The sequence below is a fragment of the Eptesicus fuscus genome, chromosome 6, assembly GCF_027574615.1.
Source record: "Eptesicus fuscus isolate TK198812 chromosome 6, DD_ASM_mEF_20220401, whole genome shotgun sequence".
Taxonomy (NCBI): Eukaryota; Metazoa; Chordata; class Mammalia; order Chiroptera; family Vespertilionidae; genus Eptesicus; species Eptesicus fuscus.
This window is the reverse complement of record NC_072478.1, coordinates 78,112,678-78,256,856: the sequence shown is the minus strand read 5'-3', so window position 1 is coordinate 78,256,856 and position 144,179 is coordinate 78,112,678. Positions and strand designations below refer to the sequence as shown.

The 144,179-nt window shown below is 44.0% G+C and overlaps 2 protein-coding genes, 1 long non-coding RNA gene, 2 other non-coding genes and 1 pseudogene across 6 annotated transcripts; 5 read left to right on the top strand and 1 right to left on the bottom strand.

Annotated features, from left to right (window-relative positions):
- The first annotated feature begins 31,000 nt into the window (after nt 1-31,000).
- Nucleotides 31,001-31,516, top strand: LOC129149250 (40S ribosomal protein S29-like; annotated as a pseudogene).
- A 21,745-nt stretch (nt 31,517-53,261) lies between these two features.
- Nucleotides 53,262-58,145, bottom strand: LOC114232007 (uncharacterized). Its single transcript, XR_003618058.2, has 2 exons — nt 58,035-58,145; nt 53,262-53,629 (listed from the first exon to the last, which is right to left on the bottom strand). It is a non-coding gene; the product is annotated as an uncharacterized LOC114232007 (long non-coding RNA).
- Nucleotides 58,146-62,422: 4,277 nt separating this feature from the next.
- On the top strand, nt 62,423-77,949 carry HSPA9 (heat shock protein family A (Hsp70) member 9). Its single transcript, XM_008141750.3, has 17 exons — nt 62,423-62,603; nt 63,641-63,699; nt 63,930-64,017; nt 64,670-64,851; nt 65,710-65,834; nt 66,383-66,456; nt 66,536-66,642; nt 67,346-67,508; nt 67,902-67,994; nt 71,585-71,794; nt 73,236-73,463; nt 74,203-74,307; nt 75,519-75,636; nt 76,061-76,155; nt 76,490-76,582; nt 76,775-76,915; nt 77,224-77,949. The coding sequence occupies exons 1-17, from the start codon at nt 62,523-62,525 to the stop codon at nt 77,299-77,301; spliced, it is 2,040 nt and encodes a 679-aa protein (XP_008139972.1). The 5' UTR covers nt 62,423-62,522; the 3' UTR covers nt 77,302-77,949.
- LOC114233526 (small nucleolar RNA SNORD63) lies at nt 72,360-72,434 on the top strand. The gene has a single exon (XR_003619674.1). It is a non-coding gene; the product is annotated as a small nucleolar RNA SNORD63 (small nucleolar RNA).
- LOC114233528 (small nucleolar RNA SNORD63) lies at nt 73,808-73,876 on the top strand. Its single transcript, XR_003619676.1, has one exon. It is a non-coding gene; the product is annotated as a small nucleolar RNA SNORD63 (small nucleolar RNA).
- A 14,751-nt stretch (nt 77,950-92,700) lies between the features above and the next one.
- ETF1 (eukaryotic translation termination factor 1) lies at nt 92,701-123,521 on the top strand. Of its 2 annotated transcripts, XM_054717897.1 has the most exons (11): nt 92,701-92,827; nt 92,990-93,093; nt 111,005-111,180; nt 112,360-112,499; nt 115,727-115,865; nt 116,548-116,738; nt 117,493-117,622; nt 119,257-119,412; nt 119,833-119,897; nt 120,830-120,977; nt 121,236-123,521. In XM_054717897.1, exons 2-11 carry the CDS (start codon nt 93,008-93,010, stop codon nt 121,316-121,318), a joined length of 1,314 nt encoding a protein of 437 aa, XP_054573872.1. In that variant the 5' UTR covers nt 92,701-92,827; nt 92,990-93,007; the 3' UTR covers nt 121,319-123,521. The 2 variants fall into 2 exon arrangements, with proteins under 2 accessions (XP_054573872.1, XP_054573873.1); XM_054717898.1 differs by lacking the exons at nt 92,701-92,827; nt 92,990-93,093 and adding an exon at nt 93,160-93,219.
- Nucleotides 123,522-144,179: the final 20,658 nt, after the last annotated feature.

Sequence of the window (144,179 nt, the reverse complement as noted above, 5' to 3'; positions counted from 1 at the left end):
TGGTATCTCCATTTTACAGACGAGTAAACTGAAGGCTAGACAATTTGTCTTAAGTCACACCATTAGGAGTGAGGAATGGAAGCAGTTTCAGGTCAGTCTGACTCCAGAGTTTTTCAATAACTACATATTTGACTGCTGAGCATGCTCTATACAATCTTCAGTCCACCTGTCTTTCTCTTCTACCTGATAACAGAAACTAGATTTGGTTTACTTTTGTAAGTCCCAGACCCCAGCACAGATCCTGGCACAACTACCACCACCCCACCTCCAATGTTTCTTGGATAAGTAATTGAGAAAAGGAGAGGGAGAAAGGAGAAAGTCAAGGGCAGATGGTAGGGATGGGTGGGGAAAGACATATTTTGTTTTGAAGAACAACAGGGGGTGGGGGTGGGTAGCTGTGTCCTGGCCCTCAGGTTCACACTTATTTTCAGGGCACCCTGCCATTCCCACCACCTCAACTGTGCCTAAAAGGGTGTTCCCTGTGAACAGATTGGAAAGATGTGAGCTGAGGGCTCAGGCAGCTCCTCCCCATCCCCAGGACCCCTACCATAAGTTGTAGGGGACAGAGAGATGTTTGTGGTACATGAGTGAGCCAGTATTTGAGAGGAGACAAAAGTAGGCCACAGCATCTCTGTGCCTCAGAAAATTAGAATGCAGGGGACCAAGGACTCACCCCCAACTTCTCTGAACTCAACATTCAGGGCCAGACCTCACTTAGCAGGGTCATGGCCTGAGAAAAGACGACCTTGCTGGAGGTAAATCTCTCCTGTGAGTGGGTAGAAGGTCTCTGTTCCTTGTCATCCTGTCAGCACCCTGAGGTGGGGACAGGACCCATCTGACCTCAGGGCCAGGGTTGTGGGGACTTTGACCAGCTGTGTCCTAACTCGCCCTACTTCTTCAAGTCCAGTTGGAGCTAGGGAGGGAGAAGGAAATTTAATTTACATTTCTCCCCTCAATTCAGAGTCTGGGCAGCTATTCTGACTGCTTCACTGAAATATTCTTTAATTTTGAGTTTCTTTTCTCATTATGACTCGAAAATTAAAATGTCTCTGCCTTGGGCAAGTTAAAACTGAGTGAGGGACGGCTGCTGTGAAACATTTCTTACTTAAGTCAATTTGGAAACACCAACACCAACTGCTTTCTCTCAGGGCAGGTGACCCATAGAAGGGGATAGAGCAGACTTTAGCCTCCCTCCTCCCCAGAGCACCGGCATTAATCCTCCCATTATTCCTGCAGCCCTCACTGACCTGTTCTAATCACAAACTTAATAACACTCTGTGCTTGTAAAGCTCTTCCTTGTGTATTATTTCCAGCTTATCCTCACAATAACAGCGCTGCTAGGAAGAAAAGCAGATATTCTTGTCCTTGTTTTTATTAATGAGGGAACTGAGAGTCCACAGCATTTTACAGATGAGAGACAAAGCCCCTGATGTCCATTCGGGGGAGGGAAGGGAGTGTGTGGAACTTGTGAGCTCTCCCCTTCAGATCTCCCTGCTGTTGAGAAGACAGCTGGAAAAGGGCTGCCTCTTTTCATTGCCCCCAGAACACTGACTGGAAGACCCACTCAGGAGTGGTGTGAACTAGGGCAGCTTCTGTCCCCCTCTGAGCTTCAACGTCCTTATATTGAAAAGAGGGGCACCTGGCCAGGTGGCTCAGCTGGCTGGTGCGTCGTCCCATACACCAAAAGGTTGTGGGTTCGATTCCCAGTCAGGGCACATACCTAGGTTGTAGGTTCAATCCCCGGTCGGGGCATGTATAGGAAGCAACCAATAGATATTTCTCTCTCAAAAAAAAAAAAAAAAGGAAAAGAAAAGTGGGTTCCTCTGTAGGTGGGGGAGATCATTTTGTAAAGTGATTGTCTAACTACTAGGCTGTACACCTGAAACTAAAAATAACATTGAATGTAAATTCTAATTGAAAATGAAAAATTCTTTTAAAAGGAGGGTTGCCCTAAGTTTTGCTTAGAACCACCTTGCAGCACATGTGCCCTGACCCCAGCGGAAAGGAGGACCATGTTCTCTGTTGCTCTGCTCCATCTCCATGATTATGGCTCTCTCCTCAGGTGGCATAGGATGGTGCCTTCCTGCATGAGAATACCCAGTTGTCTTTGCCCTGCTCTTTTTTTCACTCTGCATATCTCTCCCTGATTTGCTCACAATTCTGAAAGGAATATCTGGTCCACAGGGGTTCTCCCAGTAGAGCTCCAGAACATCCCCTCTGAGAGAAAATAGTCTGGTGGGGCTATTAGTCTGGTGGAAGGTGGTCCCAAGATTGCCTCAAACCTTAGTAACACATTGTTTTCTTTTGTTGTTGTTGTTGTTGTTTTGTTATTGTTATTGTTAATCCTCACCTGAGGATATTTTTCCATTGATTTTTAGAGAGAGTAGAAGGGAGGGGGAGAGACAGAGAGAAAGAGAAATATTGTTGTGAGAGTGACACATCCATTGGTTGCCCCCTGCATGTGCCCCAACGAGGGCCAGGGATCGAGCCTGCAACTGAGTTATGTGCCCTTGACCAGAATCGACCCTGGGATGCTTCAGTCTGTGGGTTGATGCTCTACTAGTATCTACTGAGCCAAACCGGCTAGGCAACACATTGTTTTCTCTGACCATATCAGGAGGTACCTGGGGCCTTCCAAGGTCTGAAACAGGTTCATTCCACTGGGGAACAGAGTCTAGTAATGCAGGCTGAGCTGTGTCTCAAGCAGCATTAAAAGTTGTGACTGCCCTGTCCCAAACAGCAGCAGCAGCCTGCCAGGGGCACAGGGTCCAATGGAAAAGGTATTTTCCTGTTCCACCTTTGCCCCTATCCCCAGCTCCCTTGAGGATCTGGTAGTTTTCCATGTTCTTCTATTCCCTTTTGTGGGACTCCACAGAACCAGGAGCCCAAGGCACCATGTGACCCAAAAACCTCTCCAATAACCTCATGTTTTTTGTTTGTGGTGTGAAATGACAGCCACTCCCCCACCCACCCCACCCCCACCCTCTCTGGGAGTGGGAGTGCAGGGCCAGACTGCTTCAACCCCAAGAGCTACAAAGGGAACTCCAAACCTAGTAAGAGCCTGCAGGAGGGACAGTCTGGGCAACCAGGGGCTTGCTGAGGCTGGTGCAGGAGGGAGAGCTAAGGGAGGGAGCAAGGAATGAGAACTTCCTGGAAATAAAGGCTGGATTGCAACTCAAACTGAAAAGGAGGCTGCAATGCTGAAGCAGGGAATATCAGACAGATCTGGGATCAAATTTCAGCTCCACCTCAAACTATGACATCTTAAGCAACCTCTGGAAACCTGTTTATTCCTTCACTTTCCACAGTGATGATTATCCCGTGATGTTGTTACAGGATTGAATGAAATAATGTACATAAGACATTTACCAAAGTCTCTGGCATATATTAGGTGCTCAGTACATGGTAGCTATTATTATTATACTAGAGTCCCAGTGCACCAATTCATGCACAGGTGGGGTCCCTCGGCCTGGCCTGCGCACTCTTGCAATCCGGGACCCCTCGAGGGATGTCAGACTGCCAGTTTCAGTCCAATCCCCTCAGGCCAGGCCGAGCGACCCCACCAGTGCACAAATCCATGCACCAGGCCTCTAGTATGCATATAAGATCTTTGGTTAATCTCCTCCTGCCCTCTCCCCTCCCCCTTTCCCTCTGAGATTCATCAGTCTGTTCCATGTTTCCATGCCTGTGCATTGAGCATCTGCCCCCTGGTGGTCAGTGTGCATCATAGCTACTGGTTGAACAGTTGGACGGTCGCTTAGGCTTTTATATATATATAGATTATTATTGGTATCAGTATTGTTTTCGAGAAATAGAAATTGGAGATTGACCTTCCTGTTTGTAGAGACACTCAGCCACAAAATATGGGGAGAAGAAATCCTAACACAGGGGTCTTCTCCACCCGACATTCTGTGGTCTGGTGAAACCCCAACCTTACTTCTCTGATTGAGTCAGACATAAACCCAAAGGCTGTTTCCTGTGGCAGCTCAATTTACACCAGGAACAAACAGCATCTTGGGAAATTAGAGTCACAGACTAACCAGTCAAGTTTCTTTCACTTCAGATAAAGGGGCCCCTGTTCTGATTCCCGTCAGTGACAAGGGATGATGCTCAGGCTGCCACTGAGCACGAGGGTCAGGCCAGAGGGAACAATGGTTGGGCAGGTGCCAAGGGCTTGGAAAAAAACTAAAGTCCCAAGACAGAAACCAGAGCTGCCCCAGTGGATGCTGCCTTCCCTTTCTGTGCCTCTCACTCTTTGCTCCTCCCCTCTGTCCAGTTTCTAACTCCCTTACCCCCATCTCTAATGAGGGTGGGACTATGGTGAGACCTCAAAGGGTAGACATTGGGGCTCCTCTGGCAGGGAGGTAATTTAGAGTGTTGGGTATCCTCCTATATCACCAAGTCTTAGAATCCAAATATAATTAGAGAACTGTATTGCTACTTAGGTAGCAATCCTAAAATCCTGAGAAATGAGAATCCACAGATGTCAGTTTCACCTCCTCCCATCTCCCTTCCCCAATCCCAGTTCCCTCTTTCTTCTTTCTTTCTGGCTCTCCTTTCAGTTTTCTTTCTTTCTTTTTAAACTTCTTTTTCTTTTCTTTTTTTAAAATATTTTTATTGAATTCAGAGAGGTAGGGAGAGGGAGAGAGAGATAGAAACATCAATGATGAGAGAGAATCATTGATCGGCTGCCTCCTGCACACCCTGTCCTAGAGATTGAGCGGCAACCCGGGCATGTGCCCTTGACCAAAATCAAACCTGGGACCCTTCAGACCACAGGCCAACGCACTATCCATTGAGCCAAACCGGCTAGGGCTCGGTTTTCTTTCTTTTCCGTTTTCTTTCCTCTGCTTCTTCCACTTCCTCCTCTCCTTATTCACAGGCTGGCTCTCCAAGTTTTCAACTTTTGTTCCAAGACACCCCCCCACCACCACCACTTACATACAAGAATGTCTCTCTTTTTATTTCTCTTGTTCCCTCTCTTCTCTCTGATTGTCTCACCCAGAGGCAGGGATTCCTGCCTTATCTGATAGAGGCTTAAAAAAGAGCTAAGTCCCAGGGTGTAGGCTCAGGCTCCTCAGGGGTACAGAGGAGGCAGGGGCTGGGATACATGGAAGAGAAAAGCATGAATTGGCTCATGAAAGCATAAAGATGGCATAGACAAATGTAATGCAGTATTGATTGAGCTCCAGGTGACTCACCACCTCAGAGGAGCAATCTGGAAGAGTGATGTCATTGCTGGAACTGTGGTGACACTGGCAGCTACACCCCATCCCTGCCCTGAGAGCTTTTCTTGAATTATTAGCTTCTTTTTGCCTCTCCATTACAGAGCTGGTCTGTGGAAGCAGATTTCACCTTTTATGTCATTTAGAACCACAATGTGGTTTTCTTAGACTGAGACCTTCCTTCCCACATCCTCACCTCCACTTCCTCTGCCTGTGTTAGTAGATGTACTAATGTGCACGTGGTCATTCAATGTCTCACAAATGTGTGCACACTTTTTATATGTATGTACAGTTTATGTGCATATGCTTGCATACACACACACACACACACACACACTCCCTCACTCGTACACACTCCCACCCATCATCTGTTTCTGTCAGTGAGGGGGGAAATCTGGGCTTCCAAACAATGTTAAAGGACTCCGGGGGACTGATTTTCCTGGGAGTGATTTGAGGAAGAACGCCATGTGTTCTTGTCTGCTGGCATCTTGATGCCATGTGCCTCTTAATTTCAGGGATCAAACACTTGAGCCACAGGAAGCCCAGCATTTGGATAGGCATGTGTGTCCTTGAATACTGTATGTGCATTCCCAACTTCATAACCATGAGGAAACTGAGAAGGGATGAGGTTGGCAGGGGACAGGGATAAGTGGAGGAGAATTTGAGTAGGGCTAGAGACTTTAGAAACTGACTCCAAGACAAATATCATCATCATACCCCTCTCCCACCCACCCCCAGGTTGACTGTATTTTACCCTCTACATCCTGGGAAGAGAGTTCAATCTCATGTGCTAATTAAGTACGAAGAATCGAGCTTACACTGGGACTAAGGAAGGTTTCTAAATATGAGTGTGAATATTAATGTTATGTAAATCACATGCAAATGAATTGAAAAAGAAAAGTTAGTCTGAAATGAAGGCAGTGCCACAGTCCTCATAATGGGATGCTTCTGGAATCTGGGTGGAGGAAGTGCCCACTCTAGAGCTCTGGAGGCCCTGGTCTATAACACAGTAAAAGTGGTTTGTTTTGGCCATAAAAACCAACTGACAGGTATTTCTCAAATGCCCACCTGAAGTGGTGGCGGTGGCAGAGGTGGATTTTCCATGAAGCTAATGAAGCTTAAGCTTCAGGGCTCCTCATTTGCACAAGCCCTTTTCAAAGCCTGCTCTTAATTTCATGTTTATAATTTTATACTATTGTTCTTAACGAGAGCTTCCCCAAATTGTAATAAACCTGGGTTAACCTCTGCAATGAAGAGAATAAACTCTCTGGTCTTAACGAAATTAGCAGCCTCATTTGAAACCATCTCTCTCTGTCAAAGATGCCCATCTGCCAGAATGGCCTAGTATGCCCCCTTCCTTTGGGCAGAAGAGGATCCTATGGCCTCCAAGCCTGCTCTTAGCTCCAGAATGCCACCATTTTCTTCCGTGAGGCTGGTGAAGGAGGAAGATGAAGGTAATGCTTTGTTGTTAAAGGCAAGGTGAACCTCTTGCCCAAACCTTGAAAACTTCAAGAAGCAAGTACCTGATAAATAATAATACCTTACATTTGTAGAGCCTTTGAGAGTCATTTGATCTTCACAACAACCTTGAGGTAGGGAAGAGATATATTACGGAGATTTGCTATAAACAAGGAAACTGAGACTCTGAGAGGTGAAATTATAATAATAAATAGCTCACAACCCAGGGAAGATTACAAAAATTTTTACATATTATACTTCTTTAATCTGCACAACAACCCTACAAGGTAGGTACTATTATTATCCTTATTTTAGAAATGGGGAAACTACACAGAGAGGTTATAACTTGCCCTAGGCAGACTAAAGAGTACGAGACTAAGATTCAAACTCAGGCAGAGTTCTTGTTCTTTTCGTTTTTTTATTTTTATTGATTTCAGAGAGGAAGGGAGAGAAAGAGATAGAAACAACAATGACGTGAGAGAATCATTGATCAACTGCCTCCTGCATGCCCCACACCGGGGATTAAGCTAACAACCCGGTCATGTGCCCTAACCAGGAATCGAACCATGACCTTCTGGGTCATTGACTGACACTCAACCACTGAGCCACACTGGCCGGGCACATAGTTCTTGTTCTTAATCAGATAACTGGTGCATGGTCCTGGCCAGAATTCAAACCCAGATCTGTTTGATCCCAGAGAGCCCTTTCTCATCACCATTAAGTACAACCACCTCCCTAATGAACCAGAAAGTTGTGGCTGGGGCCCTGGATAAAAGAACAGAGCATTTGTGGGAAGTCCAAGTGATTGGTCTAAGGACCAAGGTCTAGCCAGGGAAGGAAGGATGAGGAGTACCGGTGTTCCTGCTGGGCTCAGGGCGGGCAGAGAGCCAGCAATCACCAACCTGTGAAGAGCCTGGGGAGAATTCTTCCCTCCTGAGCCCTCAAGAACCCAAAGTCTTTGACCATTTCTGCCCACACCTACAATTCCCTGACCAAAGAGATCAAGATTATGGTCAGAGATGTGTTTGGGGAGGTCATCATGGCAACAAAGGGTGTTGGATTAGGGGTAAGGGTGAGTTAGGAGACATTATGAAAATTCAAGGATAAAATAATGAGATCCCAAACAAACCAAGGTAGTGACTATGGTGTGAAAAGAGATGCTACAGGAGCAAACGAATGAAGGGTGGACAGGGAGGTCTTCTTCAAATGACAGAGCCCATATTCAAGCCCCAGTGGAAGAAGGGGGATAGAGAATGTGGGAGGTGAGGGGGAAATAAACAATGAGGCTTTTAGGATGAGCAGCTCCTGGAAGCTGACAGAAATGTTACTATCCCATCTTCCTGCTCTGTGGGTCCCCAGTCAGGCTGGTCCCCCTGCCCCACCCTCAGGTGTGTGTGTGTGTGTGTGTGTGTGTGTGTGTGTGTGTGTGTGTGTGTGTATAAGAGTCAGTCCTGGGCTCTGGGGCCACATCACAGGTTGGTGAGCTATGGGGAGCATCAGGGAAGTGTGATTTAGAGTCTCAGTCCCACTGCCCTTCACTGTGCTACAAGGACAGTTCAATGTAATATATAATTACCACCGCCCAACAAGGCTGAACTGTACACAGAGCAGAGCTCCCCACCTTCCTTCTGCTCCCTCCTGCCTGCCGGCAAACTATAAATCAGTTTTCAATCCTGAGTGCTACCTGTAAATGTTCAAGCTCAGGATCCTTGCCTCATATTCCTGCATCCCTGGGGGGTGATTCAGGCTCTGAGCGGGCACCTCATTCCCCTAGTCCCGATTCTGATATCCTTCTTATTCCCTGATTGATGGTGGAAGGGGCAGCTGGGAACTGCAATGACTCTAAGGTCTCTTGAGCTCTGTCTTAGGGATTGGAGGTGGGTGGCTCTGTGCCTTCCTGACTCAGCCAGGTCTGAGCTGGACACTACCCAGTGTGTAGCACTATGGACATGCTCCGCATCAGCTGGGCAAGAAGACATTGAAACTTGCCCCTTCTCCCCAGAATGGCAACCTCCTCCCAGTCCTGCAGGATGTGCCAGAAGGAGGCAGGAGGGCACCTTCCCTGGAGAATCTCCAAAAGATAGCACCCTCCGCATGGGCTGATGTGGGGATGAGAAGGCAGCAGCCATGGCTTTGCCCTGAGCTGGGATGGCAAATCCCATGATGTACCTTGGTGATAAAAGAACATACCAAGAGAGGAATTCTTCATTTGTCCCTAGCAGGTACCTTGAGGACTTTGATTCTCCCTAAAAAAAAAAAAGGTGCCTGCTTTCCTTCCCTCTTTCCTGCCCCCCTTTGCTAGGATGACTGCAATAGCCTCCTTATTGACCTACCTTCCAACATATCCTCCTGCTGAATGAAGGTCAGTTCATGGCTCTGCTTCCCTGATTAAATCTCTCTGTGAACTTCTCTCAACCCTTAGGATAACATCAAATTCCTTGCCATGGCTCACAAGACCTGACCCTGCCCATCTTAACCAGGTCAGCCTCATCAAGTACCACTCCTCCTCTCATTACCTCACTCCAGCCACTCCCACCATAGGGCCTTTGCACTGGCAGTTCCTGCAACCTAAAATGCTCTTCCCCTGGCTCCTATTTTTCCTGGTCTGTTGCTATATTACTATCCTTCTCTGATTACTCTATCTGATGTAGGTTCCCCTTTCTATCTCAGTACCTGTTTGTTCACTTTATAGTACTCATTATATAATTAGTAATCCTGTCTTCATTTCCTCATTTTTTGTGGTTTTCCCAATTAGACTAGGATCTGTGTGTGTGTGTGTGTGTGTGTGTGTGTGTGTATTATTGGTTTTTTACAGAGAGGAAGGGAGAGGGATAGAGAGTTAGAAACATCGATGAGAGAGAAACATCGATCAGCTGCCTCCTGCACACCCCCTACTAGGGATGTGCCCACAACCAAGGTACATGCCCTTGACCGGAATCGAACCTGGGACCTTTCAGTCCGCAGGCTGATGCTCTATCCACTGAGCCAAACCGGTTAGGGCTAGGATCTGTCTTATTCACCACTGTATTCCAAGTACTTAGCATAAAACCTAGCACATAGTAGTTATTAATTATTATTTGAAATAACTGAATGCATGGGAGTGGTTGCCAGAGGAAGTCTTAGAAGTTGAAACTGACTCTACCTACCCCTCCATCGTACCCCCACTTGTAAGTGGCAAATAGATTCATCCTTCCCTAGGTCAGGCTTGCAGTCGCCCTGGGTAAACTTGGAGCATTCCCTGGGTCCTTGGTCCTCTGTCCTCTCCTTTGGGAAAACTCTGGCTGTCCCTGGAGCTGCCCGTCATGGATCATGAGCCAATGGCCAGTGCTGACCACCTCCACTCCCCATCAAGGTCCCTGGGTTGCTGAAAAGCATGGCTCAACCAGACTCATACCCGTGCCCACTGGTGGGGGCAGAGAGGAGAGGAGTCTGGAAGGAAGGAATGGGAGTTTCAGGGACTTAAAAGGGGGACAGTGAAAGGAGTCTGAGGAGGCTGCTCTTCTGCACATTATAATGTCCATGAAGTAAATGCAAATTAACAGAAAGCACCTTTTGAACAAGCAGCTTTTATTGAGGGAGCTGCTCTAATCCCTAAATGTCTTTATGACTGTGAGGCACTTCCTGCTGGAGGAGGGGGTGGGAAACGTGAACTCGCTGTCAGGAACTGCTCCGCAGTGCCCTTGTCCCTGTGCTTTTAGATTCCAGACATGCTCCTTTTGGCTAATGGAACTCACGGATCTCTAACCTCTGCTTCCACATTCCACTCCCCTCCCCCGAGTCTGGGGAGCTGGCCTCTGTGTTTGCAGGAGGCTGAGGCTGCTGGATGCTGCACTGCAGGTCTAGATGTTGAGTGAATCTCAGGGACTGTAAGCAACTGAGTGTGGCTATAGTGAACCAGCTCTGTGGGCTCTCTAGTATAACTATACCTGGGCATGTAAAAAATCCCCATGTCCGTGTGCAAAAGTATGTGTGCTGTATGCACCAGTGGGTTTGTGTCTATTAACACACCCCTGGAATCAAGTATCACTGTGTGTCTGTGCACCTATGTGTGTGTCTGCCCCCCGCCCCCATGTCTCCATCCATTTGTACTCCTCCTCAGGTTGTGGGGGGCTGCCTCAACTGGGGAGTCATGCTTTTTCAAGAACTAGTGACTTTTATCAGAATGGAAATGAACTGATGATATATGGAGGCCCTTGGGCTCTGGAGAGAAACCAGAGAACAACTGGGGACAGAGTGGAGGCTGGCGCTGCTTGGGGCTAAAGGACCTTGTCTCTCAGAAAACCCATTCCAGCTCTGTTCAAATTTTAGAGGGTAAGGGATGGGGACAAAGGAGGCCCAGGTGATGTTTGAAACACATTATCAATATTCCCAACCTGGCCTGCCTGCCTCTTCCGGAACCCTCCATTGCCTGCTTTGCTGATTGTCTTGCCCTCTCGAAGCACTCACCTTGATTATGGAGCTATGAGGAATAAGCCTGGCTATTCCACTCTCCCAGCCTCTGCCACTCTGACCCTCTCCCAAAACCAAGTCCAGCCCAGAGATGGATAGAGGGGACTGCTCCTCTGTATTGGATAACATAGAAGTCTGACAGGCAGGCCTTGGAGTACAAACACTGGAAAGTTGCCCCTTGGGCATGGAGCCTGTCAAGGATTTAGGGCCAGATTAGTTGTCACTGGGGAAAGAAGGGGACAGTCCAGAAGCTTACCGAACATCACAGTAGAGGGACCTGGATCGCAAACAGAAATTCCTCTCATGGGTCAGAGTAGAGTAAGTGCTACCCAGCTCCTAGAGGTTTTAGAGAGACTTCCTGCAGACCCGGCTTACTGCTCACAGGGCTCACCCACTGGAAAGCTCCTCCACTCACTGCCACGGAGAAGCAGCCATTTCTCCCCAAGCTGGAAAGCTCCCCTCCCCCTCATACAGTCTGGCACATAGTAAGTGTTCAGTAAATATTAGTTCTTGTGAATATTAGCATAATCTCCTGTTGGAAAGTCTCTGAGGGTGGTCTCTGCAGAGAGGGCTGAGCCTCTAGGATCCTAGCAGTTAGGAGGGACATGAACAGTGCAAAGCAGGCATGGTGCCAAGATGCTCAGCTGAAACACCAAGGAGACAGGACCCTGGCCTCCACTGTGACCTCTCCTTGACCTGCCCCAGCTTCTGAGGGACCTCCCCTCTCTGGGCCCTACAGGGAAGGGAGTCCTCCTTCTTTCCCAGGTAGGCCCAGTGACCTTAAGCTAAAGTCTGCAAATATATTCTTGGTGAGACTTAGAAATGAAATTGTGCTCAACATTTGTATAGGGCTTTCCTGCCACCTAGCCCTTTACAGACATTAGCTAATTAAATGGAGGAGGAGGAGGAGGATAAAGAGGGCCTGATCTTTGAAGCCAAGGACTCCAGCCCTCCTGACCTGGGCAGTTCCAGTCTCATTCCTCTTTTCTTTCCTTGCAAGGTTGGACTTACTCTAAAGATGAAGCAATTCCTGGGGAGTTGGTCACTGAGTCAGAAAACAAAGGGAAGAGGGAGGGTGACAATATGTTGAAAAGGTAAGTGTTTTCCTGAGTTCATTCTGTCCCACTGCCAGCCGTATCCAGCAACTGGCTCTGTCTGAAAATGCAATTATGTGTCTGCCATGAATGGGTCAGCCACCTTCTCCCCCTGGGAAGAGGACATGAGATCAGACAGACTGTAACTAGAAGCAGAGCAGGTTGTCAAAGATCCTTCCCAGAGGGAGCAAGGCACACAGCTGTTCAGCCTGGTCTAGAGACAGGGCCAATCTCTCAGCCCAGCTGGAAGCCACAAACCTGGACGGCAGCTTCTAGCCTAGAGAGACTGAGTAAACCTCTGGCCCCCATGCTCTCCCTGACCACGAGGGTTAGTGGGAAGCCATTCCAGCATTGGTAGAATTTCTCCCACTGTCCATCCCCCACCGTCAGCAGACCCTGTCTGTGCCAGCAGTCAGTCAGTGAGTGGAGCTGCCCCTATAATGGGCAGCAAGTCAATTCCCACCTGGGGAGGAGTGAAGGAGCAGGAGGGAGGGAGAGAGGTGGAAGGGAGATAGATAGATAGATAGATAGATAGATAGATAGAGATAGATAGATAGATAGATAGATAGATAGATTGATTGATTCAGGACTAGGACTGAGGGGAAAGACCAAGAGAGAAACAGAGACTAGTCATAAAGACTGACCTAAGGAAGAAATAAGCCATATTGAGACTGAGACTGTGGGAGAACAAAAAGGATGAAGACTAGGAAAGAAGGAAGAAGAAACAGTTCCACTGCTAACAATGGTGTCAAGATTGAGGATTTCTTGGAATTAGAAACACCAATCAGAAAGGATATATGCACCCTATGTTCATAGCAGCACAATTTACAATAGCTAATATTTGGAAACAGCCTAAGTGCCCATCAGCAGATGGGTGGATTAAAAAAACTGTGGTACATCTATACAATGGAATACTATGGTACTGTAAAAAAAAAAAAAAGGAAAGGAGAAAAAAAAAAAAAGAAGAAACTCTTACCATTTGCAACAGCATGGATGGACCTGGAGAGCATTATGCTAAGCAAAATAAGCCAGTTGGAGAAAGATAAATATCACATGATCTCACTCATTTGTGGAATATAATGAACAACATAAACTGGTGAACAAAAATAGAGCCAGAAAAAAAACATATTTTAGAATATAATAGAAGCAATCCTGTTATTTGCAGATTTTTAATATTTCCTACAACTTTTGTGATATTATACTATGTTAGTATAGTTTTGGTAATATTATTATATTTAAGATCTTTTTCTTGAAATATTAATGTTTATTGCATGTATTATATTTAAAATCATTTTTCTTGAAATATTAATGTTTATTGCAAAAAAAAAAAAAAAGATTGAGGATTTCTTGGCACAGCCAGAGACAACCCCATGTAGGAATCTCCCTAGAAGCCTGAGAGAGTTGCCATAGGCCCCCCCTGGAAGGAGAGCCACACCTATCACCCTTTCCTGAGGACAGCATTTGCAGGGGCCCACCTCAGATGTGTGGGCTTCTTCAAGGGTCAGGCAGTGCTCCATCTTAATCCCATCACAGAGACTTGGCTCCTCCTCCCACCTGGAGTTTATCTCTCCCTCCCCCACTAACCTGCCCCAGCCCTCGGGGATCTCATCAGTCTGCCTGGTGCTGATTGGGGAGTCAGCAATCTGGAGGCCCCACCAAGCTCCCCTCATTGAAATTAGCTGTCTCATAAGAAATAGGCATTGAACTTCATAAAACCAATTAAGATTTCAGAGTCAGGGCACAGGAGCAAGCAGGAGTCCTGGGAGCTCTGGCAACAATGAGCCAACTCCAAGGGCACAGCAGTACCTAATAGCTTCCTCCTCCCAGGCCCAGCCCCCAAAGCTGCAAAGCTCTTACAGATGCAACAGAGAGGATGAGGCCAGACCCAAGGAAGGACTGGCTGGCAGGCTGGCTGGCTGGCTGGCTGGCTGGCGGGGGCAGTGAATACTGGAATGGTTTCTTCTCTTTTGTGACTGGCTGCCTAACAGAACATGGTTCCTCCCTCTCTGGTTCTAGGAAGCCTCAAAAGTTCCCCATCAAGTTACCAAGGCAACCATAGCCCAGTAAGATTCACAGTGAGGTTGAAAAGAGAGCAGAGACTGACAGCAGGCTGCCAGGGTGGGGGTACACTTCTCAGAATGAGCAAGAAGGCAGAAGCTTCAAGCCAACGCTAACATCCCCTGCCTCCCTGTCTAGCCTATTCCAGGGTCTGTTTTCCTGCAGTTTGTGGGTTTGCACGACCAGGTGGGTGAGAAGATAGCATCAAAGCTTCTCTCACTGTCAGGGAGAAATAGGGGGGTGCTTTTCCACAGCTTCCCTGCATGGCAGATGTTTCAGCTCCTGGCTGAGTCCATGGGCCCCCTGCTTTTAAAGGCCAATAGAATTTTTAAATAAATAAATAAATAAATGCCAGTAGAACTCTCTCCCATAACCACCTGCTCCCTCCATGATGGCCCCTTGGGAGGCAGTGTTGCTAAGGAATTATGAGGAGCACAGGCTGTTTGGGAATCAGACAGAAGTGGGTTTGGCCCTTGCTTTGTCACTTTCTAAGACTGTGTGACCTTGGGCAAGTCACTTCTCTCTCAGTCTGTTTTCTTAGTTGAAAATGGGGATAATATGATAAATTCCCAGGACTTAATAATATCATACATATAATGTGCTTGTGCAGGACCTGCCACTGGATCAGCTTTAAAAAATTAGGCTTGGCCAGTGTGGTTCCACGATTAGAGCATCAGCCCAGACATCAATTGCCACGTGCAGGAGGCAACCAATCCCAGTGTCTCTCTCGTTCCTCTCTCTCTCTCTCTCTTTCTCTCTCTCTCTCTCCCGCCCACCCCCATCCGTCCCTCCTTCCCTTGCACCCTCTCTAAAAAAAAAAAAAAATCAATGGAAAAAATATCTTCAGGTGAAGATTAACAAACAATAAAAATGAACAAAAATAAATAAAAATTAAAGCTGTTAAAATTTTTTCATTATTACTATTTTAATTGTTATTGTCATTAAATCCTCAGTTTACTCATTTGAAAAATAGGAATCATTATTTAATGGGTTGTTTAAAGATTATAAAAGATAAAGCATGTGAAATGCTTAGACCAATACCTTAAGCATAGAAAGTGTTCAATGAATAGGAGCTGCTTTTATTATGATTTCTACATCCCCCTTTTCACCTCAAGGCCTTCAGATTATATACCAGGGAGCCATCACTGAGCTGGACCAAACTCCTAATTCCCTAAGCAGTAGGGGCTGTGAAAATGAGGCTTCTGGAATTGTAGTGGGTGAGTGGGTGGGGATTGGTCATTCCTAAGAGCCATGCCGGTGAACTTCCAACTCATGACTCTAGACCAAAAATAAGCCTTTGACATTTGCACTCCCTCATTTCCATCTCAGGATCCTGAGGTTTCCTGAGCAGGCCGATGTCCTCCTAATGTCCAGCACACTGGGGAGAGGAGTAAATGGTCATTTAGAATGGAAAAAAAAGTTTTGCCCCTACATAGAGGGTCAGATGCCAGGCTGTGATAGGAGACACAAGAGAATGGATGACAGAACCATGCAGATGGGGCTACAATGCTTCTTAAAGTTTCCTGTCTTTTATTGGTCCAGTTGAGGCCTCATTTCCATCAGGAGACCTCAGATATGACTAAGCAATTGCAGACTGCTCCCAAACCCTCACCATCTTCCTCCTTGAAAACACCAACACTCCTCCACCGCAGTAACACTTTGACCTTCCAGACCCACGAATAGGCTGATTTGGGATGCAGTCTTCTTCATCCTCAGCCCTTTCCACACATCTGTGCCTCACTTATCCAGTGGCACATGAATTGCATAGGTGGGTGTCCCAGGGGTCTCCAGAGTGTGCCACAAGCTAAAGGGTGGGCTAAAACTATAGTTGGAAGAACTTAGATGAAACCTCAGGGAAAATGTTCTGGTTGAAAGAGGTAGGAGACACGTGGAAAAGGCTACAGGCAAGCTACAGAATCTGTTTCTCTGCAGATTTTTAATCAGAAAAGGCCCAATCCCTAACCTCTATCTACTGCCCTAGAGAGCTTGGAAGGTAATGCCTGGGGGTAGGTTAGCGTGGGAGTGGGCTAGGGCGGTCAGGACCCGTAAGACATTGAGGAAAGTGAGGCAGTTCTCATGCTAAACACATCTAGGGCCTTCAACACTGGCTTTATCCACCCCTCCTTAGCCTGGAATACCAGCTGCCTTTACGCTCCCAGCAGCCCTAAAGCCCTGTGGGTGTACTGGTGCTCAGAGCCAGACTCTAGGGAAAAACCAGTGACTTTGGGTTCTGATGCCAGAAACCAGATCTGAGGATGACTCGGATATGTCCTCCCCCAGAATAAATTCACAGACTTGGGCCTGTGCCCTCAGCTCTGCTGGCAACAAAGCCTTTGTCTCCAGCCCAGAGATCCCATCCTCCACACCAGGCACCATGCCCTGTTCTTTGAATAGAAGGACTTGGAGGTGCTAGAGCTAAAGGCCAGGTTTTTCTTTGGGAGCTGTGTAACCTGATACTGGCATCTTACCCTCCTTGTACCCATAAATCAGTGTCCAAACAGGCCCTCTTATTGGAAAGGAGAAATTCCTAAGTGTCTGTGGCTTTATGGAGACTAGAAGAATGCAGGAGTGGAGTCTTGGGAAGCAGCTGCTGCCCAGAAAGCTTTGGCTGTGTTAGCTAAGGTCAGGAATGTGCCACACTCTACTGACCTGTTCAGCACTCCCTGCCTCACCCCATTCCCATCTGAATCCCAAATGGGTCCAGGAACAGTCACAGAGCACTCTGCTAGATCTGGGAGAAAGAGAAAAAGATTTTTTTCCCTTTCCCATGATGAAGAACCTAGTGGGCAAGGTATGGGCAATAGCTACACAAGTTAATCTGAAAGTCATTCTGAAAAAAAAATTCAGTTCCCCAAAGATAGCCAAACCAGGGTCAGTTGCTGGGGACAGGCAAGGGGCCCGGAGTTACACCTGTTCAAACTGGGACCCACCTGGTGTTGGCCATGGCCCCAGGATGGAGACCTGCCCTACTAGCTGATCTCCCAGAAGCAAAAGTCAGGTTCCTTCCTGCCTGAGGAATCTCAGGGACAAGTCAGAAAAGTCCGTTTTCTCTCACATCTCTGTCTCAGCCTGCTAGAAAAATATTGTTTCCAGCTCTCAAAAGGTCTGCCCTATTCACCCTCAGACTGATAAGTGGACAGACAAAATTTCCAGTGTTCTGAGTCCAGGCTGAACAAACCCGTTGCCCAGAATTCTCTCCTGGGATGACCCAGGAGCGCCCCCTGCTGCCTTGTTTGGCTGAAGCCAGCTATAGGGTGAAGGAAGGAGGAAAGGTAAAACAGATTCTAGTTGCCCCAGCAGGAGGAACCTTACTTTATACTGCCCCCTCTATACACTGCAGAGCCTGAATCAGAGCTGGACTTCCCCTGGGGTCACTGAGGAGGGAATGTCCAGAGAGCAGTCTGGGAGGAGGACAACATACTAGGTCCCACAGCCTGGCCTCTGGGCACATGAAGGCTATCCAGCCTGCAGATGTCCCTGGCTTCATGTTCTGGGTAGCACAATCAACCCCCTTTTCTGAGCCTCAGAGGAAAGAGGCTGTTCCAGACTCAGTGAATCATCTCAGTGAGTATGTGGTGGAGGATCTGCCAGAGAGACCCCACTTCTTCCCTGGTACCAGTGGGATACATCCAAATTTACCATTGGTAATACAGATTATAACAGATAATAATAGTTGTTTATCAAAGAACCTCTGGCTACATATCTATAGTCTTTAGGTATCTGATGAATTCGCCCACACATTAGCTCCAATATTCTATGAGTCTATAGGATTCCATAGCCCACCCCAGTAGCTGCCTTTTCTCCTGACCACACATTATTCCCCACTCCTAGTTCTTTCTTTTATCTGATTTAAATCCATCTTGCTGCATCCTGAATAGTGGCAGCTAAGAGAAGGGGTCTTTGTCCAACACATCCGATTTTCATGATGATGATGATGAGAGAGAGAGAGAGAGAGAGAGAGAGAGAGAGAGAGAGAGAGAGAATATATACTGGAAAACCAGAGGAACAGGAAGAAGAAGCAGGAATAAGGAGTGGATATATGACCAAATAAGACCCAAATAAATATCAGAGAAAAACCATCTGAACAGCTGGAGAGGTAGGGAACAAGCCTCAGCATAGTTTCTAGTAATTTTCCCTCTAAACATTTCATAGCTGTATCTCTGTGATCACACTAAATATAGGAGTACACGCATGTGTACACACACACATGTGCTTAGATTGTGGGGAAGGACTAGCTGTGTGGGGGTTGGAGGGGGCAGCTGTTCCCTCTTAGCCCAGAGAGTTCTGCCCCCCACCTGCATAATTATCTTCCCTGTTCACATCCCCACCCCCCGCCCAGACTCCAAGCCTTACAGCACCAGGTCTTTGTGCTTTCAAAAAAGCTCCCTCCCTGAGTGCTACCTTCAGGAAGTGCTGAGCTGCTCCAATGAGGAATGGAAGGGAAGAGAGATAGTTGTCTTCTCTCCAGAGCACAATCTCATCAAACAGCCCCCCTTCATCTCCCTTCCCCTCCTCTCCATCTCTTTCATTACTGTCAACAACAGCTACAAAAAACAGCCTACCTCACCCTGAGCAGTGGGCTGCAGGGGATATGCCTACTTCCCAGGGCAAGAGACAACTGGCTGAGGGGGTCTGGGGCAGCAGAATTCCCAGCAATGCCAATATCCTCTAACTCCTTTCCCTCCATAATTAAAGAACAAAAGGGAAAGCCTTCCCAGTCAATCTCTACAGCCACTTTGCAGTCACCCCAGCTTCCCAAAATCCATATCCAGGCTGCCCCCAATCCTGTCCTCCCACAGTAGCCTATATTTCTCACACCTTGGGAAGTCACTGCAAGATATTTCACCCTGAAAGACAGATCTGCTCTGGGAATACAAAGAGACAGTGATGAATTCGCCCACACACTAGCAACCTACTTCCATTAACTCCTATGTCCAAATAATTTCTTTAAACCACCAAGGATGAGGTTGGGGGAGGGGAAGGTAAGTCTGTGACATCAATCTTCAGTGGGGATTCCTCCTTCAAACCGGGCACGGCTGGGCAGGAGAAAAACCCTGCACACACACACACACACTGGGGGCTTCTGGGGCAATGAGACCTCACCAACCCACCCCATTCCTCCTCCCCACCCCATCCTCACCACCCCAACCCATCCTACCACCCACAGTGCCTCCTCTGACCTAAGTTATTTCCCACTCCCCTCCCCTCCCTTGGGTCCTTGGAAAAAATAACAGGGATACGAACTCACACATCCCTTCCTGGAGGTTTCAGAGCTCTGGCTGCTCCTGGACAGAGTGGGCCTACCCACAGGCAGACAAGAGAGCATCTCCCGTGTGACCAGCATCCAGGGGCATCCAAAGGAACAGTGCAAGAGAACTAAGATCTGTACTGCAGTTCCAGATTTACTCATTCCTTCTCAAATTATGCTACTTAATGCCCTCATTTTATAGATGGGGAAAGTAGATTCTCAGAGTGTTGACTTGAACTTGCCCAAAGCTACCAGCTAGAAAAGGAACAAATCTGTGTCAAGCACAGGACTTCCACCTCTAAAGCCTGCTTCAGGGAGATCATGTCCTGGTAGGGAAAAGGACCAGGAAGCAGGTGACATTTCATTTGCTAAATGTGCCCACCTACTCTTGGCTTCAAACACAGGATCATGAGTTTAAAGCCTACAGTTCTAGACCTTGCCCAACTTACACTGCCTGCCTGCAAGCCATCCTCCCGCTGGAAGGTTTGTGCATCTTGGGAGTGGGCCAGGTGGGACCCAGAAGAACAGAGAAGGGGAATGCTGGCATTTCTCCATGGCCCAGGAGCAGGAGAGGGGATGACAATTGGGCAGATGGGTCTGAACAGGCCATGTGGGAAGGCTGGGCTGTAGGAAAAGTGTGGGCACAATGTGGCCTGGCTTTGCTCAGTTGGCGACCTAGCACTTCTCTCTTCCTCCATTCTGCCTCTCTCTCTCCAAATTGCCTGCTTCAAATGTGATTCTTTCTAAATGCCCCCCCCCCCATGCACACAATGAAGGGACTAGCATGTGGAGGGATGCTGTAGACTGATTATTGACATCATAGTCTTCTTTCAGCAGCAGGAGGCTGGGGGCTATCGGCCCAGACCACAACAGGAGCAGCTTGTGAAGTTCTGTTCCAGCAGATTGGAAAGGGCTCCCCATGGCTCAGACCTGAGGCTGAGGAGCCAGGATGGACAAAGCAGGAAAGAGGAGGCCCAAACTCTTGGCCAACCAGTGGCTTATTGGTCATCTGGAATATTGGTGTCCATATGGGCTCTCCCTGCCTAGGAGAAAAATCAACATTGTCCAGCCCCGTGATTCTGATGGATGTTGGGGCTCAATGTTGGGATTCCCCATTAGAGTTACTCAACCTGTTCCAGACCCTGGAGTTCCCAGAAATGAGGGGAGGGTGAGCAAGAACCAGTCACTGGCACTTGCTGGCTTATTAATAGCAGAAACTCACCTCCTCTCTCTAGTGTTTCTTTGAAGCAGGTGGGAGTGGGTGGGAGTCTTTGCTTCCGAGCATTTTGTGGAGCTACCAGTAGTTTGAGTTATCTAGTATAGTAGGACCAAAAGTATCATGAGATGTCAAGAGGAGCAAGAGACAAATACTTTGAGATTGGATTCAAGGCATATATAGCCTCCTCTCTGAGAATATTATCTGGTTACCTTTAAATGAGAGCACTCCCAGTATTCTGCCTGTAGATAAAAACCCTCACAGAACTCTAAGAGCAGCTGCAGAAGTAGCAGCCAACACAGAACCACAGATTCTTAGAGCTAAACAGTCCTCAGAGATCCTCAGGCCAAAGGACTTCACCATCTATCTGATGACAGAACAACATTTGGATTTTGAATTTTGCAGGGGGGAAGCAGGTGGTGTGGGAGAGAGACTTTCATGCATAGAGGTCCCCAATAAATGCTGGATGAGGGTCAGTGGTACAGGAATATGCTTCCAAAGGAACCCACTGTCCTTTAATGTGAGGAGAGAGCAGGCTAGAGTAGGAGTGGGGGCGGGGGGACAGTGGGGTCTTGCTATTTCACTCAAGGTGATCAGGGGATCTACTCTGGTATCTCTACCAAAATGTAGGTGGAAGGACAGGTTACCATTAAATGGGCCTCCTACACCGGCATGAATCATTTTCAGGACACCTTTGAACCTATCTGGACCCTGATTTCTGTCTAGATGCTTCCTCCCCAGCTGGGGCTGGGAAGCTGGTGATGGTGCTGATGCAAACACGCACAACCTCACTCTTCACAGCGCTGCCATTAAGGAATCTGATTAGCAGAGCCCCATGCCAGGCTGCTAATGGGTTGGAGACATTAAGCATAAATGGTTTCCCAGACATCAGCATTAAGCAGAGCCCAGGAACAAACAAATATTTTAATTTCAAAGTAATAGAAGTGTGGGAGGGGAGAGGGTTCCCTCTGCTTATTCTGCATCTATTGTTCTCCCATTCCCCACCTAAAACAGTTTCTACAATTCTCAGGTCAGGGATTCCCTACCTTGGAGGGGTTGTACACAGGTGTTAGGGTTGTATATAGATAACAGATCTTCACTTACCCAGACATATGGGAGTGGAATAGATTCTCAAAGTTTTACATGGAGGGAGATTCCTGGGACTGACTTGGCTAACAACTCTGATGGTCAGGAAATACTTGACATTTAATTCGAATTAATTTTGTGATAACTCAAGGCCCACTTCCCTGTGTTTGGAAAGTGGAAGATCAGGGATGGGACATTTTTAGACCCAAATTAGTTGTTCTGGGCCAAATGTTCCCCCATTAGCCTGTGTGGTTGGGACCAGCAGCAGCAGCAGCATCTGAGAATTTGCTATAAATATAAATTCTCAGGCCCCACCCCAGATATACTGAATTAGTAAACTCTAGGGATGACAACAGCAATCTTCTTCCCTCAAAGTGGTTCCACTGCATGTTTAAGTTCGAGAACCACTGCTCTTGGCATTACCTCTGACATGGAAGGGGGATGTCAAAAGAGAAAGAAGAATTAGAAGGGGTTGCAACAAGCAGCCTTTTTCAAAGAGGAAAAAAACTGGAACTTTCCCAATGTGGAAGTTCAAAGATAGGCCTCAGAGGAGGCTCTGCTCTTTTCAGGCTGTAAATGTCAAAGCAGTGTCTAAGTGGCCCTTCATGGAGGAGTCTGGGGAAAATAACCAACCCTAACCTTTTGCATTTTGCCCTGAGCAGGAAAAGATAATGGAACAATTGTTTCAGGTAATATATTTCCTACTCAGCTTTTCTGAGCTCCCTTGTCCTTCAGCTGCAAGCCCCTCCTCACTCCCATCCTCCCCTCCAGTCCCCCACCCTCTGGCCACCCCACTTTACCCTCATCCATTGAATGATAACTGGTTCAAATTGTTACTTTTTAAAATATATATATATATATGTTTGTTTTGATTTCAGAGAGGAAGGGAGAGGGAGAGATAGATAGAAACATCAATGATTAGAGAGAATCATTGATCAGCTGATTGTCCCCTACTGGGGATCGAACCTGCAACCCAGGCATGTGCCCTTGACCGGAATTGAACCCGGGACCCTTCAATCTCCAGGCTGATGCTCTAGCCACTGAGCAAAACTGGCTAGGGCCAAATTGTTTCTCAATGAGACCAGCAGTGAGAGAGGCCCTACTCCCTAGGGAGTCAGAGAAAGAAGCCCACCATAACATCGAACTATAACCTATAATGGGTCAGTTTCTCTTTATACCCTGCCATCCTCCCTCATAGTGCCACCAAAAAGAAAGGAATTGCTCTTTCCTTGACCTTTTATACTGTACCTCGGTGGTCATACTTGCAAAGAAAGTGTGGGGGGAGGAAGGGACAAAATTAAGGCTCCTAACCAATCCCTAAGTTTCCTGAGGGCCAGTACTGGCTTATAGCTTATTCTCCTTTTATATCCACCACACTAGACACCTAACACACTAGGTGGCTAATGAATATTTGATAAATTGAACAGAAGGGACCTCTCAAAAGCAAGAAATGAACGCGTCTCTGCTTCCAAACTGGAACCATGACAGAGATCAAGAAATGGGTCTTCCCTGAAATAATTAGGGAAGAAGCCCCTTCCTGCCATTTTTGAGCCCAGGCTCTGCCATCTTCATCTATCATTCATTCAACAAGCATGTGCACCACATGTTATGTTCTAGTGGGGAAAATCAAAAATAAACATATAACATTACTTCAGGTGGCATCTGAGCAGATACCTGAAGCTAGTGGAGAAGCTAAACTTGCAGCAATCTGGGGGAAGAGTGTTCCAGGCAGAGGGAACCGCAACTACAAAAGCCCTGAGATGGAAGCATTTTGAGAGTCCAGCATGGCAGGAGTAAAATGAGCAAGAGGGACAGATACAGGAGATGAATTCAGAGGGCCTTGGATTTTAGGTTTCATTTTGAGAGAGAAGTCATTAGAAGATATGCATGGAGAAATGGCATGTTCTGATTTTACAGGACTGCTCTGGCTGCTGTGTTGAGAGCATCCTAGTGAGCAGAGGGATATCTGCAACTTTCAGGTCATGTTCTTAAAGGAATGGTCCTTCCCTCTACTTCTCCTTCTCTCATTTCCACAGACTGGAATCTTATGGGCATGATACGGCAGCTGGAGCAGCTATCTTAGGCCACGAGATGAAAGTTACATGTTGAAGACGACAGAGTAGCAAGCCAGGAAAAGCTAGGATCCTAACATTGCGGAGTGACTGTATTAACCCCAGGCTACTATGCACAGGTTCATACTTGAGAAAGAAATAATCTTCTATCTTGAATAAAACACTGTATTTTGGAGACTGTGATATTGCAGCTTCATTTGAATTGTAACTCATTCAGAAGTGATTGGAATTGCCTTGGCAAGAAATGATGGTGGCTCTGATGAGGGTAGGAGTGGTATAAGTGACCAGATTTTGGAGATAATTTAAAGGGTACAACTGACAGCATTTCCTGAGGAATTGGATAAGGGGGCATGAAAGAAAGAGAAGAGCCACGAATAACTTCAAAGTGTGGAACCTGGTACAACAGAGTTTGCATTTACTGCAATAGAGGAGACTGGGGAACCAGTGTGTTTAAGTGGACAGTGAGCGACATTCACAAGGAGATGTCAAGTAGCAGCTGGATATGACTCTAAAGTTCAGGGGAGAAGTAGGGGCTGACGATATCCATTTGGGATTTATCAACATGTAGCTGAATTTAACATCCTGAGATAGATGGGATTTCTTAGGGAGTGAGAGTAGATAAAGTAGAACAGAGGTGCGATGACAGTCCAGGGACATCCCAGCGATGGGGAAGATGAAGAGGAGCCAGCACAGGTAGGAAAAGAACTGAAAAAGAGGTGTCTTGGAAGCCAAATAAAAAGCGTGTTTTAAGAAGGAATGAGTGACCATCCATGACAAATGCTGCTGCTAGGATGAGTAAGATGAGGATAGAAAGATGAATTCTGAAATTGGCAACAGGGAAGTCATTCATTGGTGACACTGACAAGGGAATTTTCAGTGGAGCGTAGAGAACAAGAGAGAATGAGAAGAAAGGAAGTACAGACAACTCTGAATTCTGGGCAGGTAGAAATCATTCCAGCAATCTAACTTCCACCCTTCCTATCATAGTTCCAAGCATTCTGAAAGACATGAGGGCACCCAGGCCCACGTGTCTGAACAACCCTGCAGTCTCTACTCTCCTGGCTTCGGAGCCCAGCCTCCCTGTAGCTCTGTCTCTGCCCTGCTGGCTCCCAAGGCCGCTGTCAAGGACTGCCTGCGCAGGCTAGCAGCCAGGCCTGACTCTCCCGGATCATAATTAGTGCTGCTGCTAACGATGTTTGGCCCCTGTGGAATAGCAACCTGGGAAATTCTGGTACTTCCAATTTTCCCCCTCAGTGCTTTCCCAGATGCAATTTCCCAGTCAGTGCCTGTGCTGCCTCCTCACCAGGGAGAATGAAGACAGTGTCTCAGATGCCATTCCAGACGGCCTAATCAGCTGGGTGAAGTCATGTCCTGGCCATTATCATGGCATTATCACATCAATACAGGTACTGGCTTTGAGGAAGGCAGGGAGGTTGCTGTGAGGAAGAGGTGGGGGCACCAGGCCAGCTCCAATAAGCACACAGTGAGCACTGCTAGTGGCGTGATCAGAAAACTGATGGCTAGAAAGGAACCCTCCCGGAAGAGCTCTGTAGTTTCCAGCAGAGATGCAGCTCAACCATTCACTCTTTCCCAACCTAAATCCTGGCCTCCTGCCCTAGAAAGTGCTCATCTCATAGCAGTCCTAATCTCCCAGGTCTGGAGAGTTCCCTTCATTGCCCCAATGGGCCTCCAGCTCTCTAGGGCAGAGGGCTACGGTGGGTCCCATGGCGCAGGGTCTTAGAAGAGAGGGTTGCCTTGGGTTAAGGGCCCTGGGATTGACTGGACCTTGGCTTCTGCTACAGGAGATGAAGATAGAAACCAACATTTATAAGGCAGCTGTTACATGGAAAACCAATGTAAAGGTTTGGGGGTTTTTTAAATGTAAAATATACATAAGATTTACCATTTTAAATGTACAGTTCTGTGACATTAGTACATTCATAATGTTGGGCAACCATCACCAATATCTCTCTCCAGAGCTTTTTCACCTTACCCAACTAAAACTCTGTACCCATTAAACATTAACTCCCCCAGTGTAGGGTCTTGCATATTTATCTCTTGTAATCCTTATTGTGAGATAGGAATCCCCATTTTACCAATGAGGACACTAAGAAACAGACTGGGAAAGTAGTGCTGCCTTTCCTGAGGACAGACAGACAAGAAGAAGACCTGAATCCCAGTCTACCCTATTCCAAAGCTGTGCTCTCTGTAGTTCCCCACCCTGAGCTACACAAGGTCTAGGGCCATGATGAGAATGGCATTGCTGAGTGATGTCACTGACAACTAGTGACTTCACACATAACGTCACACACCAAACTGTGGCTGGCAATGGGAGGGCTTCTAGTCAGCACGGTTTTTATTTCTCAGGAAGGATTCCCAAAACAAAGGCAGACATGATTAATGAGGCATTTGACCACCTCAGAGCACACAGCACATCCTTTAAATCGGTACCTCTCTCCAAAGTTAACTGTGTTCATTCCCAGGGTGTTGAGTCCTTGACTGCTCAGGGATGCGCCCTCTGCAGTGTGGAATAATAAAAGGAGCACAAGTTGTGTGGTCAGATGGGCTTAGGTTCAGGTTCTGACTCTGTAATTCTAAGACCATTTGAGTCCAACTCTTAAGGCAAAGTTAGTTCAAACATGGAAGGTTAGTGTCAGAATGCATGAGGAGCCACGTGGGGCTTCTCAGGACACTCCAGGGAGAGGTGCTCAAGTTGGAAGGAATCTATATTGAAGATTCCTCAATGGCTGAAGGTCATGGCTCTTCCTTGCCAAGTTCCAACTGCCCTTAATGTAAATCAGACACACTGGGCAAGTTTGTTTCTCTCCCAGACTCTGGTTGCTGCTGGAGAACCCTTTACTTTAGGTTGGGGTTTCTAAGAAAGGGAATCGGATTGGCCCAGTTCGTCTTTTTTCCCCTGGGCCATAAATTAGAGTGACTGGCCAGCCTATATACTGACTGACTTTGGTCAGAAACTCCCTCTGGTCTGATCACCTAGGGCAGAGGAGGTAGGTAAGTGGTGATTTAAAAAACTGGGGTTGGGGTGTCATGTGGTATAGAACATAGCCAGCAGCCAAGTTTTGGCCAGTACAGAATCTCTTAAAAAGGGCTGTGGAATGGGTAGGTAAATAGGTCTACTATACTATATTAAATATACAAGTAAGTTAATCTCTCTGGGCCTCAGTTGTTTTCTCATCTATATAAATAGGACAATAATTCCAACCTCATATGGTTGTTGTAAAGACTGAATGAGAGAACAAGTCCAAGTGGCTGGTAGGTGCTTAATAACACAGCAGATGCATAATAAATGTTGGTTTCCCTTCCTTCCTATAGGAAAGGCCCTTCCAGTGCTATATTTACCTCAGCTAAAATAAAAATAAAATAAACCAAGATGCGGGTTCTGTCTTCTACAGCAGATTAAAGTCTCCCTGCGGACAGACATCATGACTCATTCTCCTTTTGGCTCCCTTTTGGCCCCTTGATATATTTTATTCTCTCTTGCTGAAATAGGCCTCCTAGCCAAGCACCTAGTAGGAGAGATTAGGTGTCCTCCTTAATATTCCTGAAAGGCCAGTATTGCTAGCTAACCTCCAAAAGCCACTGGCAGCGTAAGTGATGGGAAGCAAAGAGGGCTCCTATGTCAAAAGGAAGATTAATGTGCCCCAGCTCTTATTCGGACACTTTGATGGAAAGCCTAGGACAAGGCAGCATTTTTCTTTGAAATGCTATGAGACAATAAAAATAAAAATAGGTCTTCCTCCAACTCAGGGGCCTAGGGCAGAAGACTTATTTTTCAATGGTTAATCTATGCTCAGAGGAGTTGTCCTAGGCCTCATTTGATCATTGACTCAGTAAATTAAATATTTATAAAATGTCTGCTATCATGGAACTTAGGAGCTCATCAGGGAGAGACAATAATCAAACAATCCCACTCATGATAGTACAAACCATGACGAGCATTATGAAGGGAAGAAATATGTTCTAGGAGAGCATATACCAAAGAACCTAACCTAGAATCGGGAGTCAGATCATGTTAAAGATTTTGACCTTCATTGTGAGAGCAGCAATGGGAGGTCACTGAAAGGTTTAAGCAGGGTTTTGGCATGATCAGATTTGTGTTTTGAAAAGATCACTCAGCTACAGTGCTGAGAATAGCTTGTAGGAGAACTGCTGTAATTCCAGCAAGAGATAATAATGTCTTTGACTTGGGTAGTGTTGGTGGTGGTAAAGATAGAGAGAAGTGATGGACTAAAAGGATATTTAGCCCTGGCCGTGTGGCTCAGTGGTTGAGTGTCAACCTATGAACCAGGAGGTCATGGTTCGATTCCCAATCAGGGCACATGCCCGGGTTGTGGGCTCGATCCCCAGTAGGGTGTGTGCAGGAGGCAGCTGGTCAACAATTCTTTCTCATCACTGATGTTTCTATCTCTCTCTCCCTCTCCCTTCCTCTTTGAAATTTAAAAAAAAAAAAATTTTTTTTTTAAATAAAAGGATATTTAGGAGGCCCTGGCCAGGTAGCTCAGTTGATTACAGAATGTCATCTCTATGTGTCAATCAAGATTGTGGGTTCAATCCACCGTCAGGGTGCATATAAGAATCAATCAATGGCCGAAACCGGTTTGGCTCAGTGGATAGAGCGTCGGCCTGCAGACTGAAGGGTCCCAGGTTCGATTCCGGTCAAGGGCATGTACCTTGGTTGCGGGCACATCCCCAGTAGGGGGTGTGCAAGAGGCAGCTGATCCATGTTTCTCTCTCATCGATGTTTCTAACTCTCTGTCCCTCTCTCTTCCTCTCTGTTAAAAAATCAATAAAATATATTTCTTTAAAAAAAAAAAAAAAAGAATCAATCAATGAATGCACAAATAAATAGACTAACAAATCTCTCTCTCTCTCTCTCTCTCTCTCTCTCTCTCTCTCTCACCAAAAAAATTAAGAAAAGATATTTAGGAGATAAAATTAACAGACTTGGTGTTTGATTGTATAAAGGGGAGCGTGAATGTGGTAAGGACAAGGATTCTGGCTTCTTAAATGTAAGTGGGTGGAAGACAATAAGGGTGAAGACAACAAGTGAAGTCTTAGACAGATTATCCTGGAGTAGTCTTTGAGTCAAGTGCCCATGTTGAATCAGCAGCCAGATATATGGTTCTGGAGCTCCAAGGAGAAGTCAGGGCTCGAGATAACAAATGTATGGGTCATTTGCTCAGGGGTAGTTCAAAGAGAGTAGAAGAGTTCACCTAAGGAGAGTACAGAGTGAAAAAGAAATGAGGACCTAGGGTCAAACCCTGAACTCAGACAAGTCATTTAGGGCAATGGCTCTTAAGGTGTGATCCATAGACCCTTAGGAGGTTTCCAAGACCCTAAGAGTCCACAAGGTAAAAACTCTTTTCCTAACACTTTCAGACATTATTTGTCTTTTTCACTGTGTTCCCTTTTATACTAATGGTACAAAAGCAATAGTGAATAAAATAGCTTGCACCTTAGCACAAATCAAAGCTGTGGCACTAAACTGTACTAGCAGTCCTTATACTCCTCTCTGCCATACATATGCAGTTAAAAAAAGAATCACAGCCGAAACCGGTTTGGCTCAGTGGATAGAGCGTCGGTCTGCGGACTGAAGGGTCCCGGGTTCGATTCCGGTCAAGGGCATGTACATTGGCTGCGGGCACATCCCCGGTAGGGGGTGTGCAGGAGGCAGCTGGTCGATGATTCTCTCTCATCGATGTTTCTAGCTCTCTATCCCTCTCCCTTCCTCTCTGTAAAAAAAAAAAATCAATAAAAATAATTTAAAAAAAAAAAAAAAAAAAAGAATCACTTTCACTTAGGAATAGCCTTGATAAAACAGTACAAATTATTAATTTTTATTAAATCTCAACCCTTGAGTAATGTTTTTAATATTCTGTCTGGTGAAATAGAAAATACACATAAAACAGGTCTTCTGTATTCCAAGTACAATGATTGCTGTTTCCAGGAAAAACACTTCTGCAATTGTTTGAGTTTCAAGCTGAACTAGCCTCTCTCTTCATGGAACATCATTCTTACTTGAAAGAACTGAAAGACAAACTAAGATTATTCAGATTTGAGTGTTTGGCAGACAGTTTCCCCAAAATGAACAAAGCGAGCCTGTCACTTCAAGGAAAACAACCAAAAGCATTTGTTGCCAATGATAAAATTCAAGCTAACAAGTGAAAAATTTAGAACACTTGTACCTACCACCATGAACATGACAGCTTTCCAATGCTTAAAGATTTCTCTAAAGAGATTGATGGTGATATAATGAATGTGATTTAGAAAATATAATGAAATGTATCAACATTTGGAAGATCTGTATAATTCAAGAGAATCTATATTTTCCAAATGACCAATGCATGATGTTACAAAATCTATTCAAAGAGTAAGATAATATCTGGGCCAGGTATTCAGTTGGTTAGAACATCATCCCAATACACCTAGGTTTCAGGTTTGATCCCTGATCAGGGCACATACAAGAATCATCCAAAGAATGCATAAGTAAGTGGAACAGCAGATCTCCCTGTCCCTGTCCCTGTCCCTGTCCCTGTCCCTCTCCCTCTCCCTCTCCCTCTCTCTCTCCCTCTCAAATCAATCAAACAATCAATAAAGCCCTGGCCAATGAGCCTCAGTTGGTTGGGTATCCTCACATGTACCAAAAGGTTGCCAGTTTGATTCCTGGTCAGGGCATATGCCCAAGTTGTGGGCTCAATCCCCAGTAGGGGGTGTGCAGGAGGCAGCAGATCAATATTTCTCTCTCACATCACTGTTTCTCCCTTCCTCTCTCTCTAAAATCAATAAAACATATTTAAAAATAAATAAATAAAAGAATTTTTAAGTGCAAAATAAACCAATAAATTTTAATGTAACAGAGTAGGAATTGATTGATATGGTTTCAGATTCCACATTGCAACTAACCCTTAAGAAGTTACTATGTGTCAAGTTTTGGTGTAGTATCGAAGAAAAATAACTACAATTATTTGAATACTAAAATACTCCTCCCTTTCCCAACTCTATAGAGGCCATATTTTCTCCATGTACTTCAACCAAAACATATGGAAACTGATTGATGCATCTGAGAGAGCAAGATGAGTCATCAGCAGCTCTACTGGAGTCATCTAAGAAAATTTGGCCAGGGATCTTATTTTTTTCATAGATGATAGAGATAGAGATAGAGACAGAGATAGAGATAGAGATAGATAGATAAATATATACATACACATATATACATATATATACTTAAATACATTTTTATTGATTTCAGAAAGGAAAGGAGGAGAAAGAGATAGAAACATCAATGGTAAGGGAGAATCACTGATCTGATGCCTCCTGCACACCCACTACTAGGGATTAAGCCCACATCCCAGGCATGTACCCTGACCGGGAATCAAACCGTGACCTCCTGCTTCGTAGGTCTACACTTAACCAATGAGCCACACCAGCTAGGCCAGGGTTCTCATTCTTGTCCCATCTACTCAAACTGGGACGGTCTCAATGTGTGTCACCAGTGATTTCGTCAGTTTGCGAAGAATGTAGGCTTCAATAAGTTGGACTTAGTGAACTTCCTTGAATGCGTCATTCAAGAAAGAAACAATGCTAGCTAGCTCTTTGTACATAAAATAAAATTTTGCCTGGCCGGCGTGGCTCAGTGGTTGAGTGTCTACCTGTGAACCAGGAGGTCATGGTGTGATGCCCTGTTGCAGGCTCCATCCCCTGTGGGAGGTGTGCAGGAGGCAGCCAATCAATGATTCTCTTTCATCATTGATGTTTCTCTCTCTCTCCCTCTCCCTTCCTCTCTGAATCAATAAAAATATATATTTTTAAAAATCAATAAAAATAAAAATTTTTAACTTAAAAAAAAGAAACTGATTGAATGCAATAGAAATGAGAATCCAGATGTCTTCTGTTAAGCCAGATATTAGATTTTCAAAAATGCCAATCTTACCACTAATTTTTTTTCATTTTAGAAAATATAGTTCTTTTTTTCACCAAAATTTGTTATTTATGTTAACATATCATGATTTATTGTTGTTATTTTTAATGAATTAATAGTCTTTTAATTTCTCAGTTTTAATTTTTAATACAGTAAATATCAATAGATATAACCCACATAAACAAAAGCTCTGGGAGGCCCTCAATAATTTTTAAGAATGTAAAGGAATCCTGAGACCAAAACACTTGAGAACTGCTTATTTATAAACTGCAATCCCCTCCATCTCCATGAACAAACAACTTGGAATAAAGTATCTCTTCTAATTTGTAAATATCTCTACAGAAGAGGAAACATTATGACTCACAATGTTTTGGAACTGCCGAGATGGACCCCCCTCAGTTCCCAAAAGGTACCAGGAAAAGTCCCCCATCCAAAAACCCCCACCCACTCTATCTTTCTCTCTTCCCCCCAAAAGTAATGGTTCACATGAGTCAGTAAAACCCAACATCTTACTCTATTGGTGCCACCACATCTTCCCATTAGTACATCCTACCCTTGATTTTTCATTCCAGGTCAAGGCACTGCTAGAGGAAGGGAACACGAAGGGGCAGATAGGGTCAGATGTGTTTCTGAAATGCCAGCACATTCAATTTGTTGGTATTTCGCATGCATTTCCTCTTGAGTTCACAGGCTCCTAACTCAGCAGAATTAAAATGGAATGAAGTAATTAGAGCAGCAGGCGGCTGGGATGTTCTGGGTCTGGCATACACAGAAAATGGAGCAGGAGAAAAAGAAGAGAAGAGAGCCTTAAAACCAAAGGCTAGGTAAGAGACCCATCCCAAGGACCAGCTCCTTGGGAAAGTCTCCCCCAACCTCCCTAATCCCTGGATCAGAAGCTCTCTCCTCAGCTTTGCTTCCTAAGAATCTACTCCTAGCCTGGCCCCTCATAATCAGGCTCCAATCTTCCTTTCTAGTCCTCTTTTCAGACACTCCCAGCATATGCACCTTACCTCTACTCATACTAATTCATCATTGCCCCCTTATAGCATGGTTCTTCGTGGCTTTGTACCTGCATTTATCACACTATACTGAAATAATTGCTTATAGGTCTGACTCTCCCATGAGACCAATGGCTCCCCAACCTCTGGATTTCAAGCATGCATTTCATCCTACTTACTAAGCAAATTGCCATCTCAGAACAAGATTTTCTCCATTTGGTACCCAGATTGACTCCTAAATTAGTTTAAACCTACAAACCCTATTATAATGATGCAGCCTGGTTGTAGTGCATTAGGTGCTGACTAAGCTATCACAGGGATGGGTAGGTGGGTTATTTGTGCTTGGGCCATGGAAACCCTGAATGCCTGGCTAATTTTGATAAAAGCTGGTGACCACATTCCATCACTCCATAAAGGACAGGGTCAGAGGCATCCCACTCATTTCACCAGCTTTTCCTGTTATACTTGCTGGATCTCTCTGTAGAATTGCTGACCTTCCTCTAACTGGATGAGTTAAACCAAGACCTCCTATGATTGTGAATTCCTGAAACATCAGCCATGCCTTCTTTTATATATATAATTTTATATATTTTTATATATATATAATTATATATATGTATAATTTTATTTATTTCAGAGAGGAAGGGAGAGGGGGAGATAGAAACATCAATGATGAGAGAGAATCTTTAATTGACTACCTCCTGCGCGCCCCGCCCCCACTAGGGATTCGAGCCACAATCTGGCCATGTGCTCTTGACCAGAATAGAACCTGGAACCCTTCAGTCCACAGGTCGACACTTTATCCACTGAGCCAAATCAGCCAGGGCGAGCCATGCCTTCTATGTTATCAGGAGGATAAGCCTCTCTCTAGAGAAGAAATTGCTGACTCTCTTGGGACCAGGGACTCTCCCTTTCATATCTGGGTCTAGGGAGAGTGGGAAGTAGCATGAGAACCTGCTTTTGTCTCAGTCGTCTCTGATAAGTCCATGTTCCCTGCCATAAGTCCACTCCTTTGGGTGAAAAGGCCTTCACTTAGTCCCACCATTGGAATGAGAAAATTAACCTTTAACTGATATGGGAGAAAAATGTGTCTCGTCCTTCCCCATTGCTAGTGGGGGTGAGGTTCTTGGGGTACTGCTGGAATAAACATTTATGGAGGTCCCCACAGGAGGACAAGATATGGTAGAAAGCTTTATTTATTTTTGTGGAATTATACCCCTGGATTTCCAAAAATCCCATTTCCCTTAGTCCAGTCATAGAAGAAGTGTAGCTGGGGTTTCAGTAGAGCTAAAATCAGAGCCAATGTCCAATTTCCCTTCCATGTTGGAACCGAGTCCAGTACAGCATCAGGCTAGTTGCAGTCCATTAGTCCATTGTGTGTGGAGTCCACATGGCCATGGGCCACATGGGAGAATGCCAGGAAGCCAAGATTGTGCCATGAGCCAAGTATGCCAACAGGAACCAAGAGCATAAGAGAGTGAACTTTTTTGTTTAGGGGACTACATATCACAAATTTCCACATTCACGCAGTGGCCATGCCCATTGTGGCCAACCATCTCTGTCCCTTGGTGCATATAGGCAAGAATCTTCCCTATGTGGTTCCCACCTCCAATGTTTTGCAGGGAATCCTATATAATAAAAGCCTAATATGTTAAGTGTCCAGTCATCCATTCAACCAATCAAAGCATAATATGCTAATGATATGCTAAGGTTGCTCAACTGCTCACTATGACATGCACTGACCATCACGGGGCAGAGAGTCGACTGGTCAACCAGTTGCTATGACGTGCACTGACCACCAGGGGCAGATGCTCTGACTGGTAGGTTAGCTTGCTGCTGGGGTCCGGCAGATCAGGACTGAGCGAGACAGGCTGGACATGCCCTGGAGCCCTCCTGTGGTCCTTCCCCGGCTGGCCAACCTCCCACATCCCTCCCTGGCCCTAATCATGCACTGGTGGGGTCCCTCGGCCTGGCTTGCACCCTCTCGCAATCCGGGATCCCTCGGGGGGATGTCGGAGAGCCAATTTTGGCCCGATTCCACAAGCCAGGCTGAGGGACCCCACAGGTGCACAAATTCGTGCACTGGGCCTCTAGTATGTCTATAATGTCTGGCCTTCCCTTTGCATCTTTGCTGTTATTAATAACTAGCTAATTACAACAGTATCATAACCAGTAAATTTCCCTCACACACACAATTTTTGAAATATGACAAAAGATTGCTAACTTTTCATTTTTCCAAGTAAGTAAATGAAAACAAAACAGGAAAAAAAAACACTACCATCTCCTATCATCTTTTCAGGAAAGTGTGAACATATGAATATAACTTCACATTGAAGAGGAGAGGTTTTATATTGAATATATTGTCCTTATTTTTTCTCATTTCATCGTGGCAGTGAAATAAATGGACCAGTGAATATTCTAGTATGGAGTTTAGGAAGAACTAAATCAGACTGTGAGCTCTTCTGAGCAGGGAATGGTTTTTATTCATTTGCATTTTCCCAAGATCTAACTCAGAACCTGGCTTATTTATGGTAAGTGCTCACCACATATTTGTGGAAGAAAAGAAGAGAGGAATAGAAAAGGAAAGAATTCCCAGTTAAGGACCAGGATAGGAGATAGATGAGAAACCCTACTGTATGTGGGACCCTGGAACAAACTATCTCCACCCCACTCTACTCTGTGACCTCTTTATAAAGCGAAGAGCTGATTATCTTTCTCCTTTGTTTAACAGCCTTCAGTACTTCCCCACTGCCTACATGATAAAGTCTGAACTTCTTAGCAGAGTATACCAGTTCATTCACAATTGGTCTCCACTTTCCCTTTGTAGTCCCCTTTTCAGACACTCTCACAGAATTCCCTAACCTCTGCTCATACTAAACTCACCATTCTCCCTGTTCATTATGCTCCTTTGTGCCTTTATAATTCCTGTTTCCTCTGCCTGGTATCTGCTTTTTCCCTCCTTCCAGACTGGCCAACTCCTAACTCAGACTTTAAGAAGATCCTGGCCAGGTAGCTCAGTTGGTTAGAGCATCATCCCAATAAGCCAAGGTTGCAGGTTCGATCCCTGGTTAGGGCACATACAAGAACCAACCAATGAGTACATAAATAAACCTTTGAGTTTTCAGTACAAGCTTCACTGGAACATTTATCTCTAGAAAAGCACTGAATACAGCAAGAGGCTAAGGGCATGCTGACATCAGCTCATCAGCAGGCCAGAAATGAAAGCTTCAATTTCCTTCCTTGTTTCATTTATTCCCACGCTGCTCCCTCCCCACCTTCATAAGGCAGATATTATTTCAAAAAGCCAACGTAATGAAGCTGTTCTCCATTCTTCATTGGGTGTATGCTTCCTCCTTATCACACATACCCCTCATGCCTTCTCACCTCTTCCCATCACCTTCCTTTTCTCCCTTTGTCTTCTCTCTCTCACCCCTTCCAGAGGGAATTCAGGGTCATTACCTTTCCTCAAAGTCCCACACTATCTAGAACATCCTGAAATTGTTCTTAGCTGGGTTGGTTATAGTGCTAAACACATAATTTATGATATACTTTGTATTTTTGTGATTTCCTTGTGTCAGTGTCCCAGGCTATATATCGATTTGCTGTTCTAGAGAGAATCGAAAAATCCCAAGGGGATTAATGGGCCATAACCTGGATGGGTTTATCCCCCCCATCTCCAAGATGGGCTTCCCCAAATACCAAAAAAAAACTGGCTCTGCAGACTGGGTCTAGATTTGGAGCCAAGAATTCTATAGTGACAACCCTTCTGTAGTCACCTGCACAGTCATTCCTCTTGCCAGCATACTTTGAAATTGTATTTGGCAGTAAATATACAGGTACACAATAGAGCATGTGGGGTAAGGCATGGGCTTTGAAGTAGAAACTTGAATTTAAGTTCTGTTCCAACATTTACTATCTTCGTGAACTTGGTTAAGCTACTTAACTTCTCTCTGCCTTAGTTGTAAAGTAACAGTACTGCCCTAGCCAGTTTGGCTCAGTGGATAGAGTGTTGGCCTGCGGACTGAAGTGTCCTGGGTTGATTCCAGTCAAGGGCACGTGCCCGAGTTGGGGGCTCAATCCCCAGTGAGGGGCATGCAGTAGGCAGCCGATCAATGAGCTCTCTCTCCCTCTCCCTTCCTCTCTGAAATCAATAAAAATATTAAAAACAACAACAATAATAAATAAATAAATAAATAAAGTAACAGTACCTCCCTCATTGGAAGGACCAAAAGAGAACATATATGTAAAGCATTTAATGCAGTGCCTGGTACATGAGAGCACCCAATACTAGTAAATGTTAGAAGGGTCCTGCGCACGAATCCATGCATGAGTAGCTCGCTGCCACTTGCCTCCACTGGCCGCCCCGCCCACGGCCGCTTGTAGCTCTCCGCTGCTCGTAGCTCTCTGCCCCACCCTCCTGCTGATTGGTCATTATGTGACGACATCCTGACCAATTTGCATATTACCCTAGTATAAGTATAGATATGAATAGATATCAATAAATCAGATAAACTGTTCAAACACATTATAGGCTTTTACATAAAGAAATACAGTGTTGCCGAAACCGGTTTGGCTCAGTGGATAGACCGTCGGCCTGCGGACTGAAAGGTCCCAGGTTCGATTCCAGTCAAGGGCATGTTCCTTGGTTGCGGGCACATACCCGGTAGGGGTTGTGCAAGAGGTAGCTGATCAATGTTTCTAACTCTCTTTCCCTCTCTCTTCCTCTCTGTAAAAAATCAATAAAATATTTTTTTTAAAAAAAGAAAAAAAAAGGAAATACAGTTACTTTTTTTTTTTTTTAAGTATTGCCTCTAGGAGTTGTTTTAATGAATTGCTAGAAAGGAGTGATTTATAAGTACCATATTGTTGGAATGCAAATTGATACTTCAAAGAGGTGAAAAGTGACTTGTTTTCTTGAGTGGAATAAACATTCCTTTTGAGATCTTATTTGTTTACAAACTAAGAGTACTAAGATGAACTCCAGTCCTTATTTAGGTGAAATGATCACAAATGAGATTCTACTCTATCAAAAAGGAGTCACTGCTCAAATGAAATGCCCTAATTTCAAAAGCACAAAAGAAAATGTCTATCTTGAGGTTTTCCTTTTATATATCTTTATTCTAATTTTGTAAAATATTGGGTAGTGGGCAACCTAATGCACAAATATAGTCAATTTTTAATTATTCATAGGTGAGCTATCCAAGACAGATATCTAACCACCCTTATGTTTGCTTCTTTCTGTTCTATCTGCCTTTTATCTTTTTAAAAAAATATTTTTAATTGATTTCAGAGAGGGAGAGATAGATAGAAACATCAATGATGAGAGAATCATTGATCAGCTGTCTCCTGCACGCCCTACACTGGGGGTCGAACCCGCAACCTGGGCATATGTCCTAACTGGGAATCAAACTGTAACAGGTCGAGGCTCAACTACTGAGCCACACCAGCCAGGCTCTGCCCTTTATCTTTAAAACCCCTGAACACACACATACACACACTCATATACTAACAACACACACTCTCAGATACACACACTCACAAACAGTAACTCTATTACACACACACACACACACACACACACACACACACACACACCCCGCTTTGCCCAAAGTAAGCATTGCCCAGAACTGTCTATTCTGGTGGTTACAGAAAATGTTGGTCCCTAGGAAAACACCTTTGTTCCTTTCCTCCCTTCACTGCGGATCTCCCTTTCCTGAATATCACGAGGGACAGGGAGGGAAAGGAAGGAAGGAAATGAAAACTGTGGGATATGTCCCCCAGCCCAGCAGTGCAGGCTGTGAGAAACAGAAGGATCCTGTTCCGTGTGCTGGCATCTCTCTTGCCATTTTACTGAAACTTTGGGGTGTTTTTCTCTCTGCAGCACCCACGCTCCCTCCCTTTCTGCCAAAGCTCCTTGTGACAGAATGAGAGGCTGGTGGGTTGGGGGGAAGTAGAATGTAGTTAGGTAGCCTGAGGGTGGAATGACAGCTCCCCCTCCAGGAACAGGGGGGATGGGGGAAATAAAGCTACACACAAATCCTAGAAGACCCCCTACTGTTGAACCTCATACAAACCCTAAGCATGTGTATACACACAGAGCTGTGTACTACTCTCCACCCCTCACCCCACCTCCACAAACCCCACAACTAAAAATTGGCAGGCACTGCCATGCATTTAGTAACATTTTGGACAGAAAATACCATGTTACATTGGCACAGATTTGTTCAAAGCAACACATGCCCCAGGTCCCCCTCCTTTGATCCCTTTCCTTTTTGATGGGTCAGAGAATGCTGCTGGGTGCTAGGTATACTGTGGTATAAGAGATGGCAAATCGAGTGCATAGGCTAGTCTGTTATCACTTGGCTCTTCAAATAGGTAATACCAGTGGCAGGGCCAGCAGACTACTCAGCCCTCTCCTCAGTAGTCTCTACGGAGAGCACCCATGGGCTCCCTCCCAGGACTCCCAGAAGCACACCCTGGAAAACACAGACCCAAGTTCTGGTTAGGGAGCAAAGAAAGTTTGAGTTCCGCACTCCCTCAGGCTTAGCTGATATCCTGGGCTTGTCTGAGGGAGAGGCCCTCTATATAAGGAAGGAAAAAGGATCCAAACAACTCTCAAAGCTCCAGAAAAAGCAGCCAATGAAAGTTGATTGATCCATCTGGATACCAGGCTAAAATGTAGAGGACCGAGCATTGCCAGGCTAGACTCTGATCAGGAAAGTCAAAAGGGGATTCTCAACTGTGTGAGATGAGGCAGCCAGTCTAAGATGGACTCAATCCTAGCCACTGCTGGGCAAATACACTGCCTTTCCACCTCTCTGAATCCTTCTCTTTATTAGGCAACTACACCATTCCTTGTATTTTAGGCACATTATTTTAATTTAAATAACTCCACAGATGTTATTGTAGAGAAAGTTGAGAAAACTTGAAGTTCAGGGATTTTATGTGAGTTTATCAAGATAACACAGCTAGTGCGCAGCCTGTGTCTCAGTGGTTGAGTAGTGACCCATGAACCGGGAGGTCACTGGTTCAATGCCTGCTCAGGGCACATGCCCAGGTTGCAGGCTTCATCCCCAGTAGGAGGGCATGCAGGAGGCAGCCGATCAATGTTTCTCTCTCAATGATGTTTCTATCTATCTATCACCCTTCCTTTATCTCTAAAAATCAATAAAAACATACTTTAAAAATAAGTAATAACCTATTTTTTTAAAGATAACATGGCTAGTAAGTGAAGAAACCAGTATTCACCCGCATGGCTGGGTGACTCCAAAACCCTTACTCTTTCCAATGTTTCTCAAGAGCACTCCATTGGGAACCCTACCATCTGCCTCTGAGAAAGTGTGAGACCATGTCTAGTTGTGAAGATAGTGTTGAAGGAGTTAGAAGTTCCTGTTGATGATGAATGTTCCTGTTGACCTTCTTCCAAGGGAGATAAAAAGTAGTGCAGCCTGAGTCTCCCAACACTCTGCTGAAACTCCATCCAAGCATTGTGAGTTGAGGGCAGCTCCCGTGGAGCAGGGTCCTGCCCTGAGTAGGCAGTGCCCAGTGGCATGGGTGATTCATCTGGAGCTGCTTCCCCTTCAGGACCCGCCCACCACCACCACTACCACCACCACCACCACTTTCTGGGCTAGTGTGCTGCATGGCTGCAAAAGCCCAGCCCTGGACACGCAGGGAATGTGTTGACTCAAAAACTTTTCAAAAATTAACCAGCACATGGTGACACAGGTTGTTTGTTCAGGCAATGTTCTGCCTAAGCTGTAATGTGCCGAACTCCCTCCTTCCCCTTCTCCCAACTGCTTCTCTTCCCCAGGTCCTGGCTGTTACCCATGTCATTCTGGCAATGAGCATTTGCTCCCTCATTCCCTCAAGGGTGACTGTTTGCAAAGCTCAACTTGCCAACTGAGCAGATTTCCCAGGTGTGTGTGTTGTTTTTTCTTCTTCCTAAACTGAAAAGTTGTGAATCCACTGGTTTCTCTGCTTTCTGGAACATTTCCTAGGAGGACAGACAGGTACTTGGTTTCAGTTTCGAATCTCCTTTCAGGAAGCAGGCATCAGCAGCTACTCCATGAGGCAAGAACTATGGGTTGGACTTTCTTGAGAATGACCAAACTGGAGATTACAGTAGTCCCCCTTATCTACTGGGGATATGTTCCAAGACCCCCAGTGAAAGCCTGAAACCCTGGATAGTACTAAAAAATATACGTTTTTCTATGCATACATACCTATAAGAAAGTTTAATTTCTAAACTGGGCACAGCAAGAGCTTAACAATAATAAAACAGAACAGTTATAACAACATCCTATCTAATAAAGATGGAATATGCTAATTGACCCTCGCGCCATTGCAAAGATGGTGGTGCCCACAGCCAATAAGGAGGGAATATGCTAATTGACTGTCCCGCCCACAAAGATGGTGGTGCCCACAGCCAATAAGGATGGAATATGTTAATTGACTGCCCCACCCTCAAAGATAGCAGCACCCACAGCCACAAGGTGGCAGCGCCCAGTCCCCTCAGCCCCACCGGGGCATCAGGTGCGCGGCAATCAGGCCACTCTGCGTACCTGCCTCCAGAGTTCCCCAGTCCCCCCAGCCCTCCAGCCGCCCAGGGCCAGCCCGAGGCGCAGGCAAGCCTTGGATGGCAGCTGCCCAGTCACCCAGGGCCTCCCAAGGCTCAGGTAACCAGGGCCGACCAAGGCTTGCGCTGCCGGCAGTGGCAGCAGCAGAGGTGTGATGGTGCGTCGCCTTCCCCTGATTGCTGGATCGCCTCCCACCCCTGAGGGCTCCTGGACTGTGAGAGGGGGCAGGCTGGGCTGAGGGACCCCCCCTCCAGTGCATGAATTTTCATGCACTGGGCCTCTAGTACTGTAATAAAAGTTATATGAATGTGGTCTCTCTCTCCTCCCTCCCCCCCCCCATAACCAATCTGATAACAAAGATGGCTACACCTAAGTGACTAAGGGATGGGTGGGTAGCATATACAGCATGAATGTGCTAGACAAAGGAATAATTCATGTCCTAGGTGGGATGGAGCTATACAGCTGAGATTATTACCCCATTCAAAATGGTGCACAATTTAAAACTTATGAGTTATTTCTGAAACTGCAGTTTACTGTGGGTAATTGAAACTGTGGAAAGCAAAACTATGGAAAGGGGGAACTACAGTAATACTCCTAGAGGGGCTGCCATCAAAAGTTTACTTCATCCCCTTCCAAATTGGGCTGCTCTTCCCTTCAGTACAGACAAATATAATTCATTCAAGCACTCAGTCATTCAACAAGTATTTATTGAGCACATACTATATAAGTCAGAAACTGTTTCAGGTACAGGGATATGGTGGTAACAAAATATACACTGCTTTCATGAAGCTTGCATTATAGTGGGAAAAGGCAGATAAGAAATGAATAAACTAAAAATCAGAGCTAGAATGAATATAAAATAAAATATGATAGAGCAGAGATCAGCAAACTATTGCCAATGGGGCAAATCTGCTCACTGACAGTATTGTAAATAAAATTTATGAAGTAAATAAAGAATGCTCAGCAAAGGGCTACTTTCTTTTTTTCTCTTTTTATTTGTATGTTTAAATTAATTTTTAAATAGATAATATAGTCAGTAAGTCTAAATTAAAAGAAAAAAATACAAAAAGGATATGCAGAGAAGGCCCTGTTTCCCAGCTACCCAGTTTCCCTCCCTGTAAGCAACAAATGTTAACTTTTTTGTGCATCCATCCAAAGAAATTTATTCATATAAAAAGTAGATACAGCCCTAACTGGTGTGTCTCAGTTAGTTGGAATGTTGTCCTGTGCACAGAAGATTTTCCAGTTTGACTCCCAATCAGGACACATTCCCAGGTTGGGCGTTTGAGCATCAGTTTGGGCGTTTGAGCATCAGTTTGGGAGGCTACTGATTAACTTTTCTCTACCACATTGATGTCTCTCTCTCTCTCTCTCCCTTCACATCTCTCTAGAATCAAAGAAAAAACATATCTTCAGGTGAGGATTTAAAAAAGTCAGGTACATGTGTATAGTCTATATTCCCCCCCTCAAGGAAGCTATTTTAAATTGGGTGATCAGAGAAGACTTGTAATTTAGGCTAAGACTCAAATGATATGAAGGTGCCAGCCAGGCAAAGATCTCTGAGCAACAGCTTCCAGGCTGTGAGACTGGACATAACAGGACTAAGATGAGAAAGGAGGCTCATTTGTTTGGGGCACACTGGGCCAGAGGGCAGTGATTTGAGACAAGTTGGAGAGAAATTAGGAAGCAGGAAGTCTCCTCTTAAAACGCTCTGACATCTAACTCTAGTCTTCTTTACTATCCTCTTGAATCTTAAAGAAGGGCCACTCTGTCCTTTAATAACAGAATTCATCTGTATATGCTGTATGTATTTGTATGAACATAGAGAAAGTTATGGAGCAGGACAAGGAGATGGAAGTGGGGGAGGTGGAGGGTAACATGATTAGCATTTCTAGAGGCAGGTCCTGCAATAAGAATTCTATCTAGGAGCTTGATAAAGGCTTTGTAAAGATGATGGCTATTAACCTGAATGGAGCAGATGGGTCCTTTCCTAGTGGCCAAGGCAAAGAGCAATAACTAACTCTTGACTCAGGGCTTTGCTTTGTAAAATGTAGGGAATTCTCAATTAATGCAATAGCTATGTGGCCAGAAATTTCAATCTCGAGTTTTCTAGAGCACCTACTATGTGTTCAGTATCTTGGGGGAGGCAAGTGAAGTAGAGCAACTTGAAGGAGTTTAGACTCCAGCTGGGGAGAGAGAAGTTGAGCTTATGAAATAATGGTGGGTTTATTTACAAGGTGCAAGCTAGTTTAGAGAAGTTAAGAACGTGAGCAAGAGCTGTCAAAAGAGTTCTTATGGGAAAGTGAATTGTGAGCTGAGTCTTAAAGGACAGGGGGCTCTTAATAAAAAAAAAAAAAAAAAATCTTGATTAAGCCCTAACCAGTTTGGCTCAGTGGATAGAGCGTTGGCCTGCGGACTGAAGGTTCCCAGGTTCGATTCCGGTCAAGGGCATGTACCTTGGTTGTGGGCACATCCCCAGTAGGGGGTGTGCAGGATGCAGCTGATCAATGTTTCTCTCTCATTGATGTTTCTAACTCTCTATCCCTCTCTCTTCCACTCTGTAAAAACACGCAATAAAAACTTTTTTAAAAAATCTTGATTAAAAAGATAGTATGAATAAAGAGACAGCAATTGGCACAGTAACCACTCAATACTGGACAGTAGCTGATTCTTATTATTCTTTTTTTTTTTCTGATTTTTATTATTGATACTTACAGTTTACAAAACACTTTCTCATAAATTACTTCATTTGCTATCCTATATAATAAAGAGGTAATATGCAAATTGACCCTCACTCCATTACGCCATCACAAGATGGCTGCGCCCACAGTGGAGGCAGGGTTCCCATAACACAAGATGGCTGCACCCACAGTGAAGGCGGGGTTCCCGTAATGAGCTGTAATGAGCAATCAGCAGGGACATGAGGGTGCATGGTGCCGGGCCAGGGTGAGGGACCTGAGGCTGCGCCCCCCCCACCCACCCACCCAGTGGAGCTTGACGGGGGACCTCAAGCTGTGCCCTCCACCACAGGCTGGGGGACCTGAGGCCACGCCCCCTGCCCTGGCACTGGGCTGGGGTGTCTCAGGCGGTGACCCCCGCCCTGGCGCCAGGCTGGGGGACCTTAGGCCATGCCCCCCTGCCCCAGCGCTGGGCCGGGGGACCTAAGGGTGCGCCGGGGGACCTGAGGCTGTGCCTCCCACCCAGCGGGGCTTGACAGGGACCCTGAGGCTGCGCTCCCTGCCCAGCAGGGCTTGACAGAGGTGGGGACGGCCAGGTCTGGATCTCGCCAATGGGGATGGGGCCGGCCAGGTCTGGGTCTCACACGATTTCAAGGTGCATGTGGGTGGGAAGGGACTTGACTCTGGGTCCCGCGGCATGCCCCAGATTCTAACAGGAGGAAGATTTTCATATACATTTTACTAATTTTCTTTTATCTCTGACACTTCTATTATAAAGGGCAAATAACAATATTAAAATATTTCCTCTAATTAATTCCCTTTTAATGTGCATGAATTTTGTGCACTGGGCCACTAGTTTACAATAGTAACCCTGTGATTGGGCAGGGTTTCCATTTTTCAGGTGAAGAAATGGAGGCTCAGGATGATTAAATACGTTGCTCTAGTGCAAACTTTTTTTTTTTAATATATATTTTATTGAGTTTTTACAGAGAGGAAGAGAGAGGGATAGAGAGTTAGAAACATCGATGAGAGAGAAACATCGATCAGCTGCCTCTTGCACAGCCCCTACTGGGGATGTGCCCGCAACTAAGGTACATGCCCTTGACCGGAATCGAACCTGGGACCCTTCAGTCCGCAGGCCGACACTCTATCCACTGAGCCAAACCGGTTTCGGCTAGTGCAAACTTTTTAAACAGGGGGCCAGTTCACTGTCCCTCAGACTGCTAGAGGGCCGGACTATAGTTTAAAAAAAAAACTATGAACAAATTCCTATGCACACTGCTAAGTCGGCTGCTAAGCAGGACAGGCAGTGGCAGCAAAAACACCCTGCGGGCCAGATAAATGTCCTCGGCGGGCCGCATGTGGCCCGCGGGCCGTAGTTTGAGGACCCCTGCTCTAGTGACTAGAGTCTAATCACAGAGCAGGAACTAAAACCCAGATGCTTTGAATCTACATAGTGCAGGCTTCCCTTTCTGTGAGGAAAGCAGCAGGCAATTCAAGCAGGCAGAACAGCAGGAATCAGAGAAAGCAGCAGGGAGCCATGATAAACCCAATTAATGTCAGTTGCACCAGGATCTCTCTCTCTCTCTCTCTCTCTCTCTCTCTCTCTCTCTCTCTCTCTCTCTCTCTCTGCCTACATGTCCTGCTTCTTCCCCTAGAAAGGGCTCATATTCCCAGATCACAAACCCTAGATCAGAAAAGGAGAAACTTATTGGTGGACAGCCTCAACAGAGTAGGAAAACTGTGACCAGGAGAAATTCACCATTTCTGCAATCTCATTAGCACTACAGACCAACGCGTACACACATACATCTACACACACATAGACCTGCAGGTTGTCAATGGTTAAGTTACTAAGCCTGAGGCCTGAAGTAAATTAGGCTGTCTCAGAAAAACAAGGTTATGTTACTCATATTAAATATCCGGGTGGATTAAAATGCCATCTGTTTTTCAAATCCTTTCTTTTCTCAAGATCCTGCTGCGTGGCTGGAGGGTTATCTTCCACACCCTTCACTTAGACCCACCTGAGCACATTGACCCTGTCCTGTCACTTCTTAGGGTGGACTGACTGAGACCTGTGGGTTGTCTATCAGAGCCCTGGGGCAAGGGGCTTCAGTGACTGCCTTTAAAATGAGGCTGCCTTCTGGGGTTGCCCCTGGCAACCAAGCTGCTCCAGTGGCATGCATCTCTTAGATGAGACTTGGGAATTGGGGGAGGTTGCTAAACCATAGGATGCAGTGAGCATATCAGTCATTGTCCTCCTTCCCTCCTCCCAGCCCCAGACTCCACTCTCCTGGTGAGTATGCATGCTTTCCCCTCATCTGTCTTCCCCCTGTCAACAGGATCAGTCTGAGATTCTTTGTGAGGATGCTCCCTGAGGTAGGGAGAACCAGTCTGTTAGTCCAGCACCAAAGACCTGGGTACCACATCCTCAGCCAGTCCCCAGCATACCACATGCCTTTTCACCCTTTAAGTGTAAACATCCCTTTCTCCAGGAAACCTACCCTGAATTGCCTCTGGTGTGCCCTAGGCAGGGATAGGTGCCGTGTGTCCATGAAACCCTAAATATCACTATACCATAGTACGCATCACCCTGCATGCATTCATCTGCGTTTATTAGCTCCTTGAAGTTAAGGACTATGTCTTATTCTAGCATAGGATCTAGCATACAGGTGGCACAAAATAAATGCTTGTTGAATGGGATAAGTGAACAAATGAGAACACAAGATTCTGACAGGAGGAAACGGGAATGGGGGAATGGGGGTGGGAGGTAGATTTTCAAGCATTAGATGGAAAAATTAGCGCGCGCGCGCACACACACACACACACACACACACACACACACACACAGCACAGAGGGGCTCCAGAATGATTCAGCTTCATCTACAATGTAGGATGTGAGGAGGGAGCAGGAAAGGTAGGCTGGGGCCAATCAAAACATCTTGAAAACTGAATTAATACATTTGGGACAGGAGAGTGACAAGCTCAAAGCAGCATTTTAGGAAGACTGATCTGGCCAGGTGTGCAGGATGGACTGGAGCAGAGAGCCAGCTGGCAGGGAGACTAGTCAGGAGGCTGTTTTGACAGTCCAGAATTGACATGTAAAGGGTCTAGACAACAACAGTGACAAGGGGAAATGAAAACAAGAAATAAGCCACCCAAGTCTGTTGGATGGCTTCCTCATGAAGCCCAGGAATGTCAGCCGCCGCCCACCTTGGTTAATTGGTGTCTTCCTGTTGCCATCTGAGCTGACTGGCCACTGAACACTTTTTGCTCTCCACAGAAATCTTAGCTGCCATCCTAAGTGCAGCTGTTAACTTCAAGTGGACCAAGTGGTAGTGGGGTAGAGATTAAATCTAGAAGAGCATTTCCCAAACCAGTCATCTTGGAATAGTGCTATTGTACATTAGTAGGCATCTAACAAAGAAAAGAATGAGTTCTCTGCTTAAATAATTTTAGAAAACTCCAGATTCAATAAAGGACAAAACCATTCCTTTTTTTTTTTTTTTGCTTTTTTAGGGAGAAAGGGGGAGAGACAGCAGAAACATCAATTTTTGCCCTTCCACTTATTTATGCATCTATTGGTTGACTCTTGTATGTGCCCTGACCAGGAGTCAAACCCACAGCCTTGACCTATCAGGATGATGCTCTGACCAACTGAGCTACCCGGCCAGGGCCACAAAGCCATTTCTTTACTGTAATATCTCAAGAGTACCATATACCCTGCAGTGTTTATCAACCTTAAATGGCAATGGAGCCTTTTTCACACCACACCTATTCCCAGCTCTTAAAGGAGCACTCACAAAATAGCTGGAAGACTCTGGAATCAAATTTGTTTGCCTTGACTCCTGAAGGATATGTCTGGACAACACATGTAGATCACATTGCCTACATGCCCACCATCTTTGCTTAGAGGACTAGCTTCCCACAGCCCTACCTCAGAAGCTGTATAGAAGCTGCTTACAAGCTCTGGCTTTGAAGCCAGTCAGCCTGAATTCAAATACTAGCTCTACCACTTAATAGTTATCTAGCCTCTCTGTGCTTCAGTTTCCTTATCTCCATAATGGGGAAAATATTACAACCAACTTTATTAGGGTTGTTCGGACAATTATATTCCTGAGATAAATGGTAAAGAGCACTGACCACTGTGCCTGGTGCATAGTAATACCTCAGTAAATGTGATTTACCCTTATTTTATGCAGCCAAGTATTCTATGATGGGAGTCCAAGCTCTCTGACCATAGCTCTGAACTCAGACAGTCTGGTGAGGTCTAGTATGAAAAGGTAAGAGGGTCAGATGCTCTCTTTGGGGAATTAGGAATGGAACATGGCTATAAATTTGGGGTGTCTCCCTCACCCCGCTCCCCACCCCTACCCCCGCAAGGTGCAATGATTTTCTATAATAGCTCACAGAGCTAAGGAAAGCACTTTACTTATACTTACAGGTATATTATAAAAGACATTTTAAAGGATAAAATGAACAGCCAAATGAAGAGGTACATAGGACGAGGTCTGGAAGGGTCCCCAGCACAGGAGCCTCTATTCCTATGGGTTTGAAGTGCACCACCCTCCTAGCATGTGGATGCGTTTACCAAACTGGAAGCTCTCTGAAGTTTGTCATCTAGGATATTTTATGGAGGTTTCATCACATAGGCATAATAGGTTATTTATGCAATCTCCAGCCCCTCTCCCCTCTTCAGAGGTTGAGGGAATTGGAGCTGCAAGTTCTAGGCTTCTAATCAAGGCTTAGTCTTTCTGGTGACTGGTCTCCATTCTGAAGCTATTTAGAGTCCCACCAAGAGTTGCCTCAAAAGAAGCTTTGCCCAGCCAGCATGGCTCAGTGGTTGAGCATCAAGCTATGAACCAGGAGGTCATGGTTTGATTACCGGTCAGGGAACATGCCCGGGTTGAGGGCTCAATCCCCAGTTGGGGGCATGCAGGAGGCAGCCAATCAATGATTCTCTCTCATCATTGATGTTTCTCTCTCTCTCTCCCTTTTCCTTCCTCTCTGATATCAATATATATACTAGAGGCCGGTGCACGAAATTCGTGCATGGGGGTGTGTGTCCCTCAGCCCAGCCTGCACCCTCTCCAATCTGGGACCCCTCGAGGGATGTCCGACTGCCCGTTTAGGCCCGATCTTACTGGTAGGATCGGGCCTAAATGGGCAGTCGGACATCCCTCTCGCAGTCCAGGACTGCTGGCTCCCAACTGCTCGCCTGCCTGTCTTCCTGATTGCCCCTAACCGCTTCTGCCTGCCAGCCTGATCACCCCCTAACCACTCCCCTGCCAGCCTGATTGATGCCTAACTGCTCCCCTGCCAGCCAGATTGCCCCTAACTGCCCTCCCCTGCAGGCCTGGTCACCCCCAACTGCCTTCCCCTGCAGGCCTGGGCCCCCCCCAGCTGCCCGCCCCTGCTGGCCATCTTGTGGCAGCCATCTTGTGTCCACATGGGGGCAGCCATCTTGTGTGTTGGAGTGACAGTCAATTTGCATATTACTCTTTTATTAAATAGGATAGAGGCCTGGTGCACGGGTGGGGACCGGCTGGTTTGCCCTGAAGGGTGTCCCGGATCAGGGTGGGGGTTCCCTTGGGGCATGGGGCGGCCTGGGCGAGGGGCCTGTGGTGGTTTGCAGGCCGGCCACACACTCCGGTGACCCAAGTGGAGGCCCTGGTATCTGGGATTTATTTATCTTCTGTAATTGAAACTTTGTAGCCTAGAGCGGAGGCCTGGGCCGGCCAGGGTATGCAGGAAGCTTGGTTCCTCCACTGCCGGGGAAACCCAAGCCTCCTGCTTACTCCATTTTTATTGGGATTTATTTATTTTCTATAATTGAAACTTTGTAGCCTTGAGTACAGGCCAGGGCAGGCGGAAAGCTTGGCTTCCTCCATTGCCGGGGAAACCCAAGCCTCCTGCTTGCTCCATGGCCACAGCCATCTTGGCTGGGTTAATTTGCATACTCGCTCCTGATTGGCTGGTGGGTGTGGCTTATGGGCATAGCAGATGTATGGTCAATTTGCATATCACTCTTTTATTAGATAGGAGGATACACACATACACACACACACACACACACACACACACACACACAACAGAGTCCTGGCGCATGAAATTCATGCACGTGGGGGGGGTCCCACAGCCCAGCCTACACCCTCTCAAACCTGGGATGCCTCAAGGGATGTCCAACTGCCCATTTAGGCCTGATCCTGGTGGGACATCCCTATCACAATCCAGGACTGCTGGCTCCCAACCACTCGCCTGCCTGCCTTCCTGTTTGCCCCTAACCGCTTCTGCCTGCCAGCCTGATCACCCCCTAACCACTCCCCTGCCAGCCTGATCGATGCCTAACTGCTCCCCTGCCAGCCCAATTGCCCCCAACTACCCTCCCCTGTTGGCCCGGTCACCCCTAACTGCCCTCCCTTGCCAGCCTGGTCGCCCCCAAATGCCATCCCCTGCAGGCCTGGTCCCCTCCAACTGCCCTCCCCTGCAGGCCTGGTGCCCCCCCAACTGCCCTCCCCTGCAGGCCTTGTCCCTCCCAACTTCCCTCCCTACAGGCCTGGTTGCCCCCAACTGCCCTCCTCTGCCAGCCCAGTCACCCCTAACTGCCCTCCCCTGCAGGCCTGATTACCCACAACTGCCCTCCCTTGCAGGCCTGGTCCCTCCCAACTGCCCTCCCCTGCTGGCCTGATTGCCCATAACTGCCCTCCCCTGCTGGCCATCTTTGTCCACATGGGGGCAGCCATCTTGTGTGTTGGAGTGATGGTCAATTTGCATATTGCCTCCTTATTATATAGGATTATATAGGATATATAGTTTAAAAGAAACTTCTATCACCCTGGAAATTCCACAGAATTTAGGAGCTCTGTGTCAGAAATAAAAGATGCAGCTATTACTCCCTGCCTGCCCCCCCCCACACACACACACACACACTCAGGAACTTACAAGGGTTTGAGGATCTCTTTGTCAGAAAGTGAGGACAAAAATAAAATAAGTATTTCCTATTATACAACAGGTAGCAATTCAATAGGTATTTACAGATTCTTAACTGTGTAAGAAGCTCATGTCACATCCTCCATGACTACAGGGGACACCATTTCACCACATCTTTTACTCTCCCTTCATCCCTCCTTGCCCTCAACACATACATACCTTTCCTGATGCCTACTTTGAACCCAACAGCTTTCACACCTTCCAAGCTGAGGTCTCTGTCTTTATCAGACAGAATAAAGGAATGAAGTAATAACTCCTTTCACCAAAACAGCATTTTACAAAATGTTTTTATATGCATATTAACCAATTTTTATAAAGGCCCTCTCAGGGAGGTGTTATTACCTCCATTCTATCTAATAAAGAGGGAATATGTTAATTGACCCTCCCACCATCACAAAGATGGCAGCATCCACAGCCAGTAAGGAGGGAAATGCTAATTGACTGCCCTGCCCTCAAAGATGGCAGCACCCACAGCCACAAGATTGTGGCACTCAGTCCCCTCAGCCCCACCGGGGCGGCAGGCATGCGGCAAGGCCAGGCCCGCCTCCAGGTGGACCCAGCCACTCCGCACACCTGCCTCTGGAGTCCCCCAGTCCCCTCAGCCCCCCAAGGCTGGCCCGAGGTGCAGGCAAGCCTCAGATGGTGGCTGCCCAGCTGCCCAGGGCTGCCTGAGGCTCAGGTAACCAGGGCCGGCTGAGGCTTACACTGCTGACAGTGGCAGAGCAGAGGTGTGATGGAGCATCGCCTTTCCCTGATCTCCAGGTCGCCTCTCACCCCTGAAGGCTCCCGGACTGTGAGAAGGGGCAGGCCGGGCTGAGGGCCGCCCCCCCCACCACCACCACCACCACTCCAGTGCATGAATTTTCATGCACCAGGCCTCTGGTTTTAGAGATAAAAAAACTAAATTTAAAGAACTCAAGTAATAACTCACGGTCACACAGGACCTGAACCCAGAACTTTTGACCGCTAAGCCAGGGGCCTCTTCACTGTACCCTCCAATCTGGCCTGCACTGCAATCTAAGATGTAGGGTCAGGTCCGTATACTCAAGAATCATAGTCTTGATCTGACCTAGAACTTGTCTCTGGGCAAGTTATACTCAATTCTATGTATTTGTGGACAGGCAGCACCCTAAATACCTAGCTTTACCTCTGGAAGTGACTTTTGAGAGGAGGTGAGCTGGCAAGGGCATTCAGGAAGGCCAGGAGCAAAATCTTGGGTCAGAGCTACTCTGCCCATTCTTTTTTTTAATATATTTTATTGATTTTTTACAGAGAGGAAGGGAGAGGGATAGAGAGTTAGAAACATCGATGAGAGAGAAACATCGATCAGCTGCATCCTGCACACTCCCCACTGGGTATGTGCCTGCAACCAAGGTACATGCCCTTGACCAGAATTGAACCTGGGACCCTTGAGTCTGCAGGCCGACGCTGTATCCACTGAGCCAAACCAGCCAGGGCCAAAGTAAAGTTCTTATGCAATCTACGGATTTTAGTAACAAAGACCCCAGTGCCTGGAATTTAGACAAGAGTAAGTTAGGCAGATGGTAATTAGGCTTCATTGTCCAAACTTTCCTCTTAAGATTGCCCTTTCCCATTAAGAGCCACTGGTTGTATTCCTGTGTCTTCCCTAAGGTTTTTCAGGGATGAAGAGATGGTGCCATATTCCCTCACGACTCAGGACTTGATTCTGTCATCTCTATATCTTCCCTTCTCTTATGCCCCACAGTTATCTCAGAAATACAAGCACTCATTCCTTCTAATTGCTTCTGCAGCGATTCCAGAGAGGCACATGAAAATGACTTTCCCAGGATCATATTTTACCAAACTTCTCTACAGACAGGACAACAGTTCTGGCAACAAGGTGCAATCCTTTGTATTCATTTCCTTGTCCCCTCTGGCCACAGGCTGGGCCCAGCATCACCCAGCATACCAGCCCAGGTGGGCCCAGAGGCACACAGAGAAGGACTGCTACTCCATCTGCTGGCTTGACAGCAGCTCCGGAGTGCAGCCTTTGAATTTCTTACAAGGCAGGCTCTGTGAACCAGGAGACCAACATGCTTTTCATCATGATAGAGTAGATATTCTGCCATTTTGTCAAAAGTGATGACATCTACCCCCTCCTACCTTAAACCCACAGACACAGACACAAATACACCTAGAAAACACAGAACCAAGGATTATTGGTTTAATAGGAGCTGGCTCTGCTCTGAACAAGCCTTGCTTTAGTGCTATAATAGGGGGGACCTGTATAAACTAGTAACAAGAAAACAGTTCCAAACCAGGGCAGAGGTAGAAGGGGTTAGGAAGAGGTTTAGAAAAACACTGATGACCTGGGCATTTTCTTTCTTCTTTCCATTAAGCCCTTCATCTCTACTTCCCTTCTTTATGATAAATGATTCCTCTGCAGATTATTTAACTATTCCCCAGGGCCTGTTGTCCATCCAGTGTCATTTTATGCTCACAATTTCTTCATTTCTCTATCTTATTGAGGCAAAGAAAGGATGGGGTTCCACTTTATAGGTGAGGACAAGTAAACTTCCTAAACAGAAGAGAGATGGAGAAAATGACATTACCTACCCTTACTCAGAAATAAATTACTTGTTTCCTAAGATACGTGTTTAACTATAGTAACTACTTACTCTGTTTAGAAGCTGACAGGCTCCATTATGTAGCATCAATGTCATACCAAAGGAGGTGCCAACAAATATGTAAATTTTCATAGAAATCTGCCCTAGTCGGTTATGCTCAATGGATAGAGCGTCAGCCTTTGGACCAAAGGGTCCCGGGTTCGATTCCAGTCAAGGGCATGTGTCTTGGTTGCAGGCTCCTCCCCGGCCCGGGCCCTGGTCGGGGCTCATGCAGGAGGCAACCAATTGATGTGTTTCTCTCACATCAATGTTTCTTTCTCTCTTTCCCTCTCTCTCCCACTTTCCCTAAAAATCAATGGAAAAATATCCTCGCGTGAAGATTAACAATAACAACAACAAAAAATTTTTTTCATAGAAATCAGTTGAAAAACCATTATAAAACTCTAAAACCTGCCCTAACTGGTTTGGCTCAGTGGATAGAGCATCGGCCTGTGGACTGAAAGGTCCCAGGTTCGATTCCAGCAGGGGCATGTATCTTGGTTGTGGGTACATCCCCGGGGAGGGGAGGGGGGTGGCATGCAGGAGGCAGCTGATCGATGTTTCTGACTCTCTACCCCTCTCCCTTCCTCTCTGTAAAAAATCAATAATATATATTTTAAAACAAACAAAACAAAAGAACCCTCACCCCATATCGAGGGTAAAAAGAAGCTGGTGGATATTAAGAGAAAGGTTTTAGAAAGGCTTTATTGGGCTAGAAGTGTTGATGTGCTGTGGGTACCCCCTCCAAAAAGAGGGGTGGGGGTACCTGCATTTTACCACAAGCCTAATAAGAAAGGCTACAAGGGGACCCCTAAGAGAGCTTCAAGGGGTCTCCTGAAGTTAGAGTGGCAGACTGAACTAATTTCTGACTCCAGCCCAAGAAATTTAGGGATCATTGTATGGCCTAGCAGCTGCTTTGCAATGCTAGAATCTGCCCATAGTCTCAGAGGTTTCTCATGGAGAAACTGAAAATAGACTGTTGAATTATGAGGGGCTATTGAGGAAGAAAGCAGCTGACAGAGGCGAGTTTACTTGTACAGGTCAAGTGTGTGTGTGTGTGTGTGTGTGTGTGTGTGTGTGTGTGTGTGTGTAGGGTAGTACAGATCTCTGAAGAACCCACAAAAGTGCCCCAGGAGAAAATCAGTACATGAATGAACAGCAGGGGAAATGAATGATTGAGAGGGGAAGCAGAGTCAGCCAATCAATTAATGTTTACTGAACAGCTATTAGGTGTCAGGCATAGGACTAGGTTCTAGCAATAAAATTTTGAACAAAACAGAGTCCCTGCACATGTGGAGCTTTCAAAATGCTGGAAAGATAAACACTAAACAAAATTTTACTAAAAAGTAGTAACTAATACGAATGCACAACAAACTATAGAAGATAATATGCAGGACTATTTTAGATATTAAAAATCTAATCGAGTCTGGGGGTTAGAGAAGCTTGCCTAACATTAAAACTGTGACATTAAAACTGGGACCTGAAATAGGGTTAGATAAATGACTGGTGGGGAGTACAGTGATCCAGGGAGAAGAAAGGGCATATGGAAAGGCAGAAGTAACACATTCAAGGAACTGAAAGAAGGCTGCATGGCTGGAGCATATCTTACCTTATAATAGACAAATATGCAAATTGACCGCACCTTCGCTATGCCCAAGCCACGCCCACTAACCAAGCCACGCCCATCAACCACGCCCAGCAGGAAACCGTTGCAGGGAAGCTGGGGTGCGGAGGAGCCCAAGGCCGGGAAAGCCGCCCAGGGCTTTCCCGGCCTTGGGCGCCAGCGGGGTGCCTGCTCCGATCGCAGGAGCGAGCCGACCTGGGGCATCGGCTCGCTCCTGCGATCGGGTCGCAGGGACGCTGGGGTGCAGCCGAGCCCAAGGCCTGGAAAGCCGCCCGGGGCTTTCCCGGCCTTGGGCGCCAGCGGGGTGTCTGCTCCGATCGCAGGAGCGAGCCGACCTCGGGGGTTGGCTCGCTCCTGAGATTGGGTAGCAGGGACGCTGGGTGCAGCCGAGCCCAAGGCCACCGCCCAGGGCCAAGCCGGGACCCTGAAAGAAGGTAGAAGGTGGTGGCCACAGCCAAGGCCTGGGTCCCCGGTGCCAGCAGAAAACTGGTGCAGGCAGCCACGTGAATGAAGGCCTATTGCACGAATCTTCGTGCAAACGGGCAACTAGTCTACCTATAAAGCAGGAAAGAGGCCAAACTGAGAAGGCTAAAGGGATCAGCAGAAAGTGGGGGATTTTAAATGTTGATTAAGAACAAAGCAAGTGAAAACTGTAGGATTGAAGGAACTTAAAGGCCTCAGTCCAATTACCCAGATGATACTGAAATTCTCTCTGCCTGTTTCCTATCACTGGATCCACATGAATGGAGGACAGATAGGGCTTGGCATGGGGTCACAGGAGGCTGCTGTAAGGGAGCAAGTGAAGTACCATGGAGCCCCAAGGGCTTCTCCACCCCCAGAGTATGAGTTGGAACTTTCTGACTAATCAGCCTATGTATTTGTGTGAAGATACCCTAATAGAAGTGGCCAAGGAGATGCCTGATGAGAGAGAGAGAGAGAGAGAGAGAGAGAGAGAGAGAGAGAGAGAGAGATTTGTTGTCCCATTATTTATGCACTCATTGGCTTGTCTTTTGTATATCCCCTGACCTGGGATTGAGCGGCAACCTTGGTTTATTGGGATGACGTTCTAACCAACTGAACTTCCTGACTAGGGTGGCCCCTATGATCATTAACCAAGGATAGACTATCCACATGATGAACACAGGAGAGGTAGCTATTCACATATTCACACCAAAGGACCTCTGCGGTCCGCCAAAGAGAAGTCACATGTTATCCGTGAGTCATATGGCCCTCTGCTGGAGACTACACAAAGGGATACAGACACTTAACTACTCTTAGAGTACCTAATAGCCTCAGGAAAAACTTTTGTTTATCTCTTTAAAGACCTTACCAAAATCACTCTCATGTTTGCCTTGAAACATACATAGCCTTCTTCATTTTCACCGAATGGGCAGCTCTCAGGGAAGACAATTCAGTTTAATATTTATATTCCAGGAGTCTGGATAAAGCCTGGGAACTTAAAGGGACACCAAATACTGCACAGCTTTCTGTCCCGAGCATCACTTCTCTTGAGGCCCTACGCTTTCCCCTTCTTTGGTTCCAAACACATAGGCAGTGTGAAAGAGGGCTAAGTTTGGCTACTACTCATGTAAAATAATGGAACAAGAAGAAAACCCCCCCAAAAAAAAAACTTCAAAGGGTTTTTTCCTAATAATGTGCCTCAAGATTTACTGAAACATCTAAATCTCATTTTCAGCCCATTAAAGTCTAGATTGCAAATGTACAGGTTATGTATTTTATGATGGATTTCTGATAGAATTCAGGGATCAGGGAAAAAATAAATTTTATTGATAGATTATTTGAGAGGGTCCTAGAAAACTGACTTCAACTAAAAAGAGAAAGGCAATTTAGTTTGACTCTTCAAATAAAAAGTACATTTGATTTTTTAAAATTGATTTGAGAGAGAGAAGGGAGAGAGAGGGAGAGGGAGAGAGGGAGAGAGAGTGTGAGAAAGCGAGAGCGAGAGAGAGAGAGAGAAACATCAATTTGTTGTTCCACCCATACTTGGTGAACCGGGGTGACACTCTAATCAAGGAGCTACCAGGCCAGGGCAAGTGCATCTGATTTTGAAAAACAATCACTGAGACTCACATTTTTGTGTTTAACTACCACCTTGATATTGGTCTGCCTCAGAAGACAGCAGGGTTCTGGGTTACCTTAGCATGAATGATTTATGACATTCATGAACTTGGCAACTACATCAGCTTTTCTAAACCTGGCACCCAACACCACCTGCATGTTAAGTGAAGATTTATGATTTATAAAACTCAATTCATTATGCAAAGGCACATGAATTGTCTTATATGTGCAGCCTATAACTCTCAGGACAGATAAGGAGACAGCTATGTCACAGAATTTATGATGGCTCCTTGCTAAAGTTGAAGTTGTGGAGAAAAACAAGAGAACTAACCGACCCTTTAGAGAAAAATAGCTTTAGCTAATTGATACACCCCAAATGATAAACCGGCTATCGCATACCGCTATATCTTATAGTGGCTATCGGTGAAAGTCACTTTAATCATAGTACTGAACTATGTCTACATTTTGAACATGGCAGTAATAGAACTTAAGTGACTCTTCAGAAATATCAAGTACTCTGTCAGTTTAATTCCCCCTCTCCCCCCAGTTTGGTGTCTGAGACCTCTTGCTGAGATTTCTCATAGACCCAAAGACATGGAAAGATAATTCAATACCTTGGTGTGCCCAATGGCTTCCTGCGTGCACTCTTAAAGTAGAAAAGGAAATGCTGGTTTCAATTCTGAAATGTAGCCTGTTTTCAGAGATATTTTAGAAATGCAGCAAATCTCTCCTGCAAAAAAATAGAAGATTCAGTGAAATAAATTTATGAATCTCAAGAAAGAATGAGATTATATAGACAGCCATTAAAAATGACAAGTATATGGGACCAGGTTGACAAGCAGATATCCTTAAACAAGATAATGCTAAACATAAAAGCAGAACACAAAAATCGTAAGCACATATGCCAACTGGAAAAAGGCAGTGACAGAAAGAAATGTTTCCAGCCTAGAGATTTTCAATAGTATAAAGAAAGCTTAGTGAAAAACAATCTCTATATATAAAAGGCTAAGCGACCAGTCGGCCAACTGGCTGGTAGTAATGATGCGCACTGACCACCAGGGGGCAGAAGTTCAATGCAGGAGCTGCTGAGAGACAGCAACTTTGCAGAGTGCCCTCTCGCACTCTGGGACCCCTCAGGGGATGTTGGGCTGCCGGTTTTGGCCCAATCCCCACAGGCCAGGCTGAGGGACCCCACCTGTTGGAGGGACCCCTGCTCACTCTGCAGACATCCTTCGAGCCCCGGTGCCACCCCAGGTGCGGCCAGCCGAGGAGGGACTGTGGGAGGTTGGCTCCAGGGTGTGTCTGGCCCGTCCTACCCCGCCGGCCACCTTCTAATTAATTTCCTTTCAATGTGCACGAATCCATGCACTGGGCCTCTAGTAAAATTATAAGTAACTTATTTCCAAATATCCCTGTCAATCAGGAAATAGACACATATACATGGCTACTAACTGCCCTGATTCCAAGAAGTACCCTGTCCCTCTCTCCTCTGCAGAGCTCTCTAAACGGCATTCCACTCTCCCTGTGCCATACACATCCTGGTACAGCAGCCTGGGGCAGAGCAGACTTCCTTCTGGGAAGCCATGCAAAGCTGCGGAGGGCACACACAGCCTCACCCACAGCCTCTGCGGAGTCACCTTTGCACTTTGCCATGCTCAGAAACAGTTCATAATTCTATGATGGAAGACAGATGTTCATAAGACCCATGGCAGCTATCATGCTCACAGATTCCCCCTTTCCTCTGAAGGGTTCTCTGGGCTCCTTCCAAGTAAATTGCTTGCTTCACATCATGTAATATAGACTGACACAGTCACTATTCCCATCCCAACCGCTAGTTGAATAAAATAAGAAATTAGCACTTAAACCAAAGGCCTATGAGCTGATCCTTGAGACACCTTGGCACTTTCCTTACTCTTCCCAATAAAGGAACTCTATAGGGATGGTGTAATTTAAGCTACACAGAACAGTAGCAAGGAATGTGCAAGCAGCCTGAGGGATACACTGAGGTACAGGAAGGAAACACTGAAATGTATTTATTTTTATCTTTTCCATTTTTATTTTCTATTTTTATATCTATATATATATAAGCCTAAGCAACTGGTCGACTGAACGACCAAACAACCGGTCAACCAGTAGCTACGATGCTCACTGACCACCAGGGGTCATTAGCCTGCAACTTTGAAGTCTGTACAGCAAAGTCTAAAGTCTACCTCTGAGGGTGAAAAGGGACCTGTGCTACTGTGGTACATTGTCAGACCATAGGATGATGGCCCAGGACAGCCCAGAGGATAGCGAAGATGCCTCTCTCAGCTGGGAACTGATCTGTCTCTCCGTAGATGGGGAACCAGTCCACAGTGCCTTGATTTACCCTTTTGGGTGAAATTTGACCTAAATCCCTCAAGCTTCTTTTACAACATAGCCTGACCCTGCTATAAAGTGGACAATAGAGAGATTTAGCCAGTTAATGGCACCATTAAGTTTAATACTATCCTTCAGCTAGACCTCTTTTGCTGTTCCTTCCCAAGGGAAGTGAATGGAGAATGAGGCCTTTTTAAATCAAATGTGTATTTTTCATACATGCGAGCTATTAGGACTCTAAAAAATGACCCTCAGCTATATGCTACCTGTAAATTAGATCTCTCTGTAATTGCTATAGAACTTGAAAGAAAAATATACTTAAATGGAAAGAAACATTTAAAGATGGATGAATTTGTCAGTCCTTTGCCAATATTTGCCAATCCTTGAGGTATTAAAAATGACTGTCCTGCCCTAGTGGATTTGACTCAGTGGATAGAGCATCAGCCTGTGGACCAAAGGGTCCCAGGTTGGATTCCAGTAAAGCGCACGCACGTACTTGGTTGCAGGCTCCTCCCTGGTCCGGGCCCTGGTCGGGGCTTGTGCAGGAGGCGACTAATCGATGTCAGAAAAATTCATTTTTCTCACATCCTTGTTTCGTTCTGTCTTTCCTCTCTCTTCCACTCTCCCTAAAAATCAATGGAAAAAATATCCTTGGATGAGGATTTTAAAAATAATAATTTTTTTAAATGACTGTCCTTGTTTTGTTTGTTTTTTAAATATATTTTATTGGTTTTTTTACAGAGAGGATGGGAGAGAAACATTGATCAGCTGCCTCTTGCACACATCCTACTGGGGATGTGCCAGCAACCAAGGTACATGCCCTTGACCAGAATCGAACCTGGGACCTTTCAGTCCGAAGGCTGATGCTCTATCCACTGAGCCAAACCAGTTAGGGCATACTTTTTCTTTTTTAATAAGTTCTTATTGATTTCAGAGAGGAAGGAGGAGGGAGAGAGAGAAAAAAATCATGGATTGGCTGCCTTCTGCACACCCACTACTGGGGATGGAGCCCAACATCAACACATGTGCCTGTTAGGTTTGATGGAGCAATTGAATTGATACCCCTCACCCAGGAACTGGCTTTTTGGATGTCACTAAGGATATTCCCTTCGCTAAGGTCACATTTCACTTGTGGTGACCACATTCCATTATCTCCCCTCCAGGTATGCATAAAGAAGTCTCTGCCCAGGAAAAAAGCCCGCCAAAAGTCCTTTAAAAGCCGCTGACACCCGTCCCTGGGTGCTGGAGCCATCCTGGCTCAGCCACCTGGTGTTCGGATGAGGGAACAGATTCGTAATCCCTCACCACTCTGCCTCCTGCGTTCCTCTCTCGGTGACCTAACAGTGCCCTTTATTCCCCAGGCCGATCCTCTATCCACTGAGGAAAGAATCTGTATAATCTATAACCAATGTGTGTGTTTTTGTTGTCTCTTACTTCCATTCCCCTCACAATGCACATTCCAGTTATCTTCTTCCCCAACTTTTCCTGACATTTCCTTTACAATTCCTCACACACTGATCACTGAATAGTGGAGTATCTTTTCCTCTTTTGAAATAGGACTTTAAAGCTTAAAGGACAAATTACTTCATTTGCAGAATTAAGCTCAAGCTGTGATAAGTGAATTCACATTTTGTTTTCACTGTATACTTAGTGTCTGTCACATCAGTACATATTTGTTGAATCAATAAATTAATTTTTTCTCAAAACCCTGAAATTGGTCACAGCGCGGTGGCCACTGCCATTTTGTTACAGAACCCACAGTCTGCCCCTAGCAACCAGCATAAGGTTGGAGAAGGCCCTGAGTACCCTCAGTGAGGGCCAGCCCGGGGTGTGGATATGCATTTCCTGTTACTGCGGTGCCGACTGGGGGACCCGATTAAAGAAGGTGAAGAGATTTGCCAAAGAACATATATGCATAACCGGTAGACAAACAAGTGATGTGATGGCCAGAGGGAAGGAGGAGCGGGGGCTGGGTGGAGTTGGGGACTTGTGGAATAGTGTCAACCATAAAAATAAAGGTTAAAATATACCAACAGGCAGCCAGAAAACGAGCAACGAAGGTTCCGAGCCTGAGGTTTACACTGAACAAAGACCCAGGACAAGATGGCGCCCTCCGCTCGAGGCGGGAGCAGGAATAACGTCCACGCGCAAGGAGCGTGCACACGCCCAGGCTCGCCTGCGGCTCCGTTCGGTGGGACGTCCAATGAGTGCCGTAGTCACACTCCACCCCTGTTTTCCGCCACTCCCTGAGCACATGCGCTCCAGGCGCTCAGCCGGGCGCCAGCTGCGCAGGCGCAAGAGGCCCCGCCCCTCACGCAACTGACGCAAGGAGACTGTAATCCTTTCGCAGTTTATCCCGTGTGACCTTGAGTCTTTGCTGCCTCCGAGGACCAGGGCTGTCTAAGGCTGTTGCCTTTATATATCTCTTAACCCCCTCGCCTCGCAGTGAGTCCATACCTGCCACAGCCAGAACTGAAGGACATACTTTTTCAACCATCATGCTGCGGAGCGTAGTGGCCGTACGCGCTTACTCCGGCAGCGGCGGTCAGGTAGTCTCTGGTCAGGCATTACAGGCAGCGCCTCAGCGGAAGAGCGGGCCTCCAGGCTCCAGCGACCAACCCCCGCCCTCCCCACCCCACGTGGTTGGAGGTTTCCAGAAGCGTTTCCACCGCCGCGCAGCACCGCGCAGATCCCGGCTGTCCGAGTGACTGTTCGCTGCCTCCTGCTCTCACCGTTCAGCCGCCATGATAAGCGCCAGCCGAGCTGCGGCATCCCGTCTCGTCGGCGCTGCAGCCTCCCGGGGCCCCACGGTCGCCCGCCACCAGGTAAGAAACTGCCAGGCCTTCCCCGAGGGCCTCACGGCTCACGGGCTTGTGTCTTGGAGCTGCAGGCCACGCGCCCTTCGGGGTCAGAATCCTCTGGGGGAGATCAGGTGGGAAGAAAGGTAACGGGCCTTGTGTAGTCAGCGCTGCCGATTCAAGGCCCATTTCAGGGTTTTATTTCCGTGTCTCGAGCCCTGCTGAGTCACACCCCTTGCCAGCGTGGAGTCTTATTTCACGAAGAAGTAGGTAGGGGTCCTGACAATCCGTTTTGTGGCTGATTAAACAGGTTTGAGCTTGTGGGCGAGGGATGCAATTCTAGTTAGGAGGGAACCGCTCTTCAGGTTTGTAGTCTCACCAACGAGTCGGAGACGACTGTTCTCTTCTGTAAGATACAGAGTGTGCAAGGACCCCGTTGCAAAGATGAAATAAAGCAAGAGCACACCTTAATAAATCCAGAATCAAGTTCCCGTTCCTTTGTTTAGGAATGTGTGTGTAGTTAGTTCCCCCAAATTTTGGGGTTAAGATTGTCCTCTGTTATTTCAAAAAAATGTAAGCAAATTGGGGAAAAGCCATGGTGCTTGTTGCCACGGATGATCAAAAGCCTGCATCTTTGAAGAACTGGAATTGTCTTACTGGGGTTAAAGAAAGGCTTGGACGTAGCCTAAAATTAGGTCATAACCAAGGTCTTTTCTTTGATCCTGGTTGGAGGCTACTCCTGAAAAATTTTTTTTTTCTAAGTTGACTCCACAAGATTTCTAATCCTGTCTCTCTAAAGCAATTGCTTGGCAGGGTCAGGGTAAATGTTTCCAAATAAACTTATACATGCAATACTCAAGTGTATGTAGGGCTTTATTAAACTTGCTGTTTCAGTACCACAATGCCTCTTAATACATGAAATACTTTATCATTTCAGTATATTTTATACATGGTAGCCACTCAGTTAAGTAGAATGAGAGTTCGAGACTTTCAGAAGAATAATTGGAACAAGTTCAAGTTTTCAAATGTAATAATGGCTGATGTAATTGTTTTTTCTTTTTTAGGATGGTTGGAATGGCCTTAGTCATGAGACTTTCAGAATTGTTTCAAAGCGGGACTATGCGTAAGTATAACTTAATTTCCTTTGAGAGATATATTCTAAACCCCAGAGCAGTGGTCTCTAACTTTGTGATTAATGATTCTGCTCAGGGAAAAATGATACATCTATATTTATTTTCAGATTACGTAATGTGCCACTATTCCCACAGTATCCAATATTTTCTTATATTCTTGTAACCATTTTAGAGAGCACTATAAAATGATAGCTATAGCATTGTTTTAAATGTTTTACAGATCAGAAGCAATCAAGGGAGCAGTTGTTGGTATTGATTTGGGTACTACCAATTCCTGTGTGGCAGTTATGGAAGGTAAACAAGCAAAGGTGAGCATGATTTGAAACTCTGGGTCACAATTATTGCATGGTGCTGATAATTGAATGGATTTGACTTCCAAGGATTTAGGTGTGTCCTCTCGGACTACTAAATTACCATTGGGGTGGCTTACAGATAGATTAAAGATTACTTCTGTTATCAATCCCAAGTGGAGCTCCACATAACACATGGGCTACAACCTAAGTAAAGCATCTTAGGAGATTCCTATTATGGTAGCTATTCCAGAAGTTTCCTTACTCTTTTTATGACACTTTTATTCCCACTAGGTTCTTGATATTTAGAGCACCTGAGATTCTTGAATTGTTTCTTGGCAATTTTTATATGCCTGAAACTTTTTAGCCATTACCAAAAAAATTGAGAAATGGATTTAATTCTTCTAGAAGGAAAGATTACCTTGTCCTTACATTGACTATGAAAGCTCTGATTTATCTTTATTCTGGTTTTCTTTCTGTTGTTTCAAAATAAAGGAATACAGATATTTTGAACATCCACTATCTCTAGTAGAAGGTACTTACCATATCAGCATCCACTATTCTTGAGCATTTATGTTGTGAGTTGACATCTGTTTTGTCTTAAATGATTAATACAAAGATAGTGGTGGTCACTGGAACCTCATTCTCTGTCTTGCTTTGGGTGTTTTAGGTGCTGGAGAATGCTGAAGGTGCCAGAACCACCCCTTCAGTTGTAGCCTTTACAACAGATGGTGAGAGACTTGTTGGCATGCCTGCCAAGCGACAGGCTGTCACCAACCCAAACAACACATTTTATGCTACCAAGCGTCTTATTGGCCGGCGATATGATGATTCTGAAGTCCAGAAAGACATGTGAGTAATTACAAAAGCATAGTTATTTGCGAAGGCCACACAAAAGGACCTTTTAGCAGTTCCCTTGAGCACATTGGTTATTTTGTGTGTCCCTGGGGGCAAGCCCTCACCTGCCAAAAGGATATCTCCTTCAAAAAATTCACTTTGGCCTCCACAGATTAGGTCTTTGCTGTGTATAGATGTGGTATATGAAGATTTGGCTAGTCATTCCTGGGCCATGTAAATTGGTGTTAAATTCGTAAGGCAGATAGTGGAATGTGTTGATCAGATATGTTTTCAAGGTTTGTGTTGTGGCATGTATCAATACTTCATTACTTTATATGGCCAAATAATAACCCATTGTCTGGATATATACATTTTGTTTAGCCATTTATGTGAATGGACATTAACCTTTTGCACTCGGATGTACGGTTAGCATTAGAATAAAGGAATCAGAAAAAAGCAAGCGAATGCAAAGGGTTAAGTTTGGTTTTCCCCTTTTTCTTCTTAATTGATTTTAAAGAGAGGGATAGAGAGAGAGAGAAACATCGGTCTGCTGCCTCTTGCACGACTGGGGATTGAGTCTGCAACCTGGGCATGTGCCCTGACCAGGAATCATTTTCCAAATGATTATAGTTATCATAAGTTTTTATTTATTTACTATTTTCCCCTAAGTACTGGTCTATAGCTGCATAAGTTGTTTGGTGGGTAGTAGAGAATGTTGGGTTTCATCAGGGTGTTTTGATATGTTAATGTTTACTTTCTAAAGGCTTTCATTAAATTAATTTCTGAAGTTCTCATCGACCATGTATTTCTAGGGATGGGAGGGTGGACATTCATGGTAGATTGCACTGCCATGTTTTTTACTGTGTCTTGCAGTAAAAATGTTCCCTTTAAAATTGTCCGTGCCTCCAATGGTGATGCCTGGGTTGAAGCTCATGGAAAACTTTATTCTCCGAGTCAGATTGGAGCATTTGTGTTGATGAAGATGAAAGAGACTGCAGGTGAGATGTTTAGTTCACGTCTGGGAAAGTATCAAGAACTGGGTGATTTATGTGAGATCACTAGCTTTTATACCCCACTGTCCCTTGGGTGAGTCTGATGGCTTTTATATAGAAAACCTAGGAATGGCAAAACTCTTCATACTACTCCCTGCAGATTGAATACATTTTCCAAAAAATGGTGGCTTTCTTGTTTCTTTTTTCCAGTAGGGGAGTAGTATTTTGAAAGCCAAAAGATTACACATAAGCTTTTGTCTGTTAGGTAAAACTTTAGAACTTCCCATTTGAAGAAACTAGTAATTATTTTAAGTCATTCTAGTTGTTGAAGTTTCATTGAAGTGTTAGTGAGGTCTTGGTTTTTAATTATTATCTTCAGATGGAGTATTTTCCTATAAGTTCTCTACATGTTAGGTTCTAGCATGCTGAAAAACTGATGAGTGCTGTTTGTGGCTCCAAAAAGATGATATAGGTTGTTAGGTTACATTAGTAATTTTGTTACCTATGTCATCTGACAATCTCATGATTGGATTCATTCCTTGATTCTTTTCCAGAAAATTACCTGGGGCATACAGCAAAAAATGCTGTGATCACAGTCCCAGCTTATTTCAATGACTCCCAAAGACAGGTGAGTCAATTAGCATTTTTATTTAGGAAATTAGTGGTATTGTGGACACAAAGGTGGAAAATGCTTTTTACTTTTTTAGGCCACTAAGGACGCTGGTCAGATAGCTGGACTGAATGTGCTTCGGGTAATCAATGAACCCACAGCTGCTGCTCTGGCCTATGGTCTAGACAAGTCGGAAGATAAAGTGTAAGTCTGTATAATAAACTCCACCAAGACTTATCCCAAGTCTTGATTTCTTAGTGATTCTTATATTTAGACTAAAATATAATGCCTTGATGTTCTTCAAGGCTGTATAATCTGTTTTTCACTCATTTCAAGACTTTTTTACTATTTTCCCCTAAGTACTGGTGTAATAGGGTCATTCCCTCCTCTCCAAAGGAGTGGTTTTGCTTTTAAATGAATTTATTAATTTCAGCTGTATGTATACTTTACGTGTTAGGGCCATATGTTAATACAAATGTCACACAATTATCAAATTTTATAATAATTATACTTTGGGGGAAATAAGACAAGTTTATTTTTTTTTAATATATCTTATTGATTTTTTACAGAGAGGAAGGGAAAGGGATAGAGAGTTAGAAACATCGGTGAAAGAGAAACATTGATCAGCTGCCTCCTGCACACCCCCTACTGGGGATGTGCCCACAACCAAGGTACTTGCCCTTGACCGGAATCTAACCTGGGACCCTTGAGTCCGCAGGCTGACGCTCTATCCACTGAGCCAAACCGGTCAGGGCGACAAGTTTATATTTATTTGGTTACTGAAATGGATATTGGCTTACAGATTCCACCATGTGCTGGTCAGATGTTTTCAAGGTTTGTCCATGTTGTAGCATGTATAAATACTTCATTACTTTTGTTCCTTAAGTTCTTCCTTTTTTCTTTCTAGCATTGCTGTATATGATTTAGGTGGTGGAACTTTTGATATTTCTGTCCTGGAAATTCAGAAAGGAGTATTTGAGGTGAAGTCCACCAATGGAGACACTTTCTTAGGTGGTGAAGATTTTGACCAGGCCTTGCTACAACACATTGTGAAGGAGTTTAAAAGAGAGGTTAGTTACTGGTGTGGTTAATCTGTAAACATCGGGATGTGAAAATTTCCTCATTCAGATAGCTGCCCTGAGTAGAACACTGAAATATTTGTATTTCAGTTGAAAGGATATGGCACTCTTTGTACAATATTGAAAAAGGAATTCTAGGAACTCCTTTTTTTGAGCTAGACTACTACATTTGAAAGAACTGAGATCGGTTCTGCCTTCTGACTCCAGGCATAGATAGCCCTTTTAAAATAGCTTTTCTTTTCCCTACAGATTTTTAAAGGAAAGAAGTAATTTATGCTTGTTTATAAAGTTATGGCTCTATTTTGTGTTGTTAACAGCGTATCACTGCAATTTAAGAGTATTTATCACCTCACTAATATTAGCATTAATATCTTCACTTTGTAGACAGGAGTTGATTTGACCAAAGACAACATGGCACTTCAAAGAGTTCGGGAAGCTGCTGAGAAGGCTAAGTGTGAACTCTCCTCATCTGTGCAGGTGAGACGGACAAATCCCAGCAGTCTTGATGGATCTTTTAAGCCTGAGCTTACTTGAATATAGCATATTTTAATTGTTTTACCGTTTTCTGATTGTTGGTAAAAACCTTTCCATGAGCAAAGGAACAGGTGTGTGTGTGTGTGTGTGTTTTAATGGATGACCTAAAGTTGTTAACCATCCAAATCAGAGGTTATGTGTACTGGAGCTAAAATCTAGACTAGCAGTTTGCAAAACTATTAATTGCTAGCCTGTAAATACCAGGAGACTTTCAGCACTGCTATCTTCACTTAACTCAAGACACCTTTGTGTGGGTCTCTAATAGTTTCTCCTTTAATTTGATTTACCGATCTAGAAAGTAAGCTATGAAGGCTGGGGTTTATACACCTGAGCAAGTTTTTTCCCCTGGGCATCAGATTTGCTCAGCATCTGTTTTAAGGTGTCAGCCAATCCTGCTTCATTTCAGAGAGATGAAGCTTTGCTTTGCTTTAATAACCAAGAATAGAATTGTAGAAAGTATGGTAGATCTGGGTCAGAGACGAAACAAGGTGGAAGGCAAGAGATTTAACTTCAGGTTCTTAGGTGGCAGAGAAACAGAGCCTGTGATTACTTTAGTTGTTTGATTAAAACTAGGAGGAGAAGAGATTAAACAAGTGAAACCTGGAATTTTTTTATTATTATTATTTTTTTTTAAGTAGCTATGAGGAATGACAAAGTTGTACAAAGTCACCCAGGGTGATGATGTTGCTTTGTTTCCTGAGTGGCAGAACTTTGCAACACGATGGGTTAGGGTTGAAATATTGCAGTACTGCCAGAGAATAGCTTAAAATTCTTCCCAGGGGTCTGACACTTTTTGGAGGCAAAGGTTGGTTGGTTTTATGTGGCTGTACAGTAAGTCCTCACTTGATGTCATCAATAGGTCCTGTGAGTTTTAAGCAAAATGTTGTATAAGGAAACCAGTTTTTCATAGGCTATTTGATAAATTCCTATGACATCTCATCGATGTTAAAATGTCGTTATTCAAAGACCTGCTGTATCCTGTTGATAGGCATTAGGGTGTTTTTTTTCCTCATCATTTTGTCAAAACCCAGCAAGGTATATTGAGCATCCTTGTATATTAATGTTTGTGCATGTGTGATTGTAAACCTTTAGGATAAATTCTGAGAAACACTACCCTCATTCGTGTAGTATGTCAAGCCAGAAGTAACATAATGTAAAGGTTAAGAGTGGCTCTACAAGTAGACTGTTGGGGTTCAGGTCCTAGTTCATCACTTAGCAGTGTGACCTTGGGTGAATGCCTTAACATTTCCATTCTATAAAATGCAGATAACAGTGCTACTTTTCCCCTTAGAATTTCAAGGATTACTAAATTCATATATACATGTAACATGCCTAGAACAACATGTAGTAATAAGTACTCTGAATGTAAGTTATTAATGTAGTAAAAAGGCAAAGTTAGATTTATAATAGAGGAACCTGACAGTTGACCAGAGGTGTTGGACATAGCAAGGAGACGTCTGAAAGATGAGTTAATTAGGAAATGCTGAGTTAATCAAGTATGAAGTGCTAAGAAGGGGGGGTCAGTGTGGCTGAAGTGCAGATGGGCATGGGACAGGAGGCTAGAGTTCTAACTTTATAGATTTGTGTTTTGGTATCTGTTCTGAGTGAGTATAAACCACTAAAAACTTTGTATGGGGGGCAATAACATGGTCAGATTTGGGTTTATGAAAAACACTTTGGCCAAGGTAGAGCACAGTTTTATTTTCAGTGGGAAAGGGTTCTGTGGTAGAAGGCAGCCTGAGTGGATGTGGGAAATCACTGGGAGGTTATTGTAGCGCACCAGGTGGTAAGAGAGGACTGATAGTGAAAGATACTTGGATTTGAGAAAAATGAAGGACAAAACTGTGATGAACTGGTTTTATAGAGTTGAAGTCCTGGAATTTTTCATGTTGTCATTAACTTATAGCATAGAGAACTACACTAAAACAATAGCCCCATGTGGGTATTTAAAATTAAATGCAAATTTTAAATTATGTTCCTCATTTGTGCTAGCTGTATTTCAGGAGCTCAGCCATAAGTGGCTAGTGGCTGCTGAATAGAACAACACGGATTATAGGACATTGCTGTTGTCACAGAAAGTTCTATTGAATCATATTGGTTTGGATGATGCAGTTCTATTTTCTAATTTGGATTATTGACATTTTGCAAAGAAAGAAGTAAATTGTCAATGGTATTCTTAAAGGCAAAACCCAGTAACACTGTTTCTACAGAAGATGTGTTAACTCGCATATTAAGCATTTAATAGTCCCAGTTCTTTACCCAAGGAAAAGTTTAAGGATTTGCTCCCCTCCGTCTTTAATCCCTGCAGGCCTTGTTTGATGTGAAGTTAGAGAGGCATAAGGTAATTCTGTTCCCGAGGGTCCACCCCTAAGACATCTGTTTTAGCATGTTCAGTGATGAGATTTTTTTGGTCTAAATATTCTTTTTTAAAATATATTTTATTGATATCAGAGGAAGAGAGAGGGAAAGAGAGATAGAAACATCAATGATGAGAGAATCATGGATTGGCTGCCTCCTGCACGTCCGCTACTGGGGATCTAGCCCACAACCCGGGCATGTGCCCTGATTAGGAATTGAACCGTGACCTCCTGGTCCATAGGTCGATGTTCAACCACTGAGCTACGCTAGGCAGGTCTAAATATTCTTAATCCATACCCTAATAGGATTTGGGGTTTATTAAATACTAGATATTACATGGTGTGACTGTGGTCATGTTAGCAGCTGTCTGTGGATATGATAGCAGTAAAGTCAGTCCTTGTAATTAAAGAGCATCTCTGTTGGTCTAGCGTTCTAATCATCTTCCTGAAACTTATAAAGCTCTGGCTTGGTGGCTGGCTATTTGGTTCAGAGTTTATCTTGGATGTGTGTGTTTTTTAACTACCGTACATGGAATTTTTTAAAACTTGGTGGGAAAAACAGTAGTGTAGTTCTTTTTTCCTTTAAAAAGTTGTTTGTTTTTTATTGATTTCAGAGAGAGGGAGAGGGAGAGAGAGAGAAACATCATGGATTGGCTGCGTCCTGCATGCCCCACATTAGGGATTGAGCCTGCAACCCAGGCATGTACCCTGACTGGGAATCGAACTGTGACCTGGTTCATAGGTCTATGCTCAACTACTGAGATACACTGGCTGGGCTGTAGTATGATTCTTAATATACAGAGTGGGACAAACGAATGTTTACAGTTGTTTGTATAGAAAATACAGTAATTAATAATATAAGAATAAATTGTTTCGTGTACTCACAACTATAAATCTAATTTTGCCCCACCCTATATATTTAGTGGTAAAATATTTCTTGTCTCCTGAACGGCTTTTTCCTGTTTCTCTCCTCTGGTCTTCATTGTTTAATAATAAAATTCTGAAGTGTTTTTACCTTTGGAAAGATAAGAGTTGGACTCTTAAAGAGTCACTGTTGTTTGGTAGCTATTCCTTTAAAGTAGGTGTGACCACTGTGGCATTCAAAGTCTTCCTGTCCTACAGTATTTATTGAATAAAGAAACTTCACCACTACTGATCTCCCTCCTTTCTTTACAGACTGACATCAATTTGCCATATCTTACAATGGATGCATCTGGACCTAAGCATTTGAATATGAAGCTGACCCGGGCTCAGTTTGAGGGGATTGTCGCTGAGCTAATCAGGAGGACCATCGCCCCATGCCAAAAAGCCATGCAAGATGCAGAAGTCAGCAAGAGTGACATAGGAGAAGTGATTCTTGTTGGTGGCATGACTAGAATGCCCAAGGTATGGATGGATCCATGGAATTCTCAACATGGCGAGCAGAGGGGACCTACCTGCGTATGTTTTTTTTGGGGGGGAAACAAATGGCTTATGTGTAGGGATATGACTATGTGGCCTTTCTTCCATGGTGATCCAAAAAGGATGAATTTGTGCTTTTAACTGAAGAGTTCTTTTCAGCCTCTTTTTTAAATTCAAGGATATAAGAAAAAGGATTAGGAAGGGCAAAATGTCCTTGGGGTGATGACAAGGAGGATTCTGAACTTCAGTCTTGAAGAATTTTTAGGAATGAACATGAGGTCAGAGATAGCTTAAAACCTTGATACTGCCCTGGCTGGTGTGGTTCAGTTGCTTGGGCATCATCCTGTGCACTGAAAGTTTACTGGTTTGATTCCCAGGCAGAGCATATGCCCAGGTTGATGTTTCAACCCCTTTCCTCTAAAAATCAGTTACAAAGTATATATATTAAAACCTTGACACCAACTGGCCTCTGTGGAATAATTTTGGACATGTGTCTTTATAGCATAGTGTTCAAGGCTTTTAATTAATTGTACCTCTTCAACAAAGATTTGTGCAATGATGCATTCTATTCATCAACACATCATTCTGAAAAGACAGGTGTGTAGAAAGTTAATGACTGAGCACAGAAACTGTTGAAGATGCAATTCTTTATGACTTTCATAGAATTATCTTGGGCCTTGATATTTTCTTTAATTTTCAAGTATGTGGTCTTAGGAAAATATGCACAGAATAAATCTGGAGAGAAAACGAGAGGCTTTGGACCTAGATGATATTCTGTTAGCAAATATCCTAGATGCTATTTAAATAGCACTTTTCCTAGCATTATTTTAAAGGAGGGAAGAGCACGTCCCATGTTAGCACCACTGTTGTCATTGTATGACCTCTGCACTGCTTCCTTTTAGTTAGCTTTTAGTCTATATGTAGATCAGCTGCCTCCTGCATGCCTCCTACTGGGAATCAAACCTGTAACCTTTCTATGCACCAGACATTGCCCATCCAACTGAGCCATACCAACCAGGGCTACACCATTTCTAATGCAATGTATTGTATGGGAAACCAGATAACAAACTTACACAAATTCTTCCCAAATTTAAAGGGCTGTGAATGACATATCATGTGATTAAAGTATATGAGTGTTACCTACATGATATACTCAGATCATTAACCCTTTGCACTCGCTTGCTTTTTTCTCGATTCCTTTATTCTAATGCTAACCGTGTCGAGTCACACTCGACATCCGAGTGCAAAAGGTTAACAAGCATTCAACTATGAAATACTAGTAATTTGAGTGAAATTCTTGGGTCTGGAGCAACTTATCCTACAACTTAATTTGCTATGGTCTTGGGACATGTGTTCTCTCTCCCCTTCTTGGGCAGTTAGTTGCTTTGAATAGTGGGTGACAGATTCTTTTTTTCTTGGTGCTCAGGTTCAGCAGACTGTGCAGGATCTCTTTGGCCGAGCCCCAAGTAAAGCTGTCAATCCTGACGAGGCTGTGGCCATTGGAGCTGCCATTCAGGGAGGTGTGTTGGCTGGAGATGTCACAGATGTGCTGCTCCTGGATGTCACTCCCCTTTCTTTGGGTATTGAGACTCTGGGAGGTGTATTTACCAAACTTATTAACAGGAACACCACTATTCCAACCAAGAAAAGTCAGGTAAGAGCCTCCCCTTTCTACCTTGTCACAGAGATACTAGGTTCTGTGAGGGATGTGATTGCAGCCATTTTTGTGAGCTTTTCCTGGAAAACTTGACTCTTTAACTTACCAAAAGAAGCCTCATCATTTGGGACTAAATTCTCTCTATTCTTCTATTCTCAAAGGCAATAAAAAGAATGGCCTGGCCAAGGCAGTGCAATGAGCTTCTATTACGGGTGAATGATGGTTGTCCTGTTACGCCAGGCAGGGCTATTTGGACAGTGACTGGGGTCTTTGGATTAAGAATGATCTCTTGACTTTTCCAATTTTGATGTTTTTATGAAAAACTGGCTATTGCTGTATTTGTGCTATGATGTTTTGTCAACACATCATTCTGAAGAAAAGTATGTGGTGACGTCCTGTGACTGAGCATAAAATGCATGCCCTATCTCTGACCTATTCCCCCAGATGAGCATGTTTCAACATCTCATTTTTTTGGCACCTTCTTTTGAGGCCTTATGTGCCAATGCTGCATCTTTTTACAGTGCATTTGCTGCTTAGAGAAACAGTAGTTATTGCGTGCCCTTTTGGTGTGCTAATCCTACTCCTGTTCCCTGCAAAAGACATGCCTTTGTTCTGAAAACAGTGTACATTAGAACTCTTCCAGTATTACATTGTGAGTTTCTTTCTTTGGCTTGTTCTCTGTGTAAGGGGAGTAGTTTAATTAGATAGCCAACCCAGAAAGTTTCTTTTTCCCTAGGTGTTTTCTACAGCTGCTGATGGTCAGACTCAGGTGGAGATTAAAGTGTGCCAGGGTGAGAGAGAGATGGCTGGAGACAACAAACTTCTTGGACAGTTTACTTTGGTGGGTATTGGGAATCCTAAATATGTTCCTCCTTTTTTATTGTACAGTTAGACTTTATTTCAACCCCTATTAATATTACTATAAATTGCTGAAACACAGGTAGTCTGTTATCTTAACATAGTGTACGTACAAATTCTGCAACTAAAGAGCCCTTCGTTTCAGTTTTTACATAGAAGCCTTGCTTGTGCCTTAGGAACTTTAAAAATATTATAAATATACTAGAGGCCCGGTGCACAAAATTTGTGCACTGGATGTTGGGGGGGGGGGTCCCCTCAGGCCCAGCTTGCACCTTCTCACAGTCTAGTACCCCTTGCTCCTTACCACTCAGCTTGCTACTCCTTAGCACTGCCGCAGAAGCGGGAGAGGCTCCTGCTGCTGTGCTCGCCAGCCCTGAGCCCAGCTTCTGTCTGAGCGGCCCCTCCCCCTGTGGGAGTGCACTGACCACCAAGGGGTAGCTCTTCCATTGAGCGACCAGTTGTTCCACCATAACAGTCGCTTAGGCTTTTATTATATAGAAGACTAGAGGCCTGGTACACTGGTGGGGTCCCTTGGCCTGGCCTGCGCCCTTTCACAATCTGGGACCCCTTGGGGGATGTCGGATTGCCAGTTTCAGCCGGATCCCTGTAAGCCAGGCTGCACCACTGCAACTGTGCTTGCCAGCCATGAGCCCAGTGTCTGGCGCCCGTTGGTCAGCTGAGTGGCGCTCCCACTGTAGGAGCGCACTGACCACCAGCATCTGCCCCCTGGTGTTCAGTGCACATGATAGCGTTCAGTCGTTCCGGCTTTTATATGTATAGATAGAAGATGTAAGAGGGAAGTGTTCATAGACAGTGCTAATTAGGAGAAATTTTTGGTTACTAATTTAAGAGACATTTGATATTATTGGCTTCTAATTAGTGTTGCTTACTGGTTCTTGGTGAGATGAACAGTAATGAGGTTTGCTGCTATTATTGTGTCCCCAAGTACATAATAACAATTATGATTACTTGCTACAACCAGCCTTTACTGGCATGAGCCCCGTTTATTTCAGGTAGCAATGGAAGTACTACCTTTACTTCTAAACTTGTTTTTGTACATTTCAGTGAAACTATAGCTGGTTCCTCCCTGGAACCAAGTGATTTGTTCCCCAGAAGACTGTATAGGTTTGAAACTAGAGCACTGTACCTCTTTGTGAGAAGAGCTTAATCTGTGTATTTACTTACTTACTTTAGATCGGAATTCCCCCAGCCCCACGTGGAGTCCCTCAGATTGAAGTTACATTTGACATTGATGCCAATGGGATTGTACATGTTTCTGCCAAAGATAAGGGTACAGGACGCGAGCAGCAGAGTAAGTGTTCTTATTATTTATCAGACTGTATGGATGTGGTAAGAGACCTTGCAGTTTCTTTCTGTTGGGAACTAGACCCTCTAGGTTGTGCATATCTTTTTCTAGCCTCGGGAGAATGATTCCTCTTAGCCCCTTTTCTCAATTATCAGATTCACATTATTGTGGTGTTTATTCCCTAAAATAGGCAAACACAGAGCCTCTGGATTGCTAAGCTTAAAGTTTTGGCAGAGTGCAGGATAGTTGGTCTTTGTGTATGTCAGATATTTGTTTCCTTCTGTCTGTTGTAGGACAATAGGGTATTCCTCTTCATAATTTACATTAAGATTGGCTATTCTGAGCAGGCATATTGTTTCCTCAATACAAATAGAGGGTGAGGTAAATAATTTTACCAGGGAAGTAACAAAATGCTTTCTTTCCACTATAGTTGTGATCCAGTCTTCTGGTGGGTTAAGCAAAGATGATATTGAAAATATGGTTAAAAACGCAGAGAAGTATGCTGAGGAAGACAGGCGAAAGAAGGTGATTGGTACTTTGTCTTTTCAGCTGGGAGAGGAAAGTGGGAGTTTAGACATTTATCTTCGATCTTATATCTTCTGTTACCCTCAATTTATCCCCTTTCCCCCTTTGCTGTAATTTATTTGGAATGCCTTTATTTATTCCAAATCTTTCCATGTTGATTATGTTACAAAATCCAGCTAAAATCTCTCACATCAGACTAGCTCACACCAACCACAGTGATTTCTCCCCCTTACTGTTTTTACTCTAACTATATGTAGCAGTCAGCGTGTTGTCTTTCTCAGTGAGGGCTTTCAGCCAACCAGTTGGGAAGTCTTCATTTTCTAATGTCTCTTAGGAACGAGTTGAAGCAGTTAATATGGCTGAAGGAATCATCCATGATACAGAAAGCAAGATGGAGGAATTCAAGGACCAATTACCTGCTGATGAGGTGAGTCCTCTTTTATAATACAGTAGTTCAAGAAGTTGGTAGGCATTGTCACCAATGTCAATAAAGATTGTGTGGGTCTTGATGGGAATTTAGTTTTTTAAAAATGTTTCTGAATATTACTGCTTCATGTAATTGTAATAGGATAAGAAAACCTGAAAAAGTGTGAGGGCTTTGTTTTATTTTCTTTTTAAGTGCAACAAGCTAAAAGAGGAGATTTCCAAAATGAGAGAGCTCCTGGCTCGAAAAGATAGTGAAACTGGAGAAAACATAAGGCAGGCAGCATCTTCCCTTCAGCAAGCGTCATTGAAGCTCTTCGAAATGGCATACAAAAAGGTACAAGGACTGAAGGGTGTTTTGCGCAATGACTTATTTTCCTTCTCGTCTGATCTTGATGTAACTGCTTTTGATGACTCACTGATGGCTCCCTACATAGCCATTTTATAGAACTGGGAGTGTTGAAAATATCCTTCCTTCTTGACTCTTTGTTGTGAGGGAGGTCAAAGGGAAGGAGTCACAGAAACTACCAATAGTGTACAGGGAGGGAGGGAAGGGGGATGGATGGAATAGGTGGGATATGGCTCAAGAGAGCAAGCTACCAGCCTTAACATTAAATGAGTGACTGTTAAATGTTTTCTTGACAGATGGCCTCTGAGCGAGAAGGCTCTGGAAGTTCTAGTGCTGGGGAACAAAAGGAAGATCAAAAAGAGGAGAAACAGTAATAACAGTAAACTTTGGAGCCAAAAGGACAACATATGACGCTTGGGAGTGAAAGGACTTCCTGAGCAGAAATGGGCAGACTTCAGTCTTTTACTGTGTTTTTGCAGTATTCTATATATAATTTCCTTAATATGTAAATTTAGTGACTTAGCTAATGATCATTTAATGAGTGATAATTCCATCAGTAACAAAGCTCACAATGTTCTGTCTGTCCCTAACCTATCATTTTTCAGCTGCACGAAAAAGGGAAGATGATGAATTGATTGTAAAGACTTAACATGTTTTGTGCTGAATTACCTGTGTTTCCAAGGGGTGAAACCATCCCACACACAACAATGAAGGTAGTCAGACCTGGAATAAAATCAACTGGGGATATAAAATACTTAAGTACTGCCATACCAGCCTGTGTGTGTATACATGGGATCCTTCAACAGAGGCCTTGCAGGACAAGCCTGCTGTGCCACATTCAGAGGTAGAGCAGGGGAAGCTAAGCTATTTATGTTAGGTACAGCTTTTAAAAGAAGGTAATAAGGCTCCCTGATTTTCCTATGGCATACTTTTATAGCTACCTTCTGGCCTTTGGCACCTGTATCCTGGATTATTCTTTTTGATCCATTCTGAATTTTTTTAAAAAATAAATATGAAAAGCATCTTGATCTCTTATTTGTGAGGAGTGAGGCTAAATACAAGTTTGGGTCTGAGGTTTTTTGTTGATTTCTTATAACCCCACCTTTTATTTGGAATGTTACAAGTCTAGATCTCTAGCACAAAAACAGGCTACTATTTTCACATTGCTTTCAGTTCTAAGTAGCTGTATATATAAATCTAGTAGTAAATCCTAAGTTACAAGTTTAATGGCTCAGTAATATTAGGTACTGGTAATGACCATATTTACTTTCACTCTCAGTACATGGCTAGTCTTATCCTAAATTCTGATGTAGTTCTAATTACCACGTGCTGACAACTTCAGAAACAGAAAGGTGACTGCATCTTTCTTGTATCTTATTTAAGTGCTAGGAATTTTTCCCCAAAAGCCTTCCAAGAGAAGACTATCGTATGCCATGCCTACAGGATTCTTAAGAATATGGGGCTTAGATCCCACCAGAGGTAATGCCTTTTATTTTGTGCTGGTATTTAGAAATGAAACTCATATATACTTTAAAACTCAATACAATGAGGCCCTGGCTGGGTAGGCTCAGTTGGTTAAGGTGTCTTTCCAGTAGGCCAAGATTGTGGGTTTGAATTAGAGTTGGGTTCTAGACAAGAAGTAACCAATGAATGCATGAATAAGTGGAACAACAAATTGATGTTTCTCTCTTCCTCCCTCTAAAATCATTTTTTAAAAATCAATACAGTACTGTAACATGAAGGACAGTGTTTACATGATAATTACATTCCTGGAAAATTGGTCATTAACAGCCATGTAAATACTTTCTGGAGACTCTCATAAAAAATAAATTCTAGGTTCAAGTTCTTAGCCAGATGGACACTTGGGGACCTTGTGGGCTGTGCAATACTTCATGGAGGATTGTTTTGTGGTATGTTATTGTTAGACTAGGGACCCAGTGCAGGAATTCGTGAACCTTAAAAGGAACTTTGGGCCACGAGGCTGCAGTGGGCATAGGGATAGGTCTCTGCCCATCCCCCCATGGCTGATGCCCACCATGTTCCACACATGCCCCCTGGTGGTCAGTGCACATCATAGCAACCAGTTGTTTGGGTTTTGTTTGTTTGTTTTTTCAGTCTGGCCTATTCGCATATTATGGTTTTATAGATAGATGTTTAGCATCTGCTGTTAGACCTTACCCACTAAACACCTCTAGAATCTCTTAATTATTAACTAAGCCTTTCAAGGATTTCAAAAGCACTTCAATTAAGAACTACTGTCTTATATGATTCAAGATCCATCCTTAGTATCAGGGAGAGCAACCAAACATCCCCTGAAACAATATAGGTTCTACTAGGAAGGAGGGAGAAGAGCTGCCTGAATAGATAACCCACAACTCTCAAGCTTCCCCATGTGTAGTGAACATACAGCAGTATTCCCGATACAACCCAATAAAACATACTAGTGCAAACAGCCTTGAAAGGCCAAAAGATTTTATTCTTCAGATAGTTTCCCTTTTGTGACAAGTGCTTGGTAGGTCCCAAAAGGAACTTCTGATTTTCCTTCCTTAAGTGGTCTTTCAGTAACTGCTGCTTATGGTTGCCCAAACCTGGAATGAACAAATCTTAGCAACCTTCAAAGTGCATCCAGAATCACCATCTCCACTGTACAACTTAGTATTAGTTACTACTTGGATTATTACAAGTAGTCTTCCCCACTTAAAATTACACACCTTGCTACTTTTTTCCCCGCAGCAGTGATGAGGCCCCTCATTACCTTCTCCCTAACTTCCTATTTTACTTTGTGGTCTTTGTCCTCCCTTGCAGGAATTCTCCCAGCTTTCCACTTGGCTCACTTTATTCCTAAGGTTTTGAAATTTCATAAAATAGCTCCCAGCCCAGCTGGCTTGGCATAGTGGTTGAGTGTCGACCTATTAACTAGGAGGTCACAGTTCAATTCCCAGTCGGGATACATGCCCAGGTTGTGGGCTTGACCATGGGGTATGCAGGAGGCAGATGGTCAACGATTCTCATCAATATTTCTGTCTTATCTTCCTTACTCTCTAAAATCAATAAAAATATGTTTTAAAAAAGTTTCCTCTCCTCTACCCTATTTTTCTTCTTAGCAGTTATTTTTTAAAATATATTTTATTGATTTTTTTACAGAGAGGAAGGGAGAGGGAGAGTTAGAAACATCGATGAGAGAAACATCGATCAGCTGCCTCTTGCACACCCCCCACTGGGGATGTGCCCACAACCAAGGTATATGCCCTTGACCGGAATCGAACCTGGGACCCTTGAGTCCGCAGGCCGACGCTCTATTTACTTCTTAGCAGTTACCACCCAATGTTTTTCCTTCACCCCCACTATATGATCTGATCTGAATATGTTATCCCTCCCACCCCCCATATCCATGTGTTGAAATCTTAACCTCAAGGTAATGGTGTTAAGAGGTGCAGCCTCTGGAGAGTGATAGGCCTTCAGGGTGGAACAGGAGTAGTGCCTTTACAAAACAGGCTCCAGAGATCCCTTGACCCCTTCCACCTTGTGAGGATACAATCAGAATGTGACCTAGAAGAGGATCATTACCTGACCATGCTGGCACCCTGACGTCAGACTCCCAGCCTCCAAAACTGCCAGAAACATTTTTGTTTTACAATCTACCCAGTCTATTTTGTTAAATCCCAGGACTGACAGTTACCACACAAGTTCCACAGGTCAGAAACTTTTTTGCTTACTGCTATTTCCCAACACCTAGAACAACGATGACACAAAAGCACTCAAATCTTCTGTCAAATTAGTGAATCTCTCCCACTGTGCAAAATGAGGTGGATTAAGGTCCCTTTGTTTTTTAAATTTATGTCTAAATCATATCAAGAATACTAGAGGCAACTTATATCAAATCCAGAAACTAAAACTTAATTGGTAAAAGATAAAAAATTTTAATCAGAAAAAGCCAAGGAGAAGTTGATAGGCCTGAAGTTTTCCTGGGCTGGCAAGGTAAAAGGAGTGAGCAGAATAAATTTGCAATCTTTCATACTTCCTAGATGAAGAGTCCAGTTCTGTTGCAGACTTATTCTATGTGATCTTGAAGGAACTTATGTTACTACTAGAGCCGATACACGAAATTCATGCAAGAGTAGGCCTGCCTTCCCCCGGCTGCCAGCACTGGCTTCCCTCTGGCACCCAAGGACCTGGGCTTCCCTTGCAGCCCCCGCTTCATCCGGAAGGACATCCGGTCTATTTAGCATATTATGCTTTTATTATTATAGATTTACCAAGGTAAAATTAACTTTTCCCTCAACTTTTTAAAACTTATTTAAAATGTTTTGTTTATTGAGTTTTTAGAGAAACATTGATTTGTTATTCCACTTATTTATGCATTCACTGATTCTTCTATGTGCCCTGACCGGATATCACATGCTTTTTCTGCTTGTTTTCTGAACATGACACTTCAACCAAAATATTTCAGCACACATCTTGTAAGAACAGAACCTTCTCCCCACAACTATTAATATCAGGAACTTGCACTGATATAATACTATTACCTAATATGTAGCCCATATTAATATTTCCCTAATTGTCTCAATACTATCCTCTAACATTTTTCATACAAGGTCAAATCAAAGAGCATATATGGCATTTAGTTATGTTTTCTTTTATCTAAGAATAGTTCCTTTGCCTTTTTATTTTACATTGACATTTTTGAAGAGTACAGGCCATTTGTTTTGCAGAATGGCCCTTTGTTTGGATTCACATAATTGCCTGCATTCAGAGTCAGGTAGGAATACCACATAGGCGTTGTGTCTTTTTTTATTGAGAGGGGGACAGAGAAATCTTACCTTATAATAGACAAATATGCAAATTGACCGCACCTTCGCTACGCCCAACCCATGCCCACCAACCAAGCCACGCCCATCAACCACGCCCACCAGGAAACCGTTGCAGGGAAGCTGGGGTGTGGCAGAGCCCAAGGCCGGGAAAGCCGCCCGAGGCTTTCCCGGCCTTGGGCGCCAGCGGGGAGCCTGCACCGATCGAAGGGACGCTGGGGTGCGGCCGAGCCCAAGGCCACCGCCCAGGGCCAAGCCCGGACCCTGAAAGAAGGCAGAAGGCGGTGGCCACAGCCAAGGCCTGGGTCCCCGGTGCTGGCAGAAAACTGGTGCAGGCAGCCAGGTGAATGAAGGTCTATTGCACGAATCTTCGTGCAAACGGGCTACTAGTATTAATATGAAAGAAGAAACATCAATTGGTTGTCTCCATACTTGCCCTGACTGGGGGTTGAACCTGCAATCTAGGTATGTGCCCTGATTGGGAATCAAACCTGCAACATTTTGGTGCAAGGAATGACCAACTAAGCCACCCAGCCAAGGCTAGGCATGTGTCTTTACCAATGCATGAATTACCAGGGAAAAGATGTCAGTTCTGTGCTTTGCTCCACACTTCATTACAAAGAATTCTTTAATAAGTAATCTGTGAGAGTGGCTTAATTTTAACACTTATACTAGAGATTCTATCTATAGCAACGAGGAGCAGTAAAGATAAAAGCAAGTTCTTATAGATGGTACACAACAAGATTGGGAATGAAGAGACAACTCAAATTTTGGAAATAAACTGCTTCAAGCAAAGACCCTTCAGTATTTTAGATACCACTGCAACTGCATTCTCCAGTCCTAAGGCTGCTTTGTAAGGACATTATATCTTCCTTTCTTGCCCTCTAATATCAAAACAATGAAATAAGTGAAAGTTGCCCTACCTGGTTTGATTCAGTGGATAGAGTGTTGGCCTGTGGGCTGAAGGGTCCCGGGTTCGATTCCTGGTCAAGGCATTGCACAGGTTGTGGGCTCAATCCCCAGTAGGGGGCATGCAGGAAGCAGCTGATCAATGATTCTCCTCATCAATGTTTCTATCTCTCCCTCTCCCTCTCTGAAATATTTTTTTTTCTTTTTAATGTATTTTATTGATTTTTTACAGAGAGGAAGGGAGAGGGATAGAGAGTTAGAAACATTGATGAGAGAGAAACATCAATCAGCTGCCACCTGCACACTCCCTACCGGGTATGTGCCTGCAACCAAGGTACATGCCCTTGACCAGAATCGAACCTGGGATTCAGTCTGCAGGACGATGCTCTATCCACTGAGCCAAACCAGTTAGGGCTGAAATAAATTTATATTAAAAAAAAAAAAATAAGTGAAAGCCCTAGATAGAGGTGTTATACAGTGACCTACATTACTCAACCTGTGAACAGCATGAAAGAGATAATTTAGCAATTATAAAGAAAACCACTGAAACAGCTATTTCAATAAGTCAAAAACAAATATCAGCAACTCCACATGGTTAGCCATATACAATGTATCATCAATCCATTTGCAGGAGCAAGTCAGGAAGCAAAGGTATATTCACACTAAGAATGCGCAGCCGAACCAGCCTGTAATAATTATAAGCTTCAACTCTGATCTGAGTGAGATCAGGAAACAAGGAAAGAAAATGTTCCACCTAAATCACAGGCTCTTAAAACAGGTTCTTATAGCTCTTAACCCAGAATGTGGAGATTTAAGGCAATGGGGGTGAGGGATAGGCAGTCTACATGAGTGACTTCAGGAGGTCCATAAACCACTAATTATAAAATGCAAAATGGTCAATATTATTGTTTCTGGGAAAATGGGCCGTTGATTTCTTGAAGGAATCTATGACCAAACAAAAACAAAAACAGGAAAAAAAAAAAAAAAAACAGGTTAAAAACCATCTATATATATAAAAGGCTAATATGCTAAGTGTCCCTCTGACCATCCGACCTGTCACTGTGACGCACACTGACCCCCAGGAGCAGCTGTTCAATGCAGGAGCTGCCATGATGCACACTGGCCATTTACAAAAAAACAGCACGGCGGACCTGGCACCAACAAAGCAACACTCGGCTTCCCCCAAGTGGGACACAGGCCTCACCACCACCCTGAGCGACAGCTCACCAAAATGTGGCCCACAGCCCAGCCCAGCCCAGCCTGGAAACTGTGGCTGTGGGCGCCCTGTCCTAGCCGGTTTGGCTCAGTGGATAGAGCGTCGGCCTGTGGACTGAAGGGTCCCAGGTTCGATTCTGGTCAAGATCATGTACCTTGGTTGTGGGCACATACCCAGTAGGGGGCGTGCAAGAGGCAGCTGATCAATATTTCTCTCTCATCGATGTTTCTAACTCTCTATCCCTCTCCCTTCCTCTCTGTTAAAAAAAAAAAAAAAATCTTCTAATTAATTTCCTTTCAATGTGCACAAATTCATGAACTGGGCCTCTAGTAGATTTCCTAAATGGGAAATCAATCTACTGGTCTGACTTAAATTCAAGTCATACCCTCCTTGTCCCCAACCCCCTTGTCATCTCCTCAATCTTGCTTCTGCATTTCTTAAGAATTCTTGGTCTACCTTTTTCCATGAAGCCTTTCTCCCTCAGTCCACACTGGCTGTTTCACTCAAATTCTTACACTCGTATTTTTCAAATGTTTAATGTTCAATTCAGCAACTTGTAGGTTTTATTTTCCCCACCTTCCCTTGGATTATTTTGAAGCAAATTCCAGAAATCATAATTTTACTCTAACATTTCATTAGGTACTTCTAAAAGGATTTTTCTACAAAATATAGTTTGATCACATCTAAAAAAAATTTAATAACTCCTTAATAACAAACACTTGAATGTTCAAATTTTCTAAATTGTTTCATAACTTTTTCAACTGTTACAAGACTCAGGAACCAAATAAAGGCCACACCCTCTACTGGTTGATATGTTCCCTAAGTCTCTCAAAGTATAAGTTTCCTTGCCTCTTTTCCCCAGCTTTGCAATTTATTTGTTGAAGAAAATGGGCCACTGGGTCCATAATTTCCTACATTCTATATTGCACAGACTACATTCCTATAAATGTCATTTAACATGTTCTTTCCATCCCTGTTTGATCTGACTCAGGTTCAGGTGTTTTGTTCTTTTTGTTGTTGTTAATCCTCACCCAAGGATATTTTTCCCATTGCTTATTTTAGAGAGAGGATGTGGGGGGGGGAGCGAGAAAGAAAAACATCATGTGAGAGACACATTGATTAGTTGTCTCTGCACACAACCCAACCGGGGTTGGAGACTGAACCTGCAACCCCAACCCAGGTATGTGCCCTTGACTGGGAATCAAACCTGAGACCCTTCAGTCCTGAGGATGACGCTCTACCCACTGAACACACCAGCCAGGGCTAAAGTTCAGTTGTTTTACAAGAACAGGTAGCCGGTACTTACATCAGCGAGTACGTGATTCTGGTTGGCTCTATTGTGATGTTAGCAGATCATTACCTAGATCTCCAACTTTGAGGGTATACTAGCCTAACCCAGCCCACGTGGATCAGTGGTTGAGCATCGATCTATGAACCAGGTCACGGTCCAATTCCCTGTCGGTGCACATGCCCAGGCTGCAGGCTTAATCGGTGTGTCAGAAAGAGCCAATCAATGATTCTCTCTCATCACGACGTTTCTATCTCCCTCTCCCTTCCTCTTTGATATATATATATATATATATATTTTGAAAAGGGTCCGGTCAGCGTGACTCAGTGGTTGAGCGCTGACCTATGAGCCAGGAAATCACTGGTTGGATTCCTGGTCAGGGCACATGCCCAGGTTCTGGGCTAGATCCCCAGTGTGGGACATGCAGGAAGCAGCCAATCAGTGATCCTCTCTCATCATGGATGTTTCTCTCTCTCTCTCTCCCTCTCCCCTCTCTGAAATCAATAAAAATATATATTTTTTAAAAAGTTATACCTCAATAAAAAATGTCTATCAGGGTAATAAAAGTACAGTAAAAAAAAATACTCCATTTGTTAATTTCCTTTCTTACTGATATAACAAGGTGTTTCAGGCTCATCTTAATTCATTTCTACCTCAATCTTGTAAACAGCTACTTCTTTTATACTGTCATCTATTTAACTTTCCTACATCCTTTTTTCCTCTAAAAAAAAGTCTGTAAATTTAAGGACTGTACTGCTTCTAAAACTTTTCAGCATTTTCATTCCAGTGCTAGACAGAAGAATGGTACACAATGAATATTTATGGAATTGAACTAAAAGATTAGCATCTGTCTAGGTATTCTATGACTCTCTCTAGAATCAAAAAGGCACTACTGAAAACATTAAGCATTCACTTTCTCCACAGATGGTCCAAGGGCATGGCTCAATCTCACTCGGCTAATTATTCTTAAAGATGTTTGATCATATAGAGAGGAAACTGCAGTCATTCCGTAGTTGTAGTTCCCATCCCACTGAAGGGTTAGATTTCACCACTGCTACCTAACACTTGCCTATTTCAAATCACTTTCACACACATTGCCCTCCAAAGTTAAGCAGCTGTGTTTTATACAAAACTTACACAAAAATTTTCCCAAAGACTTTCTATTGATTTCTTAGAGAGAAAGGAAGGACAGAGGAGAAACATCCATATGAGAGCAAAACAACGATCGGCTGCCTCCTTGCATGCCCTCTACCAGTGATTGCACCAACAACCCAGGCATGTGCCCTGATGGGGAAGCAAACCAGCAACCTTTCGGTGCACGGGATAATACTCAACCAACTGAGCCACACCAACTGAGCACATGCCTGATCCCCAGTCAGGTGTGTAAGTAAGGCAACCAATCAATGTTTCCCTTTCACTTCGATGTTCCCCCCTTTCCTCTTACTAAAATCAATAAAACCATATTTTTTTAAAAAAATAATAGAATTTACAGAACTGCATTCCTCAAATTCATATGCTTAAGTACAGCAAGAACTTCAGACTACCCATTCCTTTAATGATTGTAATCTACTTTGTGAAATTGTAAGCACTTCAGAGGTAGTCTAATCTAGATTTTTCATATTATTTCTTATTTTTCTAGGCACAGAAACATTTTTTCTTAAATCTTATATGAAATTCTTTGATTGATGGACCAGGGGCAGGGAAAACCCACACATCACTATTATTCATTTTATTAATATAGTTTGGGTATAAAAACACCCAATATTGTCCTGGCCGTGGATAGAGCGACGGCCTGCAGACTGAAGGGTCCCAGGTTCTATTCCAGTCAAGGGCATGTACCTTGGTTGCGGGCACATCCCCAGTAGGGGGCGTGCAGGAGGCAGCTGATCGATGTTTCTAACTCTATCCCTCTCCCTCCTCTCTGTAAAAAAATCAATAAAATATATATATTTTTAAAAAACACCCAATATTTTAAATCCCAACTCTGAAAAATTCCAAATTTCTAACACACCAGCCATTGAAGCAGGGAAAAAGATCCCAAAGACCTATTTTACTGGCTCCCTCTGCTCTGCTCTCTCAACTTTATTTTCTGCAGGAGAATGATGAAGTAAGTAGTCACATGTCCTAGAAGACAGAACAAACTAGGAGAAACTATAAAGAAAACATTCATTGATGACATATGCGTGCTGTAAATGATACTAGGCACTACACAAGTTATTTATCCAACAATAGTTCCACAAAATAGGCAGCATCCCCATTTTACAGATGAGAAAATTCAGATTCTGCGAGATTTAAGAAGTGACTTAGTTGTAGTTCCGTAAGTTTTTCCTTAACAACCCCATCAAATTACAGAGGAGTCAAAGAGTATAGCCTTTGACTATACCTTGGAGGTGGGGTAGTTTGGAAACCATGTCACCTCCCATCTCTAAGCCCTTTGTTAAACTGTGCATTGTTCTTAAGAGGCCAACCTATTAAATCTAACTTTCAAGGCCTTACACGACCTGTCCTCCTGCCTCCTTCTCAAGCCACTCTCCCTATTCCTGACTTTACTCTAGAACACTGGCTTTTTTGAAGTGCCCACAACCATCCCTTCCCTGTCTTTTTCATCTTGGCTACTCAAACTGGCCTCCAGATTAGCAATCAACTATCTCTGTACCTAACAGCACTGTATTCTCAAGCTGCTATTGATTGTTTTCAGCATCAAAATAATCCATCCCCTTCCTTTCTCCCCACCCTCACGGAATAGGAATGTCATCTATACCCAAAACAGTATTTAGGTTTATTACCTAACATTAGCTCTAGGGAAGAAATTCTGAGGTCAAGTACAAATCCTTCATTTTTCAGAGGACTGTGCCTTGAGAGGTTATATATTTTATTCTCGCCATATGGCATTTAAAAATTACCCTTATATCATAGGAGTTTCCTTCTGGACACTGAATGGTCATAGTCCCATTTAAAAAGGCTCGTCTTCACCAACTTACATCATACACAGGAATAAACTCAAAATGGATAAAGGACTTAAACATAAGATAGGAAACCATAAAAATCTTAGAAGAACCCAGAGGAAGCAAAATATCAGACATATGTCGTAGCAATATCTTTACCGATACATCTCCTAGGATAATGGAAACTAAGGAGAAAATAAACAAATGGGACTACATCCAAATAAAAAGCTTCTGCACAGCCAAAGAAACCATCAACAAAACAAGAGAACCCACTGCATAGGAGAACATATTTGCCAATGTTACAATAAGGATTTAATCTCCAAACATTATAGGGAACTTATACAACTTAAAAGGAAGCTAAACAATCCAATCAAAAAATAGGCAAAAATTAAAGAAATTTTAAAAATAATAATAAATAAATAAATAAATAAAAATAGGCAAAGGACCTAAATAGACACTTCAAAAGTGGACATACAGAAGGCCAAGAGACATATGAAAAAATGCCAAAGTCACTAACATTCGAGAGATGCAAATCAAAGCAACAATGAGGACTTTCGCTGGTTTGGCTCAGTGGACAGGTTTGGCGTGCGGACTGAAGGGTCCCAGGCTTGTGGGCTGGATACCCAGTAGGGAGTGTGCAGGAGACAGCCAATCAATGATTCTCTCTCAACATTGATGTTTCCGTCTCTCTCTCTCTCTTACCCTCTGAAATCAATAAAAAAATATATTTTTATAAAATGACAATGAGGTGCCATCTCACACCTGTCAGATGGCTATCATCAACAAACAAGTGCTGGCAAGGATGTGGAGAAAAGGGAACCCTCATGCACTGCTGGTGGGAATGCAGATTGGCGTAGCCACTGTGGAAAACAGTATGGAGTTTTCCTCAAAAAATTAAAAATGGAACTCCCATTTGACCCAGGAATCCCACTTCTAGGAATATATCCCAAGAAATCAGAAACACCAATCAGAAAGAATATATGCACCCCTATGTTCATAGCAGCACAATTTACAATAGCTAAGATTTGGAAGCAGCCTAAGTGCCCATCAGCAGGTGAGTGAGTTAAAAATGTGGTACATCCCCTGGGTCCGGGTGAGACCATGTGTCCCTGGATCCGGGTGAGGCCTCGTGCACCTAGGCCCGGGTGAGGCCACGTGCCCCTGGGTCTGGGAGAGGACAAGCGTCCCTGGGTCCGGGTGAGACCATGTGTCCCTGGATCCGGGGGAGGCCTCGTGCACCTAGGCCCGGGTGAGGCCACGTGCCCCTGGGTCTGGGGGAGGCCAAGCGCGCCTGGGTCCGGGTGAGACCATGTGTCCCTGGATCCGGGTGAGGCCTCGTGCACCTAGGTCCAGGTGAGGCCACGTGCCCCTGGGTCTGAGAGAGGCCACGCACCCCTGGGTCCGGGCGAGACCATGTGTCCCTGGATCCGGGTGAGGCCTCGTGCACCTAGGCCCGGGTGAGGCCATGTGCCCCTGGGTCTGGGAGAGGCCAAGTGTCCCTGGGTCCGGGTGAGACCATGTGTCCCTGGATCCGGGTGAGGCCTCGTGCACCTAGGCCCGGGTGAGGCCACGTGCCCCTGGGTCTGGGAGAGGACAAGCGTCCCTGGGTCCGGGTGAGACCATGTGTCCCTGGATCCGGGGGAGGCCTCGTGCACCTAGGTCCAGGTGAGGCCACGTGCCCCTGGGTCTGGGAGAGGCCAAGCGTCCCTGGGTCCGGGTGAGACCATGTGTCCCTAGATCCGGGTGAGGCCACGTGCCCCTTAGTCCGGGTGAAGCCGTGCCCCTGGGTCCGGCCGAGACCAAACCAGAGGGAGTCGGACCTCCGTTACCACCATTTGTCCACCATCCAGAGCTGAGGGGTCAGTGCTGACATGTACACATAAGGAACTGGTGGACATTGAAATTGGGTCTCAAAAGAACTGTTGGTCCAGAAAGAAACTCACTACAGACTGATTCATTTGCCTGTCAGCATAACTATTATTGCTCGTCTCACATTCAGTTCTCATAAGTATATATCTAGTGACATATGATCTCGCTCATCTAGGGGAAATGATGAGCAACATAGTCTGAGGAACAAGAACAGAACCAGAAGCAAGGAGGCATCGATCGGACTATCGGGCCTCAGAGGGAGGATAGGGGAGGGTGGGGGGAGGGGGAGAGTTCAACCAAAGGACTTGTATGCATGCATATGAGCCTATCCAACGGTTAAGTTCAACAGGGGGTTGGGGCATGCGTGGGGAGGGGGGGGATGGGAATGGGGGGATGAGGACAAATATGTGACACCTTAATCAATAAAGAAATTTAAAAAGAAAAAAAAAACAAAAAAAAAATGTGGTACATCTACAACAATGGAATACTATGCTGATGTAAAAAAGCAGGAATTCTTACCATTTGCAACAGCATGGATGGATGTGGAGAGCATTATGCTAAGCAAAATAAGCCAGTCCGAGAAAGATAAATATCACACGATCTCACCCATTTGTGGAATATAATGAATAACATAAAATGATGAACAAAAATAGATCCAGAGACATAGAAGCATTGGAACAGACCATTAAACCTCTGAGGGAAGGCAAGGGAGGATGGGGGGGAGGGGGTTAAGAGATTAACCAAAGGACTTGTATGCATGCCTATAAGCATAACCAATGGACACTGACAGTAAGGGGGCGAGGGCATATACTGGAGGGCAGAAGCAGCCGGGGAGAAATCAATGGGGGAAAAAGGAGACATATGCAATACTTTCAACAATAAAAATTTTAAATTAAAAAAAAATTTTTTAACAGGCTTGTCTTTGCTGAAGGAAATAGCATCCCTGTTCTATTCTTCCCAAATCTTTTCCACTAGGGATCCATGCCAGCTTTTGCCTCTAACACACTGATTTCCAATACTAAATGAGGAGATGGTAAATTTGCATCAACTGGGCAAGTAAGCTTTGGGGCTAGTTAAACTGCCTGAATCTAGACTATTCTAAAAAACAAGTTGTACTTTTCTTTGCCTCAGTTTCCCGATCTATGATATGGGGGTAATGCTCCCACCTCCAAGGTGTGGACAAAGTTACAACATGCAAAAAAAGACTCAAAGCCCACACAAATACAGTATATGTAACCATATCAGTATCTTTCTCCACATCCAACCCATTATCCAGTCCTATCCATGCTCAGCCCACATATCATTCACTTCTATTTGCACTGTCATCACCCTATTCTAAGGTACAATTCTCTCTCACATGAATTACTGCAGCAGCCAAAAGGATCTCTAAGCTTCCAACTTTTGCTCTTTCCAATTCAAGCCAACCCATCTCCTTAAAAATACAACCATATCTTCTTGTCACCACCCATCTCTAAACCCTTTGTTAAGCTGTGTATTGTCCTTAAGAGGCCAACTTCTTAAATCCAGCTTTCAAGGCCTTACACGATCTGTCCCCTGCCTCCTTCTCAAGCCACTCTCCCTATTCCTGACTTTGCTCCAGCACACTGGCTTTTTTGAAGTTCCTCAAAAGTGTCAGGCTCCCTCCTGACAAACTCCTAACCATCCTTTGGGTCTCATTGCAAAGTTGGGCCCTCTTTCGTTACTCTCACAGCAACCTGAAGTACTTATTTGTACTTATTTTATTACATTAAAGTATAAAAGCACAAACGGTTATAAACCCAACTAAACTGAAAGCTCCACGAAGGTAGGCACTGTTATCCGGTTTCCCTCCGTATACTCAGGAAAACCGAGTATGCACAGTTTGCGGCCAAATATTTGAATAAACCCAGCGAAGGTGAAGAGAGAGACAAGGTAGCTAATTAAAAGTTCTTACTCGAAAAGATCAGGTTCTAACTTACATAACTACCCATTTTGCTTCAACACTCTCCCCACCTCCACTCTGAACAGATCAGACCAAACTATTCATGGAATCAGTCAGATACATCAAGTCTCAAACCCCAGCTAGCCCCCGCGCCCCCGCCCCGCCCCCGCCCCCGGCCCCAAAGTGCCGGGTCCAAAGTGAACACATCTTAGCACTCAGGCGAGAAGGAACGTGCCTCTTTTTGCCCCTGCAGGTGGCGGGGTCCCGGACCAGCCGGGGGAATATCCTAATCCTGACACCCTGGCCGGGTCTGAACACTAGTCCGGCCCGTCGAGAGGCGCGCAGGCAGGAACACTTCGTCAGCTGTCGAGCCGCCAGGCGCCTCTCTGAGGCTTCTCAGGAGCAATTCAAACCGTGCGTCCCGGCCCGAGCGCCTACCCTCAGAAGTCCATTCGATTCAAGAAAGTGGGGGGGACGGAAATACGACGACCCACGTGCCTCGCCCTTTAAGAAGCACCCCCGTGCGAGCCTGGCGGGGCGCCGAGTAAATCCTCGCGAGAGCCACCGGATTCCGCTCGCTTCCTCCTCTCCGCTTACCGGGACGGAAGGAAGACGGTGCTTCCCCGCCCCCCGGTCTTACCTCACAAGGCAGCGCGGTCTCAGCTGTGGCCAATCCGCAGGCTTATTGTAGGCCGCGGCGCAGAGAGCCAATGGAAAGTCGCGGCGCGCGCAGAGCTTTCCCTTTTCCGCTCAAGCCCCGCCCTTCCGTCCGCCGACTTCCACTCAGCCTTTGGCGGAGGAAGTGATGTCACAGGCCCCATGTGAGCGGATTGCAACACATGCAGCTGCCTGGAGAGAGGGAGCCGGTGTCCTACGTCAGAGCCGCCGCCGCGGAGTCGCCGCCGGGGAGGACCAGCCGCTGCCGCCCAGGACTGGGCCCTTAGGTGAGCCAGGGGGAGGGAAAGGCCAGCGACCCCCCCACGGAGGGTCGCGCGGGGCGGGAAGAGGAGGGCCTCTCGGGGGTGGCAAGGAAGGGGGCCGCTCTGCCCAGTGGCGGCGCTAACTCTGTGGTCTTGCTGTCTCCGGGCCCCGCCGGGCCGCTCTAGGGAGGAGGAGGCGAGAAGATGGCGGACGACCCCACTGCTGCGGATAGGAACGTGGAGATCTGGAAGATCAAGAAGCTGATTAAGAGCTTGGAGGCGGCCCGCGGGTGAGCGCTGCGTCCGGCCCCCCAGTGCCCTCTTGGTACCCGGACCCCTCAGGATGGCCGCCCCCGCGCCGCATGGCCGGATGAGGAGAACCAGGCACTAGTCACGCCCGCCTTCTGGACTTTTGGGTAGTTGCCCCCGACCCAGGGGCGAGGGTCTATGCGACTGGCCCGAGAAGGGGTCCTTCCCCCGCTTGGGGGGCCCGGTCCTGGGGCTCGGACCACTCGACCCCCTCGTGGCAGACTACTGCTACTTTTGTACCCCTCCTAGGCCCTTGAACCCAGCTCCTCCCTCTTCAAGCTCCAGGTGCTGCCACCCAACTCGGGTGCTGTTGAGGGAAAGGGCTCGGCCTTCCTTTCCAAACTACCCTCCCTGATTTCCTTCCTTCTCTCCCTTTACGTTCCTCAGTCAGGCCTCATTAAAATGGCCTCTCCTTCTCGAGCTTCTGGAACTCGGTTGGGTGAAGTTTGGATGGGGCAGAAGGGAGAGGTGGTCAGGGACAACCTCTTTCTGACATCTCTGATTTCTCCCAATATCACTTCCCCCAAATCCTCTAATTAGTCCGGAGCTTCCTGGTTTTAGCTATTCCAGGATCCATCTATAAACTGCAAATGCCAACGTGTGCGGGGAGGGGGAGTAAGGGAGGTTTTGGTTAACGATCTATATCTAAAAATGCAGAATACGGGGCTGTTGATATGAATTGCAACATCAGGGTCCCTTTTGGCCTCTTTGGAATTTCTGGGGATAGAGGTGCCTGATGCTTGTGGAAATTCAAAATTGAATTAGGTGGGCTTGACACTTTTGTAAGTGTTGATAAGAAACTATAGGTGAGTCCACTGTGGAAAGGGTAATCTAGTTTAAAACTAGCTCTGTATGCTCTTATTTAAAAAAAAATTTCTTAATTACTCGTTTGGGGAAGCTTTGTCAGGTATTCCTATTTTTTCACCTTTATTTTCCTTTCCCGTGGAAACTTTTTACTTATAGGAAGTGGGGGCGGGGTGGGGGGAGAAAGTGTTTGGGACATTACTTACTTGTGTGTCTGAGTATTCTTAGAAGAGTGACTTGCCCCAGGCCAGTAAGAAAGTTTTCAGCTTAAGAATTGAACATTTTGGTTTCCAGCCCACGTTTGTCCTTGGTTGGTAGATTTGTAATGATAACATTAAGTTCTTAATTGAAGTGTGCTTAGTTCCATGGAAGGCCCAAGGTTAAGACAGGTTTTAACATTGTCGTTTGTTCTTAATAAATTAGTGACAGTTCTGCTTGGAATGAAACTTCTGAAAGTTTGGTGACTTGGGCTTTTGCTCACTCTAATATGAACTGAAATAGCTTATTTTTTGTTCTTTAAGTTTGTTTTTCTTTGAATAGAATATTCAGACCTAATTAATAATCTTACAGGAATTTGAACACAGATTGTTCTGTGCCACATGATGGAATGAATAATTTTCCCCCACGTGAAAGAAGACTGTACAGGAGGGGGTAATATGGGTCATGACCCATTGAGATGCACTACCAGGAATTAGCCGGGTTCTTTTGTTTCATTAGGATATTTTGTTGTGTTACTTGGATTCCTCAATTGAGTATGGCTTTTATAAATTGCTGTTGTTGCAGTGTTGTTTAAAATTGTCTCTGACCTGTAGATTTGTTCTCTAATTTGGAAGCAGGTTCACACATTAGAATTTATATACATTTTATTCTCTGAAGAAGTCTAGACTATGAATTCACAACTATAATTTGCCTGATGTCCAAATGAAGTAACATTGACAAAATAACTAGCTTAATAAGTAACAGCATTCCTTTCTACTGCTTCAGGAAACTTACTCTTAAATTTGTTCCTAGCCACTTGAAACTTTTAAGCTCCCCTTTAAAATTTTTAAAGGCTTTATTCTTTTGATTAGCAGCGTTTATTAAAGTTTAATTTTTTCTTATTGATTTTAGAGCGAGAAGAACATCATTTTGTTGTCCCACACATTCATGTATTCATTGTTCTATGTGTGCCTGATCAGGAATCGAATCCCCAACCCTGGCACATTGAGATAACAACACTGTAACCAAGTGAGCTATCTGGCCATTAAAGTTTAAATGAAGTTCTTACACTCAGCTTTTCTTCAACGTGATGGAGTTAGTTTGGAGTTTTAAATGGGAATAAGCTGTTTAAAATAGCTGGGGAATAGTCTTCCTATAAATAAACAATGTGGTTGATAATCATGTCCTACTTTGCCTACTTAGATTTTATTCAGGATTTGCTTGAGCCCATGAAAATTTAAAATCTTGGCCATCTCTAGGTATCAGTAAAGGAGTAACAAGTTTATTCTGTCTGGCTCAGAGGTTTTCCAGTACATACCAATTTCTTTTGGGGAATAGCAAAATTGTATTTTCATGGCTGAGTTGTATTACAGTCAGACTCAGGTTATCATAGTATACAGAGAGAATGCTTTTTCTTCTTTACCCAATGCTAAAATATTTAAGGGGAAATGTAATGGACTTTAAGGACAGACTGAATGGCAAAATGAATCTGTGTTTTCAGGAGAAAAAAAGGTTATGCGGTTATTAGCACTAGATAGAGGTGGATTGAGAGAATTGTGTTAAAAGGAGTGTTACATGTATAACTTGATTTAAATTGGGTGAGACATTAAGTCCCACTTAAAGTTGGTGGTAGTTTCTTCTTGATTTATGATTGCTCCTGGTATATTCTTCACAGTTGGTATAATGAGGACAAATATGTGCATAAGCCAAAACTGGAACTAGGTCCATGAGAATAGAAAGGTGGTTGCAGATATTCTGAATAAGAAACTAAAGCAGGTGAATGGTAGGTGGGGAATTTTGGTTGCTGTTTTTTCCTTGTTTTCTGAGCCAGCAAGAAATAGTATTGGAAGCTTTATAGTTTTCAGGTAATAAAATCATAACCAGAGCCTATTCCATCCAAGGACAATGGTGAAAGTGACAGAGGAACAGACAAGGTTAATTTGGACTCTAAGTTGTGTCTATATGTGTTAGAAATATTGTTCATTTATCTTCAGCAGGGAACCTTGAATATTTCAGATATAATGAGCTTTCCGACAGATAATCCATGTTTGAAGATCAGTGCAGTTTGTAAACATCATTTGGGTGCCATCTGTGGTCTTTGGGCATTTTTAAAGCTTACTATTTAGTTAAAAATAACTTGTAGATACCTAGACTTTGAAGGAAGTAGAAATTACCTGGCTGTATATAGCTGTCTTTCCTGCCCCAAAATATGATTGGGGGGGGGGGGGGGATGTGGATGAGAGACTATTCTCTATTCTCAATAATTCTGATAACCAGATATGTGGGAGGTTTCCCCATACCAAGCAATACTCCAATTCTTAGTGATCTCCAGCAGAGTGTCCTACAATTCAGTTCACTTCTGACCCACAGGCTATAATTTGCTGCAGTGGCCCACAGAACTCACGGAAACACTTTATTTGTGTTTACTGGTTTATTACAGAGGATAATACAAAGGAGACAAATGTATAGCCAGATGAAGAGGTACATATTGCAAAGTTCAGAAGGGTCTGATTGTGGGCACTATGCCCCTGTGGACCTAGAATGCACTACTTGAATTTAAAGTTCAATACATCTTATTCAGGAATTTTATAGAACATAATCTGCAGCATGCCACTTTCTTTTCCCCTTCCTTGAGGTTCATGGGTGGTACCCAACCCCATCCTGAAGCTATCTAGGAGCCCTACCCTAAGTCACTTAATTAGCATAAACCCAGGTGTGCCCCAAAGGGATTCCTTATGAATAACAGAAACAATCCCATCAAGGAATTCTGAAAACAAAATGATTTCTTTCTTTTTTTAATCCTCATGAGAATATTTTTCCAGTGATTTTTTTTTTTTAGAGAGAGTGGAAGAGAGAGGGAAAGAGAGAGAAACCTTAATGTGAGAGAAACATATTGATTGTTTGTCTCCTGTACGAGCCCGATCAGGGCCCAGGCTAGGGAGAAGGCTTGCAACCACAGTACATGCCCTTAACCTGGGACCCTTTGGACCCTAGGCCGAGGCTCTCCCCACTGAGCCAAACCGGCTAGAACTAAATTTATTTCTTATCATACCACATGCTTTTTTTTTTTAATCTCCACAAAATTTCTTACATTGTATTTTATTAAAAGTAATTTTGAGAGCTCATTGAACAGGTTTTGTAAAAATCTTATAGACAAGTAAAATATATACAAGTTGTTAATATAATTTGAATAAGTTAACGTATGTTAAATGTGTTTGAATACTTTCCTCAAGTGAAAATTGTTGATTAAAAACATTAATAACTTAAATAATACTTGGAATGTTCTCAAGGCAATAAATTTAAGAGGTAGTAAAGGGAAGGGGGGCAGATAAAAGTACATTTGATAGAGTGTGGTGGTGTTCCTCAGTCCACTTCAAGTGTCACAGACTGCCTGCCTCAACTCTGAACTTGTCCTAACAGCCCTTGTATTCTGGCATGGTGTTCTATGCACTGTGAACCTAATGAACAATTACTCTCTTTGAATTTCAACTCTTGACAGACTTCTCATTGTAGTAGCAGATATACTTATCCTTCCAGGAAAGGAAGGCCTACTCTGGACACACTCCTAGGTAAGCAAGAGTACCTAATTAGAATACCATTTATGGCCTATTGCAATGTGGGTTATAGGTGGCTATCCCCCATTCCCACCTTCTCCCCACACACACACCAGTTGGACCCTTTTTAGCAAAGGGCCCATTTTCTTTGAGCTTGGGGTTGAGTATGTGCCCAGTGCAGCCTCTGGCGCTGGAAAGGTGTTCAGTTGTGAGAAAATGTAAAATGTCAGTTTTATAGCAGGACTAAATGGTTTTTAATCCTATTGAAGAGTCAGAAAGAGAAATTTGCCTCTTTTCCCTAGATCTGCTAGAACTGTCCAACTGAGAATTTGGGACAAGAGAAATTTCTTCTGAATCTAACTTACTCTCCAGGTATCTCAGAATAGAACCTCCTGGGATACATTCTGTAGGTGGCTCTTAATTCTTCAGCAGCCTGCTCTCTTAGCGAGGGGGAGAAGGGATAAGGGAGAAGTTTCAAGGCTCTTCTTTGCATTGGGTTAGAAATTATGAGGTTTCTCATTTGAGGACACTGTCCTCAGCATAATGAAGTTCCCTCTGATAACAACTTTATCTTATTCCACTGGGCACACTTTGAACCCTTGCCTACTATCTGTTAGAAAAGGAAAATTCCCTTTTTTCTTATTTTTGTCATTTTTCCTGAACAGGTGTATTTTTCTTCCTTTAATTTAAATGAATGGAGATCAAGAAAAAGAATGGTTTTGCATTTATCCCCAACCCAAAATATAATGGAGTTTAATTAAGGGCCATAATTTTATTCTCTTACAGATACAAAGATGAAAACATTAAAATAGACATTAAAGCTTTGTATGTTTTAATCCAGTCCTTCCTCTTTCATCTACTTAATTTGTATGTAATAGGTGCCTTATAACTCTTTATAGGTTTGCTTTGTCCTTTTTTTTAATCCTCCAACTTACTTTAGATCTTTTTTTTTATTTTTTTTATTGATTTGAGAGAGAGAGGGAAACATTGATTGGTTGCCTCACACATGTGCCCTGACTGGAGTCAAATCAGCGACCTTTCAGTGTAGAGGACATTGCTCAATCAGCTGAGCCACACCCACCAGGGCTAAATCTTCATTTTAACACCAGTTTTCAGACGTGTGGCTTCTCGTCCAATGTATGCTTTGTTTTTACTCTTGTCACCATCCTTCCTACCCATTTCAGAAGGCTTGACATTTTGAGATGCCTGACACTGCTTCTTGTCACATAGATACTGGTTCTGTACGTCTTCTATTTTCACATTTTCATTTGTATCTCTTAAGGTCATCTTTAGCAGAATGATCCTAGTCAAAACAAAAGCTTGTCTTTTCAGCCTTGCCTGTGTGACTTTGGTTGAGCATTGACCTGTGAACCAGGAGGTTACAGGGCACATGCCGGGGTTGCAGGCTTGATCCCTAGTAGGGGGCATGCAGGAGGCAGCAGGTCAGTGATTCGCATCATTGATGTTTCTATCCCTCTCCTTTCCTCTCTGAAATCAATTTTAAGAAATTTTTTAATTTGTCTTTTTATGCTCTCTCTGTGGCCTTTTAAATTAGATTGTTTTCCCCAAACTAACATCTAGGTATATGAAAAATAAAGCCCACAAATGAATTTTTACTAGTAACCAGTCAGCTTACAAACTTCATCAAGCATCTGTTGTGAGTTGGGTAATAGACATTTGTAAGAAATGTGTAATACAGTGAGAATGTGGTCTGACACATAACCCTAGTGTGATGATATGAACGATTTCCAGCCCCATATTAGTAAGTACATAATAACACAGTACACATTGAATGGGTGTAGTATAAGCTGATAATTCAGGTCTCAAATAAGTATGTTGGACATTGTCAGAAACCAAAAGGTGGATATATAGATATATATTTATATATATCTATATTGATTTCCAAGAGGAAGAGAGAGGGAGAAGTAGAAACATCAGTGATGAGAGAAAATCTTTGATTGGCTGCCTCCTGCATACCTCACACTGGGGATTGAGCCTGCAACCCAGGCATGTGCCCCAGCCGGGAATCAAACCCTGACCTCCTGGTTCATAGGTCAACACTCAACCACTGAGCCATGCAGGCCAGGTGAGATGTGTTTTAATCAAGTAATGAAACTAGTTTTCTGAAAAATTGAATAGCATACATTTTAATTCTTACTGCCATTTCTTGGATGAAGAAATTGAAGTACAGTAAGGAACAGTGCTAGATTCTGTTTGTACTTTTCTAATTTTGAAGCCTGTGATCCTAACATGCCATACTGCCTTGCTCTTTGGTTAGTATTTCTGAATAGAAATATCTCCCATTCCTTTCTGAAAGAAAGACTCTTGTCCAAGGAAATTGGAGTTTACTAGAAGGAGAAGGTGTGCTGAGACCCAGGGGCAAAGATAAAACGGAAACAGGCATGCTGTTTGCAAGTCTATCCTAGGAAAAACTTGGGTACTGAACATATTTGTTTCTAATGAGAATCCATAAAGCAAGTGAGGGAAATAACTTGCTTTTAAATCCCTCCCCAGAAGTTAATTTGTGTATTAGAAAGATTAACAGGAAGTCTATGGCTTTGTTTTATTTGCTTAGTACTTACATAGTGGTCAAAAAAGATAGAAGCTAGATTTTCATTTATAGAGTCCTGTGTAGAACACTGGTAATGAGTCCCTAATGCTGGTTGTGATTGATATCTCCTGACTTTGCACTGATGTGAGAACACTAGAGAAATTTTCCAGCTTCTGTTGCTTCCCTGGTGGAATATTCCACTAGGTTAATTTTGTAAAGTTGTTGTAATTCTTTTAAGATGAAGTAAATGTCTCTACTTGTAGAAAAAGTAATGCTCCATCAGATATATACATTTTGGGTTTGAATAACTGAGTAATCCTGCTAAGGATAGTACTAAAATGAACTTTGTAAACTTTCTACTGAAAAATTTTGGGACAATTGATTTATTCTGTCCTCTAGCGTAGAGGCTGTTTTATGTTAGGAATTAACCATTTATTCATTCATCAGATGTTTGAGTGCTCACTGTGTGTAACGGAACTCATTCCATAGCTGTAGGCTAAAGCCACTTAAGCTTTTGTATAATATAACTATTTAAAGTTTTAGAGGGGAATGAATCTCACTCTTTTATGATATATTTAAAAATAGTTTCTGGTGTTCTGGCCATATTGTTTTATTTTTTATTGCTTTCAGAGAGGAAGGGAGAAGGAGAGAAACACATCAATGATGAGAGAGAATCATTGATCAGTTGCCTCCCACCAAGGATCGAGCCCGAAACCAGGGCAAGTGCCCTTGACGGGAATCAAACCCGAGATTCTTCAGGCTGCAAGCCTATGCTCTATCCACTGAGCCAAACCAGCTAGGGCTGGCCATATTGTTTTGAACTACATTTTTGGCTTGGCACTTTTGTTCTGTTGGAAGATTTGGCAAGTCCTCTGATCCAGTAAAGGTGATCCCCTGCCACAAGGTCAACATTTCTCTCTCTCTCTCTCTCTCTCTCTCTCTCTCTCTCTCTCTCTCTCTCTCTCTCTCCCTCTCTCCCTCTCTCCCCCCCCCCCCCCCTCCTTTAGATTGACTTCAGCACCACCTAACAGTGTCTTTTCCCTGTGCTATGATGATGATTCTTTCTGACTGATTCCATTAAAGGTCAGGGGGGCTAGGGCACAAGGAGCAAGAGTTTCATCTAGTTACCATTTAGTGAAAACTACTATTCATGCTAGGCATTTGATATGTATTATCTTAATAGGATCCTCATGACCTTGTAAACTAAGTAGAAACTGAGGCCCAAAGAGATTTGTGTAATATGCTGTAGGTCACACAGATAGGACAGAACATGAACCCAAATCTGTCTTATTCTAAAACCTTTGCTCACTCATAACCACCTTCCTTTCTGTTCCCATATTCAACCCATATCAAAAAGATTGCTTTAGTCTCAGAATTTTAACTTCGCTTTATGTGTTTGGTAAAAGAAGAAAAATGCAAACCCCACGATGAAGAAAAAATAAAGACAAAGGTAGTAAGAATTGGAGAGGAGCTGATTTTCAGCTAGTGATCCATATAATGTGGCTAGTTTATCAACTCCCAGAAATAATCTGATGATTTTTGTTTTATTTGTTTTTAATACTCAACTGACGGTATGTTTTTATTGATTTTAGAGAGGAAGGGAAACATTGATGTGAGAGGAAAACATTGATCAGTTGCCTCCCATAAAGGCCGACCAGGAATCAAACCCTGATCAAACCTTTTTGGTGTACAGGACGATGCTCCAACCAACTGAGTGGCCAGGGCAACTAAGGTTTAAGAAGTTAAGCTTCGTGGGCCTGAAAAGGATTTAGTGGCAACTTTAGCCATCCATATCCTCGGGCTAGTCATCAAGCATTGAGATGAAAGCTGCTTGGAGAGCATATACTTTAAATCCCAACCAGAGAATATAGTAGGCAGTCTGTAAAATGTTCCTGGCCCAAACCTAAAAGTAATTCTATTATGATAAGATGGATGGCAGGGCATTTCATGGGGAATGAATGTTCTAGCTGGAAAAAATGGACATCTCTGAGCCTTAACAATTCACTGGTTGTTATTGCTGTGGTAAATGACAGCAGCTCACCTGCAATCAAGTAGACTCTGAATTTCTCCTTAGGAGGGGAGAAGTCATAGAATCTCTCTGGCTTCAGCAGGCCAAGACTTCTTGCTTAAAGGTGTAGGAAGCAAGTCCGACACATTGATTCTCAATCCTAGTTATGCATTAGAATTTTTCTGATACTATTTGAATCAATCTATTTGAAAATTGAGATTCGCTCTTACCCACAGTTACCACCACCGTCATGTTCCCTATTTAAGAGCTATTGAATTAGGTCTGGCTCAGGGTCTGAGCGTCAACCTATGAACCAGTAGATCACAGTTCAGTTCTTGGTCAGGGCACATGTCTGGGTTTCAGGCTCAATCCCCAGTAGTGGGTGTGTAGGAGGCAGCTGATCAATGATTCTCTCATTATTGATGTTTGTATCTTTCTCACCCTCTCCCTTCCTCTCTGAAATTTTTTTTACAGAGAGCTATTGAATTAGAATACAGGAAGAGGGGATCTTTGCGTATTTGATTTTTTTGATTTTTGTTTTTACTTTTAGAAAGCTCTTCAAGAATTCAGAGTTCTCATGCAAATTGGTCAGTGAACAAGCTGGTGGGAAGCACATTTTTTTACACCTATTTTTCTAAAGTGTTCTTCAGCATTGTTGATGATGAGCTTTCATAAGATATTTACAGGTCAGCTCTGGCCAGGTGGTTAGAGTGTTGTCCCGACATCCCAAGGTTGTGGGTTCGATCCTCAGTCAGGACACACACAAGAAGCATATAATGAATGCATAAATAAGTGAAACAACAAATCGGTGTTTCTTCTTCCCTTTCTCTCTCTAAAATAAATAATTTTTTTAAAGATACTTATAGGTCAAAGAGTGCCTATTACATTTCCTTGTTATGACTGACCATAAGGCACCTTGTATCCAAAGGCTAGAATTCTCTAAAGTTACACATACAAAAAGACACCACAGTCTAGGCTTTGCTCTAATTACCTTGAGTTTTCTTCCTTAGAGACCTTTCAGTAATGGCCATTCAATGACAAATATTTCCATGTTCATAGTGTTCAGGATCCATGGTTGGATTGGATGAGTACCTGGTAGGACTACCCTAACCTCCCTCCCATCCTAGAGAGAGAGACTTTTCCTTCAACAGTCTATCTATTTGAGAGTGAGGGAAAGAAAAACTTCAGCTATATGATTTGTTTGTTGTTTTTTAATTCTCTTCCTGAGTTTTGTATAGTTTTATTTAGTCTCTTTACAACTACTTCCTCCTGTCTCCCAGCTGTTTTATTTCTCAGAAGTTAGTTCTCTGGATAGAAGCGTTGATGAACCCTTCTTTGATAAGGGAAAGGGTCCCTAAAATGAGAACAAAAAATAATCTGTGAGCAGAGGTCCCTGGAAGCCTTACATTAGCACATTGTTATATGTTGTGTCTTGCTTTGCCAGATTTTTAAAGCCAGTATGTTCACCATTGCTGTCCCTGATAATTCACTAGCTCTGGAATGAGTGTCTTTGATTTTGGAAAAGGGATATAGTGACAAAGCAGAAAAGTGAGTGAAAACTATTAAAATTTAAAAAGGGTGTTGTTCGCATACGTAGCCAGCAGCTCCTTGGCTTTATTTCTTGTGTTTTCCTGGGGTTGTTCACTGTACTTTAAAATGAAATTTGTATTCACTTACCTTGGTTTTATTTTGGTATTTACACAAACTAGTTTAACAACTTTGATTTGATTGGCTTGCATATAGAGTAAATGAGTATTTATTGTGTTTGGAAACATTCCTGGGAAAACTTTAATCTGCTTGTATTAAACCCAAGATACAAAACATCAGAAATTATAAAGTAGCCTTTAAATTTCTAAAGTGGAAGCCATTTAGTAATACTTATTTCCTCTTTACCGGTCAGGTGTCTTATAATAAAGATGAATTCAGTAAAGGTTACCCGCAACGCTGTTTACCCCAGATGAGGTAGGGCAAGTCACAAAGGAAAACTAGTGAAAGGTAATTTTTTGAACATTAGTCAAAATTCAGGAGTAAGAGGCCAAGACTAACTTGAAGTAGTGTTTCAGATTAAGCAACTTGGTAGAGATTTATCAAACAAATTTTTGGCAAGCTACACTTCTGAACCTTTATTTATTTATTTTTTTTAAGAAAGAGAGAAACCTCAATCTGAGAGAGATACGTCCATCAGTTGCCTCCCTTACGCACCCTCAACCTGCACCCTTTCAGTGCACAGGACAACACTGAACCACCTGAGCCACTCCAGCCAGGCAGCTGAACCATTAGTTAGTTGGAATCCTATAACAAGCTTATGTTCTTTGGTATCTTCACTGCTTTGTCCCCTCTAGAAGTTACTTGGATGTGAGTGTAAGGTTGCCCAACTCTGGTGACTCTTCAGTAAAGTTGCTTAAGAAATGCCTATATGTTATTAACTTAGCTATGGTAGAAAGAAAATCATTGCTTATCTTTTTTTTAAATATGCTTCAAAAATTGTTTTATTGCTTTTATAGAGAGAGAAAAGGAGAGGGATAGAAAGATAGAAACATTGATGAGCTGCCTCCTGCATGCCCCCAACTGGGGATTGAGCCCACAACCTGTGCATGTGCCCTGACCATGAATTGAACCAGGGACCTCTTGGTTCATGGGTCCGATGCCCAACTACTGAGCCACATCACCTGGGCAATAGCTGCTTTTTTTGTCTTGCTTTGTCCTCCACATGGTTATTTGCTTTAAGGATTTCCTTCAGGCATTTTAGGTTCTCTCCATTATTTTGTCCCAACATCCTCTCTATCCTCAAATTTTCCATCTTTTTTGTTTTATCTACACTATTAAAAAAGAAATATGCAAATTGACTGTGCCTCTGCAACACCTGTCAGCCAATCAGGAGTGAGTATGCAAATTAACCCAACAAAGGTGGTGGGTTAATTTGCAGGCGCAGAGCGGTGGGGTGGAATGCCTGTTATGAGGGGGAGAGTAGGGGGCGGAGGGAGCTACAGGAGTGGTGCTCTGCCAGTAGTGAGGACTTGCAGGCTCCTGGGCAGCCAGGAGCAAAACCAGGGGAAGGAAGGCCTATTCTTGCACAAATCTTCGTGCAACGGGCCTCTAGTTTTAGTATAAGCATTTATTTGAACCATACTGATAACATGCCAGGGAGCAAGATTTCAAATTCTCCCAAATGTTCCATCCTTGGGTGTTTTGGTGCCTGTTTGTTTCCTGAGTTATGAACCATTGTTTCTGCTATTCTTGGAGCCCCTTCTCATACCATTCCCTACTGATTACCTTTTTGTTAGTTTCATCTCCTAGGAAACTACTCTGTAAATCAGAGCACATCAGCATTTAGAAATTGAGCCCTTTTGAGAAATAACTCCCTTGGTCCCTAAAGATTCCAAGAGCCTCTAGGGTGAAGAAAAATGCTCGAGAATTTTTCATCTGAAAGGAAGTACAAGCCAGGAAAGTCAGTATTCAAACGTATCTTTCATTTTCCCTGTCTTATATATTTTCATACTGTACATTTGCATAAGTTGACAATACCTGTGTAGAGACAGGTAGGTGGCACCTACAGTCTAGACTGTGTTTGAAGTTCAATGTTTCCAGCCACTCCCAGAACAAATTCCTTTTCTCCCTCTCAACCTATGGGGTTTAACATAACTCCAGAAAAAAATTATCAGAAAAGTTTTTTGGAAATCCCTCTTTAGAAGCCTAGAAAGATAAATTATTGGAAGAAAAGCAGTTTGTTGCATATGATTGCTTAAAAATAGGGTCCAAAGAACACTCACTGACTGTAAAGATCTTCTTTTTTCTTTTTTGTAATAAAACATTTGTTTCATTTGGGAATTCTTTTCCTATCTAGTTCAGAAACTGGAACGAGGCCACAGGTAGAATTTTATTTATGTCTGATCTTTTGATTTTTAGCACTTTGTCCTAGTTTTTTAAAGTTCCTTTAATGTGGTTGTGCTGTGAAAAGTAAAAAGAGTTTAGAGAGCATTACACCTGACTTAATAGGAGTGTGTGTGTGTGTGTGTGTGTGTGTGTGTGTGCACGTGCACACCTGTGTGTGTGCACACACAAGCAAGGGATCATTCTGGATCACTCTGGTTTGTCAGCACTACAGTGAAATTTTAGTTTGATTTGAATATAGGAAATAACATTTATGTAGATAAAGAAATAACTATGGGTCAGGTTTGGTATTTTGGAAATTTATGTCATATGAGGTAGCTACGTATTATACATTTGCTTGATTCTCTGGTCTGACTAGAATGCTTGCTCCCCTATCCAAGGGGTAGCAGCAGAGCAAACACCATACTGTCATTAATCAACTTGGAGAAAATATCACAAAGGTTATGAAACAGCCTTCTAGATTTTGAGTAGAAACACCAACATTTGGAGCTATAACATGAGCTGACAATCTGGAACTAACTGTTTTTGTTTGCTTTGTTTTTTGCTGTTGTTAATCCTCGCCTCATATTTTTTCCCATTGCTTTTCAGAGAAAGTAGGAGAGAGAGGCAGACAGACAGACAGACAGACATCTGTGTGTCTGGCACATCGACTGGTTGCCTCCAGCACACGCTCTGGGTAGGGGGCAGGGATCGAACTCATGACCCTTTGCTTCAAGGGCCTATGCTCTAACCAGTTAGGGAAACAGGCCAGGACAGAACTAACTGTTTTGATGGTGGAAGGACCAGACAGCCAGTTTGTTTGCTTGTAAAGAATGTGTCTGACCAGAGGACCTGTGTGATTTACCACTAGGAGCAAACTTTCAGAAGGCAGGATCTTGTGTAAATTAGGTCCTATGACAAAGCTAATATAGGGTTTCTTCTAAGTTTGTTATTGTCCCCCTGACTGTGCTTCTTCGCTTCTTTTTATTAGTCACTTGGCACATAAGCCATTTGACTTGATCTTGTATCCATCTTTCTAATTTCTTTTTCTTGGCAACTTCTACTGGACACTGGATATATGTAATTAGTGGAAAACTTGGCTGTTTGTTTTAAGCTGCGACATTTTATTTATTAATTTATTTTAAATCCTTGCCCGAGAACATGCTTAGAGAGAGGAAGGGGTAGGGGGAGAGGTGAGAGAGAAACATCTATCAGTTGCCTTCCGTTCAGGGATCTAACCGGCAACCTTTTGGTGCACAGAACAATGTTCAACCAACTAAGCCACTCCAGCTGGGCCTTAATTGTACATTTGTTTTTAATGTGTTTTTGTTGATTTTTAGAGAGGGGGGGGGGACATTAATTGACTGCCTCCTGCACCCTCTTCCCCCCCCCCCCCCATTGGGGATGGAGCTGCAACCGGGCATATGCCCCAACTAGGAATTGAAGGAGCAATCTCTCTGTGTACTGGACAAATGCTCAACCAACAGCCATACCAGCCAGGGCCCTTAGGCGTTCTTTTGTTTTGTTTGTTTATTGATTTCAGAGAGGAAGGGAGAGGGATAGAGAGATAGAAACATAAGTGATGAGAGAGAATCATTGATCAGCTGCCCCCTGCACGCCCCCTACTGGGGATCAATCCCACAACCCAGGCATATGCCCTTGGCTGGAATCGAACCCAGGACCTTTTAGTCCGCAGACCAGCACTGTATCCACTGGGCCAAACCAGCTAGGGCCTTTGGCGTTTTTGACAGTCTTCCCAGTTTACCTAAAGACACCCTTGCTCTGGCTAGGTAGCTCAGTTGGTGAGAGTGTCATCCCCATACACCAAGATTTCTGGTTTGATCCCTGGTCAGGGCACATAAAAGAACCAACCCATGAGTACATAAGTCAGTGGAACAACAAATCAGTGTTTCCCTCTCTTCTCTTTTCTCTCTCTCTCTCTCTCTCTCTCTCTCTCTCTCTCGCAAATCAATAAAAAAAATTATTGTTGTCATTGTTTTTTTTGTTGTTAATTCTCACCTGAGAATATATTTCCATTGATTTTTTTTAGAGAGAGAAACATAGCTGTGAGAGAAACACATTGATTGGTTGCCTCCTGCACAAGCCCCGACCAGGGCCCAGGCCAGGGAGGAGCCTACAACCAAGGTAAGTGCCCTTGACCGGAATCAAACCTGGGACCCTTTGGTCTGCAGACCGATGCTCTATCCACTGAGCCAAACTGGCTAGGGGGGGGGGGGGGAGGCTCACCTGTTTCCACATGATACTAATACTTACAATGATTAAACTTATCATAGCCTTTTTTTAAAAAAAGATGTTTTTATTTTTAAAACTAGTGGCCCGGTGCACAGATTCATGCACACTGAAAGGAAATTAATTAGAAGAAAGATTTTAATATTGCTATTCGCCCTTTCTCTATAATAGAAGTGTCAGAGATGAAAGAAAATTAGTAAAATGTATATGAAAATCCTATATAATAAAAGCCTAATATGCTAAGTGTCCGACCGTTCATTCGACCAATCACTATGATGCACTCTGACCACCAGGGGGCAGGCGCTCCCACGGTCCCTCCCCAACTCCCAATTGGGACTGGGCGAGACGGGTCAGACACACCCTGGAGTCCTCCTGTGGGCCCTCCCTGGCCCCAATTGTGCACCAGCAGGGTCCCTTGGCCTGGCCTGTGCCCTCTCGCAGTCCGGGACCCCTCTAAACAAATGTACAGAGGGGGATGTCAGAGAGCTGGTTTTGGCCCAATATCTGCCAGCCAGGCAGGGACCCCCACCAGTGCATGAATCCATGCACTGGGCCTCTAGTAATATATAAATTGGTTAATAAATAAATAATAACATGATATAACAGTAACATTGATAAAAACAATGACTGATAAATTGATTAAACTGGCAGACGGAAGGAGGGTCGGCCACTTAGCCTTTTTTATATATATAGATTTTTTTTTTATTATTGCTTTCAAAGAGGAAGGGAGAGGGGGAGAGAGAGAAACGTCAAATGAGAGAGAATCATGGAACAGCTGCCTCCTGCTCGCCCCACAGTAGGATCGAGCCTGCAGCCTGGGAATGTGCCCTGACCGGAAATTGAACCTTGACCTCGTGGTTCATGGGTCAGTGCTCAACCACTGAGCCACGCCAGTTGGGTACTTGTCTTAACCTTTAAGGTCATGATCTCTGAGAATCTCAGAAAGTAACATGTAGAAAACATTTTGTAAAATGATACCACATTTCTTTTTTTTTTTCTTTTTTTTTTGAGTTATTATATGTGTACATATCTTACCATTACCCCCCCCACCCCACACCCATACATGCCCTCACCCCCCAGAGTTTTGCGTCCATTGTTTATGCTTATATGCATGCATACAAGTCCTTCGTTTGATTTCATATCTCCCCCACCTCTCCCTAACTTTCCCCCTGTAATTTGAAAGTCTGTTTGATGCTTTACTGTCTCTGTATCTATCTTTTTGTTCATCACTTTATAATGTTCTTTACTATCCATAAATGAGTGAGATCATGTGGATACCACATTTCTTGATATGATTTGCTCATATCAGATCAATTTTTGCCTTCAACATATAAATTGGCTCAATTTGTACTGTAGATATTGTAAAGAAGCCATATTTATGGCTTTTAATTTCCTATGTATAATGTGTGGTATAGATTTGATTCTGTTTATATTGCCATTCATTCTTATAAAATTGATTTTAAAAAGGTTAGTTTTTTAAACATAAAATTAACAATTTATTGTTAATTTAGTAAACACAAATTATAACATTTCTTGAAAAAAAACATTCCTTAGCTTTTCTAGTATGCTGTCAGGTTAAGAGATCAAGAGACCTTAAACGGAAGTATCCTATAATGTAGTGAGTCTTTGCCATAGATTTTTTTAAATAACAGCTTTATTGAGATAATTTACATACTATAAAACTTACCCCCTTTTATTTATTTTTTTATTGGTTGAGAGAGAAACATCAATTAGTTGTTCCACTTATTTATGCATTAATTGGTTGTTTCTTGTATGTGTCCTGGCCTACCCCCTTTTTTAAAATTTATTTATTTATTTATTTATTTTTAAACATTTTTATTGATTTCAGAGAGGAAGGGAAAGAGAGAGACAGACAGAAACATCAACGATGAGAGAGAATCACTGATCAGCCATCTCTCGCATGCCCCCTATTGGGGATCGAGCCCACAACCCAGGCATGTGCCCCCTGACCGGAATCAAACCCAGGACCCTTCAGTCCGCAAGCCAACGTTCTATCCACTGAGCTAAACCAGCTAGGGCTGGCCTATCCCCTTTTTAAAGTGTGCAATTCACTTGGGTTGTTTCTTCAGAGTTATGCAACAATCACTGCTGTGTGATTTTCATCAGCCCAAAAAGAAACCCCCCATTCCCGTTACCAGTCATTCCCTCTTCCACCTTGGCAGTCACTCCTTTCTCTGTGTCTAGGTTGCCTGTTCTAGACGTTCATGTCCTTTGCCCGCTTTTAATTTTGGTGAAGTCCACCTGATCTAAATAATCTTATAAATAGAAATTTTCCATGCTGTTTGGGTGTTAATAAGAGCTCATTATATTTGCATTTCTGAAACCAAGAAGAAAGATGAGAAAAGCACCTTAAGGAATGCAACTTCCAGGAACCTTTTTTGAAAAGGAACCAGGTGAATGAACTCCTCAGGTGATTTTGTGCAGTCAAGATTAAGAGCTTTATTTTAAGGGAAGTGTGTGTTGTAGCTCTGAGTATCCTTTGATTACTCTGATATAGTCCCTACCTTCCTAGTCACTTTAAGAGTGATCTGTTTCTAATGTTTTAGGGAAATCTCTAACTCCCTTTATTAATGAGACACATGAACTTAAACTCTTATGTGGTACTTGAATCTCTTGTGTTATTCTTTCTTTCACAGCAATGGCACAAGCATGATATCATTGATCATTCCTCCCAAAGACCAGATTTCACGAGTGGCAAAAATGTTAGCAGATGAGTTTGGAACTGCGTCTAACATTAAGTCACGAGTAAACCGCCTTTCAGTCCTGGGAGCCATTACATCTGTACAACAAAGACTCAAACTTTATAACAAAGGTAATCTGGAGAGGGGGTGGGAGGGCAATGGGGGGATAAGGACAGATATGTAATCTCTAATAATCTATACTAATAAAAGGGTAATAAGCTAATTAGACCAGGAGACCTTCTGGACAAAGCCATGGTGGCGGGGCTGAGGCAGAGGCAGTTAGGGGTAATCAGGCCAGGAGGGGAGGTCAGTAGGGGGTGATCAGGCCAGGGGGAGCAGTTGGGGGTGAGCAGGCCAGCAGGCGGGGGCAGTTGGCAATCAGGCCAGAAGGGAGGGCAGTTAGGAGTGATCAGGCCAGAAGGGGGAGCAGTTGGAAGAAATCAGGCCAGCAGGCACAGTGGTTAGGGGCGATCAGGCAGGCAGGCAGGTGAGTGGTTAGGAGCCAGCGGTCCCAGATTGTGAGAGGGATGTCCGACTGCCAGTTTAGTGGGATCGGGCCTAAACCGGCAGTCAGACATCCCCCAAGGGGTCCCAGATTGGAGAGGGTACAGGCCGGGCTGAGAGGACCCTACTCCCCATCCCCCATGCACAAATTCCATGCACTGGGCCACTAGTACCTTAAGAAAGAAAGAAGAAAAAAAAGAATATAAAAAGATGCTCAACTTCACCAATTTTCAGAGAAATACACATCAAAGCCACTATGAATTACCATTTCACACCCATTAAAAGGTCTATTATAAAAATCACAGAAAATAGCAAGCCTTGGTGAGATGTGGAAAAATTGGAATGTTTGTGCATTGCTAATAGGAATGTAAAATAATGCAGTTGCTGTGGAAAACTGTGTGGTGGTTCCTCAAACATTAAAAATAAACTACTGTTTGTAAGAAGAAGAAAAAAAGTTAATCTGGAGCTTGATCATTTTTCTCCTCTGCTTTGTTTGTATTGGTTATATTTTCCACTTGGATCCTGTCATTAGGCTTTTGGTCACTAGTGTTTCCTTTCAAAGGTGTCCCTTTGACCTTGGAATTTAACCCCCTTTTTTAAAGTTATTTTTTGAAAGTTAAGTAGTATTAGTATTAAGACATCTCAATTAAGTTTCAAATTCCAAGATGGAATTCTGCCTGAGAGATTTGTAGATATTTCTGCTTTATTTAAATTGGGATTTAAAGGGCAGGGATTATAGGCTGTGGAATCATTTTCTATGGTTAGCTGTGGGTTTATGTAGAGAAATTGTTTGTGTTTTTTTGCAGTACCTCCAAATGGCCTGGTTGTTTACTGTGGTACAATTGTTACAGAAGAAGGAAAGGAAAAGAAAGTCAACATTGACTTTGAACCTTTCAAACCAATTAATACATCATTGTATCTGTGTGACAACAAATTCCATACAGAGGTAAGAAGTTCAAGCACAGACTATTTTCATCACCCTCAGAAAAAAACCCATACCTACTAACAATCACTCCCATTTTCTATACCCCCCACAAACACACCAATATCCCTCCTCTCTCTGCTACCACTAATCTATTTCTATCTCTGTAGATTTGCTTATATTGGCATTTTGTATGAATGGAATCAATACAACTAGAGGCTTTTTGTGAATGGCTTCTTTCACTTAGCGTAATGTTTTCAAGGTTCGTCTGTGTTGTGGTATTTTTTTAAATATATTTTTATTAATTTCAGAGAGAAAGGGAGAGATAGAAACACAGTGATGAGAGAGAATCATTGATCGGTGGCTGCCTTCTGCACGCCCCCTCCCCCCCAACCCTCCCCCAGGTTGAGCCTGCAACCTGGACATGTGCCCTTGACCGGAATTGAACCCAGTGCCCTTCAGTCCACAGGCCCGACACTGTCCATTGAGCCAAATCGGCTAGGGCTATGTTGTGATATTGAATCTGTACTTCATCCTTTTTATTGCCAGATATTTGCTACATTTTATTTATCAGTTTATGGGAATTTGCATTCCCACTATTTAGGTATTATGAATAATGCTGCTTTGAACATACATGTACAGGTTTTGTGTGTGTTTTAATGTTTTTATTGTTTTTTGAGAGAGAAATACCAGTTGCCTCCCAAATGCTCCCCGAAGGGGGACGAAACTTACAACTTGGGCATGTGCCCTGACCAGGAATCGAAACAGGGACTTTTTGATGCATGGGATGATGCTCAACCAACTGAGCCACACTGGCCAGGAATACATGTACATGTTTTTGCATGACCATGTTTTCATTGCGGGTAGTATATACCTAAGAATGGAATTACTGGATCCTATGGTAACTATGTTTAACTTTTTGAGGAATTGCAAGACTGTTTTTTTGTTGTTTTTGTTTTAATATATTTTATTGATATTTTTACAGAGAGGAAGGGAGAGGGATAGAGAGTTAGAAACACCGATGAGAGAGAAACATCGATCAGCTGCCTCCTGCACACCCCCCACTGGGGATGTACCCGCAACCAAGGTACATGCCCCTGACCGGAATTGAACCTGGGACCCTTCAGTTCGCAGGCCAACGCTCTATCCACTGAGCCAAACCGGTTAGGGCTGCAAGACTGTTTTTTTAATCATTGTATCATTTTAAGGGTGGGTATTTTCAAAAAAATAGAAGAGTTTATCTTTATATGACACACTGAAAGACATGATCATTGATCATTTTTTAATAAAGTGCTAAGTTGGATTTGGATAACTACAGGTGAAGAAATAATTGGCTACTTGGTCTCCTTTTCTCCCTATCTACCTATGATGCTTGCCTGTATTCCTTGAACTCTTTGTGTTCATGCTCACAAATTATAAAATCTTTACTAATAAGACTTTAAGAGCTTTTTTTTTTTTTTCACCTATAAAACTTTTGAGTGACAGAGCTGCCATAAGATGAACGTTAGGGTGGAAAGGAAACCTCATTAGAGTGACCTAAATCAGTCAACAATAGAACAATCAGTAATTCACAGCTGGCTCCTACTTCACTTTTTTGCCTTTCATCAACCTAGGGAAAAATCTCTACAGTGGAATTAGAACTGACACTTGTCAATTCAGTTTACAGTGGATGGTTTTTGCTCACTTGACAGGAAGCCCAATTCAAGTTGGGTCTTGGTTGGTGCATAGATGGTTGAGACTGTTCTTCTCTTGGGTATCACATTCTTCTGGCAAAATCTTGATTGGTAGGCTCTTGGCCACCCTATCCCACTTACTATATCTGATTTGATGAAAGCAAATTTTGTATCTTACTGAATTAAATAGTACTTGGTACTCATATTATCTAGCTTTAGCTTACTAAGTTTCCTCTTCCAAGGTACCGTTTATTCTTACTAGCTTTATTTTTTCTTTAGTTGATATGTCAATAACTAGATGTGAATGTGGCATATTGCATAACACAACTTATGTCCTGTTTAATAGGGATAATTATACCTTTTTATGAGGAATAAGTGTATTCCATGATGAGCAAACTTGTTAAAAACTTGCATTAATCAGGCCACCTAACAGCATTTCAGTAAAGCAAAAATTTTAACACGTGCAATATTTATGTCAATGCTAATTATCAAGCATAGTTTGGTTAAAGATTGATTTTTAGTGATTAATCTGCTTTCTAATCAATTTTTGAAGAAGCTGTTTTCTTCCTTAGTTAAAATGGAATGGGTAATTTCTTAGCTCTAAAGAGGCTGCCATCTAGCAAGTCATCTAACAAGCCTATAGTATTTAAAGTCCATCATGAAATTTTTTGTCTATACAAATCCCAGGACTATTTAAATACTTGCTTTTTCAGGAGGCAGAAATATAGGGGATATACTGCTAATGTAGAAGAAGGGTTTTCCCCCATTAAAACTCAGAATCATTAGCTATACCACCTCTAAAATAAAATTGAGTTTTGGCCCGACTGGTTTGGCTCAGTGGTTGAGCATTGACTCAGGACCCAGGAGGTCACAGTTTGATTCCAGTCCGGGCACATGCCCAGGTTGCAGACTCAGTCCCCGGGCGGTGGGGGCGGGGGCGTGTAGGAGGTAGCCGATCAATGATGTTTCTCATCAATGTTTCTATCTACTCTTCTCCCTTCCTAGAGATAATTAAACATTTTTTAATTGAGTTTTGTATCTTCCTATTATTAATGATGCTTAAGACATAGGAGTTAAACATTTCCAAACTAGATCATTATATAGACTATTTCTCGGTTTTGTATTCATGTACTACTCTAGAGTTGATTTACAAGATATTTGCTATGATGAATACTGCCTATTAATGCTGGGGTTACTCATGGTAACAGAAAGTCAACATTTTTAGGTTAGACTTTCAGTTTGAATATTGTGTTCATAGACTACCATCAGTCTAAATCAAATCAAGGACTAGGGAGAATTTAAGCCCTATAACTCTGGGTTTTGTAATCATGTACCCAGGTCAGTTTTATGAAAGGCTTCATATTAATATCATTGGCTTTTTCCTACATCAGAAATTCAAAATTGTTTCTCTGAGTTTCATATTTATAGCTGAAGTCTATAAATTACTCCATAAAATGGTCTTCCTGTGGTATTCGTACCATACTGAGTGCAGTGAAAGGGCTTTATATTGTCCTTTCAGAGTTATGACCTTAACAAAACTTTGAGATTTATTGTATGGTGCTTGTGTTTGCTTTTCAGGCTCTTACAGCACTACTTTCAGATGACAGCAAATTTGGCTTCATTGTAATAGATGGTAGTGGTGCACTTTTTGGCACACTCCAAGGAAACACAAGAGAAGTCCTGCACAAATTCACTGTGGATCTCCCAAAGAAACATGGTAATATAGGAAGAGAATATGAGCCCATTTGCTTTATATCTAGCAGTAAAGGAACAGATAGTACAATGAGGGTGGAGATGGGGGTGGTAAGTCCAGATGATAGAAGCATCATGAAATGACTCCGTGGTCTTTTTTTTTTTTTTTTGGCTCTTTTTTTTTTTTTTTTTTTTTCTTTAATATATATTTTATTGATTTTTTACAGAGAGGAAGGGAGGGGGATAGAGAGTCAGAAACTTATGGCTCTTTTTTTTTTTTTTTTTTCTTTAATATATATTTTATTGATTTTTTACAGAGAGGAAGGGAGGGGGATAGAGAGTCAGAAACATTAATGAGAGAGAAACATCAATTCAGCTGCCTCCTGCACACTCCCCACTGGGGATGTGCCCACAACCAAGGTACATGCCCTTAACCGGAACCGAACCTGGGACCCTTCAGTCCACAGTCCGACGCTCTATCCACTGAGCCAAACCGGTCAGGGCATGGCTCTTCTTTTGACAGGAGAATTAGTAGTCACTCTCTGAAGACAAGTAAAGGTTTATGCCAAATATTTATTTAAGGATATAGTGATTTTTCTCTGTCCTTTTTGGGGGGTGATAGCATGATTATTTAGTTAATTTTTAATTAGCAAGACATCTTGTACTTCTTAATATTTTACTTTTTCCTCACCACTTTTGTGTCAAAGGTAGAGGAGGTCAGTCAGCCTTGCGTTTTGCCCGTTTAAGAATGGAAAAGCGACATAACTATGTTCGGAAAGTAGCTGAGACTGCGGTGCAGCTGTTTATTTCTGGGGACAAAGTGAATGTGGCTGGTCTCGTTTTAGCTGGATCTGCTGACTTTAAAACTGAACTAAGTCAATCTGATATGTTTGATCAGGTAAGAGAGACGTAAATGCTCCATTATGTAATTTTTGGGTGGGAGTCACTTGGACATGCACATCTTTTTTATTTTTACTGCTTCTGAGTTGGTGAGATTTCGGGTGTTTATTAGGAAACATTCCCCTGTGCTTTTCTGGGCCTTTTCACTTTTGAAATCAGCCATTTTGAGATAGGATCTTTCTAGTCTTATAGAGGCCTCTGAGTGGGTTGTCATATTTGGCTTTAAAATGAAATTTGATTTCAAAAAATTAGGAACTGGCTTTTTCTTTTTCTGATTTATTCTTGTAGGTAAGTAAAGCAGTGATATGACAGGGCTTATTAAGCCTAAAGCATTTAATCCAGAAAGATCTTTTGGTTTATTCCCAAGGTGTTCTCATTGTGGGTGAGGGAGGTAACATTATGGTTACCTCCATAAGGCTCACCAACTAAGTTGTCTTGTACTCTACTACCTTACATAGCAAGAACTAACAATTCTCCCTTTCCTTCCCAAGAAATTTAGTTTTGTTTATATTTAATGAGTTATATAGGTCCAATAGAATGTGCGATATGATTGGTTGAGGAAGTATATTCTGGCAGTGTTGCTCACTGAGACCTGCTAATGAATAAGTTGGACCCTTTCCCCATGTTCTCCCTCTTTAGACTTCTGTGATCAATTGCCAAGTTTTGCATGCCATTAAGAGGTAGTGGGGTCTTAGTGAAGGTGTTTTGAAGTACTAATTGTGCTTTTTCTTTTTTTTTTTTCATTGTGTCAGAGGTTGCAATCAAAAGTTTTAAAATTAGTTGATATATCCTATGGTGGGGAAAATGGATTCAACCAAGCTATTGAGTTATCTACTGAAGTCCTCTCCAACGTGAAATTCATTCAAGAAAAGAAATTAATAGGTATCAGTGGAATGCAAATTATTTACTTATTCTGTGAATTTTTTTTATATGTTTATACATGATTGTACATATGAAACATGATGCTTAAAGGGTAAGAGGAAGATTTAGCATTTTTATTAAGATGTTCCACAGTGGAATCATTTTAATCTTTCTTAGTCATTAGGTCTAATAAATGTGTTTGTATTTGCACTATTTTTACCCTTTGGCAATAGTTCAGTCTTTTTATATAATCTATATTATAAAAAGCCCGTGGCCATAATGCCCTAACGACCAAACAACCGGTCACCATGAAGTGCATGGAGCACCTCTCAGTCCCTCCCCCACGGCCCACAGGCTCCTATCACAGCACAGCCGGCAGGCGGGTGGGGCAGCGGGCGCGGCATGGCGTGTGTGGGTGGGTGGGCAGGGCTGCAAGCACAGCAGGGCAGGTGGGTGGGGCCGTGAGATTTTGCACGCTGGGCTTCTAGTCTGTATATATAAGACCCTAAACGACCAGTCGACCATTTGACTGGTCGCTATGACGTGCACTGACCACCAGGGGGCAGACGCTCAATGCAGTGTGCTCCCACAGCGGGAGCACCACTCAGCTGATGCAGCTCACCTGATGCGACTCATGGCTGGCAAGCGCAGCTGCAGCTGCGCGAGCTTCTCCAGTCTCTGGCAGGAGCAGAGCGCTGCCCAGACCTGGGCTCAGGCTCCTCCCTGGCCGCCTGCCACTTTGTGCACTACTACATCCCTCAGGGGATGTCGGACTGTGGAATGCTGGTTTCAAAAAACCAATCCCCTCCTCTGAAGGGGTCCCAGGTTGCAAGAGGGCACAGGCCAGGCTGAGTGACCACACCGGTGCACAAATTCGTGCACTAGGCCTCTAGAATATATTTTATATGTTTATATATACACACACACACACTAGTATGTATGTATTTTTCCCCCCCTGAGCGGGAGGGTGAGAGAGAGAAAAATAGAAACATCAGTGATGAGAGAGAATCAATGATCAGCTACCTCCTGCACATCCTCTACTGGGGGTCAAGCCCACAGGCCCCGGCCATGTGCCCTAACCAGGAATCCAGCCGTGACCTCCTAGTTCATGCGTCAATGATCAACCACATCGGCCAGGCCCAAACTTCAGTCTTATTTCCCATATTAATTATCCTTTGTAATAGAGTGATGAATAGAGAGACTGAAGTAAAGATTAGTGTAGCCATTGTTTGCTCAGCTATTGCCTCTTTAGAGTCAATTTTTGGAGCCTCACCTAGTGGTATTTTCTTCACTGGTTCTGGGCACTTTTTTTTTTTTAATTTCTTTATTGATTTCAGAGAGGAAGGGAGAGGGAGAGAGAGAGAGAGAAACATCAATGATGAGAGAGAATCATTGATCGGCTGCCTCCTGCACGCCCCCTACTGGGGATCGAGCCCGCAGCCCAGGTATATGCCCTTGACCCGAATCTATCCTGCGATCCTTCAGTCTGCAGGCCGACGCTCTATCCACTGAGCCACGCCGGCTAGGGCAAGCACTTACTCATTTTTAAGTTGATTTTTTAATATATCTCTCTCTCTTGATTTTGAGTGTAAGAGGGTCTATATCTACAAAGGAAACTTTAATATATGTCCTTATTGACTTGTCCCTACTTACAGGACGATACTTTGATGAAATCAGCCAGGACACGGGCAAGTACTGTTTTGGAGTTGAAGATACACTAAAAGCTTTAGAAATGGGAGCTGTAGAAATTCTAATAGTCTACGAAAATCTGGATATAATGAGATACGTCCTTCATTGCCAAGGCACAGAAGGTATGAGAATTAGAAAATCAGATTGCTGTTTATTACTGACCTATGTATTAAGGAATCCTGGGGTGGAGCTTTAGGAGAGATGACAGATTGCAGGATCAATCAGAAGGCAGATCTATACCTTGTTCCCATCTCTTTCATTCTGTAGCATATTCCTGCATAGTTTCTGCTTGAACTGATAAATGTCTACTTAAGATTGTTAAATTTTTGGAGAACAGGACTGTATCTTGATGTCTTTGGTGGTTCCTCATGATAGGAGCAATGTACCCAGTAGACACTTGATGTTTGCTGACTAATCATATGGGGAAAAAGTTGATAGAATAAGTTCAGGAGCCCTTTTATCTAACCTAACTCATCTCATGGGGTTTATACTTGTTAGCATGTGAGAACCAAGTTAACACATTTTTCCCCCCATTACTGCAGAGGAGAAAATTCTCTATCTAACTCCAGAACAAGAGAAGGATAAATCTCATTTCACAGACAAAGAGGTATGTGATTGTTTTCTTGGTAATACATGCAAGGAAAGACGAATCCATATGTTAGAGCACTGGCAGTGTAGAGTATCCACCTGGGAAACCAAACCTCCTATTTGTCAGTTGGGGGTGACAGGAGGTGGTCAGCTACTATCCACCACATACCAATCTGATTCCAAAGAAAGAGGCCAAGTCGTGGTTACTGTGATTATTTAAGTAGTTAAATATTCTCATCCTCGAAATAGTGATGAGGAAGATTTCTTTTTTCAAAAAATATATTTTTATTTCAGAAAGGAAGGGAGAGAGAGAAATATCAATGATGAGCCCACAACCCGAGCATGTCCCCTTACCGGCAATCGAACCCATGACCTCTTCATTCATATGTGGTCGCTCAACCACAGCCATGCTGGCCAGGCAGAGGTAGATTTAATTTAGTAGTGCCTCTCCTGCCCCATGAAATCTGTGCTGCTTTTTTACTTATTGTATTAGCTGTGTTGCTGAAATGGCTTCTTCAGGTTTGGTGTAAAAGCATCAGTAGAGCTTAAGGTGCCACCTGCCCAGCACCACAGATACTAGGTTCCTTCATTTCTGAGATTAAGACTTTATTTTTATAAGGCTGCTCCCGAAAACAATTCTGTGTGTCTCTTCTGGGCCGTTTGAATGCCTAGAGACCCTTTACAACAGCCTGGCTTCTAGAGACCACAGTAGGATCTGTAAGTGTGTGTTGACATTTCATTGTTGATGCTAGAGCCTGGGGAAGAACGTTAATTGAAATAATCAGAATTTCTGTGTTGTTACAGTTATGTCACCAGAAACCAGAGTTCACTTAGAGAGTTTCACACACACATACATAATGAGGGAGAATGATGGGGGCAGGGGAACAAGAGTTGCTAAGTCTTGCTGTATTCTCATCTCACTGTTTCTGTATCTCATGGTCGCCCCTGAAGACAGGACAAGAACATGAACTGATTGAGAGCATGCCCTTGCTGGAATGGTTTGCTAATAACTACAAAAAATTTGGAGCTACATTGGAAATTGTCACAGATAAGTCACAAGAAGGATCCCAATTTGTGAAAGGATTTGGTGGAATTGGAGGTGAGTAGCCAATTAGAAACCTAAACTTAAAGCCAGGCCCAAGGCATTTCCAAAATAACATTACTTCAGGTGAGGTGTGCTCATCTCATCTCATCATCCACTGAAGGAGGAGAGTAGAGGCAGCACGTGGCTGCCTGTTCCATGGTTGGAAGCATTTTTTTAATCATTGCCTTTAAGCTTTCTTTAATTCTGCAAGGGAATTGGGCCTTCCTCATTCTGTTGAAGACTGGTGATTTCCTCTTTCGTTTGTGTCCCCAGGTATCTTGCGGTACCGAGTAGATTTCCAGGGAATGGAATACCAAGGAGGAGACGACGAATTTTTTGACCTTGATGACTACTAGGTAGTCGACATGGGTCTGGCAAAATGTGCCTCACCCTCCAGCATCCAACCCAAGGAGCATACCCGTGGTGGAATCCAAACAGATCCCTGCCTTACAATTGGAACATTTCCAGAACTTAATCCATGAGCATTGGATACTGAAAAGAAAACGGAAACAAAACCAGACCCAACCCTACACTTTGGTTTGTCATGGTGTCAGCGCAGCAGCAGCCTACAACTAAGTTCCTAAATGCCACTTTGGACTAATTTAAACAAGAATCCCAGTTTTTACTTTTACTCGATGGTGAAATTGGTTGCTCTTGTATTTTATGGAAAAAAAATGATTTTTTTAACCTTCATACATAGAAGCAAAAATACTTTAACTGCTGTAAACCTTCAAAAGTTAATAGACATGAGATCATACTGATTTGTTTCTTATTTTGATTGGAAAAAATTAAATTGCTGCATTTCGCAGTGACCCATTTACATGGCATTCTCAGCTTAGACTGCATAAGAAGAAATATATGTGGTGAAATGTTGGAATCATTTCTCTTGGTCTCTTGTTTAATGTTGAAAGGGTGATCTAATAGGCAATTTCACTCCCTCACACTACCCGTCCCCCCTCCAGACTGTTAGTTTCAAGGATGCAAATTGCATTGTCAAGTCAAGCTGACACATGAAGCATTTGGGCCAGTGCACTGTTTCCTTCCATGTGTTTTGCAGGCAAATTTGTGCTGGGGTTTTGGGAGCCCTTGGCATCCGTTGCTTTGACAAGGGTTCCCATAATCTTAGCCTAGAAACCAGTTTGGGATGCACATGTTGGGGCTTCTGTGCTATTGCTGGGAGTGGGATAAATAAAACATGCAATTTAAGTGGAAGCAAAGAAATTTAAAGATTATTTTGTTTGGGTCTGTCCTTGGTAAAGGGGAGGTGGTCGTGTTTTCCTTGCGTTGGATGGCATGAGATTATGTGAATATTTTGATTTTTTAAAGATGAACTGCAAGGTTCTTCACAGGAACAACAGATAAGACATGTGTGACTGCATGTAATTTTAACCCCTGACCTCCTGGTGGGGTGGGAGCATCTGTTTCGAATATGGGACTTGCAAGTACCTCTCATAGGAGAAAACATGAGAGGGGGGGTGGGAAGGGCGGGAAGGGATGGGACACAGCTTCTGGCACCAGGACATAACCATGTTGGGTCCAAAAGTGGGCCTGAAAACCTGAAGCTCATGCTTCACAGCTGGGCTGTGAGTTGGACTTGACTCCAGCTGACATGCAAGGTCATCATGTGCCCGAGGTGGTGACAGTGAACAAAGTGTATAGGATGTGCCCAGTGGTAGCAATGGAAAAAGTATACCAAATGGACTTTGAAGGACCAAAGGTTTTAAAAGTCAGTTGGTATCACCTCACACTGATAGGGTAGTGGGGTGCATTTGGTTTTCAAATTGGGTACTTTCAACACTTTAGTGCCTGACTGCTGTTCTTCATTAACTTGACTCAGTCACTCGTAGCTTTATTGGTCTGAACCAGCTCCTTGTTCCTAGGTTGCAGACCTGCCTATCGTTCCAATAATCCTGTTTCACTTGAATGAAGGGAGTATGTCTTAAATGTAAAGTTTCTGGTTCTCACACTGTACTTTGAGGTCCAAATGACTGTCAATGTGTAACCTGATGTCTCAACCCCCAATGAGAAGAGTCAGTTCTTTGGTATTCACCATGCGGGAGGCTTCACTGGAACAGGCTTTTGCTTTGGGCCCTGCTATTTGTTTGCAGAGCACCCTAGAGCGAGCAAACATGCCCTCTTCGCAGCAGTACCTTAGGGTTTTGCCATTGTAAATGGGTCTAATGTGATATGACAAGACCAGAGAAATTGGATGTAAATTTACATTTTTGACTATGCTTATTGTTTCACATGATACATTTAGGGTATGCAGCTCCTTTTGTAGTTTTTATTTTTACTATTTAAGTTTGGAAATGATGCCAAATTTTTGTATTTCTTTAATCAATGTGTTCTCTTCGGTGATATATATTGCATTATATATTGATGTGTGTATCAATATATACTGATATGTATTACACTTAACATACAAACACATCAATATGAGGGGGTAAAAACCGTAGCCTTTGCATTCTCTATAGCCTCTACAGAGAGATCCTAAGCAGCAAAATCTTGGTGTCGTGATGTACAGAAATGGAGAAGAGTATTAAACCATATTTAAGAATATATTTTGTGTGCTTGAGATTCTTTAGGATTGTTCTTAGAAAGATCTGAATGTGGAGATTGAGTGAGCTCTCCAAGGTATGTGTCAATTTAGTCATGGCTGATAACTTTCAGCCTAAGATTTTAGTTGTCTTCACTGCATTTGCCTATGGGAAGGTATATGCAAAGGATGTCTGAGTTCGTGATCTCATTTAACACCAGAGGAAGGAGGTTCAAGTTGCTGGGGCCAAACTGATTAGTATCTTCGATTCCACATGCACACCAAAGGAAAACCTGCCCCCCTCCTTAAGGCATTTTAACTGTTGTCCCATGTAACTCAACATTCCATGGAGCTAGATGATGTACCCCATTTTACAGGTCAAAAGAGGTTAAGTAATAGCTCTTTAGTAGCAAAGCCATTTTATCCCAGTCCTAATTTCAAAATTGATTTTCTTTATATATCTGGTTTCCTTTGAGTCAATAGAATGGTCCAGATGGAAGAACAGAAACTAACCTTCCACTTGATCTTGCATACCTAACACTGTGTAGTGAAGTAAAAAGCTTTATGAGGCTGGCCCAGGTCAGCAGCAAGAGAGGATTTATTTGGTTTTCCCCAAGGTTAGGTGTTGGAGCTCCTCTGGTGCTTCAGGAAGCCCAGAGCCAGTGTGGTGCATGATTTGCTTTCTCCAGAAAATATTTTTAATGCAATTGACCCATAATAGCACTTTTTCTCTCACTTTGTGTTTGTTTTTTCAGCATACTTTGGCCCCTTTTCTAATCAGATCTAGGCGATAACTGAAACCCAGTCACCCTCTGGGAAGGGCAGATGTGCCTGTGCATGCCTTTCCTCATGCATCCCTAGGTGCTGTTTGAAGTCAGAAGTTGGAAGGCAGCACAGTGGTGCCGGATATGTGGGCCGTTGTGCTCGCCTGTCTGGGCCTGCAGCACTTGCCATCTTTTGTTCTCTGGCTCCAGTTCTCATGCCATGATGCTCCCAGACAGGCACAGTGGATTCAGGGCTAAGCGCCAAGGTGGAATTTTAAGCCTTGTGCCAGCTTCTCTTTTGTTGCCAATTTTTGAGTGAGCGCCTGTTGGGACTCCCACCTGCCAAGTCCCACCCTGAAGGGATTGTTCCTCCAGGGACATAGGGACTGACCAGCCAGAGAGTATGGAAGCATTGGGTGCCAGAGTTGATGAGGACATGGGTGAACAACAGGAACTAGAGATACATGTGAAATCAGTTTACCTCCAGGGTTCTCTAATAATCAACTCTAAACCCTGTCTAGGAACTCTGTTGTGGGTATAGTCTGAAATTGCTTGGTAGGCTCAGACTGAGGCTCAATTAAGAGTCCGGGGCCAAGTTGGCTTTTTGGACAAACAGCTCTGGTTCTGTCTCTGCCATTAGCTGTGCTTGTGGTTTCAGGTAAGTCCCTTTCTATCCCTGTTTCCTTACTGTAAGGAAGCTTGTGAATTTAAAGAGCCTTTTTTTAAAAAAATAAAAATTTATTTCATAAAGGAGAGGGAGAGAGAAACATCAACGATGAGAATCATAGATTGGCAGCCTGCTGCACTCCCCCTACTGGGGATCGTGCCTGCAATCTGGGCATGAGCCCTTGACCAGAATCAAACCCAGACCCTTCAGTCCGCAGGCCAATGCTCTTTCCACTGAGCCAAACGGGCTAGGGCTTAAAGAGCCTTTTCAGATATAAAGCTATCAAGATAGGATTACAGTGAGCAAGATACCTGATATCTGGCTTTGCCAGTAAGATTTGGCAAATTACTCTCTGAGCATCAACTTTCCTAACTGTAACAATTAGATTATGGAAAGGATTAAATGTAATAAGGCATGTGAAATGCATAATACAATGCCTGGCACTTAGCAAGGGCTCAAAGATGGAAGCTGCCAACCTTGGTCCTCCAGAAGGGACCAGGGTGAGTTTCTGCTGGCAAACCACAAGGTGGTGCTAGAGTTAAGGACACTGGCTGTGGAAGACATTGGTTCTGGTGGGGAGTTGTGATGAGCATTAAGATATGCCTGGTACAGCTTGTTTACCCTTAAAATTTAGAGTAATGAAGGGGCCAAACTTCCAAAAGAAGTGAACAGAGAGAAGCGTCCAGGACGTCCTCGAAGACATTCTGAGCTTCAACCTACCCATCTGTAAAATAACTACAATCACTAATATTTGTTAAGTCATTACCATGTGCCAGACAGGGTTTTAATTCTTGGAAAAACAATGAGGTAGATACTGTTGTATCTGCCAGTCCAAGTTCACAAGCTACTAAGTGGCAAAATCTGGGGCTCAAAGACAAGACTGTTTAGTTCCAAGACCAATCCACACGCACGTCATTCCTTACTCAAGAATACAACACTGCTGGTACTGCTGAGAAGATGATAGGTGGGGGACCCACCTCACCAACCCTTGTGTTTTCAGAGACAACCAATGACTCGGATTGCATTTGGAAGGCACCCACCTAACAGTTCTGACCTTGCCCAACACACACGCTTTGATGGTCAGCTCAGCTTATCCACAGCCATAGTTGAAGATGGATAAAAGGAGATCCCTTGGACTCTGTAGAAGACCCCTATAATTTATCCAACATCTTCAAAGAAAAATACCTACATGTGTAGTGAAATTTCTCAAAGACTAAGGTTTCTGTCCCTGCTTTTAAATATGTCACTAGTAGGACAATTAACGAAACTGGAATGTGGACTATAGATAAAAGTATTAATGTTAAATCTATTCAATAACTGTACTGTGGTTATGTAAGAGAATACCCTTTTCCTTAGGAAATATACATTGAAGTATCAAAGGGGTTAAATAAGACATTCATTAAGGAATTTTTTGAATTTTCAGAAATGCAGAAGAAAAGGGTAAGAGCATCACTAATAATTTTGAGTTTTCATGACCATTATAGAACTAATGTGATAATGAGTGTTTAGGTTCTAACTGCTTCACAAGGTATTTAAAACACAACTTTGGTTTGATTGCTTATTCGAGTTTGGTTTTTACTCAGAATTTGGGTTTGACTCAGAGGTCAGCATTTAGAATAATTCTGCTAGAAGGGTTTTTTGTTTGTTTGTTTTTAGTTCAGGAGAAATCCCTACTCTGAATCAGCTAGTAAGAGGGGATGGGGTGTGGGCTGAGCCTGGGATTTGGGCCCAAACTGGAAGGAAGAGGAGCAGAGGCAAGGTCAGGAGAGGAGATGCTGTCACATGTCTCAGACATGAAATCGGCTTTGGGTCTGGTCTGGTGCTGGCTGAGATGCAGAATCAAGAGCAAGGGCTTTGGAGGCTAGGATAACCTTGGGGATGATGGGAACAAGGCAGAGCTGTACCTGGGCCTAGAGCCCATTCTCAGAAAGGACAAGTGTGTCACTAGACCAGTCCTTTATCTCCAGCCACATCCTTATGTAGCTCTGTTGCTCCATACTTTCATTTCTTAAGGAATCCTCATTTTAGCACCTGAAGGGCACCTTACATTCCAATTCCCTCGTTAAAGAGATAGAAGGCTGGAGCTCAGAGTAACATAACCTGTTGAGCTCTAGCAGCAAATTAGAGCCAACATGAGCACCTGATGTTACAACTCCAAATTCAGTGCTCTTAACACATGGATGATTTCCTTATTCTTCATCTAAGCCTTTTTCTCCTCCTTGTTAGGGATGAGAAAAGGGAGGATCAGAGAGAGTGAGTGAGTGGCCTGAGGCCAAAGACAAAGTTGGGAGGGGAAAGGTGGCCAACATCCAGGTGGGGTTATGAAAGCTGTTTCGAAGTCATTTTCCTGTGAGTCAGGGTTGGCTTGAGTGTGTAGATTAACTTGCTTGTCCAGCCCCCAGGGTTCCAAATTAGTCCCATCTAGGTTTCTCTGTCAGACTTCTGGCTTTTCCACTCTGCTGAGGGCCCTGCCTGGGCTCAGCCCCTCTGTTCTCCACCCCTACCCAAAGGAAGCCTCAAGGGCAAACCCATTTCCAGGGAAGCCTGGAGACCAGGATAGGAGAGTGGAAATTTCATAGAGGTTCTCTAAGCAGATACATCAAGGATCTTCTGAGGTAAGGGCAAAGATTCAGGGATGTTCTGCTACATGGGAAAAGGGAGGTGGGAACTGGGCTTGAAAATGAAGAGCAATCAGGGCTTGATGCAAGCGCCTGTCCCATGTTACATGGCTGTCCAGACCCAAGTACATTCCCAGCATAAGCTCCCCAGTGGGGTGAGATGGACCAACCTCCTGACACAGCCCCACTGGAGGGCCTGCAGAAGGGGACTCTGTACTAGGGCAGGATGTCACCGGGGAATAGGAGTTGAAGCTCCTCTAGGTGAAGATGCATTCCTGTGCTTAGGGCTAGAGGCCCTCCCCTACCTGTCAAACTGATTCTGAAGAGAGACTGTCTATTAGGGGTTCTGCCCCTCCCTGGGGAGCTGAGCAAATGCCCTCAGGAACCCAGTCTCCTCTAGCTTCCAGTTCCCATAGACAGAGCCCACTGCCACCTCTATTCCTTAAGTTGGACTTGGGTTAACCCTGTTCTCATTTCTTAATTCAGCAAGCAAGTCCAGACATTTCTGTACACTGGGCCCTGTGTAAGATGCCGGGGTACAGTGGGGACCAACACAGGCATTAGCCCAGCAAGGGAGATATCAAGGAATGACAATAAAAAATTAGTATTATTTTTTTAAGTTATTTTGAAACACTCCAGCAGATATCAAAGAATTCCGTGTACAGGTAGAGCTGGGTGACACAGGAAACCCATTTAGAAAATTAATAAAAATGTGCCCTAACCGGTTTGGCTCAGTGGCTAGAGCGTCGGCCTACGGACTCAAGGGTCCCAGGTTCAATTCCGGTCAAGGGCATGTGCCTTGGTTGCGGGCACATCCCCAGTAGGGAGTGTGCAGGAGGCAGCTGATCGATGTTTCTAACTATCACTCTCCCTTCCTCCCTGTAAAAAATCAATAAAACATATTTTTTTTAAAAGAAAAGTAATAAAAATGTAATCACAAGAGGAATAGTGGCAGTTAGGATGGAAAGAAAAAAAATTATTTAAGGAATATTTAAGGGGAGAACTATCAGGGCTATTGACCATCTGGATATAGAAAATAAAGGGAAGGAAAGTGTTAATGGTGTTTGATTGCTTAGCTCAGTCGGTCCAATTAACCAGAAAAGGTGTACCAGAGAAGGCTGGGTCATGAGGTGCTAGCGAGCCTCAAATCACAGAGGCTTAAAACAGCAAATGTCTGTTTCTTATTCAGGGAGTTTGGCTGGAAAGAATGAGGCGTATTAAAGGACAAGGGGAGGACAAGGTGGTTCCCCCTTCATCTTGGGGTGCCTTGACTGGTGAGCAGGGACCAGCCTGGACAGATGAGAGGTCGGCTTGGAGAAGCAAATGGATTTGTCCTGACTTGCCCTAAAGGCCAGGAAGCCACTGGGATTTCAGAACATTGATTTCTTTCACCCTGCTATCATTTTTGTTGATTACTAACAGCTTTATTGAGGTATAACTTATAAAATTCACTCCCTGTAAGTTTATTATTTTTTGAAATAAATTTGTACATTGTGCAAACATCAAATAATCCAGTGTCTATTACCTCAAAAGGTCTTTTGTATCCCTTTAAAGTCAATCCCTGCTCCCACACCCAGCCCTACACAACCACTGATCTGCTTTCTGTTTCCATAAGTTTTGCCTCTCCCAGAAACTTCATATTACTGGAACAATACAATATGTAGCCTTTTATTCACCAAGCTTCCTTAACTTTGCTCCTTTCATTTATGTAAATTTTTGAGATACATCCATGTTGTTCCATATTTGTTCCTTTTTATTGTTTTTTTTATTTAAATTTATTGGGGTGACATTGGTTAATAAAATTATGTAGGTTTCAGGTGTACACTGCTATAATACATCACCTGTATGTTCCTTTTGTTAACGTAAAAAAACCATTGAAACCTGTAAATAATTTTTGTGAGTTTATTTGAGCCAAACTGTCGACATATGCCAGGAAGCAGAACCTCAACGAATTGAGATAATGCTCCGGAGAATGGCGGGTTACATTTGTATTTATACATTGCAATCAAAGGAGGGACATAGGTGGGATACATGAAATTCATTGGTGATAGATTAAGGAGGTGGGATAAAGCAAAGCGGTGGGAAACCCCTGGGATTGGATAAAAAGTAAAATGATGGACACATACTTAGGTGGGTACAGGAACAATTAACATGATAATGAAGGAATTTGTGGTATCTGTCCTGGCGCCCACCACATTTGGTTGTGCCCCAGGGGCTCTAGAAAAAGGAAAGTTACAAGTTACCCAGACATTTCAAGGGTATGTTATTATAGATGCAAAAAGACAGATAGGCTCAGTTAAGGTAAAGGTTGACCTTGTCAGTGAAGATACTGGCCTAGGATGTAACTGCCCACATAACTGCGTTTAGTTAAAGTTTCATTTCAGACCATCCTTTGTAGTTACTTTAGGTCTCTGAGTTTGCAAGACTGTCATGCAGGCCTCCCCTGAGCTGCTCAGGTCAGCATGTGGCCCTTCGTCCACACTTTTTATTGTTGAGCAGTGTGATACAATAAGAAATACAGCCAGGCTGGCGTGGCTCAGTGCTTGAGGGTCAACCTATGAACCAGGAGGCTGTGGTTCGATTCCCAGTCAGGGCACATGCCCGGGTTTCAAGCTCCATCCCCATATAGGTGGGGCATGCAGGAGGCAGCCAAGCAATGATTCTCTCTCATCATTGATGTTTCTATCTTTCCCTCTCCCTTCCTCTCTGAAATCATTATATATATATATATAAAGGAAATACAGTTGACCCTTGAACAACTCGAGTCTAAACCATATACTCAGTTTAAGCTCATGTTATTGTTGGGTCAACTGTACATATTTGATCTTTGTACCCAGTTCCTGACACACAGTTCCTAAAACCCTTGGAATCTCCTGGGTGATAAGTGTCTTTTGTATGCTAATGAATTGACTGGTGGCTGGAGGCCCTGGAAAGCTTCAGCATGGGGGCTGGTTACCAGAAGGTATGATTTACAGCAAGCATGTCAAACTTGAGGCCCACAATGAATATTTTTGCGACCCACCCAAGCCCTGACTGGTTTGGCTCAGTGGATAGAGCGTTGGCCTGCAGACTGAATGGTCCTGGAATCGATTCCGGTCAAGGGCATATACCTTGGTTGCGGGCACATCCCCAGTGGGAGATGTGCAGGAGGCAGCTGATCGATGTTTCTCTCTCATCAATGTTTCTGACTCTCTATCCCTCTCCTTTCCTCTCTGTAAAAAATCAATAAAAAATATTTTTTTAAGAATTTCGTAACTTAATTTTTACAATATCCTGTTATACATAATCTATATATATAAAAGCCTAATATGCAAATTGTCCCCACAGGAGTTCGATTGGGAGACCAGGAGTTCAATCGCTCGCTATGACATGCACTGACCACCAGGGAGTGGCGCAGAATGAAGGGAGGCCCCACCTGGCAGCCAGCAGCTGGGGAAGGGAGGCCCTGGCCAGCAGCTGGAAGGCCCTGATCAGCCCTGATTGCCGGCCAGGCCTAGAGCCCCTACCCATGCACAAATTTCATGCACTGGGCCTCTAGTTATTAATAATGAACTACAACATTCACTAATGACTGATTACTATAATCATGTTGCATTCATTTCCCTTACGCCCCTTACACGCAGGCACACTATTTCTCTCCACTAATACTAGCAGTGAATATTTTAGCAGCCAATTGCCACATCATTAGTCTTGTACTGACTTGTTTGGTGTGTGCAACAGGAAATATTTCACTTTCGGAGAACAAGAAAAATAGGTTTATTTGCGTTACGGTTATTAATTTGTGCAGTTATTCAGTGTCTGGTAAGTTAATGTTCAAGAAAAAAATATTAATTTTTATTAAAATGTTCTATTATTTTATGTTAACAATTGCTCATTTATTTCAACCCTTTGTATTCAGCATGTCTCTATTGAAATAAACCTACGTTTCTATGAAAATTGGAGCTTTTGTTTTTTTGAGGCCCACGTAAACTTAAACCTTGTTTATTTGGCCCGTGTTAGCCTTTGAGTTAGACATGCTTGGTTTACAGGGTTGGAACTTCCAGCCCCACCCAGAAGGAGAGAGGGGCTGGAGGTTGTTAATCACCAAGGGCCAATTATTTAACCAATGATGCCTAAGTAATGGCACTTCCATAAAACTCATAAATAATGGGGTTCAGAGAACTTCCGGGTTGATTAGTGAACACATTGAGGTACTAGGAGAGCTCCTTGCAATTCCACATGAATTTGAGGATCAACTTTTCCATTTCTGCAAAACGGCTATTAGAATTTTGATAAGGATTGCATTGAATCTATAGGTTGCTTTGTGTAGTATTGCCATCCTAATCTTGTCTTCCCATCATAAAGTCGAATGTCTTTCTCTTTATTTCGTATTTAATTTCAGCTGTGTTTTATAGTATTCTGTGTATGTCTTTTAGTACCTTGATTAAATTTGTTCCTAGATATCTTATTCTTTTGGATGCTATAGTAAATGAAATTACTTTCTTAATTTCTTTTTTGGATTGCTCACGGGTGGTGTCATTCTGGTTTTGATTTGCATTTTCTTGATGACTAATGATGTTGAGCACCTTTTCATGTGCTTATTAGCCATTCATATATCTTCTTACTCTCCAATTCTGCATCTCCATGATACCTTTCTTCTTCTCTTCTTTATTTTCAAAAAGCACTTAGCAACATATAATAAAAATTTTAAAAACTATTAAAAAAAAAAAAACAAAAAATAAGTCAAAAGCATTTAGCAGATGGAAAGGTAGCACAGTGCAGGGAGTTAACAAAACAGACACTGGAGCCAGATGCCCAGGTCCCACTCTACCAACTTATTAGGTGTGTAATCTTGAGATGTTATTTCTTTCCGTTTCTTTAAATTTAAAATAGGGTTCTTTGTTAAATAAACTAAGTTTTTATTTCATTTGTTACATAAAAGTGCCTACTACTAAGCACTGTGCTAGACTCTAGGATACAGTCACGGAGCACAAAGAAACATAGTCGCTGTCCCAGTGGGCTTCCAGGCTAGTGGATCATTCCAATGAATGTGAAATCCCTGCTGCAGTTAGCACTGAAGGAAGGCCACAGTGAGAGTCTGCCACAGAGGAATCTACCTGGCCAGTGAACTCACAGAAAGCTTTTCTAAAGACACAGGTGCTTGAATGAGCACAGGAGATGTAACCAGGCCAAGAGAAGGAAGAGCATCAGAGGTACAGGAACAACATGTGGGGGCTGGGGGAGTACAGCTGAGGAGGTAAGTGGAGAGCAGTGTGGATGAAGCTCAGAGAACTAAGGGCGAGTGTGGTGATGAGGCATGTATCAAATACTCTACAAACAGTATTAGCTATCATAGGTTCCTAGTCATTCCCTCAACAATTGCTTATCATGCCAGACAACGGGGTACAGCCGGAAACAAGGCAGACACCATGCCAGCAAGTGGTGAACCCAGTCAAGGAAAGATTCGATGCCTTGTTGGGAAAGACACAGGGCGCTGGGCAGAGGATCTGGGGAACAAAAGTCACACCCAACCCAGTCTTGGCAGGGAGGGATTGGTTTTCCTTTTGGCAAGATCACTTGTTAACAGCAAGAAGATGGGGTTGGTGCCACTGGCAAGACAAGGGTTAGTTCCTGTCCTTAAAGGGAATATAATTTGAGAAGGCATGCATAGGAAAACAACGAGAAGAAAAATACATAGACATACCAGACAACTATCATATTGGCATTTTTTTTTTTTTTTTTTTTTGCAAAAAGTCTCAGCTTCCAAACATTCCCACTGAGGAGAGGCAGTATCTCTCTCTCTCTCTCAAGGCAGGGAGCTCCCAGGACCCCTACTGCTTCCTAAGCATCTCTAAGGCTCCAAGCCCTCTCACCCAGAAGAGAACACAGGCCTACCCAGCAGAGATCTGCAAATTCTGTAGCTGGAGCAGAGACTGCTGGAGCTACCCAGCTCCTCTAAGGACTTCCCCCTCTGCTAGGCTCAGCTATAAATAGCTGCTTGGTTTCCAGCTGGGGATCTCCCAGCCCTGCAAGAGGCGCCGCCTTCTCACCCTGTGCTGCCCTCAGCCTGGAGCAGAAGGGGGTGGTAGCTGGCAGGGGGGAAAGAGAGGGAGGGGTGGAGGGTGGGAACTAGTACCAGAGAGAAGCTGGCTCTGTACTACATTACCCACAATGCTAGATGGTAGCTGGGAAGAAGAGGCTGCTGGGGGCCTTGCAGCTTTAGGTGGGAAAACAAAGCCAGAGGCATCCTTAGCCCTGGGTATGCAGCCCAGGCCTTGAGACCTAGCTTTTTTTCAAAATCTAACCCCTAATCCTTCAGTTCTGGACTTTACAGATCATCTCCTCTCCATGCAGCCAACACATAGGCCCTCAGCTGACCTGGGACCCAAGAGACCAACAAGTTCCTCATCTTTTGACCTTACCCCACTGTGTGTGTGTGTGTGTGTGTGTGTGTGTGTGTGTGTGTGTGTACAAGCCCAGCCAAATACTGGGAGCCTGTGAGTGATTTTATTCTGGATCAAGCCCAACAGCTGCTTGGCAGTAGAAACTCCTCTCCCTGGCATATTCCCTGACTCTGTCCCAAACTCTGAGCTTTTCTTTCCCTGCCTCACCCAAGGCACAACAATCAAGGGCTCACAGGATAGTCCAACAGGATGGCTGCACTCTGGTGGCATGTTGCATTTCTGGAAGAGTTGGGGACTGGGGGGTTAGGAGCTCTGCTTAGGTCTGGTCTCTCTCTCTGACCTTTGCTCATCTCCTGGCAGATAGGTCAGGGGAGTCACGTGTGGCTGGGCCAGGTTTAAGTCTCTGGAAGTGTTCTAGGGAGGGCCTGTGGAGGCTTGCTGGTGCATGCAGCGGATAAACCTGAGTTGTCAGGCTGAGGAAGGGAGGCTATTCTGGGTGGTGGGGGCACCCGGGTTGCACTGCATCCACACCTCAGCCCCACTGCCGGCTCCGGCTCCCCACACTACCCCTCCCAACTCTCCCTACAGCGTCAAACTATTCCTGTGGCTCATGACCCTCCAGACCACACGGAGACTAGCAGAAGGTAGTAGGGGCCCCTGTGCAGGGTGAAAAGGGCCTGTGGCTGGCCTGAACACAGGGTCCTCTCCCTTTTCCCCTTGCTCAGATACAGGAACAACTCTCACTGAGCTAGCCACTGGGAACCCAGAGAGAGTAAGATCAAACCGCAGTCTCCATAAATAAACGGCGTCTGTATAATACGGTGGAAGTCCTTAACAGGCCTGTGGAGCGGGGTGGGGGGGATTTCCAGATGGCCAGGCGTCTGAACCAAGCAGAGGGTGAAGCCGGTCTCCCAGACTGTGGGAGGGGCATTCCAGACTGAGGGGACGGCTTCCGTCAAGGGACAGCCGGGAGGGAAGAAGGGAGAAACGCCGAAGACCACCTTGCAAAAGGCGAAAGGGCAGGAGCCGTAAGGCGCGGGGGGTGGGCCGAGCTCAGGGATGTGGGGCACCCGGGTTGCACTGCATTCAGGCCCTGGGCTGGAGCTGCGGAAGGATCTCCAGGAAGGTGTGCTGCGCCCGGGGCCGGGGAGAAGGCGGCCACCAAATGAGGCGGGGCGGGGGCTGTGCGAGCCTCAGAGCCTCGGCGGGTGGAAGAGGGCCCCGTGCCCACGGGGGACTCCCAGGCCCGCCGGCCCCGCGTTCACCCCGGCCCGGCCCTGGCCGCGCTCCCAACCCGCCGGCCGCCCCCTCCTTGGCAGCGGCTCCTCGGCCGCTGGCTCCCGGGCGCGGGCGGACGCGGAGGGCCAGGCTCCCGCCCACAGCCGCCCGCGGGCCGCCTGCCAGCCGCGCCGGAAAGGAAGCGCCATGTATGGGCCTCGCGCCGGGAGGAAGTGCCTTGTAGGGTCCCGGGAGGAAGCGCCAAAAATGGCGAGGGGCGGGCGGGGGCGGGCCGGGGGCGGGGAGCCCGCCCGGGATGGAGGCCGCTTCCGCCGCCACGCGCCTCCCCCATCCCCTCCCCCCCCCACCGCCCTCCCGCCCCGGCTGCGGGTCGGGTCCGGGCTGGGCCGGCGACCTCCACCTCCCCTGCTCCCCAAACCCACCTGCGCCCTCGGTCTGCTCTGCGCCGGAGCCCCTCGGACGCCCGACCAAGACGAGTTGGGCTCCCAGCTCCGCCGCGCACTCGCTCCGAGACCCTGGGGAAAGCACTGTGGTCTCCGAGCCTCCGATTCCTCGTCCGAGGCCTTTGGGGAGGAAAGGAGAGGATGCCCTTTAGGCATCTCCTGGAGCGGGCAGGGCCGCAGGGACCTCCCGGTCGTCCTCACCATCACCAGGGCGGGAGGGGGCAGTGTTCCCTGTCACCTGCTGTTGGTGTCCTTCTAGCCTCTCCCCAGCTGAATGCAGGGCTGGGGAGCTTGAATGAATGGCTTCTATGGGAGCTGACGGATTCAGAAGAGACATTTTCCAGAAGAAAATAGGGCAACCGTAAAATCTAGAGTTTTCCTTTCCGGGCTGTGGCGTTTAGACAGAGGGAGCTCCAACCCCAGCTTCTCCCCTTACCAGTGGTTGATGCTGAGAAAGGCACTTTCCTTCTCTGAATCTCACTTTCCTGGGCAGTAAACGGAGGGGTAATAATTCCTGACGTGCAGCGTTGTTGTGATATTCAAATCAAATCAAATGTGTGCACTTGATTTGTGCCTGACCTGGAGTAGGTGCTTAATTAATGTCAGTTCCTGTGCACTTTCCCAAGTGGGTGTGGGAAGAAGGAGGTATGAAAGGCTTGAGTACTTGATTGGCCATTCTTCCTGGAAACCTGTCCCTTGGTGAAGACTGTCCCTTCTCTGGCATCTATGGAACCTCATTGCCACGATCTGGTGCCTTACCCAGAGGCAGGTGTTGGCCCTGATGCTCCCCTTTCTCCGTCCCAATGACCTGCCCTCCCTCCCTGCTTCTCTTCTCTCCCTCCCTCAGAGCTTAGGTGACCTGGAATGTCGGATAAGGGCAAACAACCCGGAGGAAGTTGAAGTTCCCATCACAGCCAGAACCTGATATCTAGGACACCATACCCTCCCACGCCTGCTGCAGTACCACACCCACATTTCAACAGGAGATGGGTATCAATCTCCGAAAAGCATTTCCCAATCCTCCCGTGTGGGCCCTGCCCTGCCCTCATCAGTTCTGCCGGTCCGGGAGTTCCACTTAAATCCAACCCGGATCTTCCTGCCTCTCCGTGGCAGCTCCATCCTGCTGAACTGCAGTTAGCCGCTCCTAAGAGGTTCCAGGCAAATTTGTGGACACACACAATAGATGTGTATCACCCACGGCCTTGTTTTCTTTCAACCTTGTTGGACAAGGAGGCTGTGGTTGGCATGGTAACCTTCCTTGTGTAAGTTGCAGCCCTCAAGGATGTTTTCAGTTCCAGCAGAGACAAAGCTCCTTCCCTCCACTGTAGATCACAGGGAGACAAGTGGCTGTGTCATCCTGGCCTCCCCCAGGATGGGGATGCTGTGCTGGTGGCCCAGAAGATGGGCTGGTTCATGGAGGCCAGGAAAGGGCTTAGAGGAGTTGCTGATTGGATCTCTGAGGAACAGGTTCCTTCTGCCCTGTGGGTTGATCCTTACCCTCCCAGAGAAACCAGTCCTGGGACCCAGGATATTTAGGGAGTCTCTCGTGGGTCTCATGGTGAATGGTAAACACACATCTTCACTAAAACCAGGCACCCAACCAACGGCGTAATGCTGGTGCTTACGTCTATAGAAGCTGATAACCCATAAAGCCTCTGTAATCCAGTGGTTTCCTTTCTCCTTAGCTCCTCTGTGGAACAAATGGCTATTTATTAACCATCTCACTTGTCCCAGTTTCCCTTACATTATTTCAACTAGTTCTTCCCACCATCCTATGAGGGAGGTAGTAGACCACTCATTTTACCAATGGGGAAACTAAAATTTAGGCAAAGATCTTAAGCAACCTGACCCCAAGTCACGTGGCCATGGAGTGGTGGCTTGAGGACTAGAACCCAAGTCTTCGGATTCCCAATCCACACTCCTTCTACTAAATCGTGTCTTCCTTTGTATTTGCTACTGTGTCCGTGAGAAAGAAATCCTCCGCCATCGCCTTCTAGGAGCTCTAGCAACCAAATGGGCATCAGCCTCAGTCTCCGTGGCAGCGCGGTCCTGTGGGGTCCTGTGCGGCCCGGCCCGGCTGGGCACTGCAGCAGCAGCAGCAGCAGCAGCGTCCTCAAACTCAGAAGGCCTCCCCCGCCAGCTGCCTCGTCTCTGTCATGGAGTTTCCCCGGCAGAGGGCAAGCCGGGGGAAAGTGGTTCCCAGCTGCCAGCTTCATCTAGGCAAAATTGCGTTAAGAGTCCGTCCCGGCTTCCCTCGGTCCCTCCAGAATGAACACATTCAGCTCCCCCGCAAAAGGGAGGGCGGGGGAGAGAGACACAGCAAAAAGGGAAACTTCCATTTCTTTCCTTGGCTGGGAAGCACTTGGCTTCGAGCTGCCACTCATCTTGTAGGTGGAGAAGATTAATACTGATCCTTTGGAAATTACACAAGTCACTGAATGAACCCTGGGGCCAGAGCTTTGCCCGGGAGAGATGCCAGGAGGAAAGCCCTGGGTGTGAGTGCTGCGGAAAGGAAGGAGAGGCAGGTCTCAGGAGGCAGAGAGACCTCTGGATCTCCTCCTCCTTGCCTCATGAGCTCTTTCCTGGGTATCATTTTTTTTTTCTTTTTAATTGATGTTTAGAGAGAGAGAAACAGCAACGTAGAGACAGACATCAGTAGGTTGCCTCCCGTACACACCCCTACCTGGGATTGAACCCGAAACCTAGGCATGCGCCCTGACTGGGAATGGAACCGGAGACCTTCCGGTGTGGAGGGACAATCCTCTAACGGAGCCACGTCACACCCGCCCGGGCTCCGGGTATCATTCTTCTTTCTGAGTCTTCTGTCTGAAAAGATGAGAAAAGTCATGTCCTGGCAACTGGAACAGGGTGAGGAAGCAGCGAAGAGCAGGGAACTATCAGGTTGCGACCTCCCGCAAAACAGGGGAGGTGTTAATAGTATTAATGGTTAATATTTACAGGTGTCAATCACACTTCATTCATTATCTAATTTAATCCCCTCAGATCCTACTGTTTTGCCTGCTTTAGAGATAAAGAAACAGAGGTTTATGGGCTTCTCCATAACTGTGTCTCCCAATTAATGGGAGTGGGCTGGGCACGCTATAGACAGTATCTCATTTAATCCTCACTACAAACCCATGAGTTGAAACCATGATGCCCATTTTCTCCAAGTGAAAACTGAGGCTCAGAGAAGTGGAGAAGTTGCCTGTGATCAGAGTAGTATAAGTGGCAGCGTGAGGGACTAGGATGTGTATGTGGGGCTACAGAGCGTCACCACTTTGCTAGGCCGCCATCAAGTCTTCTCCACCCCTTCCGGGGCTCCTCCTCACATAGGCTGAGACCACAAAACTCTGCCCACACCGACATTCCCTTGGTGCTCGCCACACAAGTGGCAACCTGGCTGGGAGTGTTCACCTGTTCATTCAGACTTGCCACCCGAGTATTTCTGGGGGCCCTGTATCTTGGGACGGTGGCTGTCTCCAATGCAAACTCCAACAGGAGGAAACCTTGAGAGAGCTTCACTCCCCTCCCCTGCCTTGAGATGCAAAAGTGTATAAATCTAACAGCCCTCAGGAGGTCTCCTGAAGACCTAGGGTGGTGCTCCCTGGGGAAGAGGATGGAGAGCCCAGCGATTTCACCAGGGACAACAGCCAGCAGCAGCCTCTCCAGCCAGGCAGGCTCCTCTGCACTGTGACAGGAACAGACTCCACTGCTCCCACCCACCGGGCTGGGCTGGGGGGGGGGGAGGGCACACTCGGAATCCTGAGTCAGAGGAAAGGTTCCCCTTCACTTTCCCTGGGAGAAGTCAAGGATGTAGCCGTCAGTCTGTCTGGAGAGGAAGGGGAACTGGAAAGTGAAAAAGAATAGTGCTCATTTCCTCCCCTGCCATCTCTTTTATTTTTAGAGCCTTTTATTTATTTATCTTGTATCCCACCATATGTGATGCATGTTCATTACAGAAAGTACAAGTGATGGAAATAAGATGTGTTAGTGTGAGTGCCCCTCCCTCTTTTCTCTCCTCTTACCCTCCCCCAAAAGGTTTCCAGCTCAGAATACAATCCTACTTTCCAGTTTAGAGTTTTGTCTTTGCCAGCCTAGTTTCTGGATCTTTGTAATGTAGGATCAGATTGGGGGTGAGGGGGTGCTGGTTAGAGAGAGAAAGTGAGATGTAGAGCCTGAGAGGCTGGGAAAGGAAGGACTTAGGCTGAGAGGCTAAATTGATCTATATAATAAAGAACTAGGAAGGGAAAGGGAGAAGGGAAAGAGACCCATTAGAAAGGAAAGGTAGGAGGAATTTTATGAAATATTAGTATTGCTGTGGGGCATTAAATGGATTCCCCAAGTAGAGATTGAAATAACTTTTTTATTATGATCCAGGATAATAATTCTTTATTTGCAATTCCATGTAGTACTTTAACCATACAGAGACCCAGAATTTATTAGGGTTCCATATAGGAAAGTGCAAAATATCATTATTTGATAAACAAAAGAAAGCAGTCAAGTATTTATCCTTTCTTTTCTTTTTTTTTTACAACTATGATTTAGTATCTGTTCTTTATAGACAAATTCTAGCTAATAAATGCAAATAGAATGATAGAATTACAACCTCTAATGAGATAATGGACTTAGATATGGATCAGCAATCATTGGGAATTTCTAAAACCACTGGGTGAAAGATTGAGGGGAACTTTAAAATACCAGTAATACTTGAACCCACCAATCAACTTGAACATCACAAAAAGAGAGAACACCCAAGAGAATTGAAAACATATGTTCACATAGAAACCTGTACATAATGTTCATAGCAGCAGTATTACTCATAATAACCAAAAATGAAAACAATCCAAATGTCCATCAACTGATGAATGGGTAAGCAAAATGTGGTATATCCATACAGTGGAATATTATCCAGCAAAAAAAAAGAAAAAAAGAAAGAAAGAAAGAAGTGATGCATGCTATAATATAGATGAACCTTAAAAACATTATGCTTACCATAAGTGAGGTACAAAAAGCTACATCTTCTGTAATTCCATTTATATAAAATGTCCATAATAGGCAAATCGATATCTATAGAGACAGACAGTAGATTACTGGTTGCCAGGTGCTGGGAGGAGGGATGGCATGGAGAGTGACTGTTAACAGGCAGGGGGTTTCCTTTGGGGATGATGGAAATGTTCTGAAATCAGTGGCAATAATTGTACAACATTGTCCATATAGTCAAAACTACTGAATGATACACTTTAAAATGGAGAATTTTATGTTATATTAATTATACTGCAATTTAAAAAAACCATGTAGGAAATTAGAGATACAACTAAAAATTATGTGCCTCTTGATATGTTATAATAGCAAAAACATCACTTCACTTAAAAAGTAAATCTGAATCTGATCAAGCCTCTAGATGTAACACATAGTTTATAGGAAATTCATGGGGTAGAAGAACATATTACAGGGGGAAAAGTGCAATCTGTCAAATTCCAGAAGTGGGGAATTCTTCAGAACAAATAACCTGATTTCTTCAATTAGTAAGTAGTAGCAAGGGGAACCATTATGAATGAAAGAAACTTAAAACCTATCAACCAAATGCAAAGTATGGTCTCTTTTAGGTCCTGGTTCAATAAAAAGAACTTATAAATAATTATAAAAATATATACAGGGGGGGTTAAGAGATCAACCGAAGGACTTGTTTGCATGCATATAAGCAGAGCCGGTGGACACAAGACACTGGGGGGCGGGGGCGGTGAGGGCATGTGCTGCGGGGTAGGGGAGGCCGGGGGAAGGTCAATGGGGGAAAAAGGAGACATATATACTACTATTTGTAATACTTTAAAACAATAAAATAAAAATTAAAAAAAGATATATACTGAAGTGTTTACAGATGAAATTATATAACATCTGGAATTTGCTTCAAAGCAATCCAGTGTGCAGTGGCAAGGAGGAACGAATGTGGTATAGAACAGTGGTTGCCAACCGGTGGTCCGTGAGGTCAGAAAGGTTGGTGACCGCTGCTATAGATGAAACAAGACTGCTGTGAATTGGCAGTTGTCAAACTGCTTGATAGATACAGAGAGGATTATTACACTATTCCCTCCTACTTTTGTGTCTGAAAATTTATACAACAAAAAAAAAATGAGTATCCATGAAATCAGATCATATTTAGAAGTTATATCTTACTAGTATTTGATAGAAAATGGGCTAAGATTGAATAATTGAGTTCAAGGCGATTCATACTTTATTGAAAGCTGAAATTAAAGAGCATGTATAAAACCTGAAGTGACCAGCCCAAATTATTTTTTATCATTACTATTATTATTGCAATAACTACATTGGAAGTGAATCAGGGGCACCAGGACCCTCCCAAAGAGGCAGGAAGAAGTGTGATAATTTAGAAGTGTGTATGGCCGAAACCAGTTTGGCTCAGTGGATAGAGCGTCGGCCTGCGGACTGGAAGGTCCCGGGTTCGATTCCGGTCAAGGGCATATACCTTGGTTGCGGGCACATCCCCAGTGGGGGGTGTGCAGGAGGCAGCTGGTCGATGTTTCTCTCTCATCGACGTTTCTAGCTCTCTATCCCTCTCCCTTCCTCCCTGTAAAAATCAATAAAATATATTTAAAAAAAAGAAAAGAAGAAGAAGTGTGTATGAAGCAGAGAATAACTTTCCAACACCTGGAAACATGCTCAGATTAAGTTGTCAGTCTTTTTTATAACATCTCTTGAGACGTTGTTGCTTCTAAGAAAAGTAGAACCAGCAGTGGCTGAGTAATAATGATGGTTAGAGCATCGTCCCTATACACCAATGTTGTGGGTTTGATCCCTGGTCAGGGCATATACAGGAATCAACTAATGAATGCATAAATAAGCGGAACAACAAATCTATGTCTCTCTCTTCCTTCCTCTCTCTCTAAAATCAATTAAAAAAAAAACAAAAAGAAAAGTAGAACCTTCCCAATCTGGCTCCAACCTGCCTTTCCAGCAGCATTTCCTGTTCCTCCTCTCCTTACTTCTCAGCCACCCCACCCCACCATTCATCCCTGAACATTGTTGCCTTTGCACTCGCTGTTCCCTCTGCCTGCAAATCCTCCTGTGAACTCCCAAGCTTCCTTCTACAACCTGTTTCTCTCTTTCCTCCTCTTTGACAGATTAGTCATTCTCTGTTCCATATACACCTCTAAATCATCACACTGTAAGGTAATTATTTATTTCTAATTCTACCACCACCACCACCTCCCAATTCTCTGCTGCCCCAGACTCTATCTTGTTTATCTTTACATGCTCAGGGCCTGATATAAAGTCAGTATTTGACACATGACTGAGCGACCGAAGGAGCAGCATAGACTTTGGATGGTCCAGTGCTGAGTACGGTCCCAAGAAAGTTACCCAGATTTGGGCTCTTCCTTCCAAGAGCCCACTCAATCCAGGCAAACAAAGCAAACAATCTAATCCAAGAATAACCAACAAGACTACCTGGTTAACACCAACTCAGTAATAAGCAGAAGAAAGAAATTTAGGAGAAAGGCTTTGAGCCTTGTAGCATTCGTGTGTGTGTGTGTGTGTGTGTGTGTGTGTGTGTGTGTGTGATGGAGATAGAGACATCATTCTTTTTTGTTGTTTTTTTTATAAGGGAGCAAAGAAGTAGGGGAAAGTGGGATGGGGATTTGGTAAAATGCAGGGATTAATGAATCTGCTAGGAGCAAGCATCACAAGAAAATCTAAAACTATACTCATTGTCAGGGGTGAATCTAGGTTTAATGGCTTCCTGAAGCTTATGCAATTTGTGGGCCCCTCTTTTAAAATAAGAATACAAAATAAGGTACACATTTATAAAAGCTCATAAAGCCTCAAATACCAAAAAGATCTAGAAGGAGTAATTTTTAAATTAATTGTCTGCTACATCTTTATAATACTTAAAATCAACACTATTTTGGCTGTATACTCCTTGATTGCTTCTTTTTTTAAATTTCCTTATTAATTAAGGTATTACATGTGTCCTTATTCCCCCATTACCTCCCAACCTCCCCATTCATCCCCTTATCCCCCTGGTGTCTGTGTCCATTGATTAGGCTTATATGCATGCATACAAGTCCTTGGGTTGATCTCTCCCCCTTACCCCCACCCTCCCCTACCTTCCCTTAGGTTTGACGTTCTGATCGATGTTTCTCGAGACATCATTCTGAGATAAGGGCAAGATCTCATGAATTCTCGAAGAAGTAGTTGAGGGAGCTTGGTGATCTAATAAAATAACTACCCTTTCTGACTTAAAAAACACACAAATGTACAGCTCCCAAATTTAGAAGTCAGCACTGGTTCTTCTATCCTGCCCCAACAGACCACTCACCTACGGGCAATACTAACAGCCAAGTGTGTCCACTCAGCAAAGAACCTAGAGCCCTGAGCTCCTAGAAAATCTCTCCCTTCTTTACTTTTAGCACTCTTCTTTAATGCCTTATGGCTGAAGGGGCAGGTATCTGCAGGGGAGAGACTATTCCATCAGAGTCTTCATAAAGACCCCTACATCAACCAAAAAAAGAAAAAAGAAAAGACCCCTACATCACACAGATTCTGGAAAA

What these genes read in the sequence shown, in the direction of transcription:
- HSPA9 (XM_008141750.3), top strand. Translation starts at nt 62,523, where the DNA reads ATGATAAGCGCCAGCCGAGCTGCGGCATCCCGTCTCGTCGGCGCTGCA. An exon ending in GACAAGTCGGAAGATAAAGT is followed by an intron (nt 66,643 to 67,345) that starts GTAAGTCTGTAT and finishes TTTTCTTTCTAG; the next exon opens with CATTGCTGTATATGATTTAG. An exon ending in AACTCTCCTCATCTGTGCAG is followed by an intron (nt 67,995 to 71,584) that starts GTGAGACGGACA and finishes CTTTCTTTACAG; the next exon opens with ACTGACATCAATTTGCCATA.
- ETF1 (XM_054717897.1), top strand. Translation starts at nt 93,008, where the DNA reads ATGGCGGACGACCCCACTGCTGCGGATAGGAACGTGGAGATCTGGAAG. An exon ending in AATCTGATATGTTTGATCAG is followed by an intron (nt 116,739 to 117,492) that starts GTAAGAGAGACG and finishes TCATTGTGTCAG; the next exon opens with AGGTTGCAATCAAAAGTTTT. An exon ending in AGGATTTGGTGGAATTGGAG is followed by an intron (nt 120,978 to 121,235) that starts GTGAGTAGCCAA and finishes TTGTGTCCCCAG; the next exon opens with GTATCTTGCGGTACCGAGTA.